Below are 143172 nucleotides of genomic sequence, written 5' to 3'. Positions count from 1 at the left end.
ATGTACAATTTCAGTGTATGCATTAGCACAAGATGCATATGTGTATAGTATATTAGTGCTAATAAGTACTTGTTGTTTGTCTGTCCATGAATCAGGTGTGATGGAAGAAAGAGCTGTACTGTTCCTGCAGTGAACTCTGTTTTCTCTGATCCTTGTGTTGGGACTTATAAATACCTGGATGTATCTTATGAATGTATCCCAGCAAGTAAGTAATTTCCATCGTTCACTTTGAAGTTTAATATTTTATAAAGGAATAAAACCAAGGAATAAAATATTTGCATATCTTGTACTGGAGTAACTGTATTGTCTGACCTCTGTTCCCCTTCTCCCCCCCCCCCCCACCTCCCCCCCCAAAAAAATAGAAATAAGTGTAACCTGTGAAAATGGTCATAGCGTCATTAAGTGTTGTAAGTACTTTTTGTTGTTTTTGTTTTTCTTCTATGTTCTTTACTATACTGAGATCAGAGTGTATAGCCTCATGTCCACAATGCTTTGAATGGATCAGTCCTGCTGAAGTACATGTTGGCACATAGTTTTTTTTTTTTTTATTAAAGTGATTAATTGATATCGGTGTCTGTGTATCACAAGGTAAAGGTGTTATTCATGTTCATCATGCCAATTATGGACGACGGGATCTCGTAACCTGCCCTCATGCATTGGCAACCACACCAGACTGTTACTCTCCTCAGACCAGCAGCCTGCGTTCCAAGTACAGCACCAGATACACTTCATCTAGAGTCACTTTAGGTCACACTGTCTTCAGCTATTCTTTAAATGTATCCAAGGGACAATGTATATTGAGAATCATTATCCTGTGCATTAACTTTTACACATGGACAACAAAGAAAAATGTGACTAGTAGTTTGAGACCGCAGAATGATACAAGAGCTAATAGACAGTCTTTTTCTAATTCTTCCAATTTCTTTCTTAAGGTGCGACGGGAAGAAGTCTTGTCGACTATGTGCTTCAAATTCTGTCTTCACTGATCCATGTGTGGGTGTCTATAAGTATCTGGAAGTGACGTACTGCTGTAAATAATATTGACCATCCTGCCACAAATGCACTTTGTCCATGTGTCATGATTGTCAACAAATGACAATGCAGAGCAAAATAAAGTTTAATCCAGATGCTTTAAAAATGGTCTCATGAATTTCAGTGAAAAAACTATTGGTTTCTAATTATTATTATTATTATTATTTTTTATTTTTTGGCGATTTTTGTAGGATTGTCTCACATATCTGTTACACTACACTGTAAAAGCTATCAGGGTTTTTACATTAAAGGTGCTCTAAGCTATGTTGGTTGATGTCACTTCTCATTGGCTCTTAAAGTATTGTCAAACAAAACGGAGGATAGCTAGACCCTCCCTGCTCATCTGCACACTAATCCCCCAAATCGTTCTTGTCTGTTATTGGCTGGAACAGTTTGTTTCGTGGCACGGGTTGCTACAGTTCGTTTTTGCTGCTGTTTGTGGAGCCTGGGGTGTCTGCAGAGATAGTGTCTTTTTACTGTGTGTTCAGGGGACAGGCAGCTAGTGAGGAGATAATGTATGTGACAAATGTGTTGGCCTAAAAAACACTTGACATCGCTAAGAGCATCAAAATAAGCTAAACCACTTAGTTATACAATTTTAAACAAGTCTGTTAAATGTAGTTTCAGTTGAAAAATACTTCTAGAGTTGATTTTACTTAAAGGCAGCTTTTTTTTCTTTCTTTTTTTTTTAAATGGTATAAATATGCTTTAAAAATTGGGTTTTCACAGTGAAGCCATAAGCATTTTTGGCTCCCAAAAGAGAATTTTTAGTGAACTTAAAATAACCACCAAATTATTGAACCTATAAAACGAGTTCTTTCATTTCTATTTCTTGTAAAGCTCTTTTGTAAGAGTTTGTATTGCCAAAAGCACTCAAAATGTGTAAAGCATCCTAACATTTGCAAATACACTATAAAATCTGATTTAAAGTGCTTGAGTAACGCTGTCCTATATCAAGAAGCCTCCATCATTGCCCCACCACTTCAGAGTGTGTGCTAGACTCTTTCGCTGAGAAACATTAAATACACTTGCATCTTGCACAGATTTTTATGGGCTGCACTGTTTCCAACAAATTGTTTGTAGGAAATCTGGTTTTACACCATCTGTCTAGAGACTTAAGTTATGGAGGGTTCATGTGAAAAAGTGCTTTAAGGATTCTTTATGATTTTTTATATTAATTATTGCTTAATTTCTACTAATATACTTATGTTGCAATCTGACCATGTTGAAATGTCCTGTGTATGTTTTAAGAAGCTCAAAAGGTACTTTCAAACAACAGGCCTAAGAGGGAACAGGTTTGTGTTATAGTTTAAAAGGCTTATCGCATCTGTGTAACAAGGGAACCAAAGGATGGCAGGCAGAAACATGGATATGAGTGCAGGAATTTTAATAAGAAAAGCAAAACCATACAAGGAACAGGTAACAGGAGAGTGTTACAAACAACTGACAAAGAAACATTACCATTTGATTTATAGACAACATGGCACACCTGCGGAAACAATCAAGAGGAACCAAACAGAAAAGAAATTACAAAAGGACTGGCACAGGAAACTACAACATACAAGTCTAACACATAACATGTCAGTATTCATGTTACATGATGAGAAAGTCTTTAGATTGAAATTTTACAAATCAAAGACAACTTGTGTTTTAGATTCTTCTACAAGAATTTGAGATGTTTTCACACTAAATAGGCCTAATTTTTCTTCACAATCTTGATTGTTTTCCATTTGGCAGTGAATGCTGTTTTATTTCTTTATAGTTTTACTCTTTGACAACATTATATACATTTATGTAGATAAAACAGATTTGGAATACCACAAAAGTCACCTCAAAATTAAAAGAAAAAATAATTAAAAATTATACTTGTTTTTACAAAATGAAGCCATTTTAGAATTTGTTTTTGAACAGTTTTTTTTTTCTTTTTTGAAATATCTTACCTTCCATTATTCTCATTTGTTGACACGTGATCAATTATAATTACAGATTCATTATAATCATTCATTTATTTTAAGATGAACCCCATATTTCAATTTATTGTTTTGTTTGGTCTTGCTGGGGAGTGAATGAAAAGGCCAAAAACTATTAGCGTGCATTTAACATCTATAATTTAGCCAGTTTTTATTTAAAACATAAAATACATTTATGTGGTAGGATAATCACAATATTATTTACAGCTGTATGACACTTCCAAATACTTATGGACACCCCGACATGGATCAGAGAAGACAGAATTTGAAGCATTTACGTGACAAGACTTCCTCCCATTGCACCTAAAGATAGGGTATAAAAAAACAGCATTTATTATTATTTAACATTGCTTGCCTTGTGTAGGCTATCATTCTGAGGTCTATTTGTTTCTCCCATATAATCAATTAATTTTAAAAAAAAAAATGTATGTCTATATATTCATTTGGTAAGTAGCTATTTAATACACAGGATGAAAAAATATACAGTATAAGGGTGGGCGATATTGTAGATTTGAAAATCATGCTTTCCCCATTATTGTTGAATCATAGAAGCTACACCATTTGCCAATCTCTGCTCAGTGAACGTGTTACATTGCACACATACCTCTAAGAAAAATATAGCTCATCCCATATCTCTGCTCAGCACACATACAACATACTCTGACTTCACAAAATACATTATGAAATTATTATGAAAATTAATAAAGAAAAATAATACTAAAAAATAACATTAAACAGTAAAACTGTTGTCTTCAGATATGACCAGAATCTTATATCGCAATACGAGTAATTTTATTATTAAAATAATTATATCGTTATTTTTACTTTAAATAAGGTTTTTATGATATCAACATTGAACATTGAAATGTTATAATTCTCGCTACCAATTTTGATATCACGAAAACATTCAAATAGCCCAAAAGTTAACAAAGACAAGGCCTAGTCTTCACTATATCAATTAAATACATTTATGTTCATTAGAAGTGATTCAGTCAAGAGCAGTGTATGATTTTCTTTGTTTTTGGTTGTTTAACTAAATGACACAGATGTGCTTTTCACACTTGGAATCACCCTGCAGGTCATTCTAAACCCCGAGTTATCTTGCTTCAGGTTTCACACAGTTCATACTTTACCAGGGGTTACCAATGAATCCTGGGTATTCGTACGGTAACGTTTCACACTGTACAGTACATTCCTAAACCCCAGGTTACGTTCTCATTTGCATATTCGCAGTGTCATTGATTGACAGAACGAAGCACGCAAAGTGTGTACATAAAGGCTAGCATTGCGCATCCTCATATTACATACAGCAGATAGTAGACTACTATGAAGTTTCCAAACTATTTAAGGTAAAAATAAACATTATTTTCTTCACTCCAATTAACTTGTTTCCCATCACCATTTGACATTTCCCCTCAAACGCTGAAATGAAATAGTAAATGATAGGCATCTAGTCGTAACATTCTAACACCGCATCGTTTCATACTCTACAAGTTTGGCACCGCAATGCGGTTAAAGCAGAACTCGGCAACTTCTAGTCATCTTCGCTAGTTCTTCTTCGCTGATTTTCACTTTTGTTGTTGCATGTTTTCCCCACGAGCTCCCCCTACAGCTGTGGGGCGTATATTTCACAACACTGTCGTAAAAAAACTCACTTGCGGCACCCTTCTCCCCCGTTCTACCGCTGCTCATGTGCATTTGTTATTATCGGAGCCGGCCAACTTTACTTGCGGAGCTATGTCTACCGAGGTGGGTAATACATCATACACATTATCATAGAACATTGACATGTACATTTTGTATTCTGTTATCAACCAGTAAAGCAGTTTGTGTTTCTCGCTCATTCTCGTTCTCATCTCGCTTCTCACGAGACTTCCGCAATTTTCATCTTGCCGGGACGGTAGTCCCCATGTTGCAAGGTTGGTTTTCCGCCTGGGAACGCTGGGGGGAGCTGGGAAAGTCACCAATATCACCAGAACAGGTTGTTTAACCATCCAAATGATTTCTAGACAGCTTTATTAAGTTAAAAAAGTTACCATGTTCCCCTTTAACATCGCAAAAGAAACTGTCAGATCTGCTTCTGTGTCTTGTGCTCTGTGGGACTTCTAGACGCACCCTTGCGGCAGCAAAATTTATTTTGCAGCCAGTGTAGCTAGCAACTCTCCATTGGCTTTCGAGCTGGAAAAACCAAACTCTAGTCAGGCCAATCACATCGTTTATAGAGTTGGTGGGCTGGGCTTAACATAATGAAAGCAGAGTTGTGACGGTTCCGCGTGAATTCCCTGCTACTTGAAAACAAAGAAGATGAGCGCTGCAGCTGGCGAACAGCGGTCTTTCGAATCGGGAGGACTTGGAGTTAACTGGAGTTGACATAGAACTGTCATTAAGACATTCTTAAAAAAGGAAGATGAGTTCGGAGTTTGGCCGACCGGATACGGCAAAAGTATATATCAACTAGCTCCGCTTTTACTGTCTATGGGGAAAACGCATGGGACTCACTCAGCCACAACCGGTTGCTCTGGTTGGTTGTAGCCATAGTGTAGTGCTATCCTATATGCTGATTTCACGCAGCCGCCATTTTGAAATCGAAAGCGAGGCTCCGGTGGGAAGAACCCCGGAAGTACAGATAGACAACAGTGACTACCAACTGAAGCTGCTGCCGCGATTTACACTATTGGATGTTATTATCCAATATAGGACATATAGTTTGTTCCTGCTTCTTTTTTTACGTTCTGAATTATATATAAAAAAATGATTAAATGAATTTCACTGTATATAGTCTAAAATATGAAAGAAATGTATGTACATTTTTAGAATAACTAATTTCTACATTAAACACAACAATATGCCATCGCATTCGCGACTCTCCTATGATTAAAGGCGACACTTCCGGTTTTCTTCCCACCGGAGCCATTTCAAAATGGCAGCTACGTGAAATCAGCGTATTGCGTGCAGAGGGAATTTGAAAGACAACTGTTTTTCCCGCCCTTCGGATTGAGGCATGCCAATGGTGAGTTCCCAGACCTAACATCTTGATGTGGGTCTGGCTTGCCAGGCTATCCAAATGATACACTTTTGTGACGGCCGCAGCACTACAATCAGATGAGCGTAACTGCGATAGAGACAATAATACTAATCTCTAGAGGTTGACAAATTCCTACCAGTTTACCGTGTCTACCGGTATATCACCCACCCCTAATTGTCCGTTATGTATATTCTGCATAATGTTTCACATACAGTATAGCTGAAGATTCAGTTTATGTCTGTGTACGTGTTCCTGATGTCTTAAGTGACTCTAGATGAAGTGTATCTGCTGTACCTGGAACGCAGGCTGCTGGTCTGAGGAGAGTAACAGTCTGGTGTGGTTGCTAATTTATGAGGGCAGGTTACAAGATCCCGTCGTCCATAATTGGCATGATGAACAAAAATAGTACCAATATCTTTTGAAACAAAAACAGCACATTTTAAAACAGTAATGTGTGCCACCATACACTGTAGCTGGACTGATCTATTCAAAATATTGTGGGCATGAGGACCTTAAGGGCTATACAAAATTCTCTACCTTTTTTGATGCTATATGATCTCAGCATAGAAAAAAACTTACAGAAAGAAAAGATAGATCTTACCACAGACAATGACGCTTTGGGAAAATTCACAGGTTACACTTCTTTCTAAAATTAGTTTGAGGAAAATGGGAACAGAGGTCAGTAATAATAACAGTAATAACCAGTTCTAGACACAAGGAATTTTTTCAACTTCAAAATCTAGGATGAAAATGATATGTATAAAACCACTGGCTTACTTGTTGGGATACAGACATAAGATACATCCAGGTATTTATAAGTCCCAACACAAGGATCAGAGAAAACAGAGTTCACTGCAGGAACAGTACAGCTCTTTCTTCCATCACACCTGATTCATGGACAGACAATGACAAGTAGGCCTACATAAGAATAGCTTTAATATACTATTGACAAAATGATTACACTTGTTAAATTATGCATAAAAAGAGATTGTAAACTTTTTTTTTTTTTTTTTTTTTTGCTATCTGTTAATCCTACCGATTGGACATCGTGTAGAGGGATGTTTTTCGGAAACAGTGTTTATTTGAGAGCTGATTAGCTGGTTTCCCACTAGCGCATGTTTTGTGATCAGTTCGCCCATAGTTGGCTTTAATGACCTTTATGAATCCCAAATCTGACACATTTAAAGAAAAAAGAAAAAAAAAAAAGAAAAAAATTAACATGAGAATTGTGGTAAAGTTTAAGCACACTGTACAGGGTTAAATTCCAGGCTCAAGATCCCCTTCTTTTCTATCCGGACACAAAAGGCCAAAACTAAATGATTGAATTACTCACCACAGCTGAGGTACGCAGATCCTCCTTCACAGATCTGTGTTCTTTTTGCTTCTGCACCTGCAGAGAGGTAGGCGAAATTATATAAAATGACATGAAGTGAAATAAATTGCAATGTAATAATGTCTTTTTTTATTTATTTAAAGAGACTATAAACATTTGTCAAACTGCCTTACCTTGTTGATACAGAAACAGCAACACTGAAAATCACAATGAAATAGAAACAAATTGGAAAACTGAACATTTGAAATCATGCGAGTTGAATTGTTTCTAAATCAGTACTTACAAGTGATCCAGCTTAGCTTTTGCACCAGCATGTTGAATGTGTGAACAGAAGGAAATCTCTGGAATTCTCTTAAGGAGACACATGTGCACACAGTATTTATAACAAACACAGACCCATTATCTGTTTACTGTATAACCAATGCGGGAAAAGAACAAGGAAATTATGACAAACAGGTCAATCGTTTATTGTTAACTTGATTGATTGTACTTTGCAAATGTTTTATGATTCTATGGTATCCTATTTTATTGCTTTGTTTTGTTTAGAAGTTCAGTCAACTTTAGAAAATTTCTGGAAAATTTGTTCCTGCTGTGAGATTGCCTGCTTTAACACTCCCAGAGCGTTCCCGTCACCGTGTTCTGTGCTCATCTCGGACAATCCACCAGTGTTTCCCAATCCTGTTTCTGCAGACACACCCATGTTTATGACATTTTTGTTTGAGCTCTTCCTAATTAAACTAATCTGATTCAACTCATCAGCTTGCTTATAACAAAGACAGACCCACAAATATCTGTTTACTGTGCGGAAAAAGAACCACATAAGGACATGTAGACAAACAGGTCAATCGTTTATTATTAACTTGATTGATTGTACTATGCAAATGTTTTATGATTATATGGTATCCTATTTTATTGCTTTGTTTTGTTTTGAACAATCAGTCACCTTTAGAAAATTTCCGGAAAATTTGTTCCTGTTGTGGGATTTTGTGCATTTACTATTTTATATGATTTTAATAACATAGTAAATATTGAAATTAATATTAGACTAAGATTAATAAATGCTGAAGTATTCACGGGTGTTCACTTTACATTAAGGTTCACTTTCACAGGTTATTAATGTTTGTTACTCATGAATAAATGGTTCACGGGTCTTCTTTTTACATTCACATTCACCGGTTATTAATTTTTGTAACTCATGAATAAATGGGTCACAGGTGTCCACCCTATAAAGTTCACTTTCACATGTTATTAATGTTTGTAACTCATGAATAAATGTTTGTAACTTTGGTTCACAGGAGTCTTTTAAAAATGTTCATTATTAATATTTCATCAAGTTATGGTTGTGCTCTGGGTTTTTTTTTTTTTTTTTAAATAAAGTTTGACAATTTTGTCACCGGGTGATTATTAAGAAAATGGGCGGCAGGTTTGGAGGGGGAGGAGCTAGAGCGGTGATTGGGGTACATGCTCCCAAAAGATTAGTATAAAAAGGCCATTTAATAGAGAGACGAAATAGAGGACACAGGGAGAGAGGTACAGAAAGGGAAGCCGCGAAAGGAGAGAACTTGTGGTATGTTTATTCCTCACACAGTCTGGAGAACCCCAAGCCAGCAGCATGAAGGATCCCGGCGGAGATCCCGGAGGCTATTGTGGATTGCAGTGTCTAGTGTGGAAACAAGCACGTTTGAAGTTTCGAGTGTTTTGCTGATTGCACGAGTGTGGGAAATTCTAAATTCTACTTCCACTCGTAGTCCCAGCTGTTACTGATCCTCTGTTGTTCAGTCTCTGTCGCCAGGAATGAAGAATCACTGAGCCGGTGAGCGAATGTGAAGTTGAGCTGTTACTGACCCTCTGCTGTTCAGAGCTGGAGGAACCATTGAGCCGGTGAGCGAATGAGAAGAGCTACTGATCCTCTGAAGTTCAGTCTCGATCGCCAGTAATGAAGAACCACGGAGCCAACTTTTAAAAAGACTTTTTATAATCCAATAAAGAAATATTGTTATTTTTCAACCGCCTGTCTGCCTCATGTGTTCCACGGTCTGCTCCTCGGGGCGGTATTTCGGTTTGGGGGTGGGCGGCCCGCTGGCGCTCAACCCGACCTGTGACAATTTCATCTTACAGTTTTATTGAATTGCTAAAACGCATTTCTTAAAACCATCACTCAATTTCTCAAAACCTTAAACCCAAAACCACATTTTCAAACCACATTCAGAGAACCTGACTCTTCTGGCAAAATCAAACAATGGCCTCAAAACCATTTTGCTCAAAATCAAACCATGCTTTCAGATCATACACACAGCGAGTCAATTTTATAAACGCTACAGACCATTCGTTAGACACTACGTCAAAAAATGGAGAACACAGAATCCAAAGCATGCAGTTACAGAAAAAAACAAAGTAGGCCTAAACAAATTTTGTAATTCGTTATGACAACTTATGTGAGGTGAATAAATTGTATAGGCTACTAAATGCACTGCAAGTATAGTACTGAATTGTACTGAATATTGTATAGTATTGAATGTCTATACCCACCTTGGCATACAGTGAAAATACAGTGACCCAACTGCAAAAGCCAAAAAGGTTACAGTAAAAAACTCTAAATGAAAAGCATGTACAGTAAACTCAACAGTTTCAAGGTCAGTGAGAGAAATTAATTCTGCTTCAGCATCATTTTGAAAAAGTGTAATGACGGAACAGTATTTTAAAGTATAACCCAATCCAGCTGTCCAACGTTCCTGATCCAAGCACTGATCTATATAGAATGACATTATCATTATATAGAAGATCAGTGGATCCAAGTCTGCGTTCGGTTTCACCTGGTTACCATGGTTACCAGTACACATCAGGACGCTATGGCGACACGGGGCGCAGGTAATTGTACCCATTACCAGACATCTTTTGCCATCAAAAATGAAATGTACTAATTGTTTTTTAACAACTTTCAAGCTCCACTGGTCGCGTTCGGCAGCTGCCAGAAACGTCTTATATTCCCAACGCATTTTGCGCCTAATCGCATGGGCAATGAAATGCTCGCACTGCGCGGCTCAACTGACTCCAAGAAACTAGGACCTGGATGTTACGACAACCACACGGTATGCATGAAAGCAGGGCCGTTATTAACTTATAAGTTAAATCTGCAGTCCTTAACTCTTGTGTTCAAGATGTACAAAAATATAATGAGCGAGTACATCATGAAATTGTCTTATCCTGAATCACTACGGTAAATTACATGCGTGACTCGTGTCATAACAGAGAGAAGTAGCTCCGGCTACAATGTTCTTCTGCAAGATGCAGTTCTAGAGCTCCAAAAGTTATGGACTGCAGCGTTAAGCAACGTGTTATTCTTTTCATCTAACTTATCAGTTCACAGGTGGGCACTCTTATATATGACCTCCAACACAGACCTGAGAGTAAGAGGGGATATGTGTTAGCAGCCCGTACTGCACCACGCTTTCTGCCTCCGTTTAAGGTACGTACGTTAGGCCTATATTTTATGCATTTCTAAGTAAAATCACAACAATTTTCTTTGTTTTTTATTAAAACAAAAAAATTGCATATAGACAGCCACCCCTTCACCACAGAAATACCAGCAGGACTGGACGCAGTCTAAAGTGTGTCCTCCAGGAAAAACTCCCTTCAATAGTACCACTGTAAGACCCAGGCCCTCAAATGCAGACTCCAGCCCTGCCCCTGGGTATGATCTTTTTGAACATTTGACTATAAGTCTATCAAAAGCTGTGTTTGAAGGCCCCATGATTTTTCCAGTTGTTCCTGATTTACCGAAAAAAGGATTAGGGATTCAGTAAAATAGGCTAGAGCTTGAAATAATGTATTATTGGAAAATGTATATTATAAAAATAGACGTTTTTATTTATTTGCATGCCTCTGCCCCCTTGAGAACCACTAATCTAAAATTATTTTTATATTTATACCCCCCATCTAATTATTTATATACTGGGTTTAATAAATCATTAATACAAAGCATTAATAAATAAAGAGAAATGTGGGGTCCAAAAATGAAAATGTTTCTTTCTTCATTTTTGTAATTTACTTGTTTTGGTGCTTTACAAATCATATTACCAACAACAATCAGTGAATGTTGAATTGAAAAATCAACATGAATTTCAGAATGACCATCTTGAACTCCACAAGTATGTGAACCTGATGGTTATGTCCTCCGGCATTATTTGGGAATGATTCAAAAAGCATCTATGTGCTTCTGTATAAGCAAGGACATCCTAAAATGTTTAATTCCAGGTTTAAAGGACATGAATCCCAGACTTTCTATGTATATCTTTTTTTCTTTTTTTAGTCCAGGGGCATATACTCTCAATACCATCCCAAGCAAAAGGGTGTCGTGGCCAATGAAATTCGGCTCTCCAGACTGGTCAAAAGTGCCGTTGCTGGAGAGAAGAGCACTGCGGACAGAGGTAAAGATATGTCTGACACACTTCTGAAAATTACAAATCAAAGAAGAAATAAAAGTATCTACACAACAGTCTGTTGAGCTTAATGTATTTTTCCTTAGCTGATATATTCTTTTCATTTTTAACTTCATGTGTTTTGTCTATGCAGCTCCTCCATGACAAAGAGTTTAGGAAACAGAGGAACAGGGTGGCATATCTGAGCTTGTTTTACTGATGACTCTAAAATACTACCACAACAATGCAGTGTGATTCTCAATGTATACAAACATTAAAGCTTTAAAAGACAAGTTCTACTTGTTTCCCATTTAATATGTCCAGTTTGAAACCATATTTTTGAGGTGTCCTATATTTGACTCAATCCAGGTAAATTACTTAAAATTTAACTAATGTAGTAGTGAGTAAAGTAACAAGACACAGGACACATGTTTCTAATGGAGATGTTTACTTTATCCCCACGTTCTGGTTTAATTTTCAACTTGTCCTTTTGAAACAACAGCTTAAAATAAACAATAAAACACATGTATTACCATCATTCACAAATGAGTAACAAATACGCACAAATCAAAAGAGAATGTCATGTTTCTGATGTGTGGAGAACTGTAAAAACTAAATGACATTTCAAGGGAAGGCTTATCAAAACAAACTGCCAACGATTAACTGTAAGGGGTGTTACTCTTTAGGGAAGTTGCCTGTGTGAATTCCATCTAAAATTTTTGAGATATAGGAAAACCAACGTCAGTAACATGATGGACCACTGTGTTTCCAAATTGCAGTTGTTGAAGACTCCTCCGTGTGTTTGCTGTTACTTCAAGGGGCACAATGTGATTAGCAAGTGCTAAGAAGTCATCATTCGTCATAACTTGCTGATGTAGAAGTAGCCGGGTCAAATCAGTTTTCATTTTTTCCTTCTCACTTTGGGCTTTTTGACTGGCCGTAGGTATGGGTTGTCAATCATGTTTTCCTCATTGGCCTTCCCTGTAGGTACAGCACCACCAGGTGGCAGCACTGCATTCTCCTTATCTGCACCCGAGTCATCCTAGAAATGGAAAGAAAATAATTAATACAATTTTTTACATGTATACTATTAGAATAATTTTTACATTATTATTATTAATTTATTATATATATATATATATATATATATATATATATATATATATATATATATATATATATATATATATATATATATATAAAAATGTAACATTTATAACATTATAAATTAGTAATAATGTACTTATCTCTTCCAATAGTATGCATTGTATGTGTATATATATATATATGTGTGTGTGTGTGTGTGTGTGTGTGTGTGTGTGTGTGTGTGTGTGTGTGTGTAAATAAGCACATTATTATTATTATTATTGATTTATTTGATTATTTATATGTATAAAAAAATATAGAAAAACAACAGACAAGCAAACATTTTCTTGCATAAAACAAACATTTTGACAAGGAAAAAAGCTTTAGGCTTGCCTGAATGATGTGACTGGGGTTGTTCTCTGTGTCTGTCTGGTCGTCCTGCTCGGATGAATCCGTCTCCTCCAGGGTCTGTAGCTCTAGTTCAGAGGGCAGCAGGGCGCTCAAGTAAGGGATGGAGCTCGGCCTTGCAGCGATCACTGACAGATGAATAAACAGATGAATAAACATTCACTAGGAAAGAATAATGGGAATAATGGGAAGTCAAAGAATAATGGGAAAATAGTGATATATGGGACAGAAAAACTCACAAGGAAATGCACTGATGTCATCCTTGAAAAGGCTTTGTGTCTCTCCGGTCTTGGCCATGAAGCGTGTGAGAGCACGCTCCACATCTCTCCTTTGTGATGCCGCCTTCTCTCTCACCACCTGGTAATCTGACACAGGCTCTCGAAAGGTCTAAAACACACAAAAGTGAGAGATGCTGAATGTATGTGCTTAATGTTAGCGGTTGTTAAGCTTAGTTAAGTTGCACAATAACAGGGTGACAGGTAATCAATAGAGGACTTACTGGTGTTTTGATGTATGTATGAGGATCTGGGAACTCTGGGAAGTGGCTGGGGATGTGTGGTGGATGAGTGCGCTTATGTCCAGCCATGAGGGCTTTTGGGACCACTGGAGCATTTGTTACTGGAGCTGTTCAAAGCAGAAGTGTTATACATTTACAAAGGAACAGTCAAAGCAGATTATATAAAATAAATGGATATATTAGTGAAAAACAGTGCACATACGTGCAGTTATGACCATCCTTTGTGATCTTTTGGCATACACTGGAAGAGTATCCACATTAAAACCTGTAAATGTGACAAAGTAAACGTCAGATGAAAATGATTCAACCACAAAGAGAAGTACAGAGCCCCTTTAGGGACCTTAAAGAAACAAAATATACAGACTTTTTACAGACATTTTTTACATGCTCACACATTACAACTTCCGTTTTATGTATTTCTATGACCTATTTCCTTTGTGCGTCACTGCCATTTTACTATGAAGAAAAGGAGAGTACTGATGTGCATAAATTAATAAAGATCGATTTACTAAAAATGTGGCTTTCGTTAGGGCAGTATACCTCTAATATCACGGCCTTATGTCCACTTATCCTCTGTGACGGCTGAGAAACTGCTGTGAAATGGGCTAATGCCACAATACGGCTGTGTGCATTGTCCTATTTGCCGAGTTCAAGGGTCCATTAAAAAAAGACAGATACAGTAAAAGTGCTCAAACTGGCTTTCGTTAAGGCAGACGTCAAATTTCCCTGGGCATGTGAAAAGTTTCTTGTGCGCACGCAAAAGTCTGTACATTTTTTTTTTTTTGCAAAGGTCCCTTTAGGGGCTCAGTAAAGAAGTGAAATCTTTTATACTTTAACTATATATCGATTAAAGGGGAACCAACCCATTTCGACCAGAGTGATGACCACATCAGAGAGTGTAGGGGTGCTTCTAGCTGTGTGCTCACAGTTTGCCTTCGCACAACGTCCAACCTCAGTGATATCTATCACAAGACAATGAGACTCTCAATAAGGAAAACCACATCAAATAAACTTCTGTTCATTTTGAATTTGAAATAAAAACTCAATACTAATAGTATAATTATGAAATAAACAATAAAATAATTTTAAAAAATGTAAATGCAATACACATACATATACACAAACTTATATACAGGTGTATATATATATATATATATATATATAATTTCTATCATGCTATTTACAATATACTAAAAATAAGATAATTAAAATTATACCATGGAATAAGCAGGTTATGTTTTGTTAGTAAAGGAAATTCTAAGAACTCAAAGTGTTTCTTACATTCCTGGATAATATTTATCTAAAGCTGGGTTCACACTGTACGATTTATAATAGTCCTTAATGACTGTTGCTTGTCATTGTACAGACATGATCCCTGCTAAAAGCCATGTCACACTGTAGGATCTGCTATCATTAATGTTAGACTGGTGACTAGCAAACAGACACCATTTCTAGCATTCATTTTGCATTAAAAACCAAGACTTGTGTGTGCAGCAAGTGGTGATTTGCTGTTGTCTCACTAATTGCCTCAATAGGTTCTGCGCCCCAATCAGTTTTTGAATTGACGGTTGTCGTAGGAGAAGCCACACTGCAGGACTGCGCCTCAAAACTTCTGACACTGCCAGAATTTCGTCTGAGGTCAAATTTGATTCCAAAGGTTATTAATCAGCTTCCCACTGCTCTGGGTGTGTGTGTTTAATGCTCACTGCTGGGTGTGTGCACAAATTCCGAGTGTGGGACACCATACCTGGCTAAACGTCACGTCACTTTTACTTTACAGTGTGAACCCGGCTTTACATCCCTGGATGGTCTATGTCCAAGCTAAACATTTGACAAGCCTCACTGGTGACCTGCTTAAGATCAATGAAGGACTCACAGCTCTGCATCATCTCAGTGAGTGTCTCCACCGCAGCTTTCTCAGCGCTCTCAAAGCCACACTCGGTCAGCAGAGAGCTGACCACCACCTGCAGTGTGCGTCTCCGAGCCAGCTGATAGTTCTCTGTAGGACTTGTGCTGGTCTTACTGCTCCCAGAGCGCTGCGATTATTAAAAGAACAGAGTATTAAAGAGCAGGATGTCCTGTGCAAATTTTTTTTTTTTTTTACTTATCTGCATTATTAAAAAAATAAGGCAATTGTTTGGCTGTCTCAAAAACAAGTGTTGGTTCCTGCTATTTATGGCTCTAATCAAAAAGTTGAAACCAGCCTTAGATGTTTTGCTGCTTATCCAGCCTGGTCAAACTGTGAGACAAGTTAAACATTTTAGGGACAGTGGTGTCTTTTGGGGGGTGTGTATTCCAACAGCATTTCTGGGCATAAGATGCAAGACCACTAAGTTTTAGACTTTATGCTAACAGACACTGAACTGTTATTAGATAGCTCAGCAAATGTATTGACCACATGTCGTTTCTATTTATGCATAACATAATAAAACATAATAAAAAAAGTGCTTGCATATGGAAACAGTGTCTACTTTTAAATATAGGACACATTTGCCTTTAAACATGCCTTATATTTAAACAGAGTCATAAAGTTATTGTTGTTTGGCTAAGCTAGCAGGCAGCAAGCAAGAGAAATGAAAGGAGATATTTACGCTTCCGGAGTTTAAAGATCCGCTCCCCATCATTACAGGGTCTGCCATTTTTTACTCTAGTGGTTTTTCCTCTGCTGTTTAATATTCGCAAATAAACTCATTGTGCGGTCTGCGTTTACCAAAGACTGTATTTGTTTTGTTTTTTTATATTGAGTGAAAATGGCAACCCTATCAGAATTTCCAACAGGGCCACCGGAAGGTTGTTGTTTTCGGTGTGTTTCCAAAATAAAAGTCACCAAATAAACTTGCAGACGTATAGAGTAAAAAATATATATAGATTTGTGTGTTGTCTTTGAAGTCATCTATATACTATTGAACTCCTAACCGTTGAAAAAATTACTTTTAGTAGATATGCATATTTACAATTGCTTCAAAATACGGAACAGTTTGTTTGGATGTATGAACTTTGACACATAATGTGGTTGTTTGTTGAACAACACAATATATTGGGAAGCGTTTCTCCAACATTAATTTTAAAAAGCATGATCCTAAAACTAATCTTAAACATTCTAAAATGTTAACTGTTAAATGATAAACGAGAAAGGTTTGTTTGCTCATTTATTTTATTTGTTTGAATAGAAGAGGGTATGAACTCCATTTTGTAAAATACCAAGCCAAGGATTAGAATCACAGAACACGCCTCATCCTGTTGAATAAAAAAGGAAAACAATCAAATCACCCTTCAGTATACACAAGTTTACGCGCCAAATCATGGGCGCCGCCATAACTCTACTTAAATGCACTTCATTTCCGCCGGAAGAGGTTTGCACACAGCGTCTGCCGGTGTACACAGCGACGGTTCCACGACTGGAGATGGCGTTACTATCCCCCACCCGAATTCAGTGCAGAACACTAACATGACGACGTGGCCCAGCATAACGTACAGCGAGATTTGCTCCTACTTCGTGCAATCCATGGCAATAGATGGAAAAGCAATTGGACAATCTGAAAGCCGTCGAGGCATATCAATATCTGCACAGCAACAAAGTCGGTTGTGTCATGTCATACACAGCTAGATAAAACAGACATAACGTGCAAATAACTATCAGTTTATGTCCGTGGTAATAGCAAATGTATCTGTGTGTTACTTTAATGTTTCTTTTAACATAATAACAACAATTGTGGCTAAATAAGTGTTTGCAGTTTATAGCTTAATCAGGGAAGACATTTACATGATTATAGGAAATAAAAGAAGCATGTTGTTGCGGATGGAATACGTGTTTGTATTTGGAAAACGGACTGTAACCTATAACATGACTTACTGCTGAGCTATAAATAAAGACATGATCTCTTTTGCAATTATCCTTATGACTCTGCATTGTTTTACCTGCTGTGTACCAACCAACCATTTTACCGGTTAAAATACCTTTAAATGTCGAAACTAACCCCTTAAAATGCAGTAGCCTATTCTACTTACAACAAAACGATTGAAGCCTCTACTTATTGCAATAAATAATGCAATCACTTTTCGCCACCGTGCCGGATCTCCGGCGTGCGGCCGTGAGAAAAATATTTTCCCGATTCATTTTTGTCCAGCTTTAACGTGTTAAAATATTTAATGCAAACGCAACATCTGTTCTTTCTGTCATCCTTTTGCTAGGGTTATGACCATTCTCTTATTCACGCAAATGCTTTAACCACTCATGCGCGACAAGACAAAAGAGAACGCGCTGTCAGTGAATGTCCTCCTGACGATCCGAACTATATCATAGGCTTCTTAGCTAGAGTGCAAAGTGTGTGTGTGTGTGTGTGTGTGTGTGTGTGTGTGTGTGTGTGTGAGCCATGATGATAATAATTAGGCGATCGAACTGTGTGTGAGAGAGAGGCGCGGGCGCGATACTGTGTGAGTGTGTTTGTGTGTAAACAATGGAGCGCATGGACCTCTTCGTAGCTGGTTTGCGGTCGTAGAACTCTCTATCTAACCACTCGTTCAGGTGCTTTCTCGAGTGTTTACAACCAACTATCACACACATCGTTCCCGAACCACCTTTCTTCATGTTGTAATTGTTATGTCACTGCGATATCAGCGCTTTGTCGAAGCTAGCTAGCAAAACAAACCCAGACCGCCAGAACGGAAGTGGGTTGCATCGACGGGAGGAGTTTAGGATGTAGAGCGGAAACGGCTCATAAACTTGTGTATAGAACATCTACTTTAAACTCTCAAAAACTATTCAATAGGCCTACAATATTTTTTAGTTATTAAGACCTGCATTAAAATATTTTTTAACCAATCTTAACATTTACATAATTTTATAGGCTATTGTTTAGTTAAATTATTTGATTTGATTTGATTTGAAATGATTTAGAAATCATGATATTGTGATTATACTTCATTATAATATTATCTATAGTTTTTAACAGTAGGCATATATTTTTGTTCAAATGTAAAGCTTTGCTGGATCAATATTGTGAAAAAATGCTTGAATTGCAAATGTTTCTTTACAGGTTACACAGCAAAAGTGGCACAGAATAGCTTCTGAAGTGGCATTAGGTGTCTTTATACAGACTGTTTAATGCTGCTCAGGTGGCATAAATGCATTTACACAGTAATTTTAACCGTATACCTTTATTCTAAGGTCTATGGTGGGCCAGAGCAGACACATTTTAGACTGGCTTGTATGTGGTATATTACGTCTTTACACAGAATTTTGAACAGGCACAGTGCAGCCTTAATTCAGGTGTGTAAAAAATGGCTTTACTGTACTGTAATTGCAAGTGTTGGGGAATTTGCACTTTGAAAACCCATTTTCAGAAGTTTGCATTTCCAGGCCCCCAAAACCATAGATATACATAATAAATTATTTTTATAAATGAAATATATAACTACCGTTATATTTTTTAATATACTTTATATATTATAGAGGGGTCCCTTGCAAGGTTTAGCTCACGGGCATTTATTTTGAAAGTTGGTGCAGCAGGCGGCCATCACGCTGCTGTCGCTATTTTCAACTGCCTCACCAGCTAAAGACGCACTCATCACGTCTATAATCGCAACACAAGATTGTAGTCTTGGTTTCCCAGGCTCGATTCTTTACTGATGAGGGACTTTCGGCCCGACTGACACAGGGAGATGGGGGTTCTCAATATTTCAGACCAGGTGAGGGATATTACCTCCACGAGTGGCATAAATCAAGCACATTGTTGTTCGCTTTCTGCGCTTGTATGCAGAGCCTGATATGTTAGCTAGCTTCCCGACGATGGATTATCCTATTTCCCCTATAGTTCTTGCATCAAAACGTGTTTTTTTTGTTATTAATTTTGGTAAAAACCTCACGGGTTCACCGTGTAATGAGGGTAGGACTACCAAAGAGCGGTTATAAATGAAAAATATCCCTTCTATCACGCCCAGACGTTAGCCAGCCAGCTAGCCTAATGAGCTGGGTGTCAGCCAGCCGCATAGGAAAACATTTATTGTGTGCTTATGTTTTTAAAACGCACATGTTTATTAACCTATTTAACAAATACTACGTTTTTTAAGAAATCTCTTTATATAATAACATTGTACGCATATCTATCTACGTAGATACAATAGCAATGTGTGTTGTTTTGCTGCAGCCAGCTTGTTAATGATATTCAGTGATAATCATATTTGATCATAATTATACAGCTATACACCTCACAATTGGCATTCAAAGTTATGCACTCAGAAGTAATTAAAAACAAAGGGTTTAAATTTGTTGTTATGTTTCATTGCAGTTTCTTAACAACCACCCTTTTTCCTTCTCCAGCCGCCTCTGGTCCAGGCCATATTTAACAGAAATGCAGATGAAGTGAAGTTATTTTTGCACAAGAAAGACGAAGTCAATGCACTGGTAGGTTTTAAATGGCATATATTAGTTTGAGCATGAATTATGTGCATCATCTGCTTGTGTGATGGCATAAAATATTAGTAAGAATGGACAGATTTTCTGAATAACTGCACATATAGGCTGTGTGTGCCTGTAAAAATCGTCAGTGTGGAAAAGAAAGTTAAAAAAAAAAATCTGTTACCTTTTTTCCTCCTCCATTCTCGTGTCAGGACCAAGAGCGCCGCACACCTCTTCATGCTGCTGCCTGGCTGGGGGACGTTAACATAATGGAGCTTCTCATCAATGCAGGTATGAAGTTATACAGCACTGCTGCCACCACATGTAATATGTTTTTATTGATAAAATGGATAGTTCTGGTCTCAAATGCTGATTGGTCAATACAGAATTCAAGCCTTGCTCAAATGCAAGAAATAGTAACATGTATGGCCCATTTGCCTAAATTCAGTCTATATCAAGGTTTCCTAAATGGGGGTTTGAGAGTTGATGAAAAGCTAATAATGAATTAAAGGCCCCGATATACTCACTGGTGAAGGTCTATTTCACTGTGAATGTTAAAATAGTGGGTGCCTTTTTTTTTTTTATTACTCGATTTTGTGATTCTACACAATGCGACAAATGGCGAATTGCAGCCTTTGTGAATTCACCATACCACTATGCTATAGTATGGTTTTTAAATGGTATTAATACACCATGCAGCCTTACTGTGCGTTCACACCGGACGCGAATAGCGCGTCAAATTCGCGTCTACCGCGTCTAGTTTGACGCTTGACCACTTTGTGTTAATTCGCGTGTCAGAGGCGAAAGTTTCGAAACCCGTTGGCGGCCATCTTTTTAGATGTTTATCGAGCATTAGCATTATTCGAGAGAGTCACCGCTCGTATATGCTCTGGAGAGCAGAAACAGCTGCGTAGGGGACATCGTCGCTGTACTCGGGTCCACCAGAACCTCCGGAGGGTTTCAGGAGTTTCACAATTTGCTCCAGGAGCTAGGTTTGGTGGACCTAATGGTGAGGACGCTGACGAGGACAGCGTAGGCCGTATAAGCCCTCGGCCTCGAGTGGTCTATGCCTGTCGAGCCCGCGCTCTACAGCCCGGCGCGAGGTTCACCCTCGCCCGCATCCACCTAATCTGTCATTTATTTTTGTTTTGATAATAAATGAAGCCAGCCTCCAAAAGTGATTAATCTGTCCTGTGATTTTTTTCTCTCTCACACACATCACTGTCCAGACACGAACTTATATGTTGGTTGTCTTTACATTATAATAATATTTCATATAATCTAGATATGGAATAAATAGCATTCAATACAAAATGAATATGTCTCATATATTGAAATCAAGTTTTATGTGATAAAATATTTGCTTTGTTGTGCATTAGAACCACAGTCATATATTACAAAATAATTTATTGAAGCATCCAGATACTTCACCACGTGACAGCAGAATTGCTGCAGAAGTTCAGATTTTTCAACTCGGGCGGCAGACGCGAATTCGCGTCAAACGCGTGAAAGCACAAATAGCACTAACTAAATCATTCGCGCGTAACGCGCTTAACGCGCCAGACGCTCAATTCGCGCGAACTTGACGCGCGAATGAGGCGTATTCGCGTCTACCGCGCCGCGCTCTACGCCTCATTCGCGCCGCAGGAATTTTTTACGCGCATAACGCGTCTTTGCATTGACTTAACATTGAAATCACTCGCGCCTGACGCGCTATTCGCGTCCGGTGTGAACGCACCATTAGAAAACAGTCTAATAATGTGGTTGATGGATTCTCGTCCGTGGAATGCACCATTTCTGGGATTTTGCCTGTTACTTGACACAGGTAAATTGCAATCTACTACTGTAATTAGAAATTACAGTATAAAACATACTGTAAATTACAGTATAAAACGTGGAAAAACAGTGTCAGTGTCACTTTCATTTAGCACTACAACTTCAATTTCTCCTATATAGCAGCTCTCTAGTATATTCTCATCTGTGTGCAGCTTATAATATTGTTATATAATAAGTATAATATAGTTAATGCTGCTTCACGTTAACTCCATCTTTGCAAATGTTGTGAAATTAAAGTGTATTTGGGAACTCAATATTTGTCTTGTAAATTGTAACTTTCTTTTAGCAGTAGAGTCGTTAGCTGCATCCCAATTCGCCTACTTATACTACACCCTAAAAGTATGTACTCTTTTTGTAAAGAAAAAGTACGTACTTTTGAGTGTGTAGCAAAAGAGTAGGCAAGCTTTGGGACATACTACTACGTCATCTTTAACGGACAGCTCTGTCGCGTGCATCCTGTCACTGTAAACTGTCAATCATCTTGTCACAGTTAAAATCCTCCATTCAATCTAATTTAATTTCCTACCGTTTCGGAGAGAAATGTAGCACGTTCCCCTTCCAATCGTGGGTCTTTCATGTGGAGACTCTCCTCATGTGTTTGCAATTTGAATATAAATGATGCATTTAAAAGTTAATGGCTAAACGTATCTTTACAAAAGTTCACAATGCTGCTGCAGATGCAATATAATGTAGCCAACATTGAATAAATACATTTTCGTCAGGTTAGATACTAATAACGAATCACTTAAACGCCTTTATCTAAACCTCTCTACATAACCGCCGGACTCACGGGTCCTCCATGTCTGTAGTTTTTGAACACTTTTTACTCAGGTTTGTAGTTCTAACCGAATCCTCGTCCAACACGTGATGGGTTGTGGGTAATATTAGCCGTTAGAGTGCGCATCGATCTGCACTTCGGATTCTGACCGGAAATAGTAGACCATCCGGGTATCTTTGGAACACTCATTTCAACACACTACGATTTGGGATGTACTAATTAGAGTTCTCAACGGGTCGGGTCGGCCCGACAAACCCGACGGGACCCGCGGGTTCGGGCCGGGTTGGGGTCGAAAATATTTGCAAATGACTCGGGTCGGGTCGGACCTTGGGCTTAATCTTTTGAATTGTACAGTGAAAAAAAAAAAAGTATTATTTATCGCTGCTGTTCACTGTAAAGAAAGTCTGGCTGCTGCATGCAACGTGCATCGCGACGCGAGGGCAGACCTGACGCCGCTGCGTGCACGCCTTTAGCCCGGAGAAGAAGATGGAGTTGGTGAAAAGTAAACTTGCCGCAGGTGAAATCACAGTCGCTCAGGGGTGGCGCCAGATAATTTTTAACGCAGGTGCTGAGGGGGTGCTAGATCATTGACAGGGGGAGCTGCGCAATTTTATATATATATATATATATATATATATACACACACACACTATTATTTAAATGAGCAAAATTTATGATGAGATGTGCTCCAGTTCACGTGCAATGCAATCGCCCCCGCGCCTCCTATATCATGATCATTATTGTCTGCAATATTTGCTTCTTATTTATTATAGGCAATTGGTTGATGAAAAATTGATTAAAATTAAGATACAATTTATACAAAACGAAATTCACTTTAAAGAAAGGCTTTCTACAAAACAAAACTTAATTTAGGGTCAAAATCATGTCTGACCCATCATATCTTCCGATAAATTGCGCATCTTACTCATGCTGTTCAATTTTCATAATCAGCATAGATGTAAAAGAAACAACAACATTATAATATTTTAACAAAAATGAAACTAAATGCGCTTATTTAATGGCAACAACACATATAGTGGGCCTATACAGACCATCTAAATATTGAAATTAACAATGCTGTAGAAGTGCAGTTAAATAGTAAATGTTAACTAATCTAATTGTTACCGATTTTTTTTATACACCGATTCAGAGGTCTCGTGAGTTCAGGTGTTGAGTTAAAGTGAATGGTTAAAATGAGTCATTCGTTTGCGTATCGGACGTCTAGCCACGGCACACGTTGTGTGATTATCTCGGCAGTTTAGGACATCGCACAAGATTTGCGTCAATACAGAAAACATTTAATCACTGGATCAGGGCTCGAGACTAACGGCGTCCTATCGTCCTGGGGACGATAGAAAATGTGTTTAGGACGAACAGAAACATTTTCCAGGACGCCTACAGGACGCAAAACATTTTTGTATGTGTGTTCATTTATTACTAGCCTATTAGGCTAACTTACTTATGCCAAATGCCAAAATTAACGGACCAAGCGCTGACTACAACGGAGCGCGTCTTCTCATGCTGTTACTATAGTTACTATCACTGGCCGGCTACTCACCCGGAGACTTGTTCCGCGGTACATCTATCAAATGGCTTAATGACATCGCAAATATGTTGCGCTGGTTAAACAACGGATATTCAATGAATAAAAAATAGACAAAAATGTTAGATAGTGACGATTTAGGAAGAGATCCAGTCAGAGATGTCCTGCGTTTGTGGTAGATGTTTTTGTATTAACGTGCTTATCTACCCAGCGGCACACGAGTTGGCATGCACTGCATGTCTCATAAAACGTTAAAACATGTAAACGTCTGGGAGAATGAGTAGAGCGCACATATATCTGAATAAGAGTGACGACGCAACAAAAAAAAAGCTCTATTCGGTGCGGTTTTCTGTGCGCACACACGACCGAAGCGTCCAGCCATAGACACACAGCACGCGAGGACTGAATTGAGCTCTCTTTCGTGTCTGAATGGACAAAAAACACACAACATTATGTCTAAATGTCCGTTTTGGAGAGTATTAACTTAAACTATGTCGGTTATGTCTTAAACAGTTGTGAGTGTATCGGATGTGCATCAGTGGATTTGGATCAGCATTTCATTGGACAGATCCGACGTCTTAAAGTGACAGTGGGCAATAAACCTAATGGTGCGTTCACACCGGACGCGAATAGCGCGTCAGGCGCGAGTGATTTCAATGTTAAGTCAATGCAAAGACGCGTTACGCGCGTAAAAAATTCCTGCGGCGCGAATGAGGCGTAGAGCGCGGCGCGGTAGACGCGAATACGCCTCATTCGCGCGTCAAGTTCGCGCGAATGGCGCGAATTGAGCGTCTGGCGCGTTAAGCGCGTTACGCGCGAATGATTTAGTTAGTGCTATTTGTGCATTCACGCGTTTGACGCGAATTCGCGTCTGCCGCCCGAGTTGAAAAATCTGAACTTCTGCGTCAATTCGCGCCGCGTTAACCAATCAGGAGCCTAGCTGCTGGCTGCTGTCACGTGGTGAAGTATCTGGATGCTTCAATAAATTATTTTGTAATATATGACTGTGGTTCTAATGCACAACAAAGCAAATATTTTATCACATAAAACTTGATTTCAATATATGAGACATATTCATTTTGCATTGAATGCTATTTATTCCATATCTAGATTATATGAAATATTATTATAATGTAAAGACAACCAACATATAAGTTCGTGTCTGGACAGTGATGTGTGAGAGAGAGAGAAAAATCACAGGACAGATTAATCACTTTTGGAGGCTGGCTTCATTTATTATCAAAACAAAAATAAATGACAGATTAGGTGGATGCGGGCGAGGGTGAACCTCGCGCCGGGCTGTAGAGCGCGGGCTCGACAGGCATAGCTAGACCACTCGAGGCCGAGGGCTTATACGGCCTACGCTGTCCTCATCAGCGTCCTCACCATTAGGTCCACCAAACCTAGCTCCTGGAGCAAATTGTGAAACTCCTGAAACCCTCCGGAGGTTCTGGTGGACCCGAGTACAGCGACGATGTCCCCTACGGAGCTGCTTCTGCTCTCCAGAGCATATACGAGCGGTGACTCTCTCGAATAATGCTAATGCTAATGCTCGATAAACATCTAAAAAGATGGCCGCCAACGGGTTTCGAAACTTTCGCCTCCGGATTTCGCCTCTGACGCGCGTAAATTTCGCTTCAAACTTTTGTTTTTACGCGCGTCAATTTCGCCATTGACACGCGAATTAACACAAAGTGGTCAAGCGTCAAACTAGACGCGGTAGACGCGAATTTGACGCGCTATTCGCGTCCGGTGTGAACGCACAGTAATGCGGTCTGTGTCCTTAATATTGATCAAGCAACAAAAGAAAAAGAGAAAATCATTCACTGCTCGTTAATAGCTTTAATAAGGATTCATTATATTTAATTCATACAAATAAATATGTCTGCTGCTTGAAAAAATAAAGAATGATGTATGCAAGTTAAAAAGAATGCATATATCATTAATTGGAAAGAAGACTGTTCTATTCTAGGAAAAGTGGTTTTATTTAATTTTAAGATATTTTTTTAAGTCACAGTAGTTAAATCTGTATCTGTATTGCATGTTCAAACTTTAAAATCATTCATATTAACAGGTTAATGTTTTCTCCGGCACAAAGACCTCAGTCAGTACAAAGACTGAGACGGAGACACAGATTTTTTCCCCAAATTCTGTGTTCTAGAGAAGTCATATTACACTTTTTAAAGCTCTTTCTCTTAATAACACATTTCCAGATGATCAGCTATGACACATTACCACTTTGAGAAGTAGTCACCAGTATTTATTTGTTATTGTTTAATCCAACCATGTAAAAGAAAAAAAAAGAAAAGAAAAAAAGATTTGTTCTGCATGAATACAAAAAAGCATTTAACTCCTTTTATTTTTTATTTAATCTGTTTTTTTTTTACCTATTTACAGATAACTACTTTGAATGGAGCTAACTAAATATTATAATATATATCATAAACACTTTAATGGTGTTTTTATTATGTGACTAACAACTATAGATGATAATAAAGTACAGAAACAACACTTTTATTTTGGGACGGTTGACATTCACTTTAGGACGGTTCAAATTGTTTATCAGGACGCTTTCAGGACGGAGGTGAAAAAAGTTAGTCTGGAGCCCTGCACTGGATAGGTTTTTTCGTTTATTGAAATGTGGTTTATGTCAGCTGGATGGCCGGAACGTGGGAGACGTGCGAGTGCGCGCGCGCGGCCGGTGCTCTCTCTCTCTGCGTCAAGCGCAGCAGTCATTCTATTCTACATCACTCACCGATCAAAAGGGTGGCGTCGGGCCGCGGGCCGGGTTCGGGCAGATAATTCATGTTGATGTGTCGAGTTACATCGGGTCCGGGCTTTAAAAGCCACGGGCCGGGTCGGGTTGTAATTTTCAGGCCCGTTGAGAACTCTAGTACTAATTCTATTTTCGAATACTATTTAGGACGGATAGTATGCGAACTGGGACGCAGCATTTGTTCTTTTCTGACACGTAAATTAAATAAAGGGTTTTAATAAAAATTTGTCCATGTTTTTATTATTGTGTAAATTGTCACACTCACAGCTCTGCTGCATGTCACAATGCCCTTTATCCATGAATGGAATTTACAATGTAGAAAGATGTTACTTAAATGCTAGTATTTGTCTTTTTTTGTCTTTTTTTTTTTAACTTCATTCTTTCTTTCTTTTTTACTTCACACTACTGCATAGGTGCGAATGTCAATGCAAAGGACCATGTGTGGCTAACACCATTGCACAGAGCAGCTGCTTCCAGAAATGAGGTAAGCAGCACGTGTGATTTAGGCTATGTTCAGACTGCCTGCAAAAATCTGGTTTTATCCAGATGGGTTTTTGAAAATCTGTACAGCAAAAAAACACCACATGAAATCACATTTGGAGGTGGTTTCCACCAATTCCAATCAGATTTTTACAGATGCATCTCAGTCTGGACTTTAAATCAGATTTTAAATTGTCTTTTGCATCACTCCTAAGGTGACACACAATGACAAATTTAAAACCAGTGAAGGAAATGCTGGAAGTTTTCACATATTCATACATATACATGTAAACCAGTGTCCTCTGCTGAGTTCTGCACCATGACTCGACAGGGTGCTTATTTGGAGAGCGAGATGATGCACCTCCAATTTTTCCATCTGTTTTGAAAGCCTTGTCACATACGTGGGTAATACTTACATCATTACCAAAGCAACCCATCCAGATAGGTTGGTTATGTCTGGATACACAAATCTATTTGATCACTTGCAATTAATAGTGTGGACAGTCTGCCTGAAACGACCTGATTTAAGAAACAATCTGATTTGCCTGCAGTCTGTACTAGGTATGTCACGATACCAAAAATCCAGTAGTCTGTACCAATACCATTAAAATTTTGCGATTCTCTGTAACAATGTGTGTACCACAGCAAAATCTGTTGGAACTATTTTTCTATTTTATTAAATTCAATAAGTTTATAATTTGATGGTAATCATAAGTAAATAATACATATAAACATTGAAGGCTACATGCTGTTTAAAAGTAAACCATTGTTTATAAAAAGATCAAGTGAAAAATAAGCAACCTTCTTTGCACACATTATTGTTATTAGTAGTAGTAGTTTTATTACTACTTTGAGACGAAGCTAAAACGTAGCCTAATATAATTATTTCTTTATTTTGACAGTTTGCTGTGAAGACTAAATCGGTGTATGATATGGCGATAGTTTTTCTCAAATGAAACGGTAAAATGCTCATGAAGTGACTCAGCGGCCGTGAAGATGAAGTTCATGCATTCATGTCCTCATATCGTGAGGCACCTGAGACTGAAGACCCTGCGAGCGTCACGTGTGCTTCAGAGTGTGTGTGTGCTAAATGAAACCACACATCTGTGCCATTCGTTCACACAGACAAGCAGAACATGCATGATTAATATTTACAAAGTCTTTTTGCGGTTTAATATTTACAGACACTAGTATATATTGTGGTATATATCGTCTACGGTGATCCTAGTAAAAACGTTCGACAAGTCATCTAATTATATAGCGCTTTTAACAATACAATATTTTTTCAAAGCAGCTTTACAGTGATAACAGGAAAATAATGCAACAAAGTTTGTTTCGGCTGTACACCAGATCTGGAACCCTGCGCTTAAATAAACACAGAAGCAACAGAAAGCAGTTGCCTATTAGTGGGTACCGAATATACTCGGTACTACAGAAATGCTGGTATCGTCACATTTTCTAAATTTCAGTACCGACTTGTGTACTGAAGTACCGGTACTTTTGACAACCCTAGTCTGAACATAGCCTTATATGCCTGAGTGGAGGCTTAGTCTGAGTAACCGCTTACTCATGCCATTGTTTAGCATTTGAGCAATTTAATATAATTCATGCATTGTTTTGTTTTTTTGTTTTTTTACCCAGAGGGCTGTGGGGGTGCTGCTGAGGAAGGGAGCTGACGTGACCGTGCGGGATAAGTTCTGGCAGACACCACTGCACATTGCGGCAGCCAACCGAGCCACGCGTTGTGTCGAGGCCCTGCTTCCCCATGTGACCAGCATGAATATGGCCGATCGTACGGGCAGATCGCCCCTGCATCATGCTGCTCAGAGTGGTTTCCAGGAGGTAGGGTGGAATTAGTCATCTAATGCACTGAATTAAAAGACAGGGTGGGCCATCAGCCCTCAACATCTTTATTACAGCACTCCACAAGGCTGTGAAAGTGCAAATTGCTATTAGAGCAAATACAGATAATTCAGTTTTGACGTGTCTCTTTGTAGTTGTTTTAGGTAACCTTTGCTGCATTTAGTCTGTGGTCCTCATTTGGAAATGTTTATATAGTTGTCACAATACCAAATTTCACTAGTAGTTGCCAGTAAATATTTTACAATTTAGGCCTGTCACGATTAGCAATCTCCTGATTGCGATTATTCAAGATGATGGCAAATTTTGTGCAGTCACAATAATTGAAATATATTATATATTTTTGCTGCCTAACATGCTTAACTGAATGCATGACGTTAACTAACCACATCTTATAGCTGTATATTACTGCCATATGGACATTAATTTAACACCCTTATCTCTGGCTGATAACAGAATACTTCCTGAACATTTAAACAAGCATTTTCTGTAAAACTGCTTTGAAACAATATGTATTGTGAAAAGTGCCATACAGATCGTCAGTATAATATTGCTTTTAGAGCTTTTGGTACATTTAGTACTCAATACTGCAAAAACTGGTATCATTACAATCATTTTTTTTTTTATAGAAATCAACATGGTACTGAAGTACTAGTACTCTTTACTTCCCTAGTGCCAGTTTGGTTTTGAATCTAGGCCTGTATTATGTTAAAATTGTTACTGATTTTTTTAAAATTAATTTCTAATGGGTCCCTCTAATGCCCAGATGGTTTTGATTAAGCCAATACAATGTTACTTTGTGCTTTTGCTGCCAACTAGATGGTTAAATTGCTGCTGAACAAGGGAGCCAATCTGAGTGCCAGTGACAAGAAGGACAGGCAACCCATTCATTGGGCAGCTTACCTTGGTAAGTCCATATTTGGGTCTCCTTGAAGTGTTTTACTTGTTTTCTGTAGCTAAATCGTAATTTTCCTTGTGTTAGATTGTGTTTCATCATATTTTGCTAGTGGTGATTCCTGTTAGTTCTAGTAAAAACTAACCTGTTTGTTTCTCTCAGGTCATCTGGAGGTGGTTAAGCTGCTGGTGTCTCAGGGCTCAGATAAGAGCTGTAAGGATAAGCGGGGATACACCCCTCTCCACGCTGCTGCTGCCAGTGGCCACGTCGATGTGGTCAAGTACCTGTTACGCAATGGAGCCGAGGTCAGCACTCACAATTGTTACTTTGTTTCTCAGAATTGCAAGTTTATATCTCGCATTCTGACCTTATATCTTGTGATTGTGATTTTATATCTCACAATTCTGAGAAATAAAGTCAGAATTGTGAGATAAAAAGTCGCAATTACCTTTTGTGTTTTTTATTTATTCTGTGGCTGAAACAAGCTACCATGAATATCATAAATAATTTGGCAGGTAACCAAATGACTTTTCAATTAAAAAAAAAAGGATCAGTACGAATTAGTTATGTCCAGTGTTGGGGAAAGTTACTTTTAAAAGTAATGCATTACAATATTGTTACTTACTGCGTGACTAATTGCCTTACATTTATGGAAAGTAACCTGTTGCAATGCTTTTGTTACTTTTTGCCGGCTGGGCTTGCTTTGTTTGTTTGTTGTTGTTAACAAAAAAACAAGGGTTATATTCTTGGCACATGTAAATGCCCTTTCACACAAGTCTTTCTGGATTGCAGAAGAAAGTCGTTTTTGCTTATTATTTTGGTTGAATTGGATCATTGGAGGGCAGCAGCAAAGACATTGGTTAATAAAGTGAGATTAAATACATAAAGTAAGTTTGTATTTAACATATTATTGCAGGTTTGCTTGTAACTCCCTTTACTTGTAATGTTTTACCCGAGCACTGGTTAATACAGTCACAACCCATGATTTTCTATTTGCTAGGTGGTTGCAAAAATCTGTTTAGTGCAGGATGAGTCATTAATATTTTTTTGTCTATGTTCCCGGAAGAGATAGATGGTTGATCCATGGTTTACAGAATATTTTATGCAATGGTGTCTGTTTCTCAGATTGATGAGCCTAATGCCTTTGGAAACACTGCTCTCCATGTGGCCTGCTACACGGGACAGGAGGCCGTAGCCAATGAGCTGGTGAACCGTGGGGCAAACGTCAACCAGCCCAACCACCGTGGCTACACGCCCCTTCACCTGGCTGCCGTGTCCACTAATGGGGCTCTTTGCCTGGAACTGCTGGTCAACAACGGTGCTGATGTCAACATGCAGGTCTGGATAGGGAATGGGATTAGTTTATCAAGACCACCCTGTTATTGGATGATCTAAATTGACTTTTTTTTAACACTTTCACAGGGTTTTTAAGCAAGACGGTGTGTTTTTTTTAAGTCAGATATCTATTTTTTTTTCTCTGCAGAGTAAAGAAGGGAAAAGCCCTTTGCACATGGCGGCCATTCATGGACGTTTCACTCGCTCTCAGATCCTCATTCAGAATGGTAAGTTGTCTTTCCTTCTTTCCTTTTCCACTTGATTTCGAATTCCTTTTGTAATATTTAAACCCCGTAATTCCTCTTGTTTTCTCCTCAGGTGGGGAAATAGATTGTGTGGACAGATATGGCAATACACCTCTTCATGTTGCTGCTAAGTACGGCCACGAGCTGCTTATCAGCACCTTGATGACAAACGGTGCTGACACAGCCAGGTAAAGAATCATGCGTTTGTTGAATGAGACTGTTTGTTTGGGTCTTTTTTGTAGTGATTGGGGTAAGATCGTCTCCTAAATGTTGACAACTGCATAATGTCTCTATCATATACAACCTTAAGCAAATTATCTGGCTAAAGATTTATGCAAAATGGTATATGAGAGGCTAAAGCAGTGTTATTTTAGTAAAATGTATATACTATTATAGTATTCTATTAATGTTTTAAATTAGCTTTAATTTTTAGATTTTCCATTTATTTTAATTTTTAATAAAGGTTTAGTATTTTTTTGTGCTTTTCATTTTCATTTTTTTTTCTAAATAGTAATATAAATAGTATTAGTGTTACAAATCACCACAAAATGTTGAAAATTGTACCACTACATTTAGATATTCGTATTGCACTTTTCTCTTGCTTATGAAAATGTGAATATTATGCAGCAAAATATATGCATTTTATAGATGCTTTATGGTTTTATATGCATCTCATTTCTCCTTGTCTTTCTAACAATTGAGTTAAAAGTGGCATAGCTTAACCCACTCTATATACACACAAGAGACAAGGAATTTGCATTTACAGAGAAACTTGATTCTAATCTCTTGTTAGTTTGCATTGTAATCTGCTTCTGTGGCATGTGTAGTGAAATACTTTGCTTGTTTGTCCTCTTTCTACAGACAAGGGATTCATGGGATGTTTCCTCTACACTTAGCTGTGCTCTACGGGTCCTCTGACTGTTGTCGTAAGCTACTTTCCTCAGGTATGCACACTTACTCCCTACAAATTACAGTAAAGGCCAATGGAAAAAAATGTTGTCCCTTAGTCTGTATTATATATGTCCTTGTACCTTACACAAATGCACCGATTGTAACAAAATGTTTCTAAATGATTGTCATGTTATGTACAAATGGATTTACACAGTGAATCAAGTAATACCATGGCACTTTTGTGTGTGTTTTGTGATCTATTCACAAAAGAGTCTATTTCACAAGACTGATGCACATCCAGCTAAAATGAAAGTGTATTCCCCTAACTATCATTGCAGTGACTGTGTGTGTGTGTCTCTTTTGCAGGTCAGCTCTACAGCATTGTGTTGTCAATGAGTAAAGAACACGTGCTCTCAGCCGGATTTGACATCAACACCCCAGACAATTTTGGGAGGACCTGTCTACACGCTGCTGCCTCTGGAGGGTGAGACTGCAGCTCTACTTAGAATGGGCTATTTAAAAAGCCACTGGCCCACTTTTTCAGGTTTCAGGTGTCCTTATTAACAGTGTTTTATGCACACAAATGCCAACCAAGGTCATTTGGCAGATGTCACTCAACAGCCACTATCTAAAAGTAATTGAAAAAGATGTGTAAAAGATTTATTTATGCCTATCCTTTATTTTCTTTACTCAGAAATATTGAATGTCTCAACCTGCTCTTAAGCAGTGGAGCTGACATGAACAAGAAGGACAAGTTTGGAAGGTACACATCATCTTTCTTTAAAATGGGATGCTTATAATTTGTCATGAACATATCTGAAAGTGGGCCTCATGAAAAGAATCCTCATCCCAACTTATTTGCCCAGTATAATTTCTTATTTAAACTTTGGATTTTGGCTTGAAATATGATGTGGATATCTTTTTATGAGATTCACCTGTATGTTAAGTGTTAGAATTTCTGTGTCTCTCCATCAGGACTCCTTTGCACTATGCGGCTGCTAACGGGAGGTATCAGTGTGTGGTCGTTCTGGTTGGAGCAGGGGCGGAGGTCAACGAGCGCGACCGCTCTGGCTGTACACCTCTACACTACTCGGCTGCATCGACTGCGTTCTGCAGGTGAGATGCGTTTACACACATCTATTAAATATAATAGTTCACGGTGTGCACAGCAGTTCTAATGTCTGGTGTTTTTCTCAGAACGGATCGACCCCATGCCAGCACCCATCAGAACCAAGAGGATGGGGAGAAGGAATCCTTCCTGTAAGTCCACAAATATTTCTTCCCTAAATTTGACACCCACAAAAATGTTTTTATTATTATTGTTTTGTGCCTCATCTTTGAAGCTATTACCTGGTTTGGATTTTCACTTTATTTAAAATTAGATTATCTATGATTAAACTGTTAAGATATATGTGTGCATTGTGACACACATACCCTTTGAACACTGTTTAGTGCATTTAAGCTATATTGTGTTCCTGGATGCTGGCAAATAGGTGTGCTAGGTGATCAGAAGAATAGTTCAGGGAAAAATATTGTAGAGAATATTAAATAAAGTAAAAATCTACTGAATTTGACAATACATTTGTATACGCTACCATTCAAACGTTTGGGGTCAATAATACGTCACAGTCATATCACCCTGTAGCCCAAGACTGGTTGCTCACTAAAGCTAAGCAGGGTTGAACCTGGTCAGTACCTGGATGGGAAACCTTCTGGGAAAACAAGGTTGCTGCTGGAAGATGTGTTAGTGAGGCCAGCAGGCTGTGCTCACCCTGTGATCTGAGTGGTTCCTAATGCCCCAGTATAGTGGCGGGGACACTATACTGTAACAAGCACTGTCCTTCGGATGAAACGTTAAACCGAGTTCCTGACTCTCTGTGCTGTGGTCATTTAAAAATCCCATGGCACTTCTCGTAAAGTGTAGGGGTGTAACCCCGGTGTCCTGGCCAAATTCCCTCCATTGGCTTTTATCAATCATGGCCTGTTAATCCCGATCCATTAAATTAGCTCTTACACTCTCTCTCCTCTCTACCTATAGCTGGTGTGTAGCAGAGACTATTTATATAGAGACATGCCACTTCATCAATCCTTAATACAATATATAGGGAAAACCCGTAACGCCAAAGATGGCGGTTGTTAAGCACATGTCCCGCCCCTCCTGCTTTTAACAGTCAAGCCGGGAAACATTTAAGCCGATCATCTGGTTCCACTGACGCATGCGCACGGTTGAGGTTGAGGTTGACAGCGCAAAATACATTACTGTTTGAAAAGGCGGCAGATTTGATATGCAGTGTATGTGTGAGTTGTGTAATATCAGACATCAGAAGTCTCCCTATACATGCAGTTTTTATGTCCCGGTGACCAGTGAAACTGCAGTTCTGACTCTCTGCCCATTCATTTAGATAGGAGCCTGGTCTTGTTAGTCCGAAATAGCTGCCCGGAGGCGTTGCCAAGATGGCGGCCGAGTGGCATGACTTGCCTAAAAGGACTTTGTGTGTGGTGAGCGCAATGGCACCATTGTACTGTGACTGCCGTCGCATCATCCAAGTGGATGCTGCACACTAGTGGTGGTTGAGGAGAGACCCTTGATATAATTGTAAAGCGCTTTGGGTGTACGGTATTACATGTTAAAGCGCTGTATAGGGCTGGGACGGTTACCGCAATACCGCGGTCATGTGACTCCAACCGCGGGTCTGAGCTCGTCACCGTCATCACTGCAAAAAAAAAAAAAAAAAAAATGACATGTGTGCACGTTGTGTCTATGATATGGATTCATTGATTCTAATGACATGGATTATTTCTAATGATAGTGTGTCTTACATGGATTCAAGGTTTTCTAAACAAAACTTATCAAAAGATGGAGCAAATCCCTTTCGTGAGTTGGGGAGCGCAATGTTCCATGACACATAGCATTACATTCGTATTAGAGATGCGCGGATGGGCTATTATTATTTCATCCGCAACGGAACCGCAGCACAAAACGCATCATCTGTCCGCCATCCATCCGCACCAACGTTTTTTGATCAATTTTCGTTTTTTGAAATTTATCAGTTTTAAGGTCTATGACCGATGCAAGGCGCTGCTGCCGCGAGGCTAGAAAGCTCTTGGCTGTTCTAGAAAGGAGACTGCGCATGCAGCAAAGATATCTAAAGGCTAAAGTCCCTAGTATAGCCTATTGGCTATGTTGTATCCTCAGAATATCAGCAGTGAACTCCGTCTCCGATGGGCGCACAAGTTTCGGTTCATTTATGAGACGAGCTCCAGTTCACGCGCAAGAGATCGCACCGTCGCTTCCACATCGTCCTGATTATATGTCTGCTATATTTGTATAATTCCAGGCAATTAGTTAATGAAACAGTGATTAAAATTAAGATACAATTTATACAAAACGAAATTTAATTTAAAGAAAGGCTTTCTACAAAACAAAACTTAATAAAGTGGTCAAAATCATGTCTGACCCATCTTATGATCCTATCTTACTCATGGTGTTCACTTTTCATATAATCGACATAGATTAAATAAAAAATAACATTATATTATGTTAACATAAATATGGAATATCATTTTTGTAATTAAGACATGTTGGAAAAGCTGTTCATCTTTCATTTCGTTCAACATCATAATGTATTCTCCTGAAAATGATGAATTCAATGCGAATGTATCTGAGAATATTCTTAAATTAGGAAATCTATTCAGTGATTGGTTCATGCCAAATTACAGCTTAATGAAAATCGGACTCTAGAAAAAATCCATACCGCCCCAGCCCTAGCGCTGTATTAATGCTTCGTTCAATAATGTGTGTATACATGCATGCACACAGGGCTTGACATTAACACCTGCCAAACGCGGGTGAATTTCAGCTGTGGCGTGTAACGCTGTCACTCCTACTAGCCACTTTGGTGGGTTGAATTTTATATAATTTACATTTTTCAATTGTAGTCTTTTAAAAAGGCATCTTACCGTAAAACTTCAAATAGTAGCCCGGGCTTTTATTTTCCCAAATCGTCGAACTGCACCGGCTTGTATTTGAGACAGGCGTCTATATGAGACAGGCCTTTATAATTTAGTGTTGAGATGTTGTTCATTGAGTGTATAGGCCTGTCTCTAATCTCTAAAAATCTCCAAATGCTCCACGTGAAACTGCGGTCTTCCGACCTTTTACTATCGTGTCAATTGATTTTGATTAATATGTGCGAGGGAGAGAGAGCAAGACAGCGCTCGTGTTGTTTGAAGACGTGAGAGTGCGCGCGCGCGGCCGGGGCGCTCTCTCTCTCTCTCTCTCTCTCTGCTCGTAACGCGCCCTGTCAGGCGCAGCAGTCATTCTATTCTACATCACTCACCGATCAAAAAAGGCTTTGGAGGGACAACAATTTGCTTTGGCGGCCGGCAAATAGCGGACGATCTGACGGTTTTAGAGGATTAAATACAACCCGAAACTAAAAAACAGACCCGGCCTCTATTTGAGACCGGCCTTTATTTACCCAAACCTGCAGCCACACCAGGCGTGTAAAAGAGACAGGCGTCTATTTGGGACTCGGCTATTATTTGAAGTTTTACGGTAAATAATAAACTAAGTGCAATGTAGTGTTGTCAAAAATATAGATTTTTCGATACATATCGATACTGATATATCCGAAACTCTTCTGCAGGATACCTAAATACCAGCTGCGCGTTCTCGCTCTAACCTCTTTGACAGGTAGTTGACTCACAAACCCGCGTTCCCTCCCTCACTCGCTTCGTTTGGTCCGGATGAATATTGTTTGGTCGTTACAGGGCTTGAGTTTCAGCGTGGGATTGGGCGTATTGCTCATAATTTTACTCATCCCTGCAAATTTTGTGCTCGCGCACATAAAGCCAAGTATATTGGCTATATAAAACAGTATAATGGGTCTATGCGTCAGGTCTTGTAGTGACAGCAGCCTAATATTCTGGCTGCCAAATTATATTTAATATATTTAATAGATAATATTTAAAAAAATCTATATGGCAGTTTTCGATGTCAAAATTTTGGCCAGTAAAAAAGCTGATTGGCTAGTAACTTTGGAAAACCAGTAGCCACAGTGACTGGTGAGCAAAAAAGTTTGTCAAGCCCCGTGTGTATGTATGTGTTTGTATACCGGTGTGTGTGTGTGTTAGAGTTCTCAACGGGCCTGAAAATTACAACCCGACCCGACCCTGCCCGTGGCTTTTAAAGCCCGGACCAGATGTAACCCGACACATCAACATGAATTATCTGCCCGAACCCGACCCGCGGCCCGACGCCACCCTTTTGATCGGTGAGTGAGGTATGTAGAATGACTGCTGCGCTTGACGCAGAGAGAGAGAGAGCCCCGGCCGTGCACGCGCGCACTCGCACGTCTCCCACGTTCCGCCCATCCAGCTGACATAAACCACATTTCAATAAACGAAAAAAACTATCCAGTGATTAAATGTTTTCTGTATTGACGCAAATCTTGTGCGATGTGCTAAACTGCCGAGATAATCACACAACGTGTCGCGCCGCCCCTGAGCAACGGTGATTTCACCTGCAGCAAGTTTACTCTTCACCAACTCCATCTTATTCTCCGGGCTAAAGGCGTGCACACAGCGGCGTCAGGTCTGCCCTCGCGTCGCGATGCACGTTGCACGCAGCAGCCAGACTTTCTTTACAGTGAACAGCAGCGATGAATAATAAATGTTTTTTTTTCTTTAACTGTACAATTCAAAAGATTAAGCCCGAGGTCCGACCCGAGTCATTTGCAAATATTTTCGACCCGAACCCGCGGGTTTGTCGGGCCGACCCGACCCGTTGAGAACTCTAGTGTGTGTGTGTATATATATATATATATATATATATATATATATTACAAATGTCTGTAATATTTCAAATAAGTTCTGTTCTTTTGAACTTTGTATTCAAAGATTCCTGTAAAAAGTTTTGTGGTTTCCTCACATATTAAGCAGCACAACTGTTTTTCCAAATCAGCATATTAAAATAATTTCTGTAGTGACACTGAAGACTGGAGTAACGATGCTGAAAATTCAGCTTTGCCATCACAAAAATAAATTGCATTTTAAAATATATTAAAATAGAAAAGTTTTTTTAAATTGCAAAAGTATTTCACAAACTTTAATCCAATAAATTAAGCCTTGGTGAGCATAAGAGACGACTTTAAAATACATTTAAAAATTAAAAACGCCAAACTTTTGAACTGTATTGTGTAAGTATGAGAAGTTGTTTTGAGTTATTACTGCTTATTTCAGTCTTTAAATCCCATACATTTTGATACTTTTAGGTGTGTGGAGCATTTGTTGGATAATGGTGCTGATCCATCTCTGTGCAACACTAAAGGATACAGTGCTGTGCATTATGCTTCGGCCCACGGCAACAAACAAAACCTGGAGCTGGTGAGATTGACCTTTCACTCTAGCATCATCCACTGTGATTGTTTTTTATTAATTTTTTTTATCAAAGTTTAACACTTGATATATGCTATCACTTTTTGTTCGTTATTCTGTAGCTTTTGGAGATGTGCTTCAACACACTTGGAGACAATGAGAGCAATGGGTCCGTCAGCCCACTACACTTGGCGGTACGTACGAAACAACAGCTTCTATTTATTCAGGACATATAAATCAGCAGATATTCTGTAATTCTGCAGAACTCTGCCCCCTGTTGGTGCAATGTATATATTGATTTTTCCTATCAGGTGGAGTCAGGTCACTGGGAATGTGTCACAGTGTTAATTGAGTCTGGAGTGTGTGTGGATGCATGTGACCCGGTGGGGCGCTCTGTGCTGTACGTGGCCTCTCAAAGAGGGCATGCCCGCTGCGTAGAGCTCCTGCTTGGCCAATCAGCATCTTGCCTGCTCACGGAAAACTGCAGCAAATGGGGTCCTCTTCATGTTGCAGGTACAGTATGTATGTATGTATGTGTGAATTGGTATGTGAAACTTATCATTGTGTGGGAGTTTGACACATCCCTGTGTTTGTTTGTTGACAGCTGCCAACGGCCACTCAGAATGTCTGCGGATGCTGCTCTGTAGTGAGGGAGGAGCTGATCTTGTTAATGTTACAGACGTGGAGGGACAGTACGTATGAGCTCATTATTTCTTATTTTTAATCGCAGCATTCAGTATTAATATACAGGAAAACAGATGACAAGTAATGCATCTTGCATAATGCAATTAATAATGGCCCAAATATGCAACAATTTGGAAAGAGCTCATTAAAATATAGATTTTTTTTTATACTATTGAGTTTGTATTATAATATTGATATTATTGTATTTATATATTTTTAATTATATTGTTTTATATTAATATAGCTAAAAGTAATATTAAAATTAATTTGTTATTATTAAAAATATATGTATTATAACTTCTTGAACTTCAAGATCTTTGTGAAATGAAGGCTTGGGCCTGTTTTGAACCACATTGCAATTAAATATTGATTATTATTGCATAATATTCTACTAATATTCCAAATAATTAACAATAAATATGATCTTTTACTATACTAAAATAATCAAGTTGCATGGTTTCAAAAACTACAAATCAAAAAGATTTATTTAAGCATTTGTAAGATTTTAGTTCTATTCATGTCGCACCCTGTGCAATGTTTATTTACTGAAATCATACCATATATTTCAGAGATGTAAACAAAAAAAGACAAATTATTAATTCCAGTTGATTGTATGTAATTTGTATATTTTTTTATATTTTTTATATATATATATATATATATAGAGAGAGAGAGAGAGAGAGAGAGAGAGAGAGATCCTCATTTACAAATTGTAAATAAAATCTTAAAGGTTCCCAAACAATGCTGAAAAAGGATCAAAACTGTATTACATCTTATTTGCATTTTCAGCTTCGAGTTGTTGATCTCACTGTTTCCCTGTCTTCATAGAACTCCACTAATGCTGGCAGTGCTGGGGGGACACACTGACTGCGTGCATCTGCTGCTGGAGAGAGGAGCTTGCCCTGATATGAGAGACAGGAGAGGAAGAACAGCCTTACACAGAGGGGTGAGATCCTGAAAACATTACTAAAGTTTGCAATGCATCGTAGTCCTCATAATGTGATGGGTTTCTAACCAGGACTGTTTTTGTAGGCGGTGATGGGTCGGGAGGACTGTATAACCGCCCTGCTGTCACACAATGTCTCAGTCCTCAGCAGAGATTTTCAGGGGCGAACCGCGGTGCATCTGGCTGCCTCTTGCGGCCATGCTGACATTCTCTCCAATCTTCTTTCTGCTGCTGACCACTCCCATCCCCACGACCCAATCACAGACCGCCACGGCTACACACCCGCACACTGGGCAGCCTATCACGGTAAGAGATCAGACCTTATGAGCCCCTTAACATTACTAAAACTATATTTGGTTAATTAAGTGACATGCGTTATTTGTGAAGCAGGTCATGAAGACTGTTTGGACGTTTTACTTGAACTTAAACCATGTAGTATCCAGGAGGGAAACCCCTTCACCCCACTGCACTGTGCTCTGTGAGTATTGAAGTATTTCTCCTTTTAGTTTCAAAGGTGGTGTACTTATTTTCAATGTTGTAATAATTAGGGATGTCCCGATCCGATCACGTGGTTTCAGACTCGATCGGAATCGGACGTTACCTCCCGATCAGGACTCGGATATATGTAAATTAGGGGTGTAACGGTACATGTATTCGTAATTATTGAACCGTTTCGGTACGAGGCTTCCGGTTCGGTACGCATACAAACCGAACGATTCCTAGGACCATTTTTCCTGCAGACAAAATCCGCACTGGCGCGACCACCACAACGTTGCGCAACATCAAACGGCAAACGTAATGAAAGCGGAACGAAACTGCGCTCCTCATTATATTGTGCTTAACGGACCGTTTATCAGTTCGGACCAGCAACATCTGTGCAGCGCGAGATCAAGCGACACTGTGCTAAGAGATCCAGTGAAGAAAACATTTGAATTCGCCACTGAAGTAATAACATCGCTGCGAGATCTAGTGAGAAGCATTCAAATTTCTCCGTTATTAACCGTAGATCTCTATTAGATCAAACAGCGCTGACGTGGAAACCAGGAGAAACATTGTGCCGTGAATGAACATGGATTTAATGTTGCACTTCAAAACAAAAATATTATATAAATATATATTTAAATGTTATTTTTAATGTGATTACCAAAACATTTTTTGTTCATCCTTCAAAGATTACCCCCATTTATAAACCTGAAAGTTTCAAGATGTAGGAAAACTCAAACTTATTTAAAAATAGTTTTTCTTTTAATAAATAGGAAATTTCTCTGGCATTTCTTTCTTTTTGCTGTATCGTATCGAACCGAACCGCAGATTTTGTGAACTGTTACACCCCTAATGTATATATATATTCTCATTATTTTTTTATACACTTTTAAAACATTTTTATTTTTTGTTTACATGCCTGCCGGGTATTTTAAGTAGTGTTGTCAAAAATATCGATATTTCGATAAATATCGATACTGAAATATCTGAACGGTACCAATACTAATTTCCCGAAGTATCGATACTAGCCGAGCAGTCACTTTCACTTCTCTCAAAAGGCGCGTTGACAAACACCACACGTGACGCACTCGTCTCATTCGCTCTGGTTAAATAGCAAAAGTGAAGTGAATGGAAAGATGGCGAGGGCGGCGCCCCCGCGACCGGCTTTGGTTGATTGATAAAGAACACCGCGAGCGGGCATGTCGGAGAATAGCGCGGACACGAGCTACACACCGCGAGCGGGCATGTCGGAGAATAGCGCGGACACGAGCTACACACCGCGAGCGGGCATGTCGGAGAATAGCGCGGACACGAGCTACACACCGCGAGCGGGCATGTCGGAGAATAGCGCGGACACGCGAGCGGGCTGCGGGCACCCAACATATTGTTTGACTATCAATAATCCCTCACATCACTCATTTTTTAAAATTATTGTATAGGTGAAAACAGACTTAAGGAACAGGCTCCAGGGGTAGGCTACTATTTAGCAGCATATGCTCATGCAGCATCAGGGGTGTTTGTTGTTTGGACAGACCTGCCCCCACTGCTAAAAAAAATCCTCAAGGAAACACTGTAACTCTTCTCATTTGAACTTTTCTGAAACATTAACCAAGATGGCCTAGTATTGTTGTTGATAAGAGTCTGTGTTGTCTCGTTTTAATTCTTAAAGTTAACATAATCTGACTGAGGAATCTTAGACAAGTAAATATTGTAACTGTGGTCAAATGTAAATTAACTGGTGCCTATTTAACTTTATTCAAAAATTATTATTTAATTCTGCAATTTTCCTTCATTAGCGATTATCATCAATTTGATTACACAGATATTAATTAAACTAAACAGCTAGACAATGGCATCTCTGAATTCAATAATGACATGCCTTTAACTGAAAATTGAATGTTTAATCTTATCATTACTGACTCTCTATCCTCCAATTTGATACTGTTAAGTGCTTTTTTGTTACAGTATATTTTAATCTTTGATAACAGTAGGTAAAAAAAATACATCATGTTAGCTCTGGTCCAATTACAAAATATAAACAAATAGAACTCAGGACTTTTTTGTTCATGTAAAATATACCTCATTGTCATGTTCTAGACTTGTTATATTTAGCTTTAATTTAAAAAAATACCCCCTTAATATTGTGGCAGTTTTTTCTCCGTGGTATGGAAAATGGTATCGAATATCGATATTTTTCAAGGTATCGTATCGAAGTTAGAAATTCTAGTATCGTGACAACACTAATTTTAAGTTGAGGTGCTATTTGTTTTTAAAATAGACTTTTTCTATATTTACTGTTGCACTAAAGTCCAAAAGTGAAGATTTTATGTTATTTATTACTAGATTGTTCAAGCTACCTCACAGAAGTGCTCTGTTTGTTAACAGAGTTGTTGAATGTTAAAATAAGGTGAATTAAATAAAAAATAAGGAACATCCTGGATCTGTTTTTTCTCTCTTCTTTATTCTTTTTTTATTATATAAGTATCGGATCGGGATTCGGTATCGGTAGATACTCAAAATCAAATGACTCGGACTCGAGGGCAAAAAAACCCTGATCGGGACATCCCTATTAATAATTCCTGTAAAGACAGAAAAGGTGGAGGTTGGGGGGGGGGGGGGGGTTGATGAACTCAAAAAGTCAGGGAAATCTTTTTTTCTTTTTCTTTTTTTCAAAAAGTCATGTTATAAATAATTTTTTATTATTCACTCTAAAATATTCTTAATCCTTTAATTTTTGGCTTATTTTCTTATATTTGCAGTTTAGACTCATATTGCTTCAGATTTAACTTGGTCAGTAATAGTAATAGTGGTGTACATAATGCTTACAATTTTTTGGCCCAGTACTACCCCAATGTACACTACTATTCAAAATTCACACTACCGTTTCCAATAAATGCTGGGTTTTTTTTTACTTTCTATTCATTAAAGAATCCTGGAAATATGGTTTCCACAAAAATATCAAGCAGCACAACTGTTTTCAACATTCATAAAAACCTTTTCATGAGCAGCAAATAATTTAAGGCATGCCTTTTCTAATCGCCATGCTGCATGTTCTTGTCATCCCATTGCAGCATTAATGGCCATAGTGGTTCTGCAGAGCTGCTGTTGGAATCCAGTGTTTGTAATTTGCTGGTAAACATCAGGGATGCCAAAGGAAGGTTAGTGCAAGTACATATTTAAATACAGCTGCTGTGTAGTAGCTGTCAAATAGTTACAAATTGAAAACCATTTCATAAATTGTACTAGCAGCTAAATTACTATTCTGACATCTTGCTTCCAGGACCCCGCTTCACGCGGCCGCAGTTGCTGAGGACGTGGCTGGGCTGCAGCTGGTTCTGCGGCACGGAGCTGACATCAACGCCGTGGACCACTCAGGGCGTTCTGCACTGATGGTGGCCGCCGATAATGGCCAAAGCGGTGCCGTAGGTAAGAGTTTCACCATGTGTCATACGAGTAATCCCAGACTGAAACCCTCAGACATTGTAAAACATGACTCCTTAGTTTTAACAGATGTTTTCATTGTTGTATGCAGCCCTGCTGCTGCACAGAGCCAAAGCTGACCTGTCCCTCCTGGATGTGAACAAGAACACTGCCCTGCACCTGGCCTGCAGCAAGGTAACAAACATAGCTAGGGCCCTATGAAATTAATTCCGTTGCTGCAGGTTGAATTAAATTTTAGTAATCAAAAAGCATGTCACATGCATTGAAATCATGAAACTTATACAATTTAACAACTTAAGTTTAACAAAAAAAAAATACAGGTCCTTCTCAAAAAATTAGCATATTGTGATAAAGTTCATTATTTTCCATAATGTAATGATAAAAATTAAACTTTCATATATTTTAGATTCATTGCACACCAACTGAAATATTTCAGGTCTTTTATTGTTTTAATACTGATGATTTTGGCATACAGCTCATGAAAACCCAAAATTCCTGTCTCAAAAAATTAGCATATCATGAAAAGGGTCTCTAAACGAGCTATTGACCTAATCATCTGAATCAACTAATTAACTCTAAACACCTGCAAAAGATTCCTGAGGCTTTTAAAAACTCCCAGCCTGTTTCATTACTCAAAACCGCAATCATGAGTAAGACTGCCGACCTGACTGCTGTCCAGAAGGCCATCATTGACACCCTCAAGCAAGAGGGTAAGACACAGAAAGAAATTTCTGAACAAATAGGCTGTTCCCAGAGTGCTGTATCAAGGCACCTCAGTGGGAAGTCTGTGGGAAGTAAAAAGTGTGGCAAAAAACGCTGCACAACGAGAAGGTGACCGGACCCTGAGGAAGATTGTGGAGAAGGACCGATTCCAGACCTTGGGGGACCTGCGGAAGCAGTGGACTGAGTCTGGAGTAGAAACATCCAGAGCCACCGTGCACAGGCGTGTGCAGGAAATGGGCTACAGGTGCCGCATTCCCCAGGTCAAGCCACTTTTGAACCAGAAACAGCGGCAGAAGCGCCTGACCTGGGCTACAGAGAAGCAGCACTGGACTGTTGCTCAGTTTTGCATGTCATTCGGAAATCAAGGTGCCAGAGTCTGGAGGAAGACTGGGGAGAAGGAAATGCCAAAATGCCTGAAGTCCAGTGTCAAGTACCCACAGTCAGTGATGGTCTGGGGTGCCATGTCAGCTGCTGGTGTTGGTGCACTGTGTTTTATCAAGGGCAGGGTCAATGCAGCTAGCTATCAGGAGATTTTGGAGCACTTCATGCTTCCATCTGCTGAAAAGCTTTATGGAGATGAAGATTTCATTTTTCAGCACGACCTGGCACCTGCTCACAGTGCCAAAACCACTGGTAAATGGTTTACTGACCATGGTATTACTGTGCTCAATTGGCCTGCCAACTCTCCTGACCTGAACCCCATAGAGAATCTGTGGGATATTGTGAAGAGAAAGTTGAGAGACGCAAGACCCAACACTCTGGATGAGCTTAAGGCCGCTATCGAAGCATCCTGGGCCTCCATAACACCTCAGCAGTGCCACAGGCTGATTGCCTCCATGCCACGCCGCATTGAAGCAGTCATTTCTGCAAAAGGATTCCCGACCAAGTATTGAGTGCATAAGTGAACATAATTATTTGAAGGTTGACTTTTTTTTTTGTATTAAAAACACTTCTTTTATTGGTCGGATGAAATATGCTAATTTTTTTAGACAGGAATTTTGGGTTTTCATGAGCTGTATGCCAAAATCATCAGTATTGAAACAATAAAAGACCTGAAATATTTCAGTTGGTGTGCAATGAATCTAAAATATATGAAAGTTTAATTTTTATCATTACATTATGGCAAATAATGAACTTTATCACAATATGCTAATTTTTTGAGAAGGACCTGTATTTTAATTAAATTAATGAATTTAATGAATAAAAATTCTTTTTTTTTTTCTCACAAATTTAGTTTTACTTTGTTTGTTTTTTGTTTGTTTTTTTACAAATGGTTTGTTTAAATTAATAATCAAAATGCATGTCTAATTGAATTAATTTTAATAATTTATTGTTACAATAGTAGGCATCTATGAAATGTTTTATTTTATAGGGTTTTTTAGTTGTCTGTTTTAATGTAATTTTTGAAAATGTAATCAAATGAAATGATTTACTGTTAAAATTAAAAAATCGATATTCCTTAAATATAAAAACTTGTTTAGACTTGTCAAATGTGCGTATTGCTAACATTGTGAATATTACTGTGTTTGTGTTTAAAGGCTCATGAAATGTGTGCCATGCTGATCTTGAAGGAAATCCACAACCCTATCCTCATAAACGCAACCAACAGTATGCTTCAGATGTGAGTATCTTTGTCACAGTTTAAGTTGTGCATGGCTCTGTAGCAGTATCATTATCAGCTCGTTGTTTGAGCATCCTGACCAGCCTGAAGCAGCAAATGGGCTTAGTTTACCTTTGTGACAGTAATTATACACACCGCCTTGTCCCAATGTGATTTAAACTTTGCAAACCTTTCAGCATTGTAACTTAATTTGATCTATATTTCAGGCCCCTCCACATTGCCGCCAGGAATGGTTTGGCCACCGTGGTTCAGGCCTTGCTGAATCGTGGAGCCACAGTGCTGGCAGTGGATGAGGAAGGTAAGACAGTATAGAACAGGAAAATTCATTTTTTGTGATTTTTGGTAAAAAAAAATTGTTAGTTGCTCACAGCAGTAAATGACAACGTGGGTGGGACAAATGTTGAAGTTTGCATTCTAGTAAAAAACTTTACACATAGATTTTAGTTCTGAACATCTGTTGATTATCGCCCATTTAGGTTGGCCGGATTAAAGGGATAGTTGATCCAAAAATGAAAATTTTGTCATTATTTACTCACCCTCAAGTTGTTCCAAACCTGTATGAGTTTCTTTCTTCTAAACGTCTCTGTTTTTGTGATGTCACAGGTCATACGCCAGCCCTGGCTTGCGCATCCAATAAAGCTGTTGCTGACTGCCTAGCTCTCATTCTGTCAACCATGAAGCCTTCCTCCTCCACACCTTCCTCATCCTCACCCTCTTCTCCCAGCCTAAACCTGCTCAAGCACTGTGGCATCACCGCCGCCTGCCCCCCCCTGCCCAATGGAGGCCTTCACCATGGTTACGGCAAAGATCGCCATGGCGCTACCATCGGCTTGGATGGCTGCTTGACCGAGTGAGGCGTTCTTACTTGTTAAAAAATAAAAACCCGCGTGGTCGCTTGTTTTGGTCCTCTCTACACACCTAGATAAACCTATATGCAATTACAGCCACACATCCCTCCTGTGCCAGTATCAGAGCTTTTCTTCACGTCTCAGTAGAGAGCGAATACGAGAGGACAAATTTAGCTATTTATTTCTATTTATTTTCCCCCACTTTTCCCTTCCTCCCACCCCCTGACTCCCATCTTAGATGCTGTCCATTCAATATGAGTCTAATAAGTCTAAAATCTGAATCTAAGCCATCTATTCGAACCAGTATCCATCACTGGCGAGTCAGTCCTTTATTTCTTCATTGCAGTCGATTTGACTCGGTTTATGTTAGAATTATGCAGCTGTGTGTCTCCATGGTAACAGTGATAATGGATGGGTTTCCATATCATGCCTCCTATTTGCGTGATGCTGTGGCCTTGCATAGGAATTTACAGCCTGCCCTGAGGAACAATTTAAACGGGTTACACTAGATTTGCATGAATTTGCGGGACCATGTATTTGATAGTGGTCTTGTGTGTATGTTTGTGTGCGTGCGTGTTTGCGCTGTATGTGTGACATCCACTTTTGCGCAACAGTCCAAGTTTTTCATCCCATACTTGATTCTTACTTTTTGAGGTTTTTATGTGAGGTGCAATCTGATTTAGCACAGATCAGGAAAAAACAAACAACCTAACAGAATCATTTTGACAGAAGGGAAACCATACTACCTTAAGCCAAAAGACCAATGACCTCCTGGTAGAGGGGTCTGATATAATATAATGCTTGTTTACTGTTAGAGAGAAAAGGGATAGTGTTTGGATGGGTAAATTCATATTAGGTTTACAATAAAGGTAATAGGTAGTCCAGATCACTGTTTGCAGGTGGGCAGAAGAAAGAGGAGTTTAAAGTGTCATAATTTGGGGCGTTTAAAACATTATGAAGATACCTACACTAAGGAAGTATAGAAAGCACAAATGTCATTACAGATGCAAACGTCATACACAGTACTTGCTCCTTGGGACCTTCGGTTTTATTTATTTTGGGTTGGCAGGGCCTCGTAAAGTATCTTCAATAAATCTACTGCTTTATTCGTTTATTGTTATAATATTAAGTGTGGAGTTGCTTTCACAGTGCCTACTGAATTAATTTTTGTCTGTTTAGTGTCCAATTAGTTAAACACACCAGATATGCACTCCCCAAAGTTGTTGAGATGGTATGAGATGAGTATTTCACTATAATCCATTATGAAATGATTATCTAAATAGATGGATGTTTGATTCCCTATATTGATGGATGATTGATTCATGATTCACACCCACTTGGGGGAGGGTATATGTCAAAAAATGAAGTGTTGAGGCTGATTGGACATTTTTTTTTTAACATTTGTTTATGGTGTTGGGGAGCAGTCATGGGTATGACCAAAGTTGCGTGATTTCTAAATAGCATTTTATTAGGCACTTGCAGATATCCCAAAAAAAAAAGCATTATCTTTTCAATTATAAACCTTGTTTTCTTTTCAATAATATTCACCCCTGCTCTATATAAAATGCTTCCTTATTGCCAAAGGTAGATTAATTAATAAAGTTAAGATTGTGCTTCCTTTAGGTTCTTTGCACCTAAACACAAAATAACAACATGTGAATGAGTGTTTATGAAACATCCCTCTTTTTTGTGCACCACAAACAGGCAATATATGCTCAGTCAGTAATGAGACAATCAGTTGAAAGGGCTTTTAATTTTGCCATAGATTTCTTTTTTCCTAAATTTTTTAATGATTAGGAAGATCTATACCCCTTAATTCAAGACATCTACAAACTAATGCATACTTCAGGCATGAATTGTCGACTTGTTCTCAATTATACCAATACTATTATTTTCATTACAGTATATCAGGATTTTAGTGATGTAGATATAGTAGCATTGTAACTGATATTTTATTGATGAATAAAGGTGCGTAGAAAAATGAAACCGTAACGTTAGATGTTTAAAGGGTGTGTGGAGAGCATATTTATACTGATTTATGAAATTACCTCTTTGTCATTGTAATGACAAGTTTTGGCTGCTTAAACAAGATTCTCCACTCTACGCTGGCCTGATATAAAGCACTTGCCTGTTCAGTTACAAAAAAGATGCAAAAGCGTATTTTTCCAACCTATCACAAGCTGTAAATGGGCAAATATCTGACCTCTACTTGCACGAGTACAAACGTGCATGCGTGCAAATCAGATTAGTCAAGTTATATCAGTGTTTTGCTTGGGAAATATTTCTAAATGGGCTACATGACTAAGAGGAAATTCCGTTTAATTCAAGAGGAGTTTAATTCAAGCTTATTTACCTGTACTTGATCTTGACTTTATCACGTACACTAACTTTTGCTGCGGTTTGGTGGAGGGGTAGTGGTGCGTGTATAGACAGCACAGGGTACGATAATGAAGTGCAAGTTGATTATGAGCTTTTTTTTGCACTGCCAGTTATTCTGCTTATAGTTGTAGAAAAACAAATTATTATTTATAAATTTAGTCTAGCTAGTCATACCACACTTAGTTGAGTTCGAAAAACAAGTGCCCGTGGAGCCTGTGATTAGTAATACATTTAATTTGGTGCAAGAAAAAGTGCTGCTTTCGGTTTGTATCTTGGAGCTAATTTTTTTTAGAGGTGATCTTTGTCTATTTATTAGCGATAATAATTCTTATCCAGCCAAAACAAACTAAAATGTACTTGTTTTAATTCCTCAAATTTCTAATTGTCTTATTGGCATTGCACTAAAATTGTTGAATTGTTTCGTCGAATGTATGCCGTGATAAAAGCAGCTTGCTTCGATGTTGGTGAAAATCTTGTATGCAGTAGTTGGCGATTAAATAATTAGCTTGAGGACAGGAACTTTGGAACTGAACCCTTTCAGAACTTTTAATAGATTGAGTTGGTGCATCTGGTGTTCTGTGTTCGAACAATAAGGGAACCGGTCACGAAGTGGCAAGACTTTTTTTTTAGGGTAGAGTATAACTTCTAAAGGGGAGTTACCTCCCTAAAATCGTTTAGTGCCATAACTGTTCTTTTCCCTTTTTCATTTTGACACATTTGTAAAATGTGAATGAATGATTCCTTGGGTTCAGTTTTTGAGTGTGCATCAAGACCATTACCAAAAAAATAATGAAGTCCAAGCTAACATAAGCTACTGTGCCCATTTATATATATATATATAAAAAAAATGTTTTTGGAGATCCACGTAGTGTTAATTATTGTAAAATGCCAGTACATTCACAATCAGACTGTCTCAAAATGGCAGTATATTCTTAACTGAGCTATCCTGATATACTGGTTAACTCTTAGTGGAGCTCCCCTCCACCTGTTTAAGTGAAAGCTTTCATGGCTAAGCCATAACTTAACATTTGCCCTTATTAATTGAATAGCCGGAGTTGAGTCATTCAGTCAACGACTCCTTTTAAAACAATATTTTCTAAATCTTCCATTGTAATTGATCAAACCCACGAACCATTGATAACTTTAGGTTTATGTCTACGCAATGGAATTATGAAACGCCTTAATTTCATTATTAACTGAAGGGCAAATTTGAAATTTTCCAAAATGACGCATTTTCTTTAGCTTTTCTTCTGGATCAACAAAATGTGCAGTTTAAGGAGCTTTTTGTGTTTGTTTTTTTACGCAACTTTGCTATGAAGGGCCAGCTTTCATTGCCTGTTGACCAAGCTATAATGGTTGCAGTTACTTGCAGGCAGTTGTAAACTAGTTGTCTAATAATTGTAACCATTTTGTTGGAAAGCAGATTAATTGTAGCTAACTCAGTGTCCTTATTGTATGTCCATCCTTGCATATTTGTACCGATATCATTTGTTTTTCTCGCTAAGGTATTAATGGCTGATAGAATGTCTGATTTACCTCAGCGGACCTCAGCGTCCCTACTACTTGAAGACACATCCATTTAAGGCAATACTCAAAACACCCGTTTCATTTAACTTTTGTCTATCTCCCAACTTTTTGCCTTAAGAGGAAATGGTATAGTTCAGCAGTCGCAGCACTTGAGAGATTTTTGTCGTTAACCTGGTATCTCATTTCGATGAGATTCATAAGAAGCACAGTTTTACAGGTTGTTTTGCTGAAAGATGTACCATACTGGCTTCTTGCCTAAAAATAATCATTTTCATGGAATTTATTAGGAGTTTTTGCACTAGAATATAGAAAAATAACAATTTGGTGTGTTTTTGTTTAACACATATGCGTATTTAGCTGTAAATTTTTTTTTTTTTTTTTGCTTTTTAATATTTGACCGTAAAACTAAACTCTTTGAGAAAAAAAAAATCATGATTTAGTTCTCCTAATTACTCCTAGTTCTCCTAAGTACTGATTTTCACACTTGAATGTGACTTATAAAAACATCATGATGAAAGTCTGCAGGGAAAAATAATCCGTATTGGAACGACTTTGGAACTACATCTGAAACAAGTAAATATAATCCAATGGTAAATTCTTTTTACAAAACAGGTTAGATTTTGTCCCCGTTTGTTTCAGTGTCTTGATTGAAACATTTAAGTTGTAAAACTTGTGTATTGTTATAAATGCAAATATTTCTAACAAGGTAAATAACAGAAGCACAAGATGTGCAAGATGTAATTCCTCGCGTGTGGTCGGTATTGCCTTGACGTGGCAATCTTACCTCATCAACTAGCAGTCCCTATAAATACTGGTACATGTAATTTGGGTGGGCTTTTTAGCTACGCATGATCCATGCAACTAGAATCCTAAGGTCACGTTCCAAGGCCTTGAAATGGGAAACATTGGAGTTTTCAAGGGGTGCTCTTGAACTTAAATGATGTCCTTCACCCTGGCTTAGTGTTTCTTCATGTTTCTACTTTATAAGCGCTAATAGTTCAAATTGTAAATCTGCAAGCGAATGATCTAGTCAGAAAAAAGCTGCTTTTTGTTGTTCTCGCCAGCAGCTTGTTTTCATAAGGCTATTTAGAAGACCATCGGAGCCTGACTGAATGGCTGATCTGACAGGGCACATAGGGATCCCTTTAAAATACATTTTCATATTTAAAAAGAAGAAAAAAAAGCTATGCAGGAATATTTTCTTTTTCTCTCACATAGTTGCATAGTGCCACCAGAGATAGCCCAAGAGCTTCACTGACCGATCACGGACCTTCAGAAGTTCATCTGTAAATCTAACACCGACCTCACTTGCTTGTTGGCTTCGGTTGAGAAAATGACTGCTTTGCGTGGCATGCTGCTATTTCTTTGGAGTCTGCAAGCATCTTCATCATCTCTTTAAAGTACTACACTTTGTGACGAGTATGTGGGATTGTGCCTTTTGTTATCAAGTACATGCCACAGGGTATGGTCTTCCATTAACACCTTTAGTGAGCCTTATGAATGAACAACTGTTGTAAGTATCAGAAATAGCCACCATCCACGAGGTTGCGTTTTGAGCCGTCAAAACCTGCGATCAAATTTGTCACAACACCGTAAATTGAATTCAACCATAATGGCAAAACATTTGATCGGTTCTAGCTAGTGACCTGTTCAAACTCTGTATGGAAAAAAAAACGTGTTTAGTTTTACAAAGTGTGAACTCTTAGTGAAGTAGACGTGTGCCGTGTCGTTTTTGTGTGGTAATGCATTGGAGATTAGTTGTAACCCAGTGTCTTGTAGAATGTTGGCATGACTCCTTTTCTCTGTTGTATTGACGTCAAAGTATCCACCTGAAATGGACTGAAGTGCAATAACTTTTTTGTGCGCCATAGTATCCTTAATGGAGGAAAATGCCCTCTTACATAATCCATCATGTTTTTGTTTTTTTCTTCGTCCTTTAAGCAGGGTATTTAATTTCACTTATTTATGTTTTTTGGATTGTACAAATTTGAACTCCTTCCTGCTTTGCCTCCGTAAGTGGCACTTTCTTGTGGAATGTACAATGGACTTGGTGGAAACTGTGATAGGTGTCAAAGCCTTATCGATACTTCTTGCTTACTGGAAAGATGGCATTTCTGTTTGTTCATCGGTTGATGGGTCAGAGAGTGCCGTTTTCCATGAACCTTCTTCTGCGCCACTTAAAGTCAGTGTCTGCTTTTTGTGGCATGTTAAGCATTTGTGTATGTTTGTGGGGGGTGTTTAGACCTGTTCATTTACCTCTGATCAATTGATACCAAAAGCAAAGTGCATCGCCAGGAATTACAGTTCTTTTTTGGATTAGTGATTGTGATCGCTGTATATGGAAATGGTATCTTGAATGTTGTTGTTGTTGTCACCAGTGAAATATGCAGGTTTTTATTTCTCCCCACACAACATTTGAACTTTGGGCCATATGTTCTGCGGTACCAAAGAACGTTTCATTGCTGATCTTTGGATCAGGGTTTGTTGTTTGTTTTTGTTTTTCTGACATCAGGATCCCAATATTTGTTGTTTCATGCCTTTGTACATTTTTGACAAATTTAAAAAAAAGAAAAATGGAACTTGTACCATAATGAAACATTCCTTTGAATTTCATTGAACAAAACAGAGATACCGTTGGCAACTAATACCAGAAGTCATATAATAATCTTCAAATTAACTTAAGTTGTAACTTAACTTTAAGCTCTTTCATTTTGGCCTCAAGCAATCAATGACTTCATATTTGATATCACAGGGAGCACACTGAATAAAGTAATCTAGTATTTCACAACATAGGACCAATGTATGTCTCTGTAGAGATGGCCACTTGATTTCATTCAAGAACAAGCAATACAAGTATCAAGAGACAATTGTATATTTCTAGAGATTTGTTGGCTCTGGCTGCTTTTGGCCTGGCTATGTAATCTGTGGCACCTTAGGTTAACACCCTCTTCTTGTAACTGAAACCAACATAAGAGATTTCAGTGCTGAGAGAGCCTTATTTCAGTCAAACTGAATGTGAATTGGATGTGTGCAGGATTTGGCCATTTCAAAGCGACTGGCTTTAATCGAGCGGACCTCATGCGTTCCGTGTTTGAATCCAGTTTCACTAAGACCCGCCGCCGTCTTTAAGACTTTCCAAAAGATTGCTGTTTCAAGAAAAGCAAAAATACTACACAGTGGCTACGTTTCCATCGCCTAAAGGCTGGGATAGATGAAAGGCTCATTCATTTCTGATAAAACAGGGTTACTGTCAAGCTCTGCTTGACCATGCCAAGTATTCGACTCGGTGATGTGACGGAAACACATTACGACGTGAAGGAAATGTGACCCTGACTTCAAAAAAAGCCACCAAACTGTTTACTTGAATTGAGACCCAAGCTGTTCTCTGCTAATTGTTTAGACGATGGAAACGTTGTCACGATCGTGTAGGGCAGCACCCGGTGTGTATGTGTTGTGCGTGCGAGTGCGATAAACAGGGGTCATATCAACCCTGTATACCTCATCGACATATCTGCAAATATTCTTATCCTGTCTTTAAGTTAAACGTGTAGGAGATACCATCACCAGCAGAAGCCTGGGACCATTGCAGGGTCTATGACATCACACCAATTCCATATCAAACAATAAGATCACGACTTGCTTGCCGCTTCAAGTCTGACCCATACGCGCAGTGTCACAAACACAATGGTTTAGAATTAGTGAAACGTGAGGCATTTTAAGTAGCATTATCCTACCTCTGTGTTACAGCTTGATGCATCTAAATCTCCACCAGTTGTTGACAAATGGAAATATATATGTATATGGAACAGATATAACTTATAACCAACAATCGGTGATATAAGACAACAATTAGTGTACTCGACTGTGTGTCTGTCTGTGTAACATGACATTTGTAAGTGTATACACAAGAGTACCACTGGAATGTGAAGCCAGACTGTATTATGATTTTTTTTTTTTTGTGTGTGTGTTTTTTTTTTTTTTTTTTCAAATTCAACTTTCTCCCCATTATATTTCAAATGATGTCAAATGTGTCTTGCCTCTATCGCTTCTTTTTTTTTTTTTTGACAAAACGGAGAAAAATATCAGCCTATACTAGCTGGCATTTACATTTGTGCTCATTTTCCCCCCCTCCGTTTTTTCACTTTCTCTCACTTCTAAATGTTCACTGTGAGCGCTCTGAACTCAAGTTTACAGCTCTTCATGGTATGTTTGTGTATTTGGTCGAGTTCAGTAGAGTGCGTGGATGGTTGTATGACTTTGGTACTGAAGCAACAACTCAATTTTCTACTGGTGGTGGGGATTTGAAAGGGGGTTGGTTGGTTTGAGTTATGCACATTCATTCTGTACTAAAATATGGGGTATGTAGAATTCCCTAGCCTTACGCCCTTCCAAAAACACTACGCCGGTCACTGGCTAATTCGCGTTAGCTATCCACCACCCTGCCAACTTTGTACCTCTGTACATATCCATTTTGGACCTGGGGGCACGGGGCGAATTCGGTGGATTCTACCTGAATCTGTCAGGACGGTCACGTGACCCCCTCCTAGACTTAAGGAAGGAGAACCCTCACCCTTTCAACCCCACAAAAAGACCTCAAGCCATTCATTTCCTTATGTGACAATGCAATCCTGAAAGCACTTTGCCTTGTTAATTCATAGTACGAGCTTGTGAATGGTTACTTGTTACTAACAGATGTGAAACTCTGTACATGTATTTAAGTAAGAAAGAACATAATCGTTTTTAATTTGAGCTTATTAAAAATGAATTGGTCTCTCTGACTTTAAAGACAAAAAAACAAAAAAAATCCGATATGTTTTTGTTAGTCAGGTTCATGAACTGCTGCAGCCAGTAGGTCTTGTCATTCAGTATCGTGGCTTAGAATTGGTAATGTTGAAATAAAATGCTATTGCTACATACAAGTTGTTGTTGTTGTCTTCTGTTTCTCTTAACACTACACAATGTTAGCATGTTGTAACAGCACATTTTATTAAATATTACATCGTATAGGCCTTTTAACTTGGGATTTTTAAACTGCTTTGGTTCAAATTAAGGAAATATCTTTCCCTTTTCATATGAATGTCAAGAAGAGCTATATTTTTCATTAAACATTTTTATTACAAAAACGTTTTAATTTGCAATGATAGTTGAAAATATTCTGATATAAAAATTATGGAATTATAACCAATTTAAAATGATAACTGAACGATACGATGAAGAATGATACATTCTTAAACGCCCTTTGGCTGGAAACAATGACATTATGCTTATTGTAAAGATTGTAGATTATCATTTTAACAACAACCATGTTCAATACATAAGAATAAAAAAAAAACAATGTTTAAGGTTGCATAGGCATAGAAATATTTATATGATAAATGAAAGTAAGAGGTATTGATAACTGCATTTGCCTCATAGGACAAGTTACAGTTACATCGACTGGCCAGAATCACATCATTCAGTAAGATGTATTTCCCACATAAAAAAAAAAAAAAAACATTTTAGTGAGCTTCAGTTAAAAATCTGTTGACCGATGATGCCTATGTACGATATCCTCCCACTGTTCCTCTTTTTATAGCGATCCATTATCCCGTGCACTTTCTTCAGAATATCCACATCTACACAGTAGTTCATAATGGGATGAGGGTGTGTACACAATACTGCTGGTTTGGATGGAAATTCTCACACTGGTGTGATATCCTGAGGATGACATTGCATATGAATATTCTCTAGTTTATATCCTTAGTCTTCTCCCAGACTGATGGCAATATGATCCTCAAAAAGGGCGATGCAAAGCATGATGGCGCCCCCTATCAGCAGGCCCAGACTCTGCAGGAGGAAGCGCTTCAGAGGGCTGAGAGATCCAGCATCTCCATGGAGCATTTCCGGCATCTAGGGAAACAGCGTCACAACGTTAAAAGTTATATAAAGATACTGTATTCATTATTTCTGTAATGGAGATGCAGTGGAGTCTTTAACATTAACTACAATGGTAAAGTTGTAAATAAAACAACAGAGTGTGTTCTACAAGAAAAAATGTCAGTGTAATAACACAAAAAGGTTCCATTTTTTACCATGAAATAACAATGAAAAATATTTCTAAAGCATTTATTAATCTTCGATGATAATTAAAACATTTACAAGTACATTAAGCCTATTATAATCAAAAGTTGTATGTTAGCCTGCCTATATATTAATATTATATTATTTAATGGATCTGAGCTAACACAAATTAACAATGAACAGTTGTACTTTTATTAGCTAACATTAACAAAGATTAATAATTGTTTTGCTTATTGTTACTTAACATTAGTCAATGCATTAACTAATGGAATCTTATTGTAAAGTGTAACCTTCAGGCTTTCTACTTCAAATTTCATGTTTAATTCACAGTGTGTTACTTGCCATTTCTTTATACTTAACTGTGAAAATTACTAGCAATTTGTAAATGTGAAATTTGTTTTAAAGGAAATCCTACACATTTTTTTTTTAATTGTAGTTAACAGCAGCGACTTCATGACATAGGCATTCTGAATTATATCCGCTTTTCAAATAATTTTTTTTTTTTAAAGTCTTAAATGAACATTTTATGTTTACCATATCAGCAAGAGCAACATAAAGGAAGACCCCAGCGGTGACGGTGAGAATCCAAGGTGAGTGTGTCGCCCACTGGTTTCCCAGCGCCGTCCCTGTAAACACACCGAGAAAGCCCAGCAGAGCCGAGATTCCGCTGAACACAGCCAGTCTGCGTACAGGCCAGCCTGCGGCCAACAGAACCGCCAGATCACCTGCAGACACGAGCAAACACATATACAGTATATGCAATACTGATGATTCATAATGACCATTTATAGGCTACTAGAAACTACTCAATCATGTACCCAGCTCATGCGGAAGCTCATGGCAGAACACGGCGATCGTAGTGCTGAGTCCACCGGTCAGACTCTGAGAAAATGCAACGCCTAGAGGACAAAAAGAAAAATTGAGATTAAATGTAATAAATGCATTCAAAAGTACTTTTATACCAAAATTAAAGGTCAGTGTTTCTCAGCCAGCAAACATTTTACACTGTGCACCAATACACGGTAATATATATATATAGCATATATAATTAATTTGTGCAAATATCTTTATCTAATGAGAGTGTAATTAATTAAACATTCATTTTAATATTATTATTTAGTAGTTAGTACACCTTTAATGAGTGATCGTTTTATCTACCAATGGCTAGTCCATCTGTAAGGTTATGTATTCCATCTCCCATCACCACCATCCATGCCATGCTTCTGATGCTTGTTTTCCCTGGTCCAGGCTGCCCATGAGAATGCCCATGCTCTGAGCTCTCATTCTGATTGGCTAATGAGGTACCTATAACAGGGTACAGATGCATTTATAAGTTGTGTAACCATTTTTTCCTTTCTGGTTTGCTCTGTCAACTTGTGTGAAAATAAAATACCTTCCAGGGCGTCAAGCTCCCTTCCAGACTCTACATTGTGCCTCCTTTTCTTTAAAATCTGTTAAAAGAAGGGAAAATTTTGTAATGAGAAAAGACAACCACTCCACATCTCTTTCCTCAAAACTAAGTGTTTTTATTTAAGTCAGCAGGTCATAATGAAAGTCCAAAAATATATCTCCCACTGGACGAAGCTCACCTTGAAATGTTGCTTAAGTCCCAGGAGACTCTCAAAGACAAATAGAAGGTAAAGTCCTCCCAGCACACTCAGACCCTTGAAAACAGCATCCTGATGTTCAGTGTGTTGACTGAAGATGGCCTGAAATCACAAACCACCAAAATCTATAGCGCTTGAATAAAAAATGCACCTTTATTTTATTCGTTTTATAATATTATTGTATATATATATATATATATATATATATATATATATTCAGATAATTATATAATTATTTTTTATTTAATAATTTATCTATAATTTAATAGATCATTTTATTGTATCCCAGCTAACAGGGAACATTCTCAGAACTTCAGCTAACGTTCTTGCAAGGTTCTTTCAAAGTTGTGAACAAATGTTCTTCCAGTAACGTTAATAGAACGTTGTGAATGTTAGAATGGTCTTTAATAATGTTCTCAAAACAGCACAAAAACTTTATTTATACATCTGAAATGTTCTGAAATGAAATGTCATTTTTTTAAATGTTACTGCTTGTTGTTCAGAGAACATTCAAAAGTAACACAAAAGGAAGATATTTCGAAGAATGTAAGAATGAATGACTTCCATAGTATTTTTTTCCCTACTATGGAAGTCAATGGGGCCCATCAACTGCCTGGTTACTGACATTCTTCAAAATCTATCAAAATATTCTATCAAAAATATTCTTCATACAGGTTTGCAACAATGTTTAAGGGTGAGTAAATGATGACAGAATTTTCATTTTTAAGTGAACTATTCCTTTAAGGTTAAACCACTGTTGTCACATGGACATGTCAATGCCCCTTTTTACAAGATGTAAAATAAGTATTTGATGTCCCCAGAGTATGTATGTGAAGTTTTAGCCTAAAATACCCCACATATCATGTTTTACAGCATGTTAAAATTGTCCCTTTTTGAGGCTAAGCAAAAATGCGTCATTTTATGTGTCCCTTTAAATCAAGAGCTTGTGTGTGTGTGTGTGTGTGTGTGTGTGTGTGTGTGTGTGTGCAGCTCCGATAACCTCACACAGACACGCATTAAATGTCAGAAACTGTTCTGCCTTTTATGTTTAAACTGGAGTCAGACAATGATGGAGAGACTCAAGAAGAAGTGACAACGTAGAATGCAACAGGACGTTTCTGAATGGTTAGTTGATGAATTTATGTGGAGTTAACTATCTTCAAGTTTTTGATTAGCATATTCTGTCATGATAATCTATAAAATCGCTCGTGAGGGAACTGTTGTAAGATGCCTACAACTTAATGGGAACATTAGCAAAACGCTCTTATAACATATTTTTGTTAGCTGGGATATTTGAAGAAGTACAGAATAATTATGTATTGATTTTTCATTTGCATTGTGTTACTTACATGGGGCAGGAGGTGCAGGAGGGCATCTCCACAGAGCGTACCCACTGCCATCCCAGCCATCGGGCAGAGGAATATTTGAAGGATAGAAGGTTGGAGCAGGGGTGCCAGTCCCAGGGCAACCAGGGAGGGCAAACTGATGACAAAGAGTGCCAAGGAGGCCCAACCTAGAGCTGAGATAAAAAATGTGTTTAATCATCACTATCATGAAAACAAACACAAATTTATTCTGATATCACACTTAAGGGAAACAGTTTACACACACACACCTCTGAGGAAACCCTCACTGGTTTTGCTTCCCTGTGACTGCTCCTCTGTATGTCGCAGACACACTCCTGTGTCAATCTGGTACAGGAGGGCAGGGCACAGGAAGGTGAAGTGGGCAGGAGTGATATGGGACGCTTGGCCCAGCCCAAAGTTCCACAAGAGCTGGGTAACGTTTAGACACTGCGATAAGGTAATAAGAAATGTGAGATAAGATTCAGATTCAACATTATTACATGGCTCTCTGGAATACTCGATTCTGATTGGTCAATTTTCCTTATCCGATGTTGTCCATTGCAATGGTGCACATTACAGTGCTCTTCAGAGTAAAACTTACATTACTTCCATTTCTCCCACTTTCTCTTGTTTTGTCAGAACTGACTTCAGTGTTAATATTACTGTAATATTGTTGCAGTGGCCGTCATGTCAGTATAAGGTCGACTCGATTGTAAATAACTATTCTTTTCCTTGTGGGACACATTAAGATAATATACAGGCAAAGTTATAAAATAATCAAAACTCAAATTAATATTTGAAAGATCAGATAATGACTACCTGACTACCTATCTTGTAATGGAAACCCATTTCTGCCACTTAAGAAAATAAATATGCTTTGGTAAATGATAATTATGACAAAAAAAAGTTTAAATTATGAGCTAAAAAGTCATGTCTGTTGTGACATACTAAATTATGAGATTATAAAGTCAAAATTATGAGATACAAAGTCACATTTTTCATTTCAATTATCTCATAATTTTGTATTTTTAACTATATATGACATTTTAGCTCATAATTTCAACATTTTATATCATAATTTCAAAATAGTTTTTGTCATCTTTTATGTCATAATAATTATAATGTTAACTCATAATGTCGACATTTTATCATAAGTTTGACTTTTTATAAATGATGGCTTTGTAACAATTTTGACTTTTTACTCACAATTACATTTTAATAATTTCAATATTTTGTCATTTCAAATTTTGTCAATTATGTTTTGTCATAATTTTGACTTTTTACTCACAATTATGACCTAATACGTCATCATTTTTACTTTTTTATCTCGTAATTATGACTTAGTATCTCATAATTTTGACTATTCGTGTCATAATTATGATTTACCAAAGCATGATTTTTTTAATGTGCAGGCAGAAATGGGCTTCCATATGTATTTACATATGCCAGATACTGTGTTTTATGTGTTTTACTATACATGACCATGATCAACTAGCTTTGCCAGTCGAGTTTTACTGATATACAGTATGGCTCTTCTGGCCCACCAGCTAGACCAGCATTAAACCAGCACTAACCAGTTAAAAAAATCTTTTCAGCAGGGCACATGATTATTATCTCTCTCCAAAATAGTCTGTGTACCTCACACAGAACGAGAAAGGCTAATGGATTGAATTTTACTGTCTGCACACCTCAAGATATCAACAGACCTTTGGTCATGTGATAGTGAAGAGGATTCATTTGTAGACTTTGTCCATTTGTAACACCCTAACAGGAAGTTCAGGAGAAAATACTCACATTCCCATGAAGGTGTTTCTCTGTAGGATGGTCTGACAGTGGTGACACACTTTCTTCCACTTTGTGTCTTAGGCCAGGGTTTGGGAAATAGTCAGAGTGACCCCATTCTGCAGGAGATCCACTGAGCACTGATTTATTGTGAGGTCTAGGACTGAATGTTGTAATGGATTAGTCTTTGGCACCAACCAGAATCTGTGAGTGTAGAGAAGATGCTTTAGCCATCTTACCTTTCTTTGAGTGGAGGTGAGTTTGTGGTCTTTGGATGATGATGGTCATCATGTGAGTGGGAATGGAACAGGGTTTGAGAAGAATGCTTCACTCCATGTTGGATCTCCAGGATACTGACTTCCCCCAGACCTAAACTGCCTAGCAACTTCTGCAGACCCTCATAGGTTAAAGTCCCATTGTCCCCATACTGAAGGAACAGGCGTTGCAAGTAGTAGCCCTTGAGAGAATTATTAAATCCAAATTACTATTTTGTCAACAGCTATCATTTTCAAGGTCCATAGATGTTAATATTTGTATGATATAGTGCATTGGGGTCATAAACGTAGTCTGCAACTGTAATCCCAATCCATGAATTTCAACACAGGTGCTGAAACTATTTGAATTTGAGTGATTGCATCAGTCATTGTTGATAAGATTTTTTGCACTCAGTGTTAAAATCACTTGATATCTTTATGTTTTGAAAATCCCTCAAGGAATGTGGTAGATCTACTTTACCAGGCATGTAACCAGTAAATCACAAAAGCCACTGTGGATTCTCAAAGACAAGCATAATGTCACTTAAACTATAGTTTTTTATAAAAATCCTCTAAACATACCTGCTCTTCAAAAGCTTCCTCTAATTGTTCCTGTGTAGACTTGACTTGTGTGCTCTCATTCAACTTTATGACCTTGTCGACCTGGGCATGTGTTGCCAGTATGAAGAATGGTGGGATCATCACAGAAATCATACAATGGTAGAGCAGAAGCTTCAAGCTCAGAGTCGTCCTTGGAGAAAATGCAAATAAATATAAATCATTTTATCATGTGGGTTTTAATTAAGCATAATTCAATAGGCATTGCTGAATCAATTAGAAGAGTCAAGTCACCTTCATTTGTATAGCGCTTTTTACAATACAGATTGTTTCAAAGCAGCTTTAATAGGAAATGAATGCATCAAAGATTGTTTTGGCTGTACAACAGGTCTAAAAAGATCACAACAATGTCTGAAACCGTGCTCGAATTTCCTAAGACACCAAAGTCTGTAATTTAAAGTCAGGTATCTTTTAGCAATTATGCTATAATGTTTTTAGCCATTTTCATCTGTGTAGGCCTATTTGTGTAGAATTTTCAAAATTAAATTTAGCTGAAGACATTCTTGTTACTATAATAAGAATTAAAAAAATTAAAAGAATAAATACTTTGGAAGATTCTTAAATCAAAACCTTGCAGGGAGCACATTGCATTTATTACCATGCAGTCTTTAAAGTTTCAGTAATGTAAATTTAGAATTTATGCTTTAATGGATCAACTCTTTACCTGACTATCTGTCCACCCATGATTTTCTGCAGTCTCTTAAGCGCGTTACATGATCTCCTGACCTGCTGTATCCTCTCAGTATAGTGTTTCAGCATGAGGCACACCGCACTGTTTTTTATGAATCTGATGTTAATGTTTGACCAGCGGCCAGCTTTGAGTCAATCGGAGGAGATCACACGACGCGAAGGCATTGATCAACTTGGTTTACCTCATGACTGTGATGTAAGTTCAACACATTCTCACTCCCATCCCCTCAAATATCATTGAAGTACTTTGACCTGTTCAAGTAACTTTCATGTCATCTGTATTTTCATTCTTATATATAGGCTACCTTATGATGTTTCAGATTAGTAAGCATGCAATATGTTTAAGGGAAAATCTGGTATAATTGCTCCTCCACACACACTCTGTCCTGTAGGCGCAGCAGCAGATTCAGACTTCATCCGCTCGGCTCAGGAAGAGAAATCAGCCATCTCTCAGATCACTACAAATATCAGTCTCTACATCCAGAAATCACATTAAAAGCCTTTGGGGGAATACCGCGATCTACGGGAACAGGTATTACAGTCCTGCTGAGAGATTTTTAACGCTTTATTCATGTCGACTAACGTTAGTAACATTACGGTATAGGACAAACTGAAGGCAAATGCAGTCACGAAACATGAACACAAGACGTTATTTGATCAGACGGTGTTTAAATGACATGTACATGGGTTTTGCTGACGGCTAGAATTTGTAATGTGACACTTAATAACGTGTGGTGTAATGTTTTTAGACCAAAGCTGCTCTTTCGGCATGCGTCAGCTAGTTGGATTTCATGCTAGTTAGCCACGCTAGCTCCTTAGCATGAGCTGATGCTGTAAATGTAATTTGACAGTGAATAAAATACATTTTGAGCCATTCGTTCCTTGCTGTACCAAAAAATCGTGAACACGGCAAATAAGTCATATGGTTGTGAGGAGTATGTTGGTTGTTTTTGTACATCAGCTTTAGCGAGCCGGCTAATGCTAAGCGCCACATTTAGTCTCTCAAACACATCAGCAAACGTGTGTTTCAGGTTGGCAGACATGAAGCCGTTTTCATCGCCAGGAGGTTTAATAGCTATACATTTGTTTACAGGTGTGTTGTCATGTCTGGTTCATTACTGTACATACTCCTGTATGTTAGCAGGAGTGTAGTTAACCTGTCTGTCCGAATCCAGCATGATATATTAATGTTCAAGACGGTCTGTTATTTTCTGATGCAATTATTTATGATCAGTATGCATATCGTTTAAATGGCTACATCTGTCCATTTAACATTAACCCTTCACGGAGTACCCTTATTTTTTTCTTGGTGTCTTTGCAGGTCTCTCTCTCTCTCTCTCTCTCTCTCTCTCTCTCTCTCTCTCTCTCTCTCTCTCTCTGTATGTGTATGTATATAATAATACTTGTTTTGTGAAAAGCACTCAACAAATAAATGTGAATTGAATGGTCCTTTGGTGATGGCAGTGAAGGACCCTCTTGATGGCATCCAAAGGTCTCCCACTTAAATTTAGTGGTTTGTCAGACCTGTCATCTGCCAAGTGGTCCAAAATATGAGGCAGTTTACACTTTTTTTTAATGGAACAAAATGGTATTGGCACTCGTAAACGTGTGCCAGAGCAGCTCTGTGCTTCCAAATGCACATTTGGTAATCATGCATCACTAGATCTTTATTGAATGAAAGCGAGGGATGCCATCGCTGAAATGAGGGTTTAGGGGAGAACGTTCTGAACCACCCACGCTCTCCCCCTCCATCTGCTTAGACAAGCTAAAATTAGGTCACCACCAGCCTACTGGGACAAAACACCACCCCTCCCTGAACTGTTATGAATCGAAAGAGATGCTGTGACTACCCTTCTTCGCTTTGGATTGGTTTTAACAAATGAGAAAAATTGATCTGTGTAGTAACCCCAGCATTTTCCTTCTTCTGTTTTATGTCTTATCAGATTTCAAGGAAAATTAGTGCTGCTAAAAGTGTTTTAGCGCTGTTAGCCTACATCATACATGTTTAATCCTTGCAGACCACATCTGCTTTGTTTCAGTAGGCTGTGGAAAAGTGATGGATGTCTAAAAACAAAAGATTTTGGGATTGCATTGAGTGAAAACTCACCGCTATAATTCGAGGGTGTAATGGATGGTTACCAGGGTGTTGCAGTGTTGTTGCCAGGGTGTTCTGGGTGGTTGCTTGCTGCCATTCCAGCCATAAGCCTCTATGATGATTTGGTCCCTATATATTGCTCAATGTAAGACTATGGGATTTTTTTTGCATGCCAGGCTAAATTCTGATTGTATGAACCACATTTGAGTCATTGTTTCTTAATCGCTCTTAAAGCACTGTCCACTGATGGCCACCCAAATATATATTGCATAGTGAACACATTTCACCACACATCCAACCCTGTGATAGGGTGTGCACATGTGTCTTGTTTATTGTATGAACCACATTTGAGTCATTGTTTCTTAATCGCTCTTAAAGCACTGTCCACTGATGGCCACCCAAATATATATTGCATAGTGAACACATTTCACCACACATCCAACCCTGTGATAGGGTGTGCACATGTGTCTTGTTGTACCATTACGTTTTCCGCCCTTTTAAATGAGCTGACTCTTAATTCGATTGCGATGCATCAAGGATTTAATGGTTTGGATTTTCACTCAAGAGACAAAGTGGAAGGAAAAAGTATCTCGATAAGCTTAAATGACGACGTCTATTGGATACAAAACCTCTTGAAATAGGGAATGGACTAAATGATGATGGTAAATATGCCAAACTTGTCTGAAGCTTCCAGGAAGTGTTTCAAACACGCTTTTTGAGTCTTAATAAATAGCAGTGTATTGATTGATTGCATCGTAATGTATGTCTTGTTTTCACTTTCTCTTTCTTAAGGGGGATGGTCGCTCTTGCATCGTAAGGAAAGTCGCCTTGCCCACCTGACACATGAGGACCGCTCATTGTACAGGGATCATGAGGGCTCTGCTTTAGTGAGGTATGAATGGCCTTTTCTTTTGAATATAATGGCAGGTAAATCACTTGTACTCCATTAATGCTACTGTGCACTTTCTAATTGCTCAGATCATGAATATTTCATAGAAGTTAATGCGTTTTAGTATAGTTCATATCAACAAGGTCTGCTTTCTGCTAGTTCTAGGACAAATAATGATGAGGTAATGATGAATAATGAAGATGGATTTTAATACCTTTCTTTGGAGTTTATTTTGGCTAATAACCGCTCACTTGATCGAAAATGTCAGTCTTACTGACGTGTAAAATGACTAACAGTTTGTTTTGTTTTTATTTGTAGTCTAGGAGTGAGTTTATCCAAAATGGTTTTAGTAGTAAATAGTAAATTATATATACATATATATATACATATATACAATAGTAAATTATAACATATATATTCAAAATATGGCACTGCAGTCTCCGTAAATACACTCACCTAAAGGATTATTAGGAACACCTGTTCAATTTCTCATTAATGCAATTATCCAATCAACCAATCACATGGCAGTTGCTTCAATGCATTTAGGGGCGTGGTCCTGGTCAAGACAATCTCCTGAACTCCAAACTGAATGTCAGAATGGGAAAGAAAGGTGATTTAAGCAATTTTGAGCGTGGCATGGTTGTTGGTGCCAGACGGGCCGGTCTTAGTATTTCACAATCTGCTCAGTTACTGGGATTTTCACGCACAACCATTTCTAGGGTTTACAAAGAATGGTGTGAAAAGGGAAAAACATCCAGTATGCGGCAGTCCTGTGGGCGAAAATGCCTTGTTGATGCTAGAGGTCAGAGGAAAATGGGCCGACTGATTCAAGCTGATAGAAGAGCAACTTTGACTGAAATAACCACTCGTTACAACCGAGGTATGCAGCAAAGCATTTGTGAAGCCACAACACGCACAACCTTGAAGCGGATGGGCTACAACAGCAGAAGACCCCACCGGGTACCACTCATCTCCACTACAAATAGGAAAAAGAGGCTACAATTTGCAAGAGCTCACCAAAATTGGACAGTTGAAGACTGGAAAAATGTTGCCTGGTCTGATGAGTCTCGATTTCTGTTGAGACATTCAGATGGTAGAGTCAGAATTTGGCGTAAACAGAATGAGAACATGGATCCATCATGCCTTGTTACCACTGTGCAGGCTGGTGGTGGTGGTGTAATGGTTTGGGGGATGTTTTCTTGGCACACTTTAGGCCCCTTAGTGCCAATTGGGCATCGTTTAAATGCCACGGCCTACCTGAGCATTGTTTCTGTCCATCCCTTTATGGCCACCATGTACCCATCCTCTGATGGCTACTTCCAGCAGGATAATGCACCATGTCACAAAGCTCGAATCATTTCAAATTGGTTTCTTGAACATGACAATGAGTTCACTGTACTAAAATGGCCCCCACAGTCACCAGATCTCAACCTAATAGAGCATCTTTGGGATGTGTGGAACGGGAGCTTCGTGCCCTGGATGTGCATCCCACAAATCTCCATCAACTGCAAGATGCTATCCTATCAATATGGGCCAACATTTCTAAAGAATGCTTTCAGCACCTTGTTGAATCAATGCCACGTAGAATTAAGGCAGTTCTGAAGGCGAAAGGGGGTCAAACACAGTATTAGTATGGTGTTACTAATAATCCTTTAGGTGAGTGTATAAATTATTTGCAGAAATGTGTGTAGTTAAAAAAAAAAAGGAAATTCAGTTTGTTCTCGAGTATTATTTAAAAAAACAGATACTCTGCTTGTGAATATCTACTTCTGTTCTATGTTTTATCTACTTCTGTTCTATGTTTTACTTGCTACTAAGTGAAATGTATCACATGGCAATCAGGGCTATTTAATGTTAAATACAGAGCTACATGAAGCGATTTGGTGCCATAAGATTTTGTTGTGGAAAAATAGAAACCAACCAATTGACAAAATGTCCTGACGCTTGTCGCAGCTGGTTAGGGCTAAAACTGAATTTACATGTAAGTGATGGCTTTTTAGGACACCGTTACATCTAACTGATTAATGATTGATTGCTTTCCATTTTGTTGTTCCCCAAAATGAAGTCAGAAAGGAGGTGAAATTTCCATCCACACAATATTAATCTTAATGCAATCTCTAAGGCCTCTCAAAAATTGTTCCCATTATGTTGCTTTACTGAGTTCGCAGCCACACTTCACAGTGGACCCATATTCCTTGACAGCACATTAGGAATCTCATACCCGCATACACACAAACACACAGCCATTGCATTTTTCACTTGAGAGAGCTGTGTAGTCCTAGTGAAAAAAGAAGAAAAAGGTCACCTTTGAACAGGAAATACGATCATGTTACTTCTGTATTGTAGCAGGACATTGAGTGCCTCCGTGTTCAGCTCAAAATGCCATGATCATTAAACCTCAATCAGTTTACTTTTAGTGCTTCTTCTAAGGAGTTTTTGATAGTTGTTCCGAAACCTACATTTTAAAGCATCGTTGTGATTCTGGCATAAAGGCTGTTCCAGAAGCGAAAGCGGTGCCTTGTTTTAGCCCAATTTAAAGGCTGCATTGCTAGTATCCCTATGAGAACACATCTTTTGTTATCGTTTTGATCTAAGCCATTCGCTGTAATCCTAAAAGCTTCAGTTTAGTATATTGGTTTAAATCATGTTTAGGCCTGCTTCCTCAGTTTTTCTGCTCCTGTGTTCGATTCGGTTTTCACTTAAAAATGGCCAACAAAGGCTACAAGTTTTCAGTTTCATCTTGTTGTACATCCATGGCTCCTCCTGCTTTTCTGTCTCAGAGGCAATTGGCAAGCGTACTGGCCGAGCTCTCACTACACGCTCTTCCTGCTGGTTTTATTTCAGATATCAAAGGGTTCCGGTAATGTGCCATGGGGTACGACATCACCAGGTTCCAAGGAGAGGTGGACGAGGATCTGTTGTGTCCCATCTGCAGCGGGGTGCTAGAGGAGCCAGTGCAGGTCGATATTTATTTTCATTCAACCGCAACATCCCAGAACACCTTGATATGAGCCTCTGTCAAGACATTATGGGTTTGTGGTTATCAGATATCACTGCTGAGACCATTGTGTGAATGTGTTTTACAAAGGTCCAAAATTTTCTTTGTAAAACCTGCCAAAATTTACAGGCTATATTTCTTTCACCAAAAAAATGATTATGTACACACACACACACACTTTTATTAATAAAATTGCTAATAAAAAAACTAAAATGTATTATTTATAGATAACTGTTTTTTCCTTGCATATTAGTAAAAAGCTTATTTTAACATGAAACAACTAGACAGTAAAAAGTCGGAAAAATGCACATTAGTTAGCCAGAAAAGTCAGTGCATATTGAGTTCAAGTTACTTCCTGATCAGTTTTTCTGTTCTCTCAGGCCCCTCACTGTGAGCATGCCTTCTGTAATGCCTGCATCACACAGTGGTTTGCACAGCAGCAGATCTGCCCCGTGGACCGCACCGTTGTGACCCTTGCCCACCTTCGACCCGTCCCCCGCATCATGCGTAACATGCTTTCCAAGCTGCAGATGTCCTGCGATAACGCCGGCTTCGGCTGCACGGCCACCCTTCGGCTCGACCAGCTGCAGTCACACCTCAAGGACTGCGAGCACAACCCCAAACGACCTGTCACGTGTGAGGAAGGTTGCGGGTATGTACTTGAACAACCATCTTCACCATCCAGTTCTCGCTTAGTAATTCATAGCAGTATCTGGAGGGAGAATGCAGGGCTCCAGACTAAGTTCTACAGATGGTGGTGCCATCAGAATATCTCTTAAATTAAAAAAATATCTCTATAGATTATCATGACAGAATGCTAATCGACGACTTGAAGATGGTTGACCACATCAACTACGTAAATTCGTCAATTAACTATTCAGAAACGTCCTGTTGCATTCTAAATGTTTAAGGCTGAACACCAATGCTGACATTTTCAGTGTGTGAGATTAAACTGTTTTGTTGTTGCTGGTATGCCGGAGCATGAGCTCTTGAAGCTCCGCCCTCCTCTTGAAAGGGGACCGGGAGCACCAGCTCATTTGCATTTAAAGGGACACACATAAACATTGCGTTTTTGCTCATACCCAAAAGTGGTCATTTTAACAAGCTATACAAATTTATCTCTGGTATTTTGAGCTTAAACTTGACATGCACACTCTGGAGACGTCAGAGACTTATTTTACATCTTGTTAAAAGTGTCCTAATCGGTGCCCTTTAATAGTTTTTAATGTCAACATGCGCTACACTGATGTGTTTGACTTGCGCCATGGCACATCCTGTGTGAACGCCCCTCAATTGCTCCATTTTGCTCAAATCTGCTTTTACTCCTTAGGCTAGAAATGCCCAAAGATGAGATGCCAAATCACAACTGTATTAAGCATCTACGCAGTGTGGTGCAGCAACAGCAGACCAAGATTGCAGATCTGGAGAAGACGGCCGCTGAGCATAAGCACCAACTTGCAGAACAGGTCAGACCTGTGAATGTCACAGTGGATTAAAAACTTCCCAAAACGTCTTGGATTTTATGCTCTGTATTTTTAATCTGCCCATGATTTCTTTTTTCAGAAACGTGACATCCAGCTCCTGAAAGCTTACATGCGAGCAATACGGAGCGCTAACCCTAACCTACAGAACCTGGAGGAGAGCATAGAGTACAATGAGATCCTGGAGTGAGTGATCTGGTCTTCTTCTGCCTCTGTTTAGGCCAATATGAATTCAAACTAGACTGTTTTAAACTATTTATGAATAAGAAAATGTATTTTTCCTAATTTTAAACTTGCTTTAAAATAATTGGGGTTGGCATTTTTTTTAAAAAGTCTTTTATGTTCACCAAGGCTGCATTGATTTGATCAGAAATACAGTAAAAAATTTAATATTGTGAAGTATTACAATTATTAGTGTTTTCTATTGTAATAATATATTTCAAAATGTGAATTATTTCTGTGACGCAAAGCTGAATTTTAAGCAGCCATTACTCCAGTCACATGATCCTTCAGAAATCATTTAAGACATCATCAATGGTGAAAACCGTTGTGCTGCTTATTATTTTTAGAAACTGTAATAAACTTTTCACATTTCCTTGACTAGAAAGTTGAAAAGAATAACCTTTATTTAAAATAGAAATCTTTTGTCCTTGCTTAATAAAACTATTAATTTCTTTTAAAAAAAATCTTACTGACCCTAAACTTTTAAATGGTAGTGTTAAATATATTTGTGTTTGTATCTAATATATTTATCAAAAGAATATGAAAAAACGAAAAATCTGAAGGCACAGTATGTAAATTTTGCTGTTAGAGAGGTTATTATTCAAAACAATAACAAGGGCGTAGCTTGATGATGCCGTGAATGAGCGTGGAATCATGGGAGTTGGGAAAGCAATCAGACTGGGCAGAAATCATATTCATGGATGAGCTAATGTATTAAAGTTTTATTAACGTTACTGTAGTATGAAACAGGGTGGCCGAGAGCCTGGGACATTTTCGAATTAAAATTGTAGGGCAACGCAGCACTGTTTTACTCGGTCAAAAACAATCATACTAAAAATACATTTGTGTGTTGAAAGTTATGTTATAACGTTACTCTGTTCATTCACTCGGTGGCTGGTATGAGACACTTGCTGCCCACTTCAGTAAGCTAGATCGATATTAGAATATCATATTAATAAAAGATGGATGCTAAATGGCATGCAATTCATTTTAAAGTATAATGTATGGTGGAGAAAATGCTTTATTACTGTTACTGCAAATAAAACTCTTTCTGATTATGTTATGTTAGCCACTTGACAAAATAGTGCTGTCTATGAGGCATGGTACAAACATGTTAACTCATGGTAAATCTAGAAAACAAGAGATTCAAACAATAGGACTAACCTGATAAAGGTATCTATCCAAACAGTTGCAAACCTGTCTAATATAGCACATAATATATTAAAGCATCTTTATTGTTTCTACGGAATTAAAACCGGAACTCGAGGGTAAGGCGGATATTACGTCATTGACAGGCGACACAATGACGTTACACTGGTGATTTCTCTAGATTTAAACCTTATTGGAAACATTTGTGATAATGTTAGTACACAAGTCCAAAAATATATATATATAATATTGTTCTAGTGGATATATTCATCCAAATCTTATACATATGGTGCCTTTAAATTTAAAGCCATAATCATAGTTGTTTGTATTGTGCTGTGAATAGAATGTCAGTTTACTATGTAAATAATGAGCAAGAAAATGACTCATGAATACTAATAAATTACTGTTGAGCAAGTTATAATGCTAATACCATAATTGACAATCAGATGACTGTCAAACTAACTAGACTCGTTTGGCCACAGATGGGTGAACTCTCTGCAGCCCGCTCGCGTGACCCGTTGGGGAGGAATGATCTCCACACCAGACGCCGTCCTCCAGGCCGTCATCAAACGGTCGCTCATAGACAGTGGATGTCCTTTGTCGATCGTTAATGACCTCATCGAGAACGCCCACGAGCGCAACTGGCCCCAAGGCTTGGCCACGCTGGAGACACGGCAGATGAACCGCCGATATTACGAAAACTATGTGGCCAAGCGCATTCCGGGTAAGCAGGCCGTGGTGGTGATGGCCTGTGAGAACCAGCACATGGGTGAAGATATGATTCTGGAGCCAGGTTTGGTTATGATCTTCGCTCATGGTGTGGAGGAGATCTTATAGTCTGTACATAGGTGGGCGCAAATGATGAAAAGGAGGAAGGGGTTTGCAAAAACTGAATTACCACCCCCCACCCCCAATCTAAAAGATTCTTAATTCATCCCACTAAAAATAATCGAGACCTCTTCGGCAGTCTTTACCTCAAATCTTTTGGAAGGACGAAGGCAGAGAAAGCTCTCCACTCGTTTGATGACCTCCAGCATTCCTATTCTCTTTGCCTTAAAAGGACATTTTTCAAAAAGTGGACCCTAATGACAAATACCAACTTGAAACATTATCAGGGATGATGGTACACACATGTTTTAACATTAACATTGAAATCGAAAGGATTTGAAGTGATGTCTAATTTCCCCTTTAACATTTATTTCTCTTGAGAGCAAATACATGTCAATCACAGCTTTCAACCGTGTAAAAGACCAGTTAAGATTCTTGTAAATACAGATGATTAAGAAATATAGACAAATATGCTATCTGTTCTTGTTCTAATAGAGTAGTTGACATTTTTGCTGTCTTCATCTCAGTTTGCTATTTACAGTAGTGTGTTTTAGCTACCATTGATCTCAATGTTTTGTTTTTTTAAGAGAGCTATGATTAAAGTATGCTAGATAAAGAGCTCTCTTCTCGGTGTTTGCACTCTGTGGCGATTGGAAAAACAAGATGTCATGAATCTCGTTTTGTGAAGATGTTTGTCCTTCTTGAGAGGAAAGAGTGAAGAAGGATTTGTATGATGTAAATCAACAGCCGGTTTGATACCTTTTATTCCACACTGCTCTTTGAGTTTTTATGTGCAACCAGAAACTCTAAATTTTCAAATAATTTTTTCCAAAAACAATATTTTTATGCTTTTTATTATTTTCTACTGGCATCACTGGCTGTCTCACTATTAATAATCGGAACCAGATTTTTTTCTTTTCCTAAGACCTCGAAGGTTTCTTCTAGGTGATTTAGCGAAACCATAAATGATGGATGAAATGTATATGAAGTATACAAACATTTTGAAAAATGACCAACCTACAGCTGATGTAAAACCATTAAGTCTGCAGATGCCTAACCATATCTGGAGTGTGCATCCGAACCGTTTTTTTATCCATCATGTGCCACAGCACCTCTTGACAAATTTTAAAGAATAAAGAGATGGGACGGTGGTATATTTGTGTATATTGTGCAATTGGTTTAAGAATTTATTTTGCATATTTTACGTACCTTCATTGTACATAGTTGATTTAATCAGTTAATTAATTTGTGTTGTACGACAGTTGTCTTTGCAACCAAAGTGTTCTATTGTGTTGAATGCACATCGTGCTTGCTTTTCTTTGTTGTTGTTGTTATTGCTCGGACACCGAAAATGTAAGTTCAGCGATTCTGAAATGTATCTTTGAAGCTATTGTGTGTCATCTGCTTCAGTGTTACATAGACCTGAATGCTCAGTCCGTTGTTTACAGTAGCTTTTTTGCAAATGTTGTTTAATAAGAGCTGAAAACTAAGGACCCAGAATGTTTTAACTGCAATATTCAGCCGGGTCTATGTGAATTAGAGAGAAATGTATGTGAACTGCCTTATCACACTTCATTCGACACTTTACTGCATGATTGCTGTATAATGTGTCACATGGCCTCTCACAGTCGCACCCTGAAGCTGGAGAAATTAAACATGACCCAGTGAATTTCACTTCATGGATCTGATCACCTTATGCTAGAAAGTAGTGTCATTCATTAAATAAAGGTTCACTTCTTCTTGTGCTCAGTTTAATGAGGCCGATTCATCATCTCTTATTGGACACGCAAGACTTTCTTGACTCTCAGGATTTATCATCTGACGTCAGGGATGAAACGTTCAAAGAGCTCATGTTTCCCGCTGCAGCATTGTCCGTGGATGTGGCAGTCTTCTGTTTGTTTGTTTGTTTTTGTCTTTCATTCTTGCTTTTGTGCTGTGGGTTACTGAAAGAATATGAATAAATATCATCGATTTTGCAATATGACACTAGTGTCTTTGTCATTATTATTATTAACTTGGTAGCAGGAACTTCTTGCTGGTTGAGTTGTAATCAGTGAAAAAAAAAAAAGACCAATACAATGTTAATCAGCATAGAGACCTTACTTCCTCTTGTTTTTTCTCTCTTCTACCACACAATGTCACTAAAGTGCAAGTTTACTGTTACATTTTAACAGTCTGAATGGGTTTTCAAGTATTTCTGTTTCCATATGACAATTTTCAGCTAACTTTGCCATTATTACCGTTTAGTGACTACATGGTAACTTTTATCTGCTGATCTCCATCTATTTAATGGCTTGAACCCAAACAGTGCGCACAGGAATAATCCTCCTGTTGTTGGTATTTTCTTTGACCAGGCCATAGCCACTAATGCAGCAAGTCATTTTAATCCAGCCCATTATAGTGCCCCTGAGGAACGGAATGTCACATTGTTTTCCCAGCAGCTCTCTTGACCAGTTTCTGCTCGACTCAAACTACATTGGCTGGTCTCATATTTCGTAATAAAATTCTCTTATGGTTTTGATATTGGAAATACCTACCATCCTGTCCTGAGCAATCACAAAAGCCTGACCAGTTAAACAGTTTTGTTTCATGTCTCCCTGATAAATGAAATGATTCTTAATCCCTTTCAAAAAGTAAGGATTTGATTGGAGCTTTTACAATCTGGTACCATAAATTCCTGTATCAGTTAATCAAGCATTTGGCAATCAAATATATTATAGCTTAATTGAATGCCAACTGTTAAAGCAGTTGCACTAAGTACTGATATAAATACAATCACTCAGATGCCAAACCTAACACCGAAAATAATGGCATTTAACGATGACACTTTTAATAGTTTAAATATCACACCACCCTGTTGATTGTCCATGTGTAACCAAAAATCATAATGTAACAAGTTTCTGTTGATTAATCATTCATGCACAGGCCTATATATCAATCTATCTATCTATAGATCTATCTATCTATCTATCTATCTATCTATCTATCTATCTATCTATCTATCTATCTATCTATCTATCTATCTATCTCTGTCCGTCCATCTATCTATCTATCTATCTATCTATCTATCTATCTATCTATCTATCTATCTATCTATCTATCTATCTATCTATCTATCTATCTATCTGTCTGTCTGTCTGTCTGTCTATCAATCTATTTATCTATCTATCTATCTATCTATCTATCTATCTATCTATCTATCTATCTATCTATCTATCTATCTATCTATCTATCTATCTATCTATCTATCTATCTATCTATCTATCTATCTATCTATCTATCTATCTATCTATCTATCGTCGATGGGAAGCACAGAGCTCCACACACACACACAAACACATCTGATCAAAGTGCATCGCTCAGCTCAGACACATGAGTGCGGGCGGTGCTGTGACTTTATGGGAGTGTCACTCACAGTTAGGCGTGTTCACTTTACTGTCAGTTCTCAGCCGGACAAACACAGCTAAACGCTTTCTCACAGACGAAGCTAGTTCTGCCTCCTTCGCCACTTATTTATTAATTTTGTAAGCTCTGAAGCAGTTTTGGAGTGCATCTGAGTGATTTTGCTCTTGGCGTCTGTTTTAAAAACAAGACAGAATCACTAACCGGCTGCTGCAGACCTCAAGACATTAAGGTAACGCAAACGTGTATTTATTGTTATGGTGAGACGAGCGAGTTTTAGAGAGTTGACTACCTTTAAAACAGTAGCAGGGATTTTATACTGTGCTGCATGTAGTTCTCTTTCATAGGTTCACTCAACGCTGCGGAAAGCGCAGTGGGATATCCTCTGGATGTGCCGATTGTCTGAAGCCCTATAGAATCACGCCAATCCATTGGCTGATGGCGCTCGCGCAAAGCTGGCTCCGCCCCGACGCTCTTACGTCGTAGCATGATGTACGCGCGCGCGCCATCTTCTCCTCAGATTTCTCTGCCTTCACGAAGCGGTCACATCTCGCCCTTCGTGCGGTTTTTCTGAGCCCGAATTCTTCAATTCAACTTCAGCTTTCGTCTCGACACTTCAGCGACTGGTATAAGTGGAACTCTGTTCTCCTTACAGTGAAGTGTCATGGATTATCGACGCTGCTCTCCGCCATGCGTTCGTTTCATCTCGAACGACGACCCTCACAGTAAGTGTGTTAAATGTATGGGTTTTTCGCATGCGCGTGAGGCTGTATTAGGATTGTCGAAATGTAAATTTTGTGACAATCTCCTTCTCAAAACCCTCCGCTCTAGACTCGCGGTTTTTGAGAAGGAGACATTCGTTTCCCCCCGTCGCGCTCCCGAGACTGCTGAGGCCTCTCGTGGATCCGCGGCCTGGGGTTCGGATGTTGAGCTCGAGGATATTGAGTATGAGCAGACGGGCCTCGCCCTTTCTCTCCCTCCCTCTCCCGAGCACGCACGCGGCGCGGTTGAATTCGCGCATGATTATTTATGTCCCAGCCCGGGAGCCCGCGAATCGGTTTCTTTCGGTCTGGATGACGTTATTTACACTGCAGCCTCCGACTCCGAGGATTTCGGGCCTGCTCTGGCTGATGACGTTATCCCGCCTAGCGGCCAGGACGCGCGGCCTACTCCGGCCTACACTGAGCTTATTGAGGTGCTGTCGCGCGCTACAGAGAAGCTCTCTATTGACTGGCCTGATGAGCCCCGCGAGTCTCAATCGTCCAAACTCGACGAGAGGTTCCTACGTGGCCCTAATTCTAGGCCAGAACGAAGAAAGCTGCCCTTTTTCAGCGATCTGCATCACGAGATCTCCAGATCCTGGAAGCAGCCATTCTCCGCACGCCTAACTAATGCGGCAGCCGCTGACTTCACCAACCTTGTTGGTTTTGTGGAGCAGGGTTATTCCGCTATTCCAGCGGTCGAGGACACGCTGGCTAACCACCTCGCCCCGTCGTCTGCACCGTCTTGGAAGGCGCGTCCCCTTCTTCCTTCCAAGGCTTGTAGGACTACTTCCTCCCTTATTGGGAAGTCTTACATGGCGGCTGGTCAGGCAGGCATGGCCCTGCATACCATGGCCATCCTTCAAGCCTACCAAGCGGACGTCTTGAAGGACATGGATGAAGGAGAGGGACTGACGCCCGAAGCTGTCAAAGAGCTTCGCAAAGCCACAGATCTGGCCCTAAGAGCCACCAAGCACACTGCTCGGGCTGTAGGTCGCTCTATGGCGGGCTCGGTTGCTGCAGAGCGCCACCTCTGGTTGAATCTCACGGAGATCCGAGACAAGGATAAGAGTTTCCTCCTGGATGCCCCTATCTCCCACTCAGGTCTTTTCGGGGAGGCGGTCAACACGGTGGTTGACAAGTTCCGCGCCGCTAAGTCTCAGTCGGCCGCGTTCAGGCAGTTTATGCCCAGGAGGGTCAGAGGGCCCAGTGACTCCAACCCTCCCCCTTCTCAAACCCGAGAACGCTCTGCTCATAGGGCTGAGTTCCCTACTAGCAGGAGTGACCCGGCTCGCCACCCACCAACTACTGTCTGGGGAGCCCGAGGTCGTCCATTTCCTCGCCAGCGCCCTCACAAGCGCCTTCAGCTGAAGCGGTCCAACAAATCGGCCGCTCCAGCCTCCTCGAGCCGTTCCTGACCCGCAGGGCAGGAAGAGGAGAGCCTCATCAGATCTACGAGGTTGGGACAGACCGCGCAAGCGTTTCTGCCCTCCTCCAGCCGGCTCTCCTCATCCAACCCTGTCACCTTCGCCACCCAGCGTGTTTCGAAGTGCAGGTCCTGTTTCACTCTCTTCACCCAGTCCGGCGCAGGAGGAAGGAGACGCATCTTGCTTTCTCCCCTCGCTCCCGGTGCACGTTACACCCGCCAATCGCTTCCTCAGAGGCACAGTTCTTTTTCCTCTGGAGCAGGCGGACCCAGTTACTTCTATCCAGGTGGTGGTACCCCCCAATACGTGTCAGGACGCCAAGCGCTCTCCTCCACGGTCAACCGCGCCTCCCCATGGAAACCAGCGCGACACCCTACCTCAGGTATGTCCCTTGCACTGCAACACTCCTCTGCCTCTATCACATTTCGTTCAAGAATGGGAGCGTTTACCAGGGGTATCGCCTTGGATCCTTCGCACAGTTCGGCTCGGCTACACGCTTCAGTTTTGTCGCAACCCCCCCTGCTTCAACGGGGTCTTTCCTACTGTAGTCGACAGCGCCGCTCAGGCTTCTGTACTACAGCAGGAGATTTCATCCCTTCTGCTGAAGGGGGCGATAGAAGAGATTCCTTCGGGGGAAGTCGAACAGGGCTTCTACAGCCGTTACTTCCTGGTCCCGAAGAAGGGGGGCGGCCTGCGGCCGATACTAGATCTTCGCCGGTTGAATTTCTCTCTTTACAAAGGAAAATTCAAAATGTTGACGCTGAAGGCCATCATATCTCATATCCGGCGGGGGGACTGGTTCGTGACGGTAGACCTCAAGGATGCTTATTTCCACATCCAGGTCGTACGGCGACACAGGAAGTTCCTCAGGTTCGCCTTTGGAGGGAAAGCGTACCAGTACAGGGTCCTCCCCTTTGGCCTCGCTCTAGCGCCAAGGACGTTCACAAAGTGTATGGATGCTGCTCTGGCCCCGCTGCGGCTCCAGGGCATCCATATACTCAACTACCTGGACGATTGGCTCCTTTTAGCCCACTCCAGAGAGTTGGTGACTCACCACAGGGACATTGTCCTCCGTCATATTCAGTCTCTCGGTTTGAGGCTGAATACGGAGAAGAGCGTTCTTACTCCAGCTCAGAACACGGTTTTCTTGGGGGTATGCATGGACTCCGTTCTTATGCAGGCCCGTTTGGCTCCTGCACGGATTTCCAGTCTGGTGACATGTCTGTCCCGTTTCGCACTAGGCCAGCATGTTTCCGTGAGCACCTGCCGCAGACTTCTGGGCCTTATGGCCGCGGCCTCCCCTGTGCTACCTCTGGGGCTGCTCCACATGAGACCTTTTCTGTGGTGGATGAAGCTCTCAGGGGCTCGGCCCACGGGGCCAGCCTTTCGCCTATTGAAGGTGTCGCGCAGTTGCTTTCGCGCCCTGTCAATCTGGCGGGACCCCCTCTTCCTTCAGAAAGGAGTCGGTATGGGTGCGGTATTCCGTCGCCAGATGGTTACGACGGATGCCTCTCTGACCGGCTGGGGAGCGGTTTTCGAGGGCAGGCCAGCGTGTGGGGTTTGGACTGGCGAGACCCTCTCGTGGCACATAAACAGCTTGGAGCTGAGGGCTGTCTTCCTGGCTCTTTGCCACTTTCTCCCTTTCCTCGAAGGACACCATGTCATTGTCAGAACGGACAATATGGCAGTAGTGTCCCATGTAAACAGACAGGGGGGTTCACGATCGCGTACCCTAGACAGGCATGCGCGTCACCTTCTCCTGTGGTCCCAGGACAAGTTCCTCTCTCTGAGAGCAGTTCATGTCCCAGGGATTCTGAACCTCGCAGCAGATTTTCTGTCGAGGCAGAAGCTCAGGTCTGGGGAATGGATGTTGAACCGCCAGTCGGTGGCCCTGATCTGGGAGGTGTTCGGAAAAGCGGAAGTGGACCTCTTTGCATCTCAGGAGTCGTCCCAATGCCCGCTTTGGTTCTCTCTGAGCCCTCCAGCTCCATTGGGGATAGATGCGTTCGCCCACCCTTGGCCGATGCAGAAACTCTATGCCTTCCCGCCCATCAAGCTGATCCAGGCGGTTCTGTCCAGAGTGAGGGAGAGCGGAGTCCGCCTCCTTCTGGTAGCCCCATTCTGGCCGTCCCAGCCATGGTTTTCGGAGCTGATCCCTCTGTTGGAATCCTCCCCCTGGGAGATACCGGTCAGGGAGGACCTGCTTTCCCAGCTTCAGGGCAGGATATGGCATCCTCGCCCCGACATTTGGAAGCTGTACGTTTGGCCTATCAGAGGCCGTTAGCTTTAAGCTTTGATCTCCCAACCGACGTTCAGGAGACTATTGCGAATGCTAGAGCCCCTTCGACGAGGAGGCTATATTCCTCCAAGTGGAGGGTGTTCGAGGCGTGGTGCTTAGCACATGATAGGAACCCAGTTAGCTGCCCAGTAGGCTCAGTGCTGGAATTCCTGCAGGGAAAAGTTTGCTTCCGGAGCGGCCGCTACCACTCTCAGAGTGTATGTCGCAGCTATTGCTGCTCATAGAGAATCGGATGAGATTCCCTTGGGGAAACTGAGGTTAGTTTCGGCCTTCATGCGTGGGGTTAGGCGCCTGAAACCGGCTCGCCCCCCTAGTGTTCCCTCGTGGGACCTGTCAGTCGTCCTGGAGGGTTTGACAGAGGCTCCCTTCGAGCCCTTGGAGTCAGCTCCTGAGCGGATTCTGACTCTTAAGGTTGCTCTTTTGTTAGCTTTATCTTCACTGAAGCGGATAGGGGATTTGCAGGCTCTCTCTATTAGTGAGTCATGCTTGGACTTCGCTCCTGGCCTGGTTAGGGTTACCTTGAGGCCGAGGTCGGGGTATGTACCCAAGGTTCTTTCCACGGCGTTCCGCTCTCAGGTTGTTAACCTTAATGCTTTCCACCCTCCTCCTTTTGCCTCTGAGGAAGAAAGGAAACTTAACTTGCTCTGCCCGGTCCGTTCTTTGAAGTTGTATGTAGATCGCTCAAGCGGTTGGAGGAAATCAAACCAGCTCTTGGTATGTTTTGGTGCTGGCCGCCGCGGGCTTGCAGCATCAAAGCAGAGGATTTCCCACTGGGTAACGGACGCTATTTCGCTGGCTTATGAGGTGCGTGGTTTGCCTTCACCTCTTAGCATCAGAGCGCATTCCACCAGAAGTGTGGCTTCCTCTCAAGCTCTCTTTAGAGGGGCCCTCTTGGAAGACATTTGTGTGGCGGCAGGTTGGTCCTCTCCGCACACCTTTGTGAGGTTCTATAATTTGGATCTTGACATGACTCCAGGTTCCCAGGTTCTATCTGCTTGAACCTATCATGGTTGTTCTTATTTGGTCTGGTACCGGTTATGGCAGCGCTTAGCTTGGCGAGTTTGGTATTTCGTTCCCACTGCGCTTTCCGCAGCGTTGAGTGAACCTATGAAAGAGAACGTCTCTGGTTACTTACGTAACCTATGTTCTCTGAATAGGGAACGAGACGCTGCGTTCGCTGCCAAGCTCCTCGCGCTGCCGACAGTTTTTCTTTTCGGCAGAGAAATCTGAGGAGAAGATGGCGCGCGCGCGTACATCATGCTACGACGTAAGAGCGTCGGGGCGGAGCCAGCTTTGCGCGAGCGCCATCAGCCAATGGATTGGCGTGATTCTATAGGGCTTCAGACAATCGGCACATCCAGAGGATATCCCACTGCGCTTTCCGCAGCGTCTCGTTCCCTATTCAGAGAACATAGGTTACGTAAGTAACCAGAGACGGTTTTATGCATTATTTCTAACGGCAGCGACTCAAAACCTCTGACTGTCCATACGGAGTGTTCATATGCGACTTCGATCGATTGTATCGATGCCCAGAATCTTGTCTTGATAACGATGGGAATTGTAAGGAATTTAATGATTCTTTCAATTCGTATTAACTTGTTCGGTTCCTTAACAGTTGCATTTAAGAATGCCATACTCTGACGAAGAAATACATTTTTAAAAATCGACTGCACTCAACGGTTAGCAAGTGATGAGTTAATTTCAGGTTTCAACAAGCATTAGCATAACAATAATATGTGTGTGTGTGTGTGTGTGTGTGTGTGCGTGCGTGTACAAAAATAAACCGAATACAATTTTCTTGCAAAAGGTACAGCCTAATTTACAGACTTTTTTTGAGGCCACACAAATGCAGTCCAATAATTGGCTCTATAATAAATACAAATACTAAACAAACAAAATTTGGTATCATATTTCAATTATTGTTTTATAAAATAAACTCATCATGTGTAGCCTAGTATCTCAAATAGCCTAATTGTCATATGAACAACAGTATCAGCCATAAGTAGGCTACAACATAAAAGACAATAAAAGTTGTTTTCGAGTCGTGAATGATGACGAAATTAATAAACTTGCGGTTAAGTAAATGAGTCAGATAAATTCAGTAATCGATTCATAAGTGTTTTTGATTCACAAAGATGACCGGCTCATAATTTCCATTCGTTCAAGAATCATTCTACATTGCTTGCGCTGTATCTTTATGATTCTTTAAAAGAACCGACTCATATGAGTAATTTGGTTGGGAATCGGACACTGCTGTGTGTTTCGGACTGTAGTCGTGTAAATTCATTAGTAGCCTAGTCTATTGCGGTGAACAGTAGTGCAGAAAAAGGTCACTGTATTTTCTAGCATGCCTTCCGTCCGTAACTGATCAGAACGTCTTGAAAATAATTAATTCTGTTTAGGTATTTTAGTGAGCTATAGATAAACAGCTGTGTGAAATTCTCAGTCAATTCATGTCATGCACAGATCAGTCTATTTGTACCAGTTAACTGCATTTTGGTGGTTTTACTCTTCGTTTCGAAGTTGTTGGCTTCATCTGGTTGTTTTGTTATTCTCTTTCACTGAACTAGACTGTGGAGTCATGTTAAGTTATGTGTTACTGTTATGTGCTTGGAAACGTAAATACACTTAAAAGAAGAAAAAGATACGGTGGTTTTTGGAAGGGTTTTTTTATGGTTTAAAAATACAAATATATGGTTACACTCAACATACTTCAAAGAATAGGCTACCATACTGATCTTAACTGGGTTTAGGTGGTCTCATAATCTGACCAACCGAAAAGTCCCCCAAACCCATTCAAAACCATCAAAAACAGACTTGCAAACCACCATAGCTTGGTTTTAATATGTTTTATTCAGCAATTACTTTTTGTGCTTCTTATGATTTTTTTTGACATATTTATCTGAACTGGTTAAGTAACTGTTGCATTCTCTGGATTTTTCCCCTGAATTGTTTCTTTTACCATTATCTTTGCTGAATATCTAAATGACTCACGCTGCCTTAATAATACAGATTTTATCTACATATTTCAACCGTCTTCTAGGTTTCCAATAACTGTGGACTGATTACGTCATTAAGTTCATCTTATTTCATCATCATAAGAGATTTCAACTCTTCCAGTTAGACAGACATCTTTTTTTTTTTAATAGACTGGAAGTATTTTGTCACATATATCCAGTTTTAGCCGACTGGGCTATATGACTCACAACAGTTGAAGAGTAAGGGTTTTGAAGGTCTTTTTATGCTCCCCTGCATTTAAACATGTTTGCCAAATTGCTTACTAAGTCAGACATTCTTGTTTTTCCACTCTTGTTTCTGCTGTCGTGACCAAAACATATATCCATCTCAGTGCAACATGATTATATTTTAGTTTGTGGTTTTGTATCTCTGACTCATTTGAAATCCTATACTAAATTTGTGGATGTCCCTAAAGAAATTAAAAGTCCTAATTTAGTCCCACATTCTCTCTGGAGCTCTTGGCTTAGTTTACCTGATAATGGTAACTCGTTCTCTGAGGAATCTATAGCCTTATGGGTTTGGCTAGAAAATGACAGGGTTGGTTTACTTTCTTCCCAGCAATCTCCTGCTTTTATAACTCATGAGCCAAGTAGTGATAAACTGGATTCAGGAGTAGCTTGTCTTTCCTAAACCCCAATCATAATCTAGCTGCATTTATGCAACAGGGACAGATGAAGGTCTAGCTTTGTAAATGGAATGTGGGTCAATATTCATTTCACCACAGATTTCCTCACTTTCACCTGGTGAGTGGTAGTACGTATTAATCTCTAAAAGGTGGGTGAACAAAACCTGGAAATTGCTGCTCCAAAGAGCTTGTATTCCCATATTTCCATTCAGTGGTCAGTAAAACACCACCATCTTCAGCTTGAATAGTTTGAAGCTGAGTGGTGCAGATTCCCAAGAGTATCAAGACTGCAGACAAAAAATGATGAGGAAATAAAATATTTAGGAACCAAATTACATCTCACTTATACAACGTACACACTCAGCGGTCTAACAGCGCTCGTCAGTGTCAGAATGATTGAGATGGCCAATCAAATCAATGAAGGCAGGCCTTACTGTTCACAGAAGACGAGTGAGAATTCCAACGCAACACTTAGTTTAAGCAGTGAAAGAGTGCATGGTTAGATACAAGTAGCTAAACATTTAATATTTGACGACTGTTTTGCGGTAGAAAGGTTCAGCGACTGATGCAGACTACTCAGTTTTGAATTGAAAATACGCTTATATTTACATGATTCATGTAAGTAATATCTGAATTTGATGAGACAAGACACTTTTTGCATGTTTTTTTTTACATAATTAGACATACGAACAAGAGAGAATGTGTGTATATTTAAAATAAATAAATAAATTTAATTGAAATTGATCTTCATAACTACAGTAGACCTGGAGTTTTTACCATTTTTATTTCTTTTTCATTATTTCCTTAAATCCCTTGTAATCCTTTTTTTTTTATTCCTTTAAATAAAAAGACCAATAACTCAATAATTAGTATTAATTGTTTAGATAATAGTTTTCTAGTGGTTGTTTTCATTGTGAAGTGTGCAATTGTAGTTTAGGCTGTATAAATGAATTCATTATCTGCATAAGTGATATAAAGGTCCTCTCATTATTTTTGATAACACTTGAGTCTATGATTTCTCATTCCCTCTCTTGTGCATGGTTATACAGTCTAAATGTTCAATCGCTTCACTCGTGACTTCAACTGATCAACTGATATGTGTAGGAAAGAGAGTAGCGCAACACTTGCTGCATGTCTGCTGTCTGTAGTGTTCTCTCCGAGTGGGTGTAAGTACGTTTCTAACATGTGTCTCCTCAAGCGTGTGCCTTTGCACAGGCTTTTCTGGAGGAGGACGGCGTGCACGGCTGCTGTGCAAGCTCAGACGTGCCTGCGGCTTGGCAGTTGCTTTGAAAGGGTTTCCTGCGTACCGCTGAGGCCCCTTTGCTTTTACCAAAAACTCGTCCTGCCACAACTTAAATAGTCAGTGATGCTTTTTTTCCATTGAAATGCAAGAAAAAAAAAAAGAAGCTGAGGGAGGCGAGCACAACAGCCGTTCTCAGATGAGGTGTGACTCGCGCTGCTTTGCAGTTTGTGGCCTGCCTTTTATGGCACTTCTTGAAATTGGCCTGTCATTTGTTTTGGAAGCTGTTTCAGAGTGTTTAAAGCTAAATCTTTTTCATTTAGTGAACAAAAAAAATGATATTGAGTCGATTATTTCCAGTTTCACAGTTTGTCCTGACATGTACAAGGTGGATAAATGCACGTTCCAGTGCCCCCCAAATCATCCCCTTTTGTTGAGGTGAATGATTCACACTTACATCAGCTGGTGTGGAATGCAAAGCAGTCTGTTAGAAGGTTGTGTGCTCTGAGCAGCTCGCGTAGGTGGAGCGGACCAGCAGGGGAAGACCCGCGAATGCTGGCCGGGTTTCCTCCCCCTCATCCGTCTCTCCCCTCCTCCATTCCTCATTCTAGTCCTGTCAGTCACCCCTGGCAACAGTCTGAGGCAGCACAGCTGATGGGGAAACTCTTTCCAGAGCGGCCAGCATTTGGCAATCCTTCTTACTGACCAGATGCACATTGTGTTTCCTTGGAAAAGCTGAAATGACTTGATTTGATTTGACTTAATCTAATAAAGTGCAGCTCATAACCAGCAAAACAAACATTTCCCATTAGAACCATGAAGGGTAACCCATAGGAAAGAAAAAATGACAATTATAATTTTTGTCACAACCGATAGTGAAATCAAATAGCCTGTTCTTATTTTTAATTGTCCGATGATTACCAATATGCAGAAGCAGAACCAATGTTTCTATTTCTATTGTATTGCTTCTATTATTTGTTCTATTTTTTTCTATTTGACATATTATTTATATTTTAATAATTTCTAAATAATTAAACTACAAGGATAAAAATTATTTATTAAAATTTATTTTAAGCCAATTTTTTTTTGCAATCTAAGGGAGGCGTTTACACGGCAGTTTAAACAGAAAACTTTTGATGTGTTTTGCCCGTTTATTTACACGGCAACTACGTTTTGGGGGCCTGAAAACACAAACTTTTGAAAACGGGTTTCAGTGTAAGTGAACGAATGGAAAGTTTGAAAACGAGACCGTTATCGTCTCCATGTGAACTACAAAAATGTGAATTCGTGAAAACGGTGACGCTACGTGCATGCGTATTACGTGTTCAGTCTGTGGGCGCGTAGTTTCTTTACATAGTGACATCGCCAACTACTGGCCTGGCATGAATAATACAGCGTTTTTAGTTGGTTTCGCTGATCAGTTTGAATGGGGATCGTTTTGACAACGTTGTCGGCTGTACACAAAAAACGCAAAGATTTTTTTTGTCAGTTCATTGTCGTGTAAATCTAAATGTTTGCCAACTTTTAACTTGAATATGTTGTTGTGGGTGCATATGAATATCTAAAGAATAGAGCACAATTTCTCGGTAGATTGAATATTTATGTGTGAATATTGGATTGAGTGTGAATTATCTCTAAATACAAATGAGATCTCCTTATTATCTACGGTAAGTATCTAGAGTCTTATGTTTATAATTTTTAAAATCGTATTCATTTTAAAACTATACTGTATTGTCTCCTTTATTTTATTTCTAGGAAAGGGAATAAAGACAACTCAGATCATTTGAGTTATGAAAGAGCAACCTTTGAGCAATGAAATGGAAGGAAGGGGAATATGAACTCTTGCAGATACAAAGCAGCAGTTTGACTTGACACACGGCGACAGCCAGTGCAAACAGCACAAAGCTTTAAAAAACTATTGTTCCTAAATATAGTTTTAAAAGACATTGTTAAGGCAAATAACGTGAACAGTTAATATTAGATCACTAGAACAGGCGTGTAAGCTCAGCACGTGAGAAACACATACCTCCCTTCTGCCTGTCTATATGTTGTGTTCTAAGTCCAGCTTTTCTGGTAAAGTGGGTTGGAAATGTATCTTAATAGGCGAGACAGTGAGAGGGGTTGGGCGATTTACTGTTGTAATTTAATTGGTTGGCCTTATGCAACAGTCATTTACATTTTTGCATGTTTTCTCTTTAAACATGTTGACTTGTTAACGGAGTTTTGCATTGCTGTTGTACAACATTCTTATAATTACATAGAATATTTGAACATTTATAAATGTGTCACAAAATGCAGGACTATTTAAGACTATTTCACTGCAAAAAAATCTGAAATGTGATTAAAACAATGGGGGAAAAAAACTTTTACAGCATTTCCCTTATTTAAATTTTAACTTAAGATATTGATGTTTAATTAAAAACAATTGTCAGCTATAGTTAAAAATACAGGAAGAGAGAAGCTTGCCACAATACACAATACAAGGGAATCTCTCAGAAACACGAAACTAACTACTACAAACACCCACTACTTCCTTAATGCTACTGACATTTCTGTAATGCTTCTGACATTTTTACCTGCATAGTTTTGAATGGCATAGAGATCAAGATCTAAAGAGACACATGACTGTCATGCACTTGTGGGGGCTGCCAAATATAATATTAGAGTTGTAGAGCAAACAGTACAAAAAGCTTCAAAGATATTTATTTTGTGATAAGGAGCAGTTGACTGTACATTATCCAGTGTATTATGCTGCTAATTACCAAATAACGATATAAACAGACATATTTTGTCATAATTTGACATAATTTGAGTTTAAATTATTTTTATATTTTATCAAATATTTATTTTGGTTCTCTGGGACAAAGACTGATTATATAGATTAGCAGACATTATGCAAAAAAATTACAAATTAAATCAAGTATTTGAGATCTATTTAATCAGTAATGGTATTGGAAACCCTCATCTATAATGAGAAAACAAAACAAAATTTTCCACCTCAGCAAATGGACACATTAGCATGAATGGTTCAAAAGAGTGATGTTATGGTTTATGTCTTGTTTTTGTAGGTGGTCTCAAAGACAGTGTACTTTGCCGAGCCACAAGGATCCCTATAGCCCAGTGTTTTAATGGACTAAGTGTTTGGTGAAGCAGAGATTTGTCTCCCTCCGTAAAACAGAGCTATGCATGCAAATAAGTGATGAGAAAGGCCAGAATCAAATTACCATGCTTCTGTGCTCAACCCAAACAATTAGAGATGCAGAGAGAGAGAGAGAGAGAGAGAGAGAGAGAGAGAGAGAGAGAGAGAGAGAGAGAGAGAGAGAGAGAGAGAGAGAGAGAGAGAGAGAGAGAGAGAGAGAGAGAGAGAGAGAGAGAGAGAGAGAGAGAGAGAGAGAGAGAGAGAGACATCAGCTATACAGTCAACTGACAGTTAAAACTGGTGTGAAACAAGACCATCAGAAAATATAAAAACATAACCATCCTGTTTGTGTTATGCGTATGTCGTTTGGTTGAATATCATTAAAAACTATTTTCATGTGTCATATTTCAATCTAAACTCATTTTAAAATAAAATTTACAAAATTATTTTCCCATCTGAAATCTATTTTTCTTAGAAAAAAAATTCAGTCCCCCTGTGGTGAAAATCAAGCTTTTAATGTTGTTTACACGTCTATGGGGTGTTTTTAATATGCTTTAAGACAAACCATGTACAAATGCATAAGTCAACACCATTGCTGAGTATTTTCTCCTTAAAACTGCATTGAACCAAAGACATTCTCAAAACGTTTAAATATGTAATTTTGGTGATTTTAAGATGTATTTTTTGCCCTTTTTTTGCCTTTTTATTAGAAGAGGACAGTAGCTAGCTAGACATGAAGTGAAATGGAAGAGATAGAGAGGGGGGACGGGATCTGTAAAGCTCCACGAGTCAGGACTCGAACTCGGGTCGCCCGAAGCACAACGGCTCTACAAGTCGGCGCACTTGCCCACGGCGCCGACCAAAAATGAGTTTTAAAGGGAAAGTTCACTTTGAAATGAATTTTTGGTATGTTTTAGCTTACCTCAAGGGCATCCAAGATGTAGGTGTCTTTGTTTCCGCAGTAGTTTCAATTTTGATATTTTTAGGTCAAAAAAATATTTTTAGGTCAATCGTTTTTACCTCTTGTAACCACAGCCACGTCCAAGTGATCTGAGGGCGTGGCTGTGTTTACAAGAGGTAAAAACGATATAAATACTGTTCGTTTTCTCACACAAACCGCTCGTTTCGTGTCTTAGGCCATCAATGTGTACTTACATTTACGAGTCATTAAATCATGTTTAATTTGGACTTCTCTGTGCATGCTCTTTGAGGTGGACCCCATAGACCTGCATTATATGACTGACAGACAATAACGGTTTGACCTAAAAATATCAAAATTGAAACTACTGCAGAAACAAAGACACCTACATCTTGGATGCCCTTGAGGTAAGCTAAAACATACCAAAAATTAATTTCAAAGTGAACTATCCCTTTAAGGGATAAAATGATTGACTACAGGGGGACTTTAACTGTATTACAGTAATTAGAATGAGATTTTCCCACAGATTATAAATAAGAATAAGAATTTAAAGGGAAAACTTCAACTGACATAAAAAAATTTATAATAATAATATTACCTTGACTCGGCATTTCTCCATTTGAATGTAAATCTGCCATTAAAAATGTGATTTAGGAGGTATTATTGGACATTTTATTCAATACATTTTATACACGACTAAATGTACTTTCGTTTCACATGTTTGACCTTTTTCAGAAGATTATCTGTGAGAGAAGCATAACTTATAAAATCAGTTTAGGATTTTTACCTCAGGATGTTTGATATAAATGAATATTTTAGCCAGGAAACTCGCATTCTGATTTGTTCGTTCAATGTGATGTTCTCAGCTGATTGATTTTTACGTATTCATTACTATTTCCCTTTAAAACACGAAACATCCAAACGAATGCATCTCGACACGCTATGCAAATTCTTATTAGCCCTCCGTCTCCCCAGCACCACCTGCCTAGATGTGCTACAGGGGTCTCCCTCTCTCTAGCAGCAGTGCATATGTCCCTTAATTTTATGTTCTGATCATTCAGTACTTGCTCTGCAGCAGCAGCGTAGCAGTTCTAGTCTGTCAATACCAAACCTATACATTCTACTTACATTAATAAAAATGTTTTACAAACTATCCCCAGAGTTGTCATGACTGACCTATACATAAATAAATGTAAAATTGAAAAGGTATATTTCCTTTGTTTTATCTTTCAGAAATGATTGATAAGACTGTATTGTGTATGTAAAATCGTCTGTCATGCACCGGCTAGCTTCCGCTGTTAACAAGATAAAAGTATTGCTTCTGTTTTCCCAACTTTCTCTCTCTCACACACCCACCCACCCATATATACACGGCACAGACCACACAAACAAAGTTCCTAGGCAACGACACTAACCTTTTGAGGGAATTAACTGAGAACGGTGTGACCCTTTGTTAGCTCACATCACATGAGAGGAGTGGGTGTATGGGCTTCATTTTCTCTGCCTTTTCTCTGTCGTATCGTAGTTTTTCAGCTCTTACATTCTAGGAAGAATATAAACTGCCATTAAAGTGGATTGTACCCTATTTCATGCTGACAAACTTTCATAAGAGGTTAGGTTAAGGAACTCCTGATGTTCGGACTAGAGCTTTGCATATGTTTGTTTGTTGGCTTTAAATATGTGTTCACAGTCAAGTGCAGGATCACCATTGTGAAACTTTTACTTCGGCTACTATTATTAGTTCCAAAAAAAGATCTGTAGACGTAACACTAGGTCACCCATTTATTCTCGCTGTTTGGCTTCTGTAAAAAAGTTTGAAGAAACCTTAACGAATGTGCATAGGAAGAAAAACTTTAGCCTGGCGCTAGCATGCTAATCTCCCTGGACAGGCTTTTTCCTTAATGAGAGAGCTGATCCATTTTCCATTACAGATGAGAGCCAGAAACATAGTGTTTCTGTACAATACACACACAAAAAGAGAGATATTGTGTGTCTCATTTAGCCTTAGGTCCTTGAATCAATGCTATGTCAGTGTACACTTTCATTTTTAGTATTTTCAGCTGACATTGAACATTTTGTATGTTGAGCATAGTCGTACATCGATAAGACTCAAACTTTTTTCTGTCAGCATTCCACTGGTGTCATACACAAAAACATAAGATTAATCTTTTAATTGGGAACACAACTTTTCTGGTAGTCGAGACCACGAGGAGTGTGCGTTTGATGTTTTCTGTTCACATAGTTTTGTTTTCATGAGCATGGCGCAGTGACTATGTAAATGAGACATGCATATTTACATAGTCAGGCTGGCATACATTATAGTCTAAAAAAAACTGTCAGAACAATGTTCATATTATTAATGTATAGATAATATTAGAAATAGAAGAAAATTTTTAATTAATTAAGAAGTTAATTAATTCTTCTTAATTAATTAAGAAGTATTTTATGCTCACCCAGGCTGCATTTATTTGAAACAGTAATATTGTGAAATATTATTACAATTTAAAAGAATTGTTTTCTATTTTAATATATTTTAAAATGTAACAATTTCCTGTGATGGCAAAGCTGAATTTTCAGCATCATTACTCTAGTCTTCAGTGTCACATGATCCTTCAGAAATCATTCTGATATGCTGATTTGGTGCTCAAGTAACATTTTTTATTATTATTATTATTATTATTATTATTATTATCAATGTTGAAAAAACGTTGTTGTTGTGCTGCTTAATTTTTTTTTTTTTTTTAAACAGCATTTATTTAAAATATAAATATTTTTGTAAAAAATGTCTTTACTGTCACTTATGATGAATTAAATTTTTTTCTTTAAAAATGCATTATATACTTTTTTATAATATCCTAATGAAATCAAAATTCTTGTATAGTGTGACTGTAAAGGGCTTTTCTCTGTTCATGCATGAATAAAATCAAGATGTCTTTATTTTGCAACACTATAAATTCCTTACTTAATAGAACAAAAGAATGGCCAATTATTTACTCAACCTTAAAGAAGAAAAAATATCATTTTGGACACCAGAAAGTCAAAAGGTGAACTTTGAATTATTACTTTCTTTTATAAAATGGTTCACCATGTTCATGGAGAATTTTAGTATCATATGCTGTAACATTATTCATGCATATAATTTTTCAAAGCATTTATGGTATGTGCCAGAGGGAATGTTATGAGACTGACAGCAATGTGCATGCATTGTATTTCCATAATTGTGTCTAGGCCTAAAGATTTTCTTTTCGCTTTAAGTGCATGAAAACTGTATCTAAAGTAAAGATGGATTTGGCTTTTAATCTGTCTGTTTGCCTCTCACCAACCTTTCTCTTTCCCTCTTTCAGTGTTATTCAGAGGCTCTGGCGTGATGTCAGACCCGGGCTTGTCAGATGATAGAGAGCTGAGGCCCATAGACTTTATCCAGCTTCAGCAGTACATTGACTGTGAGTCTGTGATGCCCACACATCCCTCCTACTCTCACTAAATGCTCGGCATCATTACAAACCATGAGTCACTCTCAGTTCTTAAGTGCGAAATGACACTGTATTCTAAGGTCAAAAAAAACAAAACATGCCAGTCGTGTGCATCCAAGACGTCTGTGAGCCCGGTTTACTTACAGTTTTTCACTCTCTTAAATATTTTATACATGCAATTAGAGGTGGAAAAGACTGATTTGACTTGATTTGATTGACACCATTCAAATATTTATAATGTCACTAAAATGATGTGATTATTAAAAAGAAAATGTGCAAAAAATCACTCTGATAAAAATGAACATTATGTTTCTCACTAACATCTCTAATTTAAAGAGGCCATATTATGCCCTTTTACAAAGTCATGATTTTGTTTTTGGGGTCTACTAGAATAGTTTTAATGCTTGAATGTTCTAAAAACACATCATTTTTTACATATTTTACATTGTTGCAGCACCTCTCATCCCAGTCTGTCAGTAACGCTTTGTTTTGTGCTGATCTCTATGAAGCCCCTCCTTGCGAAAAGCACAATGTGCTCTGATTGGCCGGGTGCACCAGTGTGTTGTGAATGTGATTGGTCAACCAATTCAACCAGGAGCTCTGCAGCAGACTTCTACATGACAGTCAAAGCGGCGTTACGTCACGAAAGTGCGGACTCGTAGAAAGACCGGCCGCGAGTGTTTAGGGTGCCATTTAAATGCCATTAAATGAGGGATATTGTGACATATATGTCCCCAGAAGAAAACTCAAGACTACATTAGAGGCGTTACAGGGAGAGAAAGTGCTTATAGAGAATTACTCCCTTTATAGTGGATTTTGTGCTTTGTAACTTTCCAGATAAAACAGCACATTACACACTAAAGAAAGTTGAAAAGGTAAAAAAGCAAAATAGGTCCTCTTTAATGGAGCCTGAAAAGTTTGATATGTTGATATTATAGAATAATTCAGTATTATTATTTAGCAGTAGGCTATTATTAATAATGTTAAAGGCTCATTGCTACTATGCATTACGTTTTCATGTAGGCCTTCTTAATATATTGGATAAAATATTAAAATCACTGATATTTTGGTTTGAGTGATGTGACCAACTTCTATAAAGAAAAACTAGCAATTTAATAAGAAATAAAAGCAGGAATGCCAACTCTCACGCAATTGACACTTTTCGCACGCTCTCATGCCACACATCCATTTTCTCACGCAGAGAAAAATCGAGAAGCAAAAAGGACACTGAGACCGACAGACAAGAGAGCAGGTTACTTTTGATATGAAACAAATTCTCTGTCATTTTTATTACGAAATGCAAACAATAAATACCGTTTTGGCACTTGTTGGTGACGTGACAGATCGCTGTAGCGCCTTAGTTTAAGCGGCACGTGAACCGATCTCTTAATCTTTACTACTACTAATTAATAAACACGAATAAACAAAAGTATGTTGAAGGATACAGTATAACTTACCAAAATGTATATCCCTCATACATAATATCGATCATTATGTGTGTTAATATCACATAATATCAGTGTTATTCAACCACGGAAAGAGGTCAGAAAATACAGCTGGAGAACAATAGGCCTATCATTATGTCACATAACGTTACATTTACCTCAGGAAAGCCATTTAATGACCTTAGCACGTTAGTTGGCTAAAATAATTAGCTATAGAGAGGAGTATTTTGCTAAATATGTGCACTATATTACTTATTTTACTTTTACTTTATATATCATTAAAATATTATAACGTTGTTATTATAATAAAAACCGTATTATATATAATTTGAGTTACTATTTTTAACCATTAATAATAATACCAGCTGACAGGGCTAAATAATAACAGTAGCCTACCAGTCATTGTACCATGTAAACATTGTACATGTTGTCACTAAACGTAATAAAAATTCTGTTCAGTTACCAAATGGTTTGATAATCACAATACACTTTTTTTTTTTCACAATTCTCACTAAACTCAAAGCTTGGCAGCCCTGATAAAAAGTGTTTTTGTACCTCGCTTGGTATTATGTGGAGCTAGCAATGCCAAGGTCATAGGTTGAATTCCCAGAGAACTCTCTATATATATATATATACAAACTATAATATATTTTTATTTAAAATTCTGCATTTAAAAAATTGTGCATGAAAGAAATATTTTGACAGCATTTTCTGAATGGCGATCAATAAAGAAAAATAGTTTTTGCAGTCATGTCCTGTAGTTACAGCATCTGACCAGCATGGGCTAACAGGCTCAGCCAAACTTTAGTTGCTCCATCCATGCGTCTCATGCATGATTAAAGGGATACTCCACCCAAAAATGAAAATTCTGTCATCATTTACTCACCCTCAAGTTGTTGCAAACTTGTATGAGTTTCTTTCTTCTGCTGAACACAAAGGAAGATATTTTGAAGAACGATTGGAACCAAACAGTTGTTTGGCACCATTGACTTCCATAGTATTTTTTTTTTTTCTACTATGGAAGTCAATGGTGCCAAAGTTCCAATCGTTCTTCAAAATATCTTCCTTTGTGTTCAGCAGAAGAAAGAAACTCATACAGGTTTGCAACAACTTGAGGGTGAGTAAATGATGACAGAATTTTCATTTTTGGGGTGGAGTATCCCTTTAAGGGATTTTAATACAGTGAGGTGTTGTAGGTATTTGCCTAAGTATGTACTGAGTTTCTGCTTTAGCTTATTTGTCATGCAGAGTTGATGCAGATACAGTTCGTTAAAAGGTGTGATGTCTGTGGTTCATTGTGCCAAAATGTCATCTTGTCCAAAAAAAAATTATCTTTCTCTCCTTCTCTGCCCCCTCCCACTCGCCCTTTCTATCTCTCTGCAGACTGCAGTCTAAAAGTAAAAGATGTGTTAAAGGAATTCAATGCAGATGGCAGGTTAGCCAAGTACAGACATGGAGAGGTGAGTGAACTGGCTGCCAGGGGCCAACTGTCAGCACTCTGCTTTTACAGCATCTTAGTCCAATTACCCATGAACAGATCCATCCATCTCTGTAATGTGAATCACTTCACGTCTGGTTAAGCATATCAGAACTCATCCGCTGGACGATTCAACATGTACCTGCTTAGTCAGTGAGTGTTGGATTACCTCAGTACTGATTTTAGTGGCGTTTCCCCACACAAGACTTACTGCCATGATGTTAAGGTGTTGTGGGTGGTTGCCAGGACATTATTTTTCTGCAGTTCTCAGTGATTTTTTTACAGTGTTGCTCTGTGTTTACTATGGTATCTCGGTAGCCAGAGTCAAATTAGCTCATTATACTACTGTAGGGATTTTTCACCCGTTTTTTCACCTTGTAAGCAAAAAAAAAAAAACAGTTTCAACAATTTGGATGATTTAACCCTATAAAATTAGGGATTTCTAAGGCCTTTAAAGGGGTGGTTGATTATGATTGAACTTTTCTAGCTTTAGTTAGTGTGTAATGTTGCTGTTTGAGCATAAACAACATCTGCAAAGTTACGACGCTCAAAGTTCAAAGCAAAGGGAGATATTTTCTTTTAAAGAAATTGCTAATCAATGACTAGAAGATAACTATACATAAGCTACATAAATTAGTCAACTAACCATTCAGAAATGTTGTCTACATGTTGTCGCCTCTTCTTGAGTCTTTCCATCTTTCTGGTTCCGGTTTGAACATAAAAGGCTAAAGGTTTTTGAAATTTTCACTGCATGTCTGTGTGAGGTAATCAAGGCTGCTGAGGACACAAGTTGTTCTAGCTCTGTGCCAGGAGCAGCAGCTCATTTGCATTTAAAGGGACACACACAAAAACGATGCCTTTTTGTTCACCCTCAAAAAGTGACAACTTTAACATGCTATATAAAAATATCCGAGCTAAAACTTCACATACACACTCTGGGGACATCAGAGATTATTTGACATTTTGTGAAAAGGGCATTATACCACCCCTTTAAATTAGTAACATGGTCAAAACTTTACTGAAGAAAAAACTGTTACACATTCATCTACATGCCTTCAGCCCTCTGATTTATAGTTCTTTTTTTAACAAGTAAAAAATCGAATATGAGAGAGAATCGAATATGATACAACAGGCTTTTGCGAGGAACATTTATTTGATCTCCTATTCATCAAAATATTGCATTGAATTATGTTTTGCTCCTCACAATAAAAACTACAGAGTTTTGATCATAAAACTTTCAAGCATTAAATAACATCTCACTAAAACATATTATTGGGGGATACAGTGACAACTGATATTTATATGCATTTTATGCAGGTAGTCTTGTATACTGTTATAAATAGCTAATTGATTTACATTTCAAGCTATCAGAATTTCATCTTAATTTTTGGCCATAGATAACAGCATCTACGCCAAATTGCATATTTTTGCTCAGTTTGGGCCTTTGAATAAAACCGTTTTTTTCTTCCTTAAGTGTGAGCTCCATATTCTCACTATATCATACTATATTGGCCATAAAATACTGATGTATCAAATATGATATAGCACATACAAAATATATGCAAAACATTTTTTTCCATTTTTTTTTTTTGTCTTAAGGTTCAATAAACTGTTCATCCTTGTCCAGAGCATCCAGAGCCCTAACCCTAAGTTTAATGGTTCTAATGACATTTGTAATAGATAAACAACTGGAAGTGCAGTGTAAAAGTCGTGGAATTGTAGCTCTAAAAGATTTGCTATTCAGACATGCTCATATGACAAAGATTTGCTCAGTATACCTGATCTGTGCACTAGTTTTTCAGCTGACTGTGTGCTGACTTGGCTCTCAAACACTTTAAATCAATGTATAAGAGTTTCGTTTCAGTAAATTATGTCTTTGTCTCATTCTGAGCTTTATATCTTTCTTGTTTTGGGGGACTAAAACAAAGTAAACTCTGAATAATGTCATGGAAATCTTATGTACTATATGTCAAAATGGGGAGAGTATGTGACATAGCATAGCCTTGGTTTTCCTTCTTTTTTTTTTTTCTCCAGATAGAACAGCAGTATCCTGAGGCATTTTAAGTTTGAATACATCTTGCTGTTTTTTTTTCTGTTTTAAGAACTAGGACAGGAACAGCAGGCACTGTTAGTAGAACTAGGATTAGGTTTGTAGTGCAGAATCTAATTGGATCTCAATTATATCCCCTTGAGAGGGTTACAGATAATTTTATGACTTTATAAGTTTCCAATAATGTGTACCTTCTGAATGATCACCAAAATATACATTATTAAAAAGCCCAATGATTTATTCAAAACACTATGTGTGTGAATTGTTTGTTTATATTTTTGTATGTCTTCTGTGTCCCTTAACCCTCTGGGGTCCTTCATTTCAGAGTCACACTCAGGACCTTCGGGTCCAAATGGGCCGGAAGGGTGGGATTAATATTTATTAAAAAAAAATCATCTTTTTTTTTTTTTACTTGTTTTTTATAATATTTTTTCTTTTCTTTTTTGGTGTTTTGAGATAATTTCAAAAATAAAAATGATTTATAATTAATATTAATGCAATAATTATGACCCATTTTTTCCCCATTGAATATAATAGAAATTTAAAAAAATTATTATTATTATTTTTTTTTTTTTTTAAAGCTGTATTTCATTTTAGAGTCAAGCCTAGGCCTCATGAAAGCAATTTTTGAAATGAGATGGATGCCATCTGGTGGACAAACTGAGCATTTTAAAAATTCAAAACCCATATGTAATCTGAATTTATTAGTGTGTATGTGTATAAAAGTGTGTTTGTGTGTGTGTGGATGTGTCTGTTTTGCACTCTTGATGTTTTATAGATTCACCCCTTCACTGTTGTGTGCTTTTTTTCTGGATCGTGGCTGATTTGTAGTTTGTACGCACAAAATAACTCTGTATTTTCACATTTTTGCCAATTTCCCATTCATTTCCTATGCGGGTCCATTTGGACCCGAAGGTCCTGAGTGTGACTATTTTTTTTACAACCACTTAGACTATTCAAATCCTGTCCCCAATTTTTTGGGGTGTTCATATGCCAAGTACCAACAAAGTCACCAAATTTCGGACCATTCCGATAAAGCAATGATTTAAAAAAAATATATATTTAAATGCTTCGGGTCCATTTGGGCCGAAGGACCCCAGAGGGTTAAATGCATAAAATCTTTTAATGTAGCACACACATCTTTTCTTGTTCATAATGATTTATCTTCTTCATATTCTCAGTGCATTGATGATGAAGGTTTCCGGCTCTTCCTGAAGACATATTTGGAGGTGGAGGACTTCCCAACAAATCTGTGCCAGCGGCTATTCAAATCCTTCCAGAACTCAGAGTCGGCAAAATCAGATGAAAACAGTGGGTCATGTATAGGCTTGTACACTACCGTTCAAAAACATTTGGGGTCAGTTCTTTTTTGTAATAAATTTATTCAGCAAGGCTGGACTGGCCATCTGTCCAGGGTGCTTTCCCCTGCCTCTGGTCTGAGAAACTGGGATATGCTCCAGCTCTATGACCTTAGAAGGTCATATAAGGAATAGAGAGAGAGAGAGAGAGAGAGAGAGAGACATTTCACAATATTACTCCTTTTAGTGTAGTTTTGATCAGATAAATGCAGGCCTGGTAAAAATAAGAAAATCTTACCGACACCAAACTTTTGAATGATACTGTACGTGTATAAACAAATATGTAAGTGAATCAACAGAATTGGTTGCATTACTGGGAGTCATGTTTATTTTTTTTGAACCCTTTTTTATCATAGTTTGATTTTTTTTAATGCTATTACTTCATTTTGAAAAATGAACTTAGGAAGGAATTATTCTTGGTAACACTTTATTTTAAGGTGACGTAGGTACACATTACAACATGTACTTATTATAGTAATAACAGTAAATTATGCAGAATTAAAAGTAACCCTAAACCAAATCTTAACCCTAACTGTAACTCTATAACAAGTACATGTAGTTAATTAATATTACTCAGTACTTATTTAAGTACAGTGTAACTACGTCACCTTTAAATAAAGTGAAACCTTATTCTTTTACTCTATAAAAATAATTATTTATTTTAACAACGCTTAAAAGGGTAGTGCACTTCAAAATTAAAATTCTGTCATCATTTACTCACCCTCAAGTTGTTTCAAACCTGTATGAATTTCTTTCTTCTGCTGAAGACAAAGGAAGATATTTTGAACCAAACAGTTAACTGGACCCATTGACTTCCATAGTAGAAAAAAAAACATTTTATTAAAATAATCAAACCAATGAAAATAAACAATTTCTTGTATTGTGAATATATATATATCTTTGTTTTCTTTCTAAGGGGAAGTCTTTCTGAAGGATGTATCCTGTTATTTCTCTCTCCTTGAAGATGGGCAGCCCAGGGACAAACTTGAATGTAAATCTCCAAAAAAAATTGCCACTTCAAATATTTAATGATTGTTGACAACTTTGCAATACGTGCCCATGTTTTTCCCTTCACAGTTGCCTTTAGACTCTATGACAGAGATGGCAACGGTGTTCTGGACAGTTCGGTGGGTGGTCTTAGCCTGAAATATAATCCACTTCCGATTCCTCATTATGTAACTAAATCATCTTGCTAAAATTACATCTTTTGGTCATATCTGTAACCCAGTCATGTTTCCGTGAAACAGGAAGTGGACCGCATTATTGCCCAGATGATGCATGCAGCAGATTACCTTGGTTGGGATGTTTCTGAACTGAGGCCTGTGAGTTGTATTTTGTTTGTGTGTGTGTAACATTTGCCAAGAAGAAGTGAAATGCCTATGCACTCCACATGGCTTTTTCCATCTTAACCACACCCTGTTGAAGAGACATTCCTCCCTCATATATCATGAATCAACTTGTCATGGAGCAAAATAAGAAAGGGAAAAAAATAATCTGACAAGATATTTGCATAATGTTTCTCCTTATGATTCAAATGATTCCCAAAGGTGAACATTTAGTTACATCATGTACATGTTACAACAGAAATGCACATTGTGATTGTTCTCAGGTGCTAAAGGATATGATGACAGCGATTGACGCAGATAGCAGTGGAACGGTGTCATTACAGGAATGGGTGGAGGGGGGGATGAATAACGTCCCGCTACTGGTTTTACTAGGATTGAAGGTAGGAAAGCACAAGTACAGATTCTCACTCAGTTTCAAATGCAAAGTCATAGAGCTGCGGTGCTATTTTTGGAGTGTACAAGACTATTCCTCAGATTACACTGTTCAGAAGGAGTGGCAAAAGGGAACAGAGAAAACAATGTAAAAATGTAGTTGATGTATGTATTTATTGCACTCTTTCTATCCGAGGACACATCCGATTCCGTTGTGTCTCTCAGCCTCACAATAGCGTAACAAAGGCCTGCTGACTTTGCACTGGTTTAAGCAACAGTGAGTCAGTGACACTTCTAACACATGCTTGCTTGCATGCACGCACACTCTTATATGCACGACTACATGAACATTAGCATTATTTTTCATCTTATATTTCATTTTATTTACATTTTTATTTTTAAATTTGTAATTTATTTGATTCATTTTATTTTATTTATTTATTATGTTTAATTTTATTTTTGTTTATCATCATATTAAAATGATTTCTAAAGGATCATGTTTAGTTAATTTATTTCAACCCTGGTGCAACAGTGACACTTCTAACACAAGCTTGCATGCATGTACCCGCTTATATGCGCAACCAAATCACATTAGCAATATTTTAATTTATTTTTATTTTATATTTAATTTTATTATTTTTACGGTTTTAATTTATGGTATTATTTAATATTTTTGTATGTTTCATTTATTTATTTTTTTAAATTGTATTATTTTATTTTTTTAATTTATTTTTAACAAGCATATATGGATGGTGTTCAAGTGTCCACATACTTTTGGCCATATATTCATGATTGTGCGGTGGGGTGGGTGCATTTAAAACTTTAAGCATTTGTCAGTGATAAACCCATATGGATTTTTCTATTAATCTAAATATTGCAGCACATCCCTGTGGTGGTTCCCAACCAGAAGAAAGCAAAAACATACTAGCAGTGTGCTATGCAAAACAGAAATCCCTTGCATCTCATTAGCACGCCATGCATAGGATCTACTTTACATAACATCTCACTAAAATAAGCATGCATCTAAATAAGGCATATATTCTGAATATCCCTGACATGCATCTTTCCACACAAGCCACTTGACAGCTTTAAAATGCAAGTTCAAGCTGGCATCCAGCAAGTAACACCAGAGCAGTAGCTGGCTTCACACTTCACACCAAGACTCCTCTGTCTGTCCGCACTGTGCCAGTGCATGACCTGGAGACAAGCCACAGAGTTAACTGCCACGAATAAATAAATCTCATTATAATAAAAACCAATATTCAACCCTTAAATTCTAAGCTAATGTCAATTCACACTAGAAATGAATAATTGAGAAATTAAGTGTAATTCACAGTTAAACCACATGCACAGTTAAACCACATGCGGAAGTTACGATTTTTGTTGTTACGACCAACAACGAAATTTGTTGTTAAGACCAACGGTCACAGTCAGCTACTCATAGATCACATAGATTGCATGAACTTAGTCATCCTAAACTTATATTACCCACTGTCTTGCGTTTGTGATTCAGAGCTTTGTAGCATGCTTAACCATGTATCAAAGCCAGGGACTTCCCCGTGTGCTATTTCTACCTGCCCAAGCAACGCACGAGGGCTATGCTGTGCCAGTGGGCACAGTTACAGCTTGGCTGTATGGGCTACAGTTTCTGACCTCCTGTTCAGCCGCCTGAAGTTCCCACCTGAATATATAATATTATGAATTATTAATAATTCTGTGATGTGACTGCATGAGTCAGTGTCCTTAGCCCACCCTAACCACCTCCAGCTGGCCGTTGAATTCATTAAAAAAAAATGTCAGTAGGTGTAAGATAAGGAAGCAATGTGAAATAAACAAGATGACACTCATGTGAGTCACTGAAAGTGGTAAAAAAACACTTTCCACTGATAATCATTTTATTTACGGTTATGTTGTCATCTGTTCTTTTAATAGATGAGTACTTTTCATCTTATTAAGATATAAATGGCAAAAAAACACCAAAAAGCATCACAGTTGTTCATGTGTCTCATGTGCTTTAATTCAAGTCTTCTGAAGTCATACGATAGCATTGAGTTAGGATTTACTAAATGTTCCATCCAGAGTAAGCTACTACTAGTTCATTGAGTTAAACTCAAGAACCGAATCTGTGAATAAAGGAGCCGATTCTTTTCATTGAATCAAATTATCCTTTTCACAAATCAAACAGATTAGTTCATGAATCGTGACTTATAGTGAAATTTAGCAGAAAGCTGATTTCTGTTGGTCAACGTTGCGAAATCTGTGTGGGGAAAACTTACGCCCTAATAAGACATTTTTCCGCTTTCCCAAGATGACCCAAAAAGACGGCCAGCACCTGTGGAGGATGAAACATTTCAACAAGCCTGTGTACTGCAACGTCTGTCAGAATATGTTGCTGGGGCTCCGCAAACAGGGTCTCTGCTGCACCTGTGAGTGGAATTCTGGGTAATTTGCAAGAAAGGTTCACAGATTGTTTTGCAAATGTAATCAATATTTCCAGACTGCCAATAAAATGTTTAATTGTAACAACTAAAATGCTAAAATTGTCAAGAGACAGTCCAGAACTCCAATGTGTATTGTGGTTTATATATCTAGTGAATCATATGTTTAGTTCTGATCAGTTTGGTATGACAACCATTTGCTATCATACACAGGCTGCAAATACACAGTCCATGGCCGGTGTGCCAATAAAAACCCGGCTCCTTGCACCCGCACATATGTGATGTCAAAGAAAGAGACAGGGGTAAGCACACCTTTTTTCTTTTCTTTTCTTTTTTTAATTTAACCTAAAACCAATAGTGTTAAACATCCAAGGAGTGTATGACATAATAACTGTAAATAACATAAAAAGTAATATGCATACAACATTAAAAAAATGCACAAAACCCCCTTCATGGTACCTGTATATGTCATATATTAATACAATTATTTATAATTAATTATAAAAACATTTACTAAAATAAAACTAGCAAAAAAGTATTTAATAAATTATTTAATTAAAATAATTAATTTTAATAAGTACATCTATGACTTAAATTAACACTCGCCAGTTGGCCAGTAATGTTTTTATGAATTCTATCCATGCAAAATTGTAAGAACACGAACGACGCTCGGGACGGTTGAGGGGCCAGTGCTGCATTATCACGAAAGTTTAAGCCTTGCCATTTTAAATATTCAAGCTCAAGAAGGCGCGAAAGAGAACTCAGTTCGTTACTGTGCGCAAACATCAGAAGTGCGCGCCCAAGTATCCGCGTCTCAGACTATCTCATGCATAACAGTGTATTGGATCTGTGTATTAGCTCCTAAAGTGACAGCAGCCTAATATCCCTGCTGCTGTGTTTTTAATGTTAATCAAACAACAAAAGACAAAGAACAGTCACTCTTTGCTCTTGACTGAATAACTGTTTATAACTTTAATAAGGATTAAAGGTGTGATGTGTAAAAATTGAGTATCTATTAACAGAAATGCAATATGACATCCATAACTATGTGTTCAGTGGTGTATAAAAACTTATTTAATAAACCGTAATGTTTTTATTACCTTAGAATGAGACATTTATATCTACATAACCGCGGGCACCCCCTTCTATGAAGGTCGACATATTGTGATGTCATGTTTCTACCGTAGCCGAACGCGAACAAACAGAGCGCGTTTCGTCACTACCTTGAAAGAGAAGCCGCAGAAACCTAGAAGCTACCATAAATACCGTGAGTAGTGACTTTTCCCTTGTCAGTGGTGTAAAATGTGTAGTTGGACTGTTTCATGTAACTTTTACTTAGTTCTTCTCCCTCACTGTGTTATGGCTTTGCTATGTGGGGATAAATGTGCTGGTTACGTTCGTGAGACAGCTGATTAGTACTCTTGTCATTGACCGTAAAACAGTATGTTACAGGGATCACTAACCCGTCGATCGCGGTCGACAAGTCGATCTTGGAAGCATTTTAAGTCGATCGCGAAGAGTTTTCAAAATCAGAGAAAAAAAGCCTATTGTGTGTAGTAAATGGTGTCTAGGGGATGCGGAGGTGCGCGCTGTTACAATCATGTCATTTTTGCCGCGCGCACCTTTGGGCTCATGCGGACGTGTCGAGTTTAAACAAGGCTTTACGCTTTAACCAGCTCAGCCACAGTAACAGCTCATATTTAGCCAGCTAAACTTTTACTACCCTGTTAGAAAAAATATATAGTTGCATAGTTTCATGTGGTTCTTCTCCCTCGCTGTATTATGGGTTTGCTATGTGGGGAGAAATGTGCTGGTTACGTTTGTGAGACAATCAGCTGATTACTATTATTATATTATATATTAAGACCCTTGATCCTCACCTGACTATGGCTTTGTAAACTTTATCCATGATGTGGTTTATAATGGACTGTGGTACAGAAACAGTGACAATGTTACACACTCTTGGCTTACTCTGGCTATTCTCTGCTGTCTCAGACGACGATATGTTTGTCCCGTTTTAGCCACCGTAGCTTCTTCGAAAGGGAGGGGTGAGCAGTGGGCTGAGCCCTTAGTGCAAACTCGCAACCGAACCGCTAGATGTCGCTAAAAATCACACACTGCACCTTTAATCTATGTTTCATGGCTGGTAAAAAAAAAAAAACATTGGTAAAAAAACAAAACAAATTGATGGTACATTTTCTTAAGCCCCCGGCTTATTTCTTCAGTCACCGTTTTTTTCAGCTGTGAACATTAACCAGGTCCTGTGATGAGGCAGCCTCACTAAGGTCCTTTTATCGTAAATCGGACATATTGGGCCTAGGGGAGAAGGGGACCCTCCTCAAGCATCTCCTATAAGCTTCTTTCTTTAGTACACACTGGAAATGTAAACAGCATATGTGCATCTCATTTGTTTGTATACAGATTGCAACTCATGACTGGGTAAGCGGAAACTGTGATTCTGGAAAGTGTGACCGGTGTCAAAAGAAGATCAAGAGTTTGCACGGCCTTACTGGGAAACGCTGTGTCTGGTGTCACTCCTTGGTGAGATTGTATAAAGTACAGTAGCTTTTCAGAAAGTCCCAGTTACTGAAAACCATTATATGATAAGAGATTAAAGTGAAGTTAGGTAAAAAAAAAAAAAAAAACACTGTTGATAAAATATCTCTCAATATCAGAAGTAGGATGTGCGTCCTAATAAAGCAGGTCAGTTTGTTAGATTCCCTCTGACTCATCATTTTTCATTACTTTTTACTGTCCTAATTTAGAGACATGATGAGTGTGCAACCCAGGAACCCTTCGAATGTGATTGTGGCCTTTTCAGAGATCATATCTTACCACCATGGGCAATTTATCCCGTCATCAAGGTAATACAAACAAGTCTCTCCGGAGGAAAATTCCATGGATGCAAGTTGCAGGATTTGCAACTGTACTATATAGCAAAATACACTCATTTACTACTTATTTAATTAGTTTAATGCTAGGCCAGTGGGCTTGGGGTTTGTCCCTCCTCGGACCACTGTTGGTAAATTCTCACCACTGCTGACCAGGAGCAAACCACGAGCTTTGCCATTTTTGAGATACTCTGACCGAGTCGCTTTGCCATAACAATCTGGCCCTTGTCAAAGTCGCTCAGATCTTTATTCCTGCCCATTTCTCCTGCATCCAACACATTGATTACAAGAACTGATCTAATCTACCAGACCTTAACATGTGGCTTTGTTAGTAGATCATCAATGATATTCTGTACACCTTTAACTGGTCATAATGTTTTGGCTCATCAGTGTATATATAGATTAATAATATATAATATTCTAATTTAATATAATTCTGATCATATTTTATTATATTTTATCCTTTGCATATAGTGTTGGACAGTGGGGGCAAAAAAAGGTAGAGAACCACTGTGCTAGACTGTTTTTTCTACCTAAGCGAATACCAAGGCTTCCGAAAATGGATTAAAAATATGTTCCTGGTTTAGATAATACATATTGCCTGCAAAGCTCCGTGGCTGCACAAAAGCACAACAACACCATTTGATTATACTAAAAACAACATGAAGATAGTTAAAAGATTAAAGATCGGCTTACATCGAAAACATTAAACACAGATTATTTGCAATTCTCCATTGTACCTTTTGTTCTTTGTTTCCTCACATAGGAGAGGCAAAACTGCGTAAAGAACAGCTGTGCATTTTCAGGTGATGACAGTGACCACAACACTACACCTGATGGACAGGTACTACAGGTAAGACAGCATGGACAGTCTTTTATGTTTCTGCTATCATACCATGCAGAGACTAGAGGTACTGAATAATGGCAGTGAAATTACAACACAGCTTCCTGTCCCCAAACAGATAAACCCAATTCCTGACACTCATCCTCTTTTAGTGTTTGTGAATCCTAAAAGCGGCGGTAAACAGGGAGAGAGGTGAGAATACTGCCATCCATCCATCCATCGTTATCTAATTGCCTATTTCATTATTTTTAATCACTAAATATGTGTTTTTACAGAATCCTTCGGAAATTCCAATACTTGTTGAATCCTCGGCAGGTTTATAACCTTTCCAGTGGTGGGCCAGGTCCAGGGTAAGGAATTCACTACCATTTTTAGCATACATAAATATTTATTTGTGCCCTGCATCCGCTTGGTTGAACTTGTGGAAAACAAAACTATTAAAATTGGACTAAAGATGAAAAATGCTTGATATCATCCACATTTTAGTTTTATAGATGTGGATGGTCTTAAATTAACTGAAGCTTGTAGAAGCTCAAAGTGGTAATCTATATGATCTTCTGTTTCCAAACCAGGTTATGTTTCTTCAGTGATCTGCCGAACTTTAGAATATTAGTTTGTGGAGGTGATGGCACAGTGGGCTGGATCCTGGACGCTATAGGTTGGAAACTAAATCAAACATACTTCCTGTGACACTCACAGGGAATGTGTTATACTCTCATTTCACTAGTTTCAACCAACTGTTCTTTTCAATTCCTCAAAGATAAAGCCAACCTGCCAGTGCGCCCCCCAGTGGCCGTGCTTCCTCTTGGCACAGGAAATGATCTTGCACGCTGTCTTCGATGGGGCGGAGGTGAGGAGAGAAGCTGAACTTGAAACTTGAACATGTGCCTATAGGTCTATATTTAGTGTCTCTCACGGTTATGATGCTGTAGGTTATGACGGGATGGATCTGGGCCGGATTTTGAAGGACATTGAGGGCAGTTCTGTGGTGCAGATGGATCGCTGGAGCGTACAGGTGACCCTGGAGGACAGTCAGGAGAGAGGTGATCCTGTTCCCTACGAAATCATCAACAACTATTTCTCCATTGGAGTGGTAAGACACATACAGCACAGCATTTATCTGAAATCATCTAATAATACATTAGCTTTTAGGTAGTTTCAAGACCCTCATTTACTTTCTGTGCTTTTCCTGCCAATATAACTATATTTGTAAAAAAAAAAAAAAAAAAAGATTTAATCATTCTCTCTGTGTTTGCTGTGTCTGGAACAGGATGCCTCCATTGCTCACCGCTTCCACACCATGAGGGAGAAACATCCACAGAAGTTTAACAGCAGGTGAGCATGTCACACACTAAACCTATTTCTTTACAATATTTTCTTAAAAATAATATTAATAATATACACAAAATCCATCACCTAATTTTAGCAGTTATGATATATACGAAAATAACTCAGTCTTGGCCTTTTATAATTATGCTGTGTTTGTAAACTAATGTCTAATGTCCATTAAAATGCACATTGGTTCTGAACCGTGGATCTGATGTAAATTTTTAATAATTTTTTTTTTTATCAATTGCAATTCTTTAAAAAGTTAGTGAAAACATTGTAGGTTTAAGGTTGTTATAAATCAAGTGATTTTCTAGATAAATAATATATATATATATATATATATATATATATATATATATATATATATATATATATATATATATATATTAATGCCTTTATTCAGCAAGGGCTCATTCAAATTAATCAAAAGTGACAGTAAAAAACGTCACATTGTTTTTTTTTTTTTAAATCTCTTTCAAATAAATGCTGTTCTGTTGAACTTTCAAAGAATCAAAGAATCCTGAATATTTTTTCACAATTTCCACAAACATATTAAGTAGCACAACCATTTTCAACATTAATAATAATAATAATAAATATTTCTTGAGCAGCAAATAAGCATACTAGAATGATTTCTGAAGGATCATGTGACACTGAAGACTGGAGTAATGATGCTGAATATTCAGCTTTGTTATCACAGGGAAAAAAATCATTTTAAAATATATTCAAATAGAAAATTGTTATAATATTTCACAATATTACTTGTAGCATAAAACACTTTTATGAAAAGACTGTCAAAAACATAAAAAAATCTTACTGACACATGTAATAGTGTATACATGTAATAGCCTGATTTATTACTTTATTCTTTTCTTTTTTTGAAAAGAAGTTTGGCTTAGCAGCATCCAATTTAATGACCATTTTTGATTTGAGTGGAACCATGTGACCAAAAAAACATAAGCCATAAAAAAAACTCCAGAGGAAATGTTCTAAAAAAGATCTGTATGAGTTTGTGGCTTCCTCTTCATGCATATATATCTTTCTTTCAGGATGAAGAACAAACTGTGGTATTTTGAATTTGCCACGTCTGAGACAATCTCAGCATCTTGTAAAAAACTCAAGGAGTGTCTCACCATTGAGGTAAGAAAAAAAGATCACCACACTCCCATGAGAGTTCAAAGAGGTTATTGATCATTCCAGCTACCCTTGTGCTGAAAGCCCATCAAAAAAAAAGCATGAGCACAGTAAGGGCATTAGAGTGATAACACCTGTTATTAACCTGCTTTTGGTATTAGTCGTCTGTCAGAGCTCAAGCCAGGCCCATTTTAATCTACCAGATCAGGGGCATTCATTCAGAATATGAAGCAAATGCAATTCATTACTTAAAAATCTGCTTATGCACGTATTCGCCTTGAAATCATTTTTAAAATGGAAAAAGTAACGGAACTGATCCCAGCGCCTCTGTCTGGCCTTATCCAGTGTTGCGGGACTCAGTTGGATCTCAGTTGTCTTTCTCTGGAGGGAATTGCCGTCCTCAACATTCCCAGCATGCACGGTGGCTCCAACCTGTGGGGTGAAGCCAAAAAAAGTGAAAGAGCGGACCAGGACTTGCCTGAGGTCATAGTAGACCCTGAAGTCTTAAAAGTGAGCCCGCAAGGTACGTTTCATTATATACAGGGAGAGACCTAAAAAAGCCCCTATTATGCTATTTTAAAAGTTCCTAATTTTTTATTGGATGGCTCCTACAATATGTTTACATGCATCCAAGGTAAAAAAAACACTTTCATTTTCTCATAATATGCACTGCAGCATCACATCTTTTAACCTTCTTTCCGAGAGCCTACTCTACTGGTTAGATGGTTAGATGACCCAGTCTGATGTGATTGGTGTACAGCGTGTCGGAAACGAAACACTCATTACCATATCTGAATTTCAGCTCCGGAGGCTTTCTCAGCACTTGTATACACAATGATACGAACAGTAATGATTACCGTATCAATTCCTCATCCTTTGGAAGTGCACGTAATGTGGATTTGCTTTCACAGTGCCGAAAAATAGTGTCTTCACAACATGTTGACAACACTAACCAAACTCTTCCAGGCCTCAGCTACAACTGAAGACCATAGGCTGGCATTATGCAAAATTGTTGTAAACCTACCTTGGTTTGTGCAGGAAGTAAGACTGGAATGACTGACGACTTGTTTCAGGCAGTTCAGAATCATGTATTTCTTTTGGGCGTCAATAACGCCATTTATTGTGCATTTTGATCTTTGAAACTTCACAGACCTTTTACATTCACAAGCAGCTATATTACATGACATAAATGGTCATTTGTCGAAAAAGCATAATAGGGGCACTGATATGAAGGTTATCCAAAACACTAACACTAAGGTCTCCAAACAGACATGAGCGATAAACGTGTGGAGTTGGTGGGATTGGAAGGAGCCATTGAGATGGGACAGATATACACAGGGCTGAAGAGCGCAGTCCGGCTTGCCAAAACATCTCAGATTACCATCAGGTGAGACAAACGGTTACAAACAAATGTCAGCTATGGATGTCTTTAAACAAGCTCTTACTGGCACAAACAAGTCAAGACGTGCTCAGACATGTTCATCACTGTCAGTCTGCATTCCCTGCATTTACATACTCATTCGCATTTTATTCAAAAGTCAAATATTCAATTTACATCCCATTAATTCTTTTGTCATTTTTCATTGTTAACCATTATTGGGTCTTGTGGTTTGAATGTGTGTTTAGTCACCCCAAGCAATTGTGCATTATATCATTCACTCGTTGTTTTTGTTTCTAAAAATGTTACCCAAGTGTTTTATTCAAAAATGCACACTCATTTATAGGACAAAGAAGCCTTTGCCAATGCAGATAGATGGAGAACCGTGGATGCAGCCACCTTGTACCGTAAGTGTCTACCACTTTCAAAATACTACCTTTCTACACAAGTCATTCCAATCTGTTCACTATAAAGATTTATTCAGATTCATACACTGATTTGTTCAGTGACCCTTTCTGCAGATTACATTGTAAGTGGTGAGAAGTGAGAGTCTTTTGTGTTTTATGAGTGAGTCATTTGATTCATTCACTCAACCAAAGCAAGTCTTATTAAAATGTGCGTTTCTACAAATCTAATAAGCGACATAAACTGTGTTTACGCATCATGAGTGTTGTTTCCAAATGATTAAAAAATACTGAATCCTTCAACTGTGAAACATCACTAAAGACTCGGTTTAAATTTAAGTGACAGATAGTCATCCTAAATGAAACAAAGGATATTTTACTTGTATTTAACCTTTAGTTTGGACCAGTAGAAACATCTCAGCATTAAATGAGATTTAACTTATTGTTATTTTAACCATTTTCTTTTACTTCCTCAGATTCGCATCACACATAAGAACCAAGCTAGTATGATGATGGGCCCTCAAGCCAAATCTGGCTTTTTCAACCTGAAATAGAGTTTACCTTCGCTTGAGGATGATCCATATCGCTTCAAAACTGTGCGTGCATTAACAAGGACTCTGAAGCCAGTGAAAGTTTAAAGCGATTATGTAAATTTTGCAACAAATGTTTACTAAGGTTTACTTACTCAAATCCTTGTGTTTTAGGAGATTATCCTTACATGAGGTACAAACTTTTCACTTGTCCATCTTAATATCAATTATGCTCTCTTTAAAGAAATGTAGTGCTCTTAAACAGTAGGTCATGCATTAATTTTTGCATGCATTTTTTGCTGTGATATACATTTCAAATGCACAGGTCATTCCAAGTACATATGTTGAATATTTGTTTTAAGGTTATGTAGATATACATAAAAATGTGCATCACTCCAAAGCATGCAGTGAATGAAGGTTTGATGCACAGTGACTTTGCTGTAAGATTAGAAACAGATCTGCATTAACTCTGCACTGTGCTTTTTGATTTTTTTTCTCAGCTAAGCCTAAATCTTCTATTGCTACTGCAGTTACTAATCATGAATGTCAAGATTAATCCAAGGTGCCAGTGTGCTCTTTGCCAGAAAAATGACTAGATTTAGCAAATCAAAATCTGAAGAGCTTGATAAGACATCTAATTTATTTGCTGTGTACACCTAAAATAATAGGTGTAATATTTAGATAATATATTAAAAACAAAATCCATGGTATGTTAATTAGGTTTTATTGTATCAAGAATGTATTGAGTCAGTTGTGTACTGTTTTTGCAACATTTCATACATTTCAATAGTGATAGTTCTCTGTTATTCTATTTTGTTCTGATAACTCAATGGACAAAATCCTAAAGGTTTCAGATTGCACACTGCAAATGAATGGCCCTCTGGCAAGCTTTTTAATTCTATGTTGTTCCTGAGAATGTAGAGGATCTATTAATTTTGTGAATTTGTCTGAATAAACATTTCAACAATGTTATATCTCTTCTTCTTTTTTCATCATTTGCCACAAAGTTCATAAGATGTATTACTGCATATAAGCACTAGAGGGCGCCATCAGTTTGAATAATTTTACACCAGCCTGATCAAGCATCGGGTTCATAGGCCTACCATTTCTGGGCTACTAAAACTTTTTTTTTTTTTTTTTTATGTACAGGCCTACACCAAAATACTCAACTGAAACGAGAAAACTCTCATACTTAACTCATATAATTTTATAAAAGAACCCAAATATTAAAATAATATCAATATTAATGTTAAAATATTTTTTAGTAAAATGTTGCAAATATTGCTTAGTTATATTCGGGTTGCCTTTTCAAGGTTCACCAATTTCAATAAACTTTCACTAACTCTGCCTGGCATATATTAGCTATATCTGATTGTGAGTAGTAGACGTGCTCGTCTTCTCTTTAGAGTCGAAGCTTTTTAATGAATCGGTTCACAAACGCGTACGTCATGTTATCCGGACTGAATTGGCCCGAGTGGTTCTCGGTCAACAACTCAATGATTCGAGTTAAGAGCCTGTCTTATAAACATGTCACATGTGTGATTCGAATGAACCGAGGAGTTGAATGATGTGGCTAGATGTAAGTTACTTTAATATCCAAACACAAAAATATTACAAATAAAATGTACTGGAAATATGTTTATTGTGTAAGTTTTATCAACTCGCATACAAAACCACAAAGTTGGTTTTAATAAATAGCTGTCAAACTAGTACGTTTTAAGTCTTATCAATTCACTCTTGATAATAGTGTTTACTAAATGCCTTAAAATGTAATCGTAATTAATACTATATTTCTAATTCTACCTGCAAAACCGTTTCAAGTAAAGGTCGTGGGCTCGTGGCTAAAGTAGGCCCTACATCGCTTCTGTGCATGACGGCCAATCGCATCGCGCCAATTATGTATCCCCGCCCCCTTTGAAGATAGCAGGGTCGCTAGGTCCCTCCCCTTTTCAAGTATTTCCTTCACATGTGCTTTTCCTAACTCGACGAGTCTGTCCGCAGATGCTGTTGCTGCTGCTGAGCTAGAGCTGGGGATTATTGCACAAGTCAAAGTGTAGGCTGTTGCCGAGTGGGTGTCTCCTCGCCCACACTCAGTACTTTTCATCTCTCGCTCTTCTTTCATCCAGTGTTACTTGTTTATTGAGTGACACGCGGACTATGAAAAATATGACTTTCCGACGCGTAAAGAAGCTGAACTCAAAAGAGCCGGACAGCGGTTCGTTGTGTCATGACAGTGGAGATATCTACTTTACCTCCTCCAAATCGGACAGCTGTACTGTGGACCGTGGACCCTCAAACTCCACTGAGGTGTATAATTATAAGACCCTCGCTTACTCTGGAGGGACCCTACCAAGGAATTTTAAAAAGGTTAGAGCATTTCATTTTACTTTCGAGATTCGAAACGCTGTATTTGAGTCCTTAAAAGTGTTTAACGTTGCATGTACATTGGCAGTTTACACACAAGTGATCAGTTTATGATATGTGTATCTACCTTTTAATTCCCAACTGGAAAAAAACTTTTTATTCCAGCCTTAAATGGATTTTCCGGGCTTAACGTTAGTCAGCCTCCCTATGGTCAAACTGGTATTTTGGGTGGTTTTCGAAGAGTTCTGGACACTTTTCAGCTGGTTAGACACAAGCGAAGACTGTTTGTTAAGGCAATCCTGCTAAAACATTGTAAACTATGTTATTATTATTTTAGCTTGGTTAAGCTGGTCTGGCCAAACTAATGTTAGACCAGCACACCAGTTTGTTTTTTTTCTTCAGCAAGGTTGAGCTGTAGTTTCCACTATGTTAATTAATACTGAATTCACACTTCTATCAGCTTATAGAGTGAAAACTTTAGAAGTAATTTTACACTTGTTAGCCTCTTTTATATCCTGCCCTCTATGCATGAACATCTTAAATGTATTGTATGATGTTGTCTGGCCTTAATTAAGCTCAGAAACAACAGTCCTGTGGGTTTGTTTTATTAGAAGCAGCAGTGTGCATGCGCCACTCAAGTTTGATTAGTTTAAAGGCACACAAGTTGAGCTCTACCGAGAGGGGGTAAAATCTCTGCGTGGCAGGGGGAGCTGCCACTCGACCGGCCACGGAATTATGCGCCTGCCACTGCGTTATATGCGCCTGCCACCCGACCAGTCACAGATATATGCGCCTGCCACTCGACCAGTCACAGATATATGCGCCTGCCACTCGACCAGTCACAGATATATGCGCCTGCCACTCGACCAGTCACAGATATATGCGCCGGCCACTCGAACTTACACAATATGTAGGATAGGTTTTCAAACCAAATGCAGCGCATAACCCCTGAAGCCAGCGGGAGACAGAACGGTACGCACTATAGGTCAATATTCACCATTAACCAAACGCTTTTCGCCTCCCTCACAACTACTGTAGGCTACTCGCTTTTTTTTAAATGAGCACCAGTCTCGTGACATAGACTTATGCGCCTGCCTTAAAATCTCTCACTGTTTTAATATACCAGACGAACCCACAGGCAGTGCAATACTTATCTTATTTATGTCTAATTGTATCTCTTTTTTATTCGCTCTTTTTGCCCATAGAGAGCGCGTCTTTTGGCTCCCGCCTGGACTACTAAAGCGTCACACCAGCCAAACGATCTCTCTCTGTATACACCTATCAGACACTCCTAATGGTACACGAGAACATGCATACAGTGCAATACAGATATTATCTACCTATTTATCATCGGATCTTATATTTTATTCGCTCTTTTTATGCGTATCGTAGTGCGCTCGCGTGGCTCTATTAAGCGTCGCTCCAGCCATACCCGCCACACGATCTCTCACTGTTTACACCTATCAGACACTCCTAATGGTACATGAGAGCACACATACAGTGCAATACAGATATTATCTACCTATTTATCATCTGATCTTATATTTTATTCGCTCTTTTTATGCGTATCGTAGTGCGCTCGCGTGGCTCTTTTAAGCGTCGCTCCAGCCATACCCGCCACACGATCTCTAACTGTTTACACCTATCAGACACTCCTAATGGTACATGAGAGCACACATACAGTGCAATACAGATATTATCTACCTATTTATCATCTGATCTTATATTTTATTCGCTCTTTTTATGCGTATCGTAGTGCGCTCGCGTGGCTCTTTTAAGCGTCGCTCCAGCCATACCCGCCACACGATCTCTCACTGTTTACACCTATCAGACACTCCTAATGGTACATGAGAGCACACATACAGTGCAATACAGATATTATCTACCTATTTATCATCGGATCTTATATTTTATTCGCTCTTTTTATGCGTATCGTAGTGCGCTCGCGTGGCTCTTTTAAGCGTCGCTCCAGCCATCCCCGCCACACGATCTCTAACTGTTTACACCTATCAGACAATCCTAATGGTACATGAGAGCACACATACAGTGCAATACAGATATTATCTACCTATTTATCATCTGATCTTATATTTTATTCGCTCTTTTTATGCGTATTGTAGTGCGCTCGCGTGGCTCTATTAAAGGGATACTCCAATTTTTTTGGAAATAGGCTAATTTTACAACTCCCCCAGAGTTAAACTGTTGAGTTTTACCGTTTTTGAATCCATTCAGCTGATCTCCGGTTCTGGCGGTACCACTTTTAGCATAGCTTAGCATACATCATTGGAGTGGACAAGACCATTAGCATTTCTAAAAAAAAAAATGACCAAAGAGTTTCGATATTTTTCCTATTTATTACTTGACTCTTCTGTAGTTACATCGTGCACTAAGACCGACGGAAAATGTAAAGTTGCGATTTTCTAGGCTGATATGGCTAGGAACTATACTCTCATTCCTGCGTAATAATCAAGAAACTTCACTGCCGTACCATGAGAGCAGCAGGCGTAATGATATGAGGCAGCGCCTGAAAATAGTTCCGTTGTGTTGACGGAAGGTGGCCTATTTTCAGGCGCTGCGTCATATCATTACGCCTGCTGCACTCATGGTACGGCAGTGAAGTTTCTTGATTATTACGCAGGAATGAGAGCGCACTACGATACGCATAAAAAGAGCGAATAAAATATAAGATCAGATGATAAATAGGTAGATAATATCTGTATTGCACTGTATGTGTGCTCTCATGTACCATTAGGAGTGTCTGATAGGTGTAAACAGTGAGAGATCGTGTGGCGGGTATGGCTGGAGCGACGCTTAATAGAGCCACGCGAGCGCACTACGATACGCATAAAAAGAGCGAATAAAATATAAGATCCGATGATAAATAGGTAGATAAGATCTGTATTGCACTGTATGTGTGCTCTCATGTACCATTAGGAGTGTCTGATAGGTGTAAACAGTGAGAGATCGTGTGGCGGGTATGGCTGGAGCGACGCTTAAAAGAGCCACGCGAGCGCACTACGATACGCATAAAAAGAGCGAATAAAATATAAGATCAGATGATAAATAGGTAGATAATATCTGTATTGCACTGTATGTGTGCTCTCATGTACCATTAGGATTGTCTGATAGGTGTAAACAGTTAGAGATCGTGTGGCGGGTATGGCTGGAGCGACGCTTAATAGAGCCACGCGAGCGCACTACGATACGCATAAAAAGAGCGAATAAAATATAAGATCCGATGATAAATAGGTAGATAAGATCTGTATTGCACTGTATGTGTGCTCTCATGTACCATTAGGAGTGTCTGATAGGTGTAAACAGTGAGAGATCGTGTGGCGGGTATGGCTGGAGCGACGCTTAAAAGAGCCACGCGAGCGCACTACGATACGCATAAAAAGAGCAAATAAAATATAAGATCAGATGATAAATAGGTAGATAAGATCTGTATTGCACTGTATGTGTGCTCTCATGTACCATTAGGAGTGTCTGATAGCTGTAAACAGTGAGAGATCGTGTGGCGGGTATGGCTGGAGCGACGCTTAAAAGAGCCACGCGAGCGCACTACGATACGCATAAAAAGAGCGAATAAAATATAAGATCAGATGATAAATAGGTAGATAATATCTGTATTGCACTGTATGTGTGCTCTCATGTACCATTAGGAGTGTCTGATAGGTGTATACAGTTAGAGATCGTGTGGCGGGTATGGCTGGAGCGACGCTTAATAGAGCCACGCGAGCGCACTACGATACGCATAAAAAGAGCGAATAAAATATAAGATCAGATGATAAATAGGTAGATAATATCTGTATTGCACTGTATGTGTGCTCTCATGTACCATTAGGAGTGTCTGATAGCTGTAAACAGTGAGAGATCGTGTGGCGGGTATGGCTGGAGCGACGCTTAATAGAGCCACGCGAGCGCACTACGATACGCATAAAAAGAGCGAATAAAATATAAGATCAGATGATAAATAGGTAGATAATATCTGTATTGCACTGTATGTGTGCTCTCATGTACCATTAGGAGTGTCTGATAGGTGTAAACAGTGAGAGATCGTGTGGCGGGTATGGCTGGAGCGACGCTTAAAAGAGCCACGCGAGCGCACTACGATACGCATAAAAAGAGCGAATAAAATATAAGATCAGATGATAAATAGGTTGATAAGATCTGTATTGCACTGTATGTGTGCTCTCATGTACCATTAGGAGTGTCTGATAGGTGTAAACAGTTAGAGATCGTGTGGCGGGTATGGCTGGAGCGACGCTTAAAAGAGCCACGCGAGCGCACTCCCATACGCATAAAAAGAGCGAATAAAATATAAGATCAGATGATAAATAGGTAGATAAGATCTGTTTTACACTGTATGCATGTTCTCGTGTACCATTAGGAGTGTCTGATAGGTGTATACAGAGAGAGATCGTTTGGCTGGTGTGACGCTTTAGTAGTCCTGGCGGGAGCCAAGAGACGCGCTCTCTATGGGCAAAAAGAGCGAATAAAAAAGAGATACAATTAGACATAAATAAGATAAGTATTGCACTGCCTGTGGGTTCGTCTGGTATATTAAAACAGTGAGAGATTTTAAGGCAGGCGCATAAGTCTATGTCACGAGACTGGTGCTCATTTAAAAAAAAAGCGAGTAGCCTACAGTAGTTGTGAGGCAGGCGAAAAGCGTTTGGTTAATGGTGAATATTGACCTATAGTGCATACCGTTCTGTCTCCCGCTGGCTTCAGGGGTTATGCGCTGCATTTGGTTTGAAAACCTATCTTACATAATTGTGTAAGTTCGAGTGGCCGGCGCATATATCTGTGACTGGTCGAGTGGCAGGCGCATATATCTGTGACTGGTCGGGTGGCAGGCGCATATAACGCAGTGGCAGGCGCATAATTCCGTGGCCGGTCGAGTGGCAGCTCCCCCTGCCACGCAAAGATTTTACCCCTACAGGCTCTACCTCTCTTATTGACTTTATGCCATCATCATTGGCTGAACATTAGCTAGAACTGCACATTTTGGATGTGTCCCTTATTAACACACCTGGTTCATATCATCAGCACATTGTTTGATGCTCTGAACTGGGTATGAGACATTCAAAATGTGCAATGCTGGAGTGCTGCAGGATTAACAACCACTGTTGAAGGGGAGTAGTTAAAGCAATGATGTCCTTGTTTGAGTCTTGTCCTGAATGGTTCAAGCAGTTGTCACACTTTACTTGGCATGTAACGAATTTCTAGACCTGCGCTCATTCACACCTGTCCATCAGTGTGCATCTGTGACCATCAGCACGATTCAGCAGCATGTGACGGTTCCTCTGAAGAACCTCATTTGCATGTAAGCAGTCATGTGAATCTTTAGGAGTGACTACTTTCATTTCTGCATGACTGATTCATTAGTGTTCATACAACAGATCACTCATATGGCATAAATTGTAGAGATTGCAATGCCATGATACCACTGTGCATTCAGCAGGATACACCCGTGTTCTGTGGTAAAGAACTAACTTATTTTATTCATTGTTTGCCAAAAATTTGCTCAAGGTCAAAGGTTGTATGCTTAAGTTTAGGTAGCAACCATTCATTCTCAAGTGAGAAATGCATAGCATTTTAAGCTAACAGTGACCCCAACAAGAGGAAAATATTGTCACGTGAATGGTTTTATATTTAACATTTATTAATAATAATAATTCCCCCACCCCCCCATTACATTAATTTACAAATCTGAACATGTTTCCCTGTATTGTTGTTGTTATTACTCCAATTCGTAATAGTATAGACTATAGGCCTAGGTATATAGTATAAAGTATCCCACACTTCCTTCCAAATCCAAAGAGAGACATTAATCTGCTGCTCACCTCTACACTGTACTCGGCTTTGGCAAAACCAGTTTCTCTCCTGGGCTTTGACCATGCAGATGTGAGCCTGCTTGGTTTTGGCCCTTAGGTTTAGACACACTGAAGTGTGTTTCATGGTCACTCATGGTGTAAAGTGTTTCCCGGTGCCTTTGGACCACCCACACGCAGGTCTTACTCTCTTGAGTAACTGTAAACAGCTCGTATGTGTCCCTGCTGAATTTTGGGCCTGCTCTTTAACAGTCCACCTCCTGTGTGGCCAGCCAAGCCGTTTTATGGAACCTGACCAAGTGTCCGGGGCAGAGAAGCCCCCTCCGGATTGTCTGTGACCTTTGTGGCGTGGAACTGAATTTACTGCAGAATTGAAAAAGCTTGAGTAAACGGGGGTCGGTGTGGTTTTTTTGTTGACCGTGTAATGAAATGGCTTTTGAAATTCAAATAGCTTTGATATGATCTTGATATCTCCGGGTAGTTGTCTGGTGGCAATCAAAACAACAGTATCATGTGTTATGGCTCTGATATTCTAGGGATAGCCTAGTCCACCCAAAAATGACAATCCCCACCACAGGGGTAGAAAATTGTCTTCTAGACAAAGGCTCAACAAACAATTAAAAAAATACAACACACAACATCAGTTTTAAAACCTACTACATAAAGACTTACACAATTTCTTAAGAAAAACATAAGATTTATCTTAAGATTCCATTTAAAATACCAATAGCAGTTGGAATAAAAGTCGTCTTATATTTGGTCTTTTTCACCCTAAGGTACTTTATACCGTCTGCCAGAATAAAGTAACTGATATTATGTGGAGCGTTAAAGAAGATATTTTAAAAATGTTTCTGTTTTGTTTCAGTTTGGTTTTGTCCATGCATTGAAAGTCAATGAGTCCAATGCTTTGTCAGTCAGGTTTGGAATGACAGGAGGGTGAGTAAATGATGAGAGTTTTCATTGTTGGGTGAACTATCCATTAAAGACTGTTGCTGTGTTTTAGATGAGTTGTGTGGTATGACAGCAATTTTTCAATTGCCATTTTAAGGTCAAAAACAACAGCTTCTTTACAGCTGCTTGACTCAAACTAGCCAGCAACATTTAAATGCTGTATTTTAATTTGCAGAAATTAGTCCTAAACAAGGCTTACTCACAGTGGAGTACTACGCGGCAAGATTGGGATTGTAGGGCAGGGTAGGTTTATGAACAGCTCTCTGTATCATGACTCCTACACTCTGCGTAAACGCCGGGCCACAACAGGGTATTGTGCGACAGAGAGCTTTGCTTCTCCATCCAACTGCCCCCGAGGGACCCTCTTAGTTACATGGAAATAAATGAAGTCATTGAGGGGACCCTACGACAATTCTCAAAGAGTACGAAAATAAAGAAAGCCAACGTTTTACTAGTTTAGGAGGGTTCTTGCACAAAGTGCACTTTGTGGAAAGCTGAAGTTGATGGGGTTGAGGTAGAGCCCGATTGAATGGGCGTCTGTCAGAGCGGGCGTAATATGAATGAATACTTATATCCGTTGTGTGTTGTTTTGTGTTGGGTTATCAGCTGGAACATCAGGGCAATTGTTGTAGAACATGCCAGAACTTGTATTCGCCAATCTTGCTACATCATCTTAGATCATCCTTGTGATAATTTCCAAGACATTTACTGTAATAAGTAAACCTATAGTCTGGAGATAAAATAAGATCAGAGCATGTACCGGAGAAAGCCGTGACGGGAACGGTTCAGAGAAGGCGTCGGACAGACATGCATTTCAGGTTATGTCTGCGATTGTCATCCGAGCTGTTAAACTACATGTGTGAAATGAACACATTGAGCACAACCTAAAGACCTGTTGATCAAGGGGGATTTCAAGTGCACAAGGGCAGATCTTCCAAAAGTCACAGACACTAATTTTCTTTCTCTTGTCTTTCTATCTTTCCTCCTCATCAATCTGGCTTGCTGAACAGAACGGCGGGCTGCAAAAATGGAAGCCCCTCTCACAGTCTCCAGAACCACAAAGGTAAGATTGCCCCTGCTTTTCTTCCACCTACACAGATTTGATTGGCGTATGCATGCGTCATTGTTATTTCCCTAAAATACGCTCGATTTATTTAGACAGTTATGAAAACGTCAGACCATAGTCATTCACGCCTTTTACAAGGTGTCATGGAATAAAAATAACCCCCTTTGAACAAACGCAGTTATAGATTTATATAAATCGCCTGTTTCAAGAGGACTGAATGAATGAAATGAGCCCTGAATGAATCTGTGAATAAAAAGGGAGTGAGTGTTGGATCGGCCAGATGGTCAGATATGATCTTTCTTCACTGTCTGTGTATGTGTCTCTTTATTGTTGAGTATATGCAATGCATATACATAATTCATGAGTGCCTAATAATGTATGAGTGCTTTCAGAAAAACTGGGGTCTTGTCATGTCTTCATGATTTACCCGTTTGAATCCTGAGATTGCTTAATTGTCTAGACAACTAGTATTATCAACACGGAAGTTATCTCTAGTTTAAAGTGAACCTCTGTTCTAGTAATTCATGCCATGAGATTATTATTGAGAAACAAAACTTTTTTACTTTTTTGTCTTTTTCGCACGTTTCCTATTACGCCATAAAGACGTATCCTCCAAAATAGCAGAATCATGGGTCGATTATGCATTTCCTCTGTGATCTTTCATCATCCTTGTTCCTGTAAGCATTGACAGTTAGTCAAGGTCTTGGATTGAGACTCAACCAGTCAGACCGTCTCTGTACAGCAGCCCTTTCCTCTGTTCATATTAACAGAATCCCCTCTGTTTTGCTGAATTTCTTTCCAGGAAAACGGTGATCCTGGAGAAGAAAGAGGAGGAGGCCTTTGGCTTTGAAATCCAGGTAAGAGGGATTTAGACACTCTGTATGCAAGACATATTATCGGAATTCGTACATAGCTTCTGAACTGGAGTAAAATAATGCAAAATCTTTCTAAAGTGATCTAGGGTACGTTTACATGAAAACGATGTACTAAAAACGGTAACACTTTATTTTACAGTGTCCTTGTTAAATGTTATTATTATTGTTGCATAATTACATGCAACTAACTCTCAACTAAATCCTAATCCTGCCCTAACCCTATAGTAAGTGCATGTAGTTGCTTAATATTACTCAGTACTTAAATATATAATTACAATGTAACAATGACACCTTAAAATAGGTGACAATTTTTCCTTTGCATTTTTCCGCATACCAACGACAAGGTTGTCAAAACAATCCCCGTTCACATGGATCCACGAAAACGATTAAGAGCGCTGTATTCATGCCAGGCCAGTTTTTGGCGACGTCACTTTGTAAAGAAAATCTACATGTCTATAGACTGAGCACGTTATACACATGCGCATGATGTCATGATGTTTTCACAAGTTCTCGTTTTTGTAGTTTACACAGAGATGATAACGGTTTAGTTTTCAAAAATGTGCATTTTGAAAGTGAAACCCATTTTAACAAGTTAGCATTTTCAGGCCCCCAAAATGCCATTGTCATTTAAATGAGTGGCCAAAATCATGCATACGTTTTCTATTTTAAGTTGAAAACAGGGTCTTGTAAACGCCCCCTTAGCTTGTACATGTGGGTGGGCTGCTCAGGATTAAATAAAAGCAAGACCTTGGATGAAGGATCTCTTCATTGTTAAGTTGCTGTTATATTCAGCGTCAAGGTCTCACTTGTGATTAAACTTCAGTGGATGGCACCTCATTTCAACAGGAGCAAGTATTAGCTAAGGTTTCTCCACATATAATAAGAAAAAAAAAGAAAAAAAATTAGCTTGTCTTGTAATTTATTCCTCACAACACTCACTTTATCAAAGCCTGATTCCTCAATGTGGAACCGATTATGCACTCTGCGTTAGTAATTATTTATTATGCTTCAAAGCAGTATGTCATTTGTTGTGATATATGTGCCAGATAGCTAGTTTATATTTAGTAATGTATAATAGTTCAGATGCAGGATGCAGAACCCCTCCTTTCCTGCCTTGTCCTCTAGTACAGGATATGACATCACATGATAGCTAGAGTCACTGACATATCAAGAAATGAATTGTTTTCTGGGATGGCGTGCTGTAGACAACATTGTTTGAGTCTCTTAGCAGTGGGGATACGGTTGGCCGTATCTACTATGTAAATATGTCTGTACTTTGCATCTCCTGTGGCGGTTGGTGTCTCAGAGATTCGTGTAAGCATTTGGAGTGTGTGGGAAGAGGAAGGAAGCCGACTATTCCAACATTTGAAAACACTTTATAAATGATTCACTTTTCAGTGATAGACATTTGCATTTTTTCTCCTAAATGAGTGATAATTGGGAGTTGTTTTTCTCTAGAGTTCAGACCATACAATATTGCATCAGGTATTTAACATGATAGTGGCTTTTCTTAAAGGGATACTCCACCCAAAAATGAAAATTCTGTCATCATTTACTCACCCTCAAGTTGTTGCAAACCTGTATGAGTTTCTTTCTTCTGCTGAACACAAAGCAAGATATTTTGAAGAACGATTGGAACTTTGGCACCATTGACTTCCATAGTAGAAAAAAAAGAAACTATGGAAGTCAATGGTGCCAAAGTTCCAATCGTTCTTCAAAATATCTTGCTTTGTGTTCAGCAGAAGAAAGAAACTCACACAGGTTTGCAACAACTTGAGGGTGAGTAAATGATGATAGAATTTTCATTTTTGGGTGGAGTATCCCTTTAAAGGGATGTTTTCTTAAGAATGTTTTCAAAATACACTCCTCATCGTGATATTTGAAACCTGTATTACCTTATTTCTTCTGTAATATATTAAATGAGTTATTTATAGCAGAATGAGAATGTCAAAAAGGCTCGTTTCCATACAATGAAATTAATGGTGACTGTAATTTCAGTACGTTTCTCACATAAATTGGGTTGCATGGGTTTAGAAATATAGCGGACAAGTCATATGGACCACTTTTATGGTGCCTTTTTGGACATTAACAGCCCCAGTCCCCATTGTAATGGTAAGGAGCAGTGTGAGCCCTCTTTAAAACATAATCTTGTGTGCTCTGCTGAAGAAAGAAAGTCATAGGGGTTTGTAACACCCAGAGGGTGAGTAAATGATGACAGAATGTTAGTTTTTGGGTGAACCCATCCCTTTAAGACAATCTTTATGAAGTCATCAAAAGTTTAGTCAGATTCACCTTTCTTTTGACAAAATGAGGTTTAACAGTGTCCTCCGCTCACTAAGCTGTTAACCTCAACAACACCTTTGGGTTTCAGTTGAGGAAATGAGCACCAACATCAGTCATCCGCAAAGGCATTGAAATCAGGCGTTCCTACGCATTTTACACACTAAAGTAATTGTCATTCATTGTGAAAGAGAACATCGTGAGAGCGTCTTAAAGCCACAGCGTGTCTCTTTGGTGACTGCTGAAAATGTTGCACGCTACAAAAAAACATTATGGCTCCACTCACATCAGGAAATGAACAGCAAATTGAGACACTCATTTGAATCTAGACGTCAGTAAACCAAAGATACCACTGATACCAAAGGCACCAACATGCAAATGGCCCTTCCAAATGGCATCAGTATATCAGCGCGTGCGTCTTGAACTGAGCTACTGATTACAGTTATGGTGGAAACTGAAGCTGATGTTTTGCATATCGACGTCTCACTGAGTCTCTTCCTGCTCTGTTTTAAACTCTTGCTGTGTAGAGTTGCATTGTATTCTTAACTAGAATTTGTAGTGTAGTTCTCTAAAATATCTCACACCACTATGATATGTTATAGCCACTTAACATCCTTCACAGTTTACATAGAGATCCAGGTGCTAGTCCACTGAAGCTGACTTGAGTTGTTTTATTGCAGAATAGATGAACTGTATAAGATCTTAATGGTGCAAACTACATTTTTATTGCTACTGCAAAACATTTTTTTAACATAACTTACAGTTTAAAACAATGGTATCCATTCATTTTGAAAACCACTTTTCCTATGTAAGGGTCGTGGGTATATTATATTTTATTGTGTTATAATATTTTGTATTTTATCCATCTAATCTAATTTGCATCCATCTAATTTGCAAACCGCTTTGTCTATGTCGTCTCTATTATATTATATTATATTAATGTAACTTGCTCACTTTGGAAAACTTTCCTTTATGACTGAATATCATTTTCACTCTGAAATGCTCCACATTACAGTACAATGGAAGTAAAAATTTTACTCCCAAGAAAGCACCCTGTATCTCTTGCTAACGCTCAGAAATGGTCATCAAATATAAAATGTTGATTAGCCAAAAATAATTTTTTAGCCTCCGTCAGATGGCTTGGAGTTGTCCTGCTTACAGATCAAACATTGAAATGACAACAAAACACAGGTGTTTCAAACGGCCTAGTTTCGGTGTGGCTTGTTTATCAAGGATATTTGCATGTGTGTAAACAACCTGGAGCCGTTCCTCACGTTCAGCTTCCTTTAAGCCATTGAGTCTGTCAGTCAGTCTTTGTGAAGCTGTGCAGGTCAACATTCTAGTCATTGAGCACATGATGGTGTTAAGCCACTGTGGAAATGCTATCAGACTTGATTTAGCAATGCTACGTCAAACAAAGTCCTAGTATTGAAGAAAATGGCACACCTTTACTAGCTAGACTATGACTCATTTTGTTTACTTTAGTATAATCTGAATGCATATCTATAAATAACATTACTCCCTGTACAAGAGACTGCATTGTTTACCGCCCTTTTTTGTGTGTGTGCCTGCAGACATACGGACTGCATCACCAGAGTGAGAACTCGGTGGAGATGTGCACCTTTGTTTGCAAAGTTCACGAAGACAGTCCTGCCCAACTTGCAGGCCTTAAAGTCGGTAAGTGTGCTCACATTAACACCACCCTTAATGTTTGCTCATTCAGTCCCGCTGTAAACCAGTATTTGACACCGAGGCTAGAATATTCAGAGTAGTCCTCGGGGTCAAAGGGAGTACATTTCAAAGCAATAACAAGGATCACTTTCCTTCATCCACCTCTTGAACGTCCTGTTTTGTAGTAAAATGAGTCCGTGTGAACGGGAGTAATATTTCAGAAGGCTTGCTTTCTGACTCTTAGATCTCGTCAATCTGTCAACAGCAGAACAGTTGAGTGACAGCCATACTGTTTAAGCGAGAGCAAATATCACAGGTCAGCACCCACGTAGACAGTTGATGGATTTGTACTCTTTCAAACTGTAAAACAGAATACAGTCGAGTCACTCTGTGTTTTTTTGTGGGTTGCATGTTTATATGCAAGCTCTATTTCAATCTGCTTGGTTTTTTTCTTGAACATTTCTGTTGTTCCCTTTTTGTTTGAGCTCTTTTTGTACTTGGCATAAATCTTTCATCCTGACATAAATGAAATGGAGCTGTTGAATTTTTAATTTTGGAATATATAAAGGTATATATATATATATATATATACACACAAATACACTGCGTTAAAATGTTTGGGGTTAGTAAGATTATAATTTTTTTATGTTTTTAAAAGAACTCTTATGCTCCCCAAGGCTGCCTTTATTTGGTCAAAAATACAGTAAAATCTGTAATGTTGTGAAATATTACAATTTAAAGTTGTTTTTTTTAAAACATTATGTATGTTGTTATTGTCACTTTCACTTTTGATCACTTTAATGCATCCGTAATGCAATCCTTGCTTTGAACAGTAGATCTGCGGTTAACATTACTTAAAGAAACTAATTTTGCTCAATGTTAAATTAATTCTATCTCAAACACTACAACAGCGGTTCGTCATGCATGTAAACTTGCATCTTTGTGGGAGTTTAATCCTTATAGAAACTTGTAAGAGAATTTATTTAGAAAATGTTGACAAGTAAAACAAGATGGTTTTCTAAAAATAAATCTGTCTTTGTCCTATAATGCCACATTCAGGCTTTTATGAATTTTTACCTCTTGAAATTTAATATACAGAATCTGCATTCTTTTCTATAATCTCTATGTGAAAAAAACACTTCTGCATCTAAAATATCCGTTTGCTCTGTCCTAGGATCAGTTGATCTTCTCCTAGTCCAAAATATAACAATTATGATTCATAGATAAACTGATGTCAGATCCGTAGTAAACAGGAACTCCTCCTCAGAGTTGCTGTGCGTGTGTGTTGGTTTCGCTTCCTGCATTCCCTGAATGCTTTGCGCTATTGGAGCCTTTGGCCTGTCTCTCAAAAGCACATGACCTCATCGTTCTAAGACAAAAAAACCCCAAACTCTCCTAGGACAAAAGGAATTGTTTCATTACGTTTCATTACATAATGATGTGTGAAGTTTATTTGTCATGCGAGAAGAAAAAGAAAACAAGAAGATAATAATTTATTCCAGTGGAACACAAAAGGAGGTGTTTAGCAGAATGGTTACGCTGCTCTTTTCTGTACAATGAAAGTGAATGTGACGTCAAGTTTTAAAAAGGTTAAAATAAAGCACCATAACAGTAGTCCATTCAACTTTTGCACTATTTTGAGTGTTCAGAAGCCGTACAATAGCTTTCTGTGAGTAACAGACTAAAACCGAATGTGTTCACTGAAAATGTTTCCTCTGAACTCTTGCGTAGCACTTGTGGTCACCATTCACCTTTATTGTGTTGAAATTGGACACTCTGCAATAAGTGTCGTCTTTTGTGTTCCTTAGAAGAAAGTCAGTCAATACAGGTTTCAAAATACATGAGGGTGAGTAAATAATCATGACAGAATTTACATTTTTGGTTGAACTATCACTCTTAAGGCAGTACAGCACACAAAATACAGTTTTGTGTACAGTTTCCAATCAAAACGGTTCTCAGTTAAACACTCTTCTCTGGGCTTTGTAGGAGACACGATTGCCAGCGTGAACGACACTTCTGTGGAAGGCTTTCGCCATAAAGAAATCGTCCAGCTCATTAAATCATCAGGCAACGACATTAGGTATGTAGATGTTCAGTGTTCTTCCATGTCTGATTAGCAAAAGTCACATTGTCCCCGAAATAGAATGGTTTTAAAAGTTTAAATTGAAACTAAATTGTTTCAAGTGTACCTGTGGTCTTTTCTGATTATCTTGAAGAAATAGATCTACTATTACTTGATTGGAACCACACTTTCCGTCCCCACGTTTATTTTCTGTTTAATAAAAGATGAAAGGCCAGTGAAAATGAACCTCCATTTATAAAGTGTAGATGTGAACCACATGAATGCATAGCAGTTCATGCCTTCCCTCTCCACGGCTTTTAACTCAATTATTTCCACTTTTAAACATGGGGTTATGCCGTAAATGAGAGTTTACAGCAGCCCAGTAAAAAGAGGTTCCTGCTTCATATCCATATCACCAATGCTGGTCTTGAAATCATATACATTTGGGGGAAGGGGAGTTTTAAATTACCACTAAGCTCATATTCAGACACGTTGTGGTCTGAAGTCTGTTTTAAAGAGCTATTTGACTTGAATTGGTTTGTTTATTAGATTGAATGTTTAAAGACATGTAATACTGCACAGTATAGGAAGTGACTTTGTCATGCAACACTGTTATTTTGTTCCTGTGTCTAGGCTAGAAACGGTCTACAGCAACTCTATTAGAAAAGCAGAATTGGAAGCCCGACTGCAGTATCTAAAGGTAAGTCACATGAACCACATGCAAACCGACATGCACGTATCAAGCAGCGTATACCGAGACGTTTACAAGTGTTGTAATGTAAGCCCAGCTTTAACACAGCTGCCCCGGCCTGGCACCAAACACTAGTGCTGATCACACCTGTTTCCTCTCACACCCCACCTGTTCCAATGACAGTCCAGTCTTAATCCTCACATACCGCAGTACAGCTGAAAAGAAGCACGGCACAGTTCTACATTCCTCGGGACATTCTCATATGTGTAAGAAGATGCCTAGGCTATAAAGTTTAACTACAAAAAGAATACGGTTTAATTTTGGTACTTTGGTAATGTGTTCGTGTCATATTTGCTACACTGCTCTTTTAAATTCACAGTTGCACAAGCTCTCTTTTATAAATACTATAATATTAACTGAGCTGATGATGTAACTAGATGGGTAGAGTTTTGCCATCGTTGGTTGGAGAACTTTAAACCAACATGTTTTGGCACACACCTTTGTCATGGTTGAAAGAAAATAATTTATTTAAATGGAAACTAAAAAAAAAACTCATTTAAAGTCAACCAGTGGAGTAGTAAACTGAAATGTCTAATATCTACTAATTAATCAAATGGCTTATGGGAAAATAATATTGGCCATATTGGTAATCAGACATAAATAGTTTTTTTTATTAATTGTTTAATTTATTTACTTTGTTTTACATTTAGAGTACATGTGTCATCATGTTATGCTCACGCTTCAGTGATTGCTTTTGTTTGCTTCACAGTTATTGTTAACTGGAACGATTAAAAATTAAAATTTCCATTTAAGTTGAAGTATTCAAATTACTGAAACTAAAACTGTGAATACAATTTTTTTTTTTTATTAAAGCTTATTAAAAAAACAATAAATATGGCACCGTCACATACAATTACTATAAATTAAACAAAAATTTAAATGAAAACAACTGAAAAAGTAAAATCCAATTCAAAACTATAATAGTATATAAATAACACTTAAAGTTAATATTTAAAAACACTAAAATTAATGTTCATTTTTCACACCGTACATTATAATGTTGTGCTGCTTAAATTTACTTGTCTTGTACCATTTAAAACAATTGATTTTAATTTTAATTTAATTTATTTATTTAAACAAAATGGTATACAATTATAATCGCATTTTTACAGTTATCTCCCATAACATGAAAATAATTATCGTCTCTTGACTTTGAATATCGTCGATAGTTACATAAAGTTAAAAGATCATGACAGACCATTGATTCATTACTTCAACAAATTAACTTTACGAAAAGAACTATGATAAAAAAAAAAATGGACCCAGACAACAAAGAACTCTGCATTTCGTTCAAATTTGATGGCTTGTTGATTTGAGAAGTAGCGATAGAGAACTGAGAGCTAAGTCTGACCTCACTGACCACACTTCCCTGTTCTCTATGATGATGATGGGAAAAAAGTAAACGAACAGACCAGCCGAATGACATGTGGAATGACTCTTACTGTCTTTTGTCTCTCCAGCAAACCCTGCATGAGAAATGGGATGAATACAGATCTCTAATGGTGCAAGAACAGCGGCTTGTGCATGGTGAGTTTTAGCACTTGATAGCAATCTTGCTAACCCAGGCCTTTGAATAAGCCACCAATTGCTTATGAGGTTGTTTTCATAGTGTGTCAAATGCCATCTGAGCTCTTTTGCATGTATTTATGTCCCACAAAACACTTCCTGTAAGCACAAGGTTGCATTAGACACTTAAAGAGGGTGATAAATGAAGAACTAAATGCCTTAGTATACCAACAAAATACTGTACTATTCTGCAGAATCTCTTAGACTAATAATAAAAAAAATCTTAAAACGGAGAGTAATTTAACTTTAATGCAAGACTACAGGCAAAAAAGTTTTTTTTGTGCACCGGTCGATTGTGAGCGTTTTGCTTTTCATAACGAGTGGAAAGAAAACATGCAAAATACACTTTTATTTTACCACAATTCATCTATTTGTCCACTAAGCCCGAAATTGCCATTTCAGTAGCTCTTAACATAGACCAAACGTTTAACTGTTTTATTTCTATCTATGTTCTGAAGGTTCTTTACAGATGGGTTTGTTTACATAGAATTTCCCTGATTTTCAATCCTAAAAACATGGTAAAAAATGTGTTTACAGTAGATTCTCATTTATGGAATGATAGAGATATCAAAAAACCCTTTGACTCTATAGGGCTTTTCACACTTCTAATTAACCCTGGGTCATCGTAAACCCCGGGTAAATGGAATCATTGCTTCACGTTTCACATTGCTTATAAATTACCTGGGATTAACAATTAATCCTTGGTATTCATACGCTGCCGTTTCACACGGTACATTCCTAATCCCTGTGTTAACGTCCATACTTGTGGTGTCAGTGTCACTGATTAGACTAACGCCCCCCGGCCCCGCACATAACGGCTCTAGCATGGCGCATCCTCATATCATATGTTGCCGAATGTACTATCAAATTTTTTTATCTTAATGGACTTTTCGGACTATAAGAATGAAACGCTCTTCTTCACTCCAATTGTGTCAGTCGCTATTCAACCTTTTTGCCAGGGTTACTCTCAGTGGCTACGTTTACATGACTGAATTCATTCCGATTGATGAATCTGAATGTAGTGTTTACATGAACGCGAAACATGTGATCAGGTTGACGTGCGCGTTTGTCCCAAGCTTCAAATCGGAATAGATTTTTTGACATGCGCACACTGCACGAATATACAGAGTTTCCTGCTGTTTGCGCATACTAACTATTCTCCTTTTATTTGTTTTAAAAAGCAGACTTCAAATTATGACCAGAAATGGATAAATATTGAGTAAATGAGCATATGAACCGTTGGGCTGTGCTGCTTATATTTATCACGCAGTAAAAATGCCCAAAACCAGTCTTCTGTGGATGAGAATCCAAAACAAGGACTGGTGGGACGTTGTCCTGCTCCACTTCACAGACGCTGAGCAGTGAAAGGAGAATTTTAGAATGACTGGACACTCATTTATATGACACTTTATTCAACAGGAACAGCTCGTTCCGCGTGCCATACGTCATTACGCTATTTTAGCGTCATTGCACATGCGCAGTCCTTTCAGTTTCGGTTTTCAGTTCGATCGGAATTCCATTCGGATCGAGCTCAAACGGATCGATTAAGGTGTTTACATGAAGGCTTTTCAGTCCGATTTAGCCGGCAATCCGATTACTATCGGAGTATTTGGTTGCATGTAAACGTAGCCAGTGTGAAAAGCCCTTCTGTCAACAAAATGAAACAAGAATTTTGAACCTGGCTTTATCCAATGTTCAGATTTCTGTGCAAATTTGTACATAAATTAGATAATGGCTTATTTGCATATTTAAACATGACATTTCAGAAAACTTGTAATACAAATTTTTTTTTTTGCAATTCTTATTATAATCAGTCAACTGGGGAAGTATGGTGATATCTATTAGTTCATTTTTTTTTATTTTTTTTTACCCTGTTCAACTTTGGTGTCTTGCTTTAAAACATTTCCAGAGGTTAATTTAGGTATCTGTTTTCACTCTCACAGGCATCGTAATGAGTGACGTGGCTGTGTACGAGTCTCTAGAGTCAGCCGGCGTGTACGGTAGTCTGGGAGCTCCGAGCCCGGCGGCCATGCGCGCGTTACATGGCACCGGTAGCACGAGCAGCAGCGTGAGCCACCTCAGTGCCGCCACGGCCGAGGACGATCCACTCTACCAAACCTGCATCTACCAGGGGGAACGTGGCAACAACACCAGCAACGACGAGCTCGACACAAACCAAGAGAAGACTCAAAGCGGCCGCCCACGGATCACCCGACCCGCCAGCGAGCTCTTCGCTACTGCCAAGACAACCCTGACCCGCAGCGCCAGCACACGCAGCTACATGAGGGGCCCGGCATCGTCCTCGGTCCCTAATGGAGAAAAACAGCAGTCCGGAGGGTTCAGCACACTGCAGCGCAAACCCAAACAGAAGAGCTTCAGGCGGAGGCTGTTGAAGTACATTCCCGGACTAAACCGACCCCTGGAAGAGGAGGAAAGCAAACTGTGAGAAACTATAACGGACTAAAATTCAAAGACTCACTTAGCCAAAGACTAAATGTTTAAATGTGAAATGCATCCAAAAAAGTTAACTGAAGACCAAAATGGGAGGCCAAGACAAACCAAAGAATCGAGTGATAAAAGAAAAAAAGTGTTTTCAAAAATCGAGAGCCTCGTTCATTTCCAGTGTTTGGACAGATTAGAAGTAATTTAGTTTGAGTGTGCCAAAAGTTTCAAAGCATTTGCTTTTAAAACCTGAATACAAAACATTCACAAGATTGGTTGGGCAACTTAAATGTTTGTCTAAAATGCTGAGTAGATGTGGATGCATTTCTATTTGTTGCTGGAATATTGTTTAAAATTCTATAACCAGTAATATAACAGTTAACAAGAAATAAAAATATGGTGAAAATGCTGACAAAAAAACAACAACCAATTAATTACTTAAACGTTATTAACATTGTTTAACTTTATTTTCTGGTGCACATTTTTCATTTAAATCAAGAAGTAAATGTTTGTACATATTTTGTTAATGTTTAAGTTATTTATTTAATGTTTTTTTTTTTGTGAGTTATTTTTTTTGTTATTTGTAGATGTACAAAATGAAGGAGTTTTCTTATTTGATCATTTATATTTGAAAATACTTTGGCCCTGAAGGATATTTAATAAGTGCCTGTTGGCATGTATGTGTAAATAACTTTTCTATTTTTTGAAAAATAAAAGGATTTTTCCCTTATAATTTCTCTAGTTTGCTTTTTATTTTTTTATGTTGAATTCATATTGCCATTTCTCAGGTTATTTTTCCCAGAAGTCCACTTGACAAATACACTGCCATTTGAGCACAAGTGTTCTTATTGTGTTGGACGTCTTTGATTTCTTACTAAAATATTTTTCTTTGCACTTACGATACCGGCAGCTCATACAAAAGACTACAGTCTAATGTGCTTTCCTAACCTCAAAAACAACAGCTTCCTCTGGGGCAGAGACTGTATGTTTTGTAGTATGAAGGGACTGGTTACATTCCTTTTGATGCTTGGCTCTGTGAGACCTTCAGTGATGTCAAACAAATTCATTGTAGGGTCGCTGTTAGGAATATGCATTGGAATGTGCATCTAAAGAGTGACCCCAGGATTCCAGACCACAAGCCTTGATTCTCTTCATTTAGGACAGAGCTGAACCCTTGCCCTCTGCCTGCACACACAAACACGTTCCCCCATGGTGCTTTGACAAGACACAAACCGCATCATCATCCCAGTGTAGCACCTGACCTTCCAGGTCACAAAATACCCCCCCTTCTATTTTCTATGGCTCTCTTTTACGTTGTTTCCCTTTTGTCTGCCTTCACAGCCGGTGCCCGTTACGTCAGAGCCTCTTTGGATGGTCGCTGGTGTCAGTACTGCTGCGTAACTCCCTGTGTCTTGATTAGCTATTGTTTCGTCTTCAGTTATAGAGAAGGGTGTGTGGGTAACTTGTCAGCTTAAGACATAATTGGGTTTTTGAGCAGATTTCGAAAGCTGAAGTCATTTTAAGTCATGACGATTGTTAAAAAGTGAATGCATAATTAGTTTGAAGACAAGGGGACCTAAAGCAAACCCATGAATGGGCCATTTAATGGTTGGGCAAAACAATAGGCTGACAGTGGGTTGCATGTAATTAGCACAGCAAGAGAGATGGGAGCTTGGTACAGACGGGATACTAGAGTTTGAATACGCGTTTATCTATTTATATTTTAGTGATGTTTCCTAAAGTAAGCATCAGTATTATTGCTTTTACTTGGGTTTGTTCTAAACCACTATCAAAAAATGTAAACATTGATGTGTAACTTGTTTTGCACCATGTGTGCTATGGACTGATACTTAAAATTGATTAAAAAATCTCATACAGTATTTGCATTAAAGAAGCGACCTGAGGCACATACTGGCCAGAATATTAATGTCAGAGAGACTTGATAGTGGACTTTTACACGGGCCACCAAGCAACCACCAAACAAACACAAAAGGACGTGCTAAAAACCAACGCTTTAGCAACCACATAGCAACCGCTCAACCAACCACCCACACCCTTGTAACATTGCCATAAGTTTTGCATAGGAATTTACCCGGGAGCCTATGCACGTGACGTATTTGTGCGTAAAATGTGTGCATAAAAACATTTTATTATTCAAATTCGCACTATTGTAATTTTTTTCATTAATAGTAATGAAAAACATTTTTTATTATTCAAATTCGTAAAATTAATCTGAATTAAATAAAAAATCAGAATAAACATAATCTACACGTAGCCTACGCGAAAACAAGCAAGAGTGAGATCAATTAAATCTTCTTGTGCAGAAGGCCCTTATATGGATATGTTTGGACTTGTTTTATGCAAATTACTACCTGCAGGCACGCGCCCCCTCATTTGAGTTCATCAACATTAAACCATGCATTAAACGAGGGTAGGAGATGTGTGCGTGGCCACTGTTGTGATGATTCCGGTGGAAGTTTTGCACGAAAACGTAAGTCTGTGCATATAAATACGCAATTTGTTTGCAGTCATTATTGAAAGAGGCCAATAGTCTTCATAAAGTCTAGAGTGTGTGGATGTTAACATGGGAAAGTCGGTAAGCAGTACCAAAAGTCAAGAGGCTATTAGCCTACATGTTCAGCACCAACAACATATTTAATTTTACGGGGAGAACGTTTTGGAGAAAATCATGCAAAACTCGAGAGACTTTGCCAGTGACGATACTCCAGTTTTCTGAACTGACTGTTTCCAACATTCACACAAAACAGTCTGTGTCTGTGGTCTATGTGCATGTTTTTAATTAGAGCATGTTATATAATAACTTGAGAAATATTCCAGAATGCACTGAGCTTCTTATGCATTGAATTATCCTGGTGAAATTAACTTCTTCTTTTTTTTATATGTCATTGGAGTTACAATTAAATCTGTTTGAACTTAAACTACATAATATATAGACTTCAAATAAATTTGCTGTTGCCTAATTTGGAAAAGGAACAGAACTATTGGCCCTGATTTTTAAAGCATAAAACTGCTATTAAAAATAAGAAATGGAAGTCTGTCTGCCAACATCAGCCTATGTATGCAGCCATGTTTTTTCATTGCTATTTTGATGTCTTAGCAACATTTACTCTCACGTTTTGTGGGTTTGAATAAAACAGCTCATATCTTCACTGTATCTGTATCAGCTTTTTTCACACTGATATTATAAGAGCAAAGCTTAATTCTTTATGGGCGAAATGGACCCTTGATCAGTGTGATCTGTGATGTGATGTCCGTTTTGACAGGAAGTAAATGAGATGAGGGTGTCTGGTTGAAACCCAGACTGTCTCTTTTAGAGCTTCTTGTTCGGGGCTTAGTGTCTCAAGGGTGTAGGCCAGGGGTCTCAAACTCGTGGCCCGCGGGCCACATATTTTGTGGCCCCCTACTTGACATTAAAGTTTAATGTTAGTGCGGCCCGTCGTTGCGTGTGCCGCGTTTAAAAAAAAAAAAAATTATCCCTTATGGGCTACCATAGATAGTCTCGTGACAGTTTACGGTGGGTTTGTTGTCAATAGTTGTCATAGACAAGACAACCGCGAAGTACAAACATACTGCGTCTGGAAAAAATGAGCGCGTCGCTTCAATTATGAGCGCGCTTGCCGCGCGCCTACATTTGAAATAACGAACTTGAGCGCGCAAAATATGTGAGCGCGATATGTGAACGAGCTTGGCGAGCTGCCACCAATCAGGCCAAGCTCGCGAGCGACGTGTTGGAGAGAGACCCTGCTCTAAAACAATGTGAGAATAATCATTTTGAGCTTGTTATATGTGTCCAACGGGTTGATAAGAAGGTTTGCTTTGATTTGTGCAGTCAGTAATTTGAGACACTATACATGTGTAGAAAGAATTCAATAAGACGGGCAGACATGACTGCAAATATTTGTATTTCAAAAGCAATAATTGTTTTTCTAAGTATAATAAAAGGAAATGTGCCTTCCAAAAAAACATTCAATATCATTAATGTGTTGTATAAAGAAAATAAAAAGGACATAAGCAAATATAAATATCACAAATATGTGTTATAGACAAAGAAAGTTTGTAAAATGAACTTCAACTGTCAGAAGGACAGCTCATGAAGAACCAATCATGTACAGAAAGGAATGTTCAAATTCAGAGGAACAGTTCAGAAGAAACATTAATAATAAATATTGAGAAGATTGGATCAGTTGTGCTCCTTTTTTGGAATACTTGAATACTATTTTTTGTGGAATACTTGATGCGGCCCAGCCTGACCCAGACTCTACCTCCAGTGGCCCCCAGTTAAGTTGAGTTTGAGACCCCTGGTGTAGGCTAAAGATTTGTGGAACAACATCCCTCCAAACGGCCAATATCTGCATGTATAGTAAATATGTGATTAGATAAGTATAAGAGCAGAGAGGATTTTCTAATCCCCATCCATTGTCACTACTTTTGTCAGTAGTATTACTTCAAAATATTTCAACATTTATTTGACCCTGTGTAAAATGCCTATCACAAAATAAGTATAATCTATTTTTCATTTTTGTAAAAAAAAAAAAAAAAAAGATTATCGAATGCCGATATTACAATTCAAATAATATTAAACATGAATTGAGAAACAGTAACAATCATTCAATTTTTTTTGCTGACAAAAAGTGCAAAAGAATATTGTGGCAGCCCACTCGTGTGTCTTGCATGTTGCTAAGGAAGTTGAATGGATTGATGAATGTGGCTTGGCGTGCTCACATGAACGAGAGAGTAGGCTACAGATACTCAAGTCACATGTGCAGACAGGATGTGGCAGAGAGATTGTGAAAGGAAATGCGTCACAATGCAAAACTGTCTGGTGAAAAAGACACTGTAACTCTTTCCAGAGAAAGAAAAGTTTTTGTTATCTAGTAGTCCCATTTAAAGGGGATTCACAGGACACTATTTACATAATGTTTTGAGACTGAAATCAAAGTAAAACTTCTTCTCCACCTGAAAAGTTCCCTAGATTAAAACAAGACATATTTAGTCAGTAGTACATCACTTGAATCTTTTTTTTTACCTCAGTAATTACCAACAATGCCATTGGTGTTTTCCCCCAGTTTATTTCAGTAAACCTATGCTGATCCTTCTATTGCATTTATATAATGGAATGTAATCTAGGCTTTAAGTTAAATACTTAAAGTCATCATAAAATCTAAATTGACAAATTTTTATGGAATATTGCATTTATAAATGATTTATCTGTGCACATCCTTTTTTTTATTTTTTACATGTGCCCTTGTTATCTTTAATCAAAATAACGTCCCTTCCCTCTTGCATCATCATCATCATCTCTTCTCTTCTCTTCTCTGATGATGTGTTCACTGGCATTAGGGCGGGACAACCTGTCAGTCACATAACATCACAGCAATAGCAACACAACCATACAATAAATTCTAGATGGACAAGGAATAAAAGTTCACAACTTCTGTTTAATGCCAACTTTATACAAAATAATAATAATATACAACACAGTGGCAACATATTTAAATCAGTGGATCTCAACCTTTTTGACATCAAGGCCAGCGCAGCACTACAACCACAATGAAATGGCCCTTCACAATACAGCTTTACAATGAACTCTGTTAGAGAGCTACATATGGCAATTTATCTGTTCATTAAAATACCTTACTCACCTGTTGAGTAATAAAAACTGCACCTCCGCGTGCCTCAGTTCTCGCCATCTCTGAAAAGCCAAGCCAATGTTGATTCTCGTTTTATAATGAGGTCTGTCATGTTCTCTTTGTGCAAGCAGACTCTCCTCTGGTTGCCGTTTTTTTTTTTTTAACAAGTGATTCCCGGAGGTTTGAGTTTGTCATTCTCACACCATACATTCATCAAAGTAGGCAGAGCAACTTTTCTCAATTTATGGATATGACGAGACATGCGCGGATGAGTCACACAATATGCAATTCTGCACAAAAAGTATCCCGCGCTGTCTAAAATATAAACACTTATAATAGGCGTACCATAGTGAATCAGGGTAAGACAAAAACACGTTTTGGAAGAAGGATTTATTGACTCAAAAAAAAAAAAGTTACATAGTGCACCTTTAAAGGGTTAGTTCACCCAAAAATTCTGTCAGTAATTCCTCACCCTCATGTTGTTCCAACCCCGTAAGACTTTCGTTCATCTTCGGAACACAAATTAAGATATGTTTGATGAAATCCTCCATAGGCTTCTATTGTTACTGAAACTTGCCAGCCCAGAAAGTTAGTAAAACCATCGTTAAAATAGTCCAAGTGACTACAGTGGCTCATTCTTAAGTTTATCAAGCGGCGAGAATACTTTTTGTGTGGAAAAAACAAAAATAACGACTTTATTCAACTCAATAGGTCATGTGTGTGATGATGCGTGTGACGCTGGCCTACTATGGTCTATGAATAGTGAGCCTACGTTCTGACGTACAACACAGAAGCGCTGCGCTGTTACACTACGTGAACTCACTCAGAGGCCCACACTGAAGAAAATGAATAGTTGAATAAAGTCGTTATTTTTGTTGTTTTTTGCGCACAAAAAGTATTCTCGTTCTTGATAAATTTAAGGTTGAGCCACTGTAGTCACTTGGACTATTTTAACGATGTTTTTACTAACTTTCTGGGCCGGCACGTTTCAATTGCAATAGAAGCCATATGGAGGAGTGAGCCAGTTCTCAGATTTCATCAAAAATCTATTAATTTGTGTTCCGAAGATGAACGAAAGTCTTACGGGGTTAGAACAACATGAGGGTGAGTAATTTCAGACAGAATTTTCATTTTTGGGTGAAAACACTTTGGGTCTCATTCATGAAACACGAGCAGAACGAATTTTTGTGTAAATCGTGTGTAAAGTGGTTCTGGCGTAAATTTTCCGATTCATTAAAATGTTCGTATTTTCCAAATGTTAGTTGGTACACAAGAAATCTACACCTGCTCCCAGCCACGCGTAAATAGTGCGCTTAACACCCGAACGTTTTGCTCATTAATAAGGCTGCATTTTAATTCACCTTAATCGAGTACATATTTGCACAGCATTTTGAAAAAATATTATATATAGTAATTACATACGCTTTTTCTTATTATGAAAGCTAGTAATAGCATCTGCGATGGTGGTCCTTCTCCAGTTTGAATAGTATTTTTCCGAAGTGAACTAATTCGTTTTTTGCTCTCAAGCTTAATGTCGAACCATTTTCTTCTCACTTCTGGGAATGTTCGATTAACAGATGAAACTCCATTAACTGCATCTGTAATATGCTGCCAAGCTTCCTTTTTTTTAGGACCCGATACGCCACTATGTACGCTTGAAAATAAAATGTGGCGTTTTGAATGAACTTCTGATAATACAACTTCAATTTCTGCATCTGAGATTTTTTTTTTTTTCATTCGCATTTATGTCATAATATGATGCCCATATATAGTTGTCAGTCGGATTTAATGGGCGGGATTTATGGTAATTGAGAATGAACGTGCACGCGTATCCCATTTACGACTGATTGGAATTCATTAACACACACACACATTTCACTATCACATCTGACGTTTACGAAGTATTTGTGAATCAGGAGAAGAGTTTTCGGGAAGGTCTCTTTACGTGCAAATCACTCGCATATTTACTTGTATATTTGCGAATGTTTCATGAATGAGACCCATTAACTTAAACTAACCCTTTAAGTCATCTTGAGGCCCCCTTGGAAGTTTTTTGAGGCCCCCTGGTTGAGAAACACTGATTTAACACTATTGTATCATGGCAGCAGGTTTGGGAAAGCCAAGCATTACTGGCATTTTCTTTAAAATATGTCAAAATGTAGTTAAGCTAACTGAAATGAAACATTGCATTAATTCATTGTCAGTTTGCAAAAGTAAATGTGTGTGAACATCATTGAGCACATTATCCTGTAAAGTAGGTGTTGTTGAAAGCCTCTGTCATGCCCGAGGACTCAAAAACAACATAAAGCACTTTCCTAACTACTATCCAAGCTCTGCACCGACTCACTCTTTCCACACACGGTCAGGGTACTACTTCCAGCTTATTGCCTAGTTGAGACAATATTCCCTCTGTCTACAGGGTTTAATATGACTTTGCCTTCCATAGCAGGTGAGTAAATAATGGCCTCATAACAAATGAACAC

General features: G+C 38.6%; 9 protein-coding genes across 13 annotated transcripts in view; 6 read left to right on the top strand and 3 right to left on the bottom strand.

Moving 5' to 3' along the window:
- Nucleotides 1–1038, top strand: part of LOC130075592 (L-rhamnose-binding lectin CSL3-like) — a 1601-nt gene extending 563 nt beyond the window's left edge. Inside the window, exons 5-8 of the mRNA XM_056240302.1 lie at nucleotides 96–205; nucleotides 363–407; nucleotides 589–709; nucleotides 933–1038. Of these exons, the coding sequence (XP_056096277.1) occupies nucleotides 96–205; nucleotides 363–407; nucleotides 589–709; nucleotides 933–1038 (382 nt within the window). The remainder of the gene's footprint in view (nucleotides 1–95; nucleotides 206–362; nucleotides 408–588; nucleotides 710–932) is intronic.
- Nucleotides 1039–3191: 2153 nt separating this feature from the next.
- On the bottom strand, nucleotides 3192–8060 carry LOC130075740 (L-rhamnose-binding lectin CSL3-like). The gene is made up of 9 exons (XM_056240507.1): nucleotides 7962–8060; nucleotides 7644–7711; nucleotides 7534–7557; nucleotides 7361–7437; nucleotides 7064–7199; nucleotides 6805–6914; nucleotides 6629–6673; nucleotides 6322–6442; nucleotides 3192–3305 (listed from the first exon to the last, which is right to left on the bottom strand). The coding sequence occupies exons 1-9, from the start codon at nucleotides 8058–8060 to the stop codon at nucleotides 3200–3202; spliced, it is 786 nt and encodes a 261-aa protein (XP_056096482.1). The 3' UTR covers nucleotides 3192–3199.
- A 2116-nt stretch (nucleotides 8061–10176) lies between these two features.
- si:ch211-66i15.4 (uncharacterized protein LOC560315 homolog) lies at nucleotides 10177–12075 on the top strand. The gene is made up of 6 exons (XM_056240291.1): nucleotides 10177–10228; nucleotides 10304–10449; nucleotides 10728–10826; nucleotides 10918–11051; nucleotides 11670–11787; nucleotides 11933–12075. The coding sequence occupies exons 1-6, from the start codon at nucleotides 10183–10185 to the stop codon at nucleotides 11996–11998; spliced, it is 609 nt and encodes a 202-aa protein (XP_056096266.1). The 5' UTR covers nucleotides 10177–10182; the 3' UTR covers nucleotides 11999–12075.
- A 441-nt stretch (nucleotides 12076–12516) lies between these two features.
- Nucleotides 12517–16586, bottom strand: taf8 (TAF8 RNA polymerase II, TATA box binding protein (TBP)-associated factor). The gene is made up of 8 exons (XM_056240284.1): nucleotides 16381–16586; nucleotides 15666–15825; nucleotides 14653–14751; nucleotides 13992–14054; nucleotides 13772–13896; nucleotides 13512–13659; nucleotides 13258–13400; nucleotides 12517–12820 (listed from the first exon to the last, which is right to left on the bottom strand). The coding sequence occupies exons 1-8, from the start codon at nucleotides 16426–16428 to the stop codon at nucleotides 12680–12682; spliced, it is 927 nt and encodes a 308-aa protein (XP_056096259.1). The 5' UTR covers nucleotides 16429–16586; the 3' UTR covers nucleotides 12517–12679.
- Nucleotides 16587–19309: 2723 nt separating this feature from the next.
- On the top strand, nucleotides 19310–47983 carry ankrd52a (ankyrin repeat domain 52a). 2 transcript variants are annotated; one of them, XM_056240184.1, is made up of 28 exons: nucleotides 19310–19477; nucleotides 20109–20192; nucleotides 20399–20477; nucleotides 27533–27603; nucleotides 29241–29441; nucleotides 30279–30366; nucleotides 30517–30659; nucleotides 31480–31692; nucleotides 31838–31916; nucleotides 32008–32122; nucleotides 32796–32878; nucleotides 33192–33309; nucleotides 33520–33588; nucleotides 33801–33941; nucleotides 34023–34085; nucleotides 39101–39212; nucleotides 39326–39397; nucleotides 39515–39716; nucleotides 39808–39895; nucleotides 40716–40833; nucleotides 40920–41139; nucleotides 41224–41311; nucleotides 44388–44474; nucleotides 44597–44742; nucleotides 44849–44931; nucleotides 47019–47101; nucleotides 47308–47399; nucleotides 47705–47983. In XM_056240184.1, exons 1-28 carry the CDS (start codon nucleotides 19451–19453, stop codon nucleotides 47953–47955), a joined length of 3216 nt encoding a protein of 1071 aa, XP_056096159.1. In that variant the 5' UTR covers nucleotides 19310–19450; the 3' UTR covers nucleotides 47956–47983. The 2 variants fall into 2 exon arrangements, with proteins under 2 accessions (XP_056096159.1, XP_056096150.1); XM_056240175.1 differs by having other exon boundaries at nucleotides 41221–41311.
- Nucleotides 47984–57358: 9375 nt separating this feature from the next.
- On the bottom strand, nucleotides 57359–64240 carry slc39a5 (solute carrier family 39 member 5). The gene is made up of 12 exons (XM_056240219.1): nucleotides 64187–64240; nucleotides 63487–63655; nucleotides 62890–63107; nucleotides 62663–62813; nucleotides 61138–61315; nucleotides 60872–61041; nucleotides 59505–59624; nucleotides 59309–59366; nucleotides 59074–59220; nucleotides 58734–58814; nucleotides 58450–58640; nucleotides 57359–57744 (listed from the first exon to the last, which is right to left on the bottom strand). Exons 1-12 carry the CDS (start codon nucleotides 64204–64206, stop codon nucleotides 57595–57597), a joined length of 1653 nt encoding a protein of 550 aa, XP_056096194.1. The 5' UTR covers nucleotides 64207–64240; the 3' UTR covers nucleotides 57359–57594.
- Nucleotides 64241–64387: 147 nt separating this feature from the next.
- rnf41 (ring finger protein 41) lies at nucleotides 64388–74696 on the top strand. 3 transcript variants are annotated; one of them, XM_056240250.1, is made up of 8 exons: nucleotides 64390–64408; nucleotides 64605–64744; nucleotides 67100–67199; nucleotides 70041–70156; nucleotides 70575–70846; nucleotides 71525–71660; nucleotides 71758–71861; nucleotides 73529–74696. In XM_056240250.1, exons 4-8 carry the CDS (start codon nucleotides 70067–70069, stop codon nucleotides 73881–73883), a joined length of 957 nt encoding a protein of 318 aa, XP_056096225.1. In that variant the 5' UTR covers nucleotides 64390–64408; nucleotides 64605–64744; nucleotides 67100–67199; nucleotides 70041–70066; the 3' UTR covers nucleotides 73884–74696. The 3 variants fall into 3 exon arrangements, with proteins under 3 accessions (XP_056096243.1, XP_056096225.1, XP_056096233.1); XM_056240258.1 differs by lacking the exon at nucleotides 64390–64408 and adding an exon at nucleotides 66873–66969 and having other exon boundaries at nucleotides 64582–64744; XM_056240268.1 differs by lacking the exon at nucleotides 64605–64744 and having other exon boundaries at nucleotides 64388–64408.
- A 2607-nt stretch (nucleotides 74697–77303) lies between these two features.
- dgkaa (diacylglycerol kinase, alpha a) lies at nucleotides 77304–113662 on the top strand. 2 transcript variants are annotated; one of them, XM_056240197.1, is made up of 24 exons: nucleotides 77304–77508; nucleotides 94049–94147; nucleotides 97006–97082; nucleotides 100331–100460; nucleotides 101424–101498; nucleotides 101585–101634; nucleotides 101755–101829; nucleotides 102117–102233; nucleotides 104534–104651; nucleotides 104877–104965; nucleotides 107085–107204; nucleotides 107429–107527; nucleotides 108321–108407; nucleotides 108517–108590; nucleotides 108674–108748; nucleotides 108971–109056; nucleotides 109159–109248; nucleotides 109331–109491; nucleotides 109669–109733; nucleotides 110777–110867; nucleotides 111207–111384; nucleotides 112131–112248; nucleotides 112586–112646; nucleotides 113120–113662. In XM_056240197.1, exons 2-24 carry the CDS (start codon nucleotides 94072–94074, stop codon nucleotides 113195–113197), a joined length of 2190 nt encoding a protein of 729 aa, XP_056096172.1. In that variant the 5' UTR covers nucleotides 77304–77508; nucleotides 94049–94071; the 3' UTR covers nucleotides 113198–113662. The 2 variants fall into 2 exon arrangements, with proteins under 2 accessions (XP_056096172.1, XP_056096180.1); XM_056240205.1 differs by lacking the exons at nucleotides 77304–77508; nucleotides 94049–94147; nucleotides 97006–97082; ... (3 more) ...; nucleotides 101755–101829; nucleotides 102117–102233 and having other exon boundaries at nucleotides 104585–104667.
- A 1486-nt stretch (nucleotides 113663–115148) lies between these two features.
- tamalin (trafficking regulator and scaffold protein tamalin) lies at nucleotides 115149–135046 on the top strand. Its single transcript, XM_056240235.1, has 8 exons — nucleotides 115149–115540; nucleotides 123336–123388; nucleotides 124194–124248; nucleotides 128121–128223; nucleotides 130204–130297; nucleotides 130913–130979; nucleotides 132491–132557; nucleotides 134540–135046. Exons 1-8 carry the CDS (start codon nucleotides 115331–115333, stop codon nucleotides 135040–135042), a joined length of 1152 nt encoding a protein of 383 aa, XP_056096210.1. The 5' UTR covers nucleotides 115149–115330; the 3' UTR covers nucleotides 135043–135046.
- Nucleotides 135047–143172: the final 8126 nt, after the last annotated feature.

Source organism: Rhinichthys klamathensis, unplaced genomic scaffold (genome assembly GCF_029890125.1).
Source record: "Rhinichthys klamathensis goyatoka isolate OS25496 unplaced genomic scaffold, OSU_Roscu_1.1 h1tg000020l_1, whole genome shotgun sequence".
Taxonomy (NCBI): domain Eukaryota; kingdom Metazoa; phylum Chordata; class Actinopteri; order Cypriniformes; family Leuciscidae; genus Rhinichthys; species Rhinichthys klamathensis.
Note: the sequence above shows the minus strand (reverse complement) of the source record. Positions and strands in the feature narration are given on the sequence as shown.

Bases quoted from the DNA above. Each gene is read 5' to 3' on its own strand.
- LOC130075740 (XM_056240507.1), bottom strand. From the start codon at position 8,060: ATGGGTGTGTCTGCAGAAACAGGATTGGGAAACACTGGTGGATTGTCC. The intron at 6,915-7,063 runs GTAGGATTAACA...TCCATGAATCAG, and splicing joins CTCTACACGATGTCCAATCG to GTGTGATGGAAGAAAGAGCT. The intron at 3,306-6,321 runs GTACAGCAGATA...CCCTATCTTTAG, and splicing joins ACCAGCAGCCTGCGTTCCAG to GTGCAATGGGAGGAAGTCTT.
- si:ch211-66i15.4 (XM_056240291.1), top strand. From the start codon at position 10,183: ATGGTTACCAGTACACATCAGGACGCTATGGCGACACGGGGCGCAG. The intron at 10,450-10,727 runs GTATGCATGAAA...ATCAGTTCACAG, and splicing joins GATGTTACGACAACCACACG to GTGGGCACTCTTATATATGA. The intron at 11,788-11,932 runs GTAAAGATATGT...TTGTCTATGCAG, and splicing joins GAAGAGCACTGCGGACAGAG to CTCCTCCATGACAAAGAGTT.
- taf8 (XM_056240284.1), bottom strand. From the start codon at position 16,428: ATGGCAGACCCTGTAATGATGGGGAGCGGATCTTTAAACTCCGGAAGC. The intron at 13,897-13,991 runs GTATGTGCACTG...TGCTTTGAACAG, and splicing joins AAGGATGGTCATAACTGCAC to CTCCAGTAACAAATGCTCCA. The intron at 13,660-13,771 runs GTAAGTCCTCTA...TGTGTGTTTTAG, and splicing joins ATACATACATCAAAACACCA to ACCTTTCGAGAGCCTGTGTC.
- ankrd52a (XM_056240175.1), top strand. From the start codon at position 19,451: ATGGGGGTTCTCAATATTTCAGACCAG. The intron at 19,478-20,108 runs GTGAGGGATATT...TTCCTTCTCCAG, and splicing joins TTCTCAATATTTCAGACCAG to CCGCCTCTGGTCCAGGCCAT. The intron at 39,398-39,514 runs GTACGTACGAAA...TTTTCCTATCAG, and splicing joins TCAGCCCACTACACTTGGCG to GTGGAGTCAGGTCACTGGGA.
- slc39a5 (XM_056240219.1), bottom strand. From the start codon at position 64,206: ATGGGTGGACAGATAGTCAG. The intron at 61,042-61,137 runs GTGTGTGTGTGT...TTTTTATCTCAG, and splicing joins CAGTGAGGGTTTCCTCAGAG to CTCTAGGTTGGGCCTCCTTG. The intron at 58,815-59,073 runs GTAGATAAAACG...TTTGTCCTCTAG, and splicing joins TACAGATGGACTAGCCATTG to GCGTTGCATTTTCTCAGAGT.
- rnf41 (XM_056240268.1), top strand. From the start codon at position 70,067: ATGGGGTACGACATCACCAGGTTCCAAGGAGAGGTGGACGAGGATCTG. The intron at 70,847-71,524 runs GTATGTACTTGA...TTTACTCCTTAG, and splicing joins ACGTGTGAGGAAGGTTGCGG to GCTAGAAATGCCCAAAGATG. The intron at 71,661-71,757 runs GTCAGACCTGTG...TTCTTTTTTCAG, and splicing joins AGCACCAACTTGCAGAACAG to AAACGTGACATCCAGCTCCT.
- dgkaa (XM_056240197.1), top strand. From the start codon at position 94,072: ATGTCAGACCCGGGCTTGTCAGATGATAGAGAGCTGAGGCCCATAGAC. The intron at 94,148-97,005 runs GTGAGTCTGTGA...ATCTCTCTGCAG, and splicing joins GCTTCAGCAGTACATTGACT to ACTGCAGTCTAAAAGTAAAA. The intron at 111,385-112,130 runs GTACGTTTCATT...GTCTCCAAACAG, and splicing joins CTTAAAAGTGAGCCCGCAAG to ACATGAGCGATAAACGTGTG.
- tamalin (XM_056240235.1), top strand. From the start codon at position 115,331: ATGAAAAATATGACTTTCCGACGCGTAAAGAAGCTGAACTCAAAAGAG. The intron at 128,224-130,203 runs GTAAGTGTGCTC...TGGGCTTTGTAG, and splicing joins ACTTGCAGGCCTTAAAGTCG to GAGACACGATTGCCAGCGTG. The intron at 130,980-132,490 runs GTAAGTCACATG...TTGTCTCTCCAG, and splicing joins CCCGACTGCAGTATCTAAAG to CAAACCCTGCATGAGAAATG.